The sequence below is a fragment of the Pezoporus flaviventris genome, unplaced genomic scaffold (genome assembly GCF_033815535.1).
Source record: "Pezoporus flaviventris isolate CSIRO_AGI_PZ_B2104156 unplaced genomic scaffold, CSIRO_AGI_Pfla_v1 ptg000078l, whole genome shotgun sequence".
Classification (NCBI taxonomy): Eukaryota; Metazoa; Chordata; class Aves; order Psittaciformes; family Psittacidae; genus Pezoporus; species Pezoporus flaviventris.
The window spans coordinates 4,012,315-4,121,104 of record NW_026892626.1 but is presented as its reverse complement, the minus strand read 5'-3'; the positions used below and the strand labels follow the sequence as shown (position 1 = coordinate 4,121,104).

Sequence of the window (108,790 nt, the reverse complement as noted above, 5' to 3'; positions counted from 1 at the left end):
AGTGTCAGGAGCATAAACGGAAATGATCAGTCTTAGAAAACAGACTGGCATTGCAAGATTATCCATGAGAATCTCAAAGTGGCTCTTTTTTTGATGCTAATCACCAATGCTCTCTTAAGAGATAGAAAAATATTTTCTATCACTCTCTTGTTACAGAATCCCTTTAAAAGATTCAGGGGGAGGGGGAGTTATTAGTAAAGAGAAGAAAGGGATTAAAACTTGAAGTACATTAAGGATTTTTCTGACATTATCACAGAAGTCCAAATGCATGCACATAGGTTCAGTTTATTGCACAAAAATCCTCAAAGTGATGAGAATCTTCAAAGGTGTTTACTCTGTCTCAAATGAGAGCTTTAAATTCATATGACTGGATTTGGATTTAGTTTCTCACTTGTGTGTGACAGCATAAATGTACAAGCATTCATTTTATACTTGGCAGTGCAATCACTACTGTGTGGGGTTTATGTGGCCTGTCTTTCACAGAGCTATGAATAACAAGGCAATGACAGCCAATAATGTATTCTAAAGCATTATCATGTGTCTGCGCTGCTGGTCTCAATCTTACGTGGGCCAAATACTGGCCCTGCTGACTGCGATAGCAAACCAATTGTCTCCTTGTGTCTTTTATTTCAGCTCCATGAACATGGAGAGAACTTAGAATTGTACAGAGAGAGTGATCAGGAATAGCATACTGGCTCCCTGTCCAGATACACTCCACAGACCAAAGCTAGGAATATTTGATATGCCACAAATTGGGGTGGGATGTCTCTACTGCATGGTTAGCTCAACAGCCTTCTTGAGATCTCTTCCAGGAAGCACTGACAATACTGACCCAAGGATCTATGGAAAATGAAGTCTCTCAACTAACCTCTCAAATACTGTTACTCGGTTTTTAAAAAGTCTCCAATTTAAACCACAATCTGTATGTTCTTTCTGGCAAATTATACTTCTCTGCTGAAGTTTCAGTGTCCTCCAGAATCTTGACTGCAGGAATGAAGGGTGAACAAATTAAAGAAGGAAGGAAGGTCTGCTTTGTTTACTGTTAATCAAAGGTGTGCAGAGAACCAGCCATAGGATGTGAAGGAATAGTATGAAAGCAAGGTGGAAAAACTCTATGGAGAATATAACTGTAACTAGAAAGTGGTATTTTTCTTACCTTTCTGCATGGTACTTCTCTCTAGCCAGAGTCATGGAAAAAACCTCATTTACACTCCCCTCTTTCAGCTGCTTGAATGGGAGATAGTTTGAGCCAAATCTTGTGTGATGCTCCCGTCAGCCTGCAGCACTCCAGCTGTGCAGATCTGTGAGCCTTTGTCTTGGCTTAACTAAGCTTTGGATGACAAAACGCACTTTTAGGCATGTGTGCTAGAGCTGCCCTCCACTGTGACTTGATCTGAGGATGTGCTAAATATTACACAGGCAGCTGAATGTAACAGGACCTTGTCTGGACTGATCAAATCATGTTGGTTATAATGCTGCACAAGTCCATGGGTCCTGATGAGATCCATCCCCGGGTCCTGAAGGAACTGGCAAATGAAGTTGCAAAGCCGCTGGCCATCATATTTGAGAAATCATGGCAGTCAGGTGAAGTTCCCGATGACTGGAAAAAGGGAAATATAACCCCCATTTTCAAGAAGGGGAAAATGGATGACCCGGGAATTACAGATCAGTCAGTCTCACCTCTGTGCCTGGCAAAATCTTGGAGCAGATTCTCCTGGAAGGCATGCTAAGGCACATGAAAATCAACAAGGTGCTTGGTGACAGCCAGCATGGCTTCACTAAGGGGAAATCCTGCCTGACCAATTTGGTGGCCTTCTATGATGGGGCTACAGAACTGATGGACAGGGGTAGAGCAGTTGATGTCATCTACCTGGACTTGTGCAAAGCATTCAACACTGTCCCACACGACATCCTTGTCTCTAAATTGGAGAGACATCAATTTGATGGATGGACCACTCGGTGGATAAAGAACTGGCTGGATGGCCGCACACAAAGAGTTGTGGTCAGTGGCTCAATGTCCAGCTGGAGACCAGTAACGAGTGGCGTCCCTCACGGATCGGTGTTGGCCCCAGTCTTGTTTAACATCTTTGTCGCTGACATGGACAGTGGGATTGAGTGTCCTCAGCAAGTTTGCTGATGACAGCAAGCTGTGTGGTTCGGTTGATACGCTGGAGGGAAGGAATGCCATCCAGAGGGACCTTGACACACTTGTGAGGTGGGCTGATGCCAACCTCATGAAGTTTAACCATGACAAGTGCAAGGTCCTACACCTGGGTGGGAGCAATCCCAGGCACAGCTACAGGTTGGGCAGAGAAGAGATTCAGAGCAGCCCTGTGGAGAAGGACTTGGGGGTATTGATTGATGAGAAAATGAACATGAGCCAGCAGTGTGCGCTTGCAGCCCAGAAAGCCAACTGTATCCTGGGCTGCATCAAAAGGAGCGTGACCAGCAGGTCAAAGGAGGTGATCCTGCCCCTCTACTCTGCTCTTGTGAGACCTCACCTGGAGTATTGTGTACAGTTCTGGTGTCCTAAACATAAAAAGGACATGGAACTGTTGGAACAAGTCCAGAGAAGTGCCACAAGGATGATCAGGGGACTGGAGCACCTCCGTATGAAGACAGGCTGAGGAAGTTGGGGCTGTTCAGCCTGGAGAAGAGAAGGCTGCGTGGAGACCTCATAGCAGCCTTCCAGTATCTGAAGGGGGGCTATAGGGATGCTGGAGAGGAACTCTTCATTAGGGACTGTAGTGACAGGACAAGGGGTAACAGGTTAAAAGTTAAACAGGGGAAGTTTAGGTTGGATATAAGAAGGAAATTCTTTCCTGTTAGGGTGGTGAGGCACTGGAACAGGCTGCCCAGGGAGGTTGTGAATGCTCCATCTCTGGTGCTGTTCAAGGCCAGGTTGGATGAGGCCTTGGGTGATACGAGTTAGCGTAAGGTGTCCCTGCCCACGGCAGGGGGGTTGGAACTAGATGATCTTAAGGTCCTTTCCAACCCTAACGATTCTATGATTGTATGATTCTAATTAAGAACTGAGGATAGAATAATGAAATCAAAATGAAACTCAAATGAATGAAATGTGAACCAGAGCAAACTAAACTAGAGAAATTTCATTTAACAGAATTTATGGCTATGAATACATCTAAGAGCCATGCATTTTTATATTCAGATAGCATTACAAAAACATTAGCCTAACTCAAAAAACAGAATATTTAATATATAACCTATTCCACGCTATGAAACAAGAGACAGTGATAACTGAAAGGGATGATTTTTTTTTCCAAGAGTTTACTAATTGATTGATCTGCATTTGGGGGAGGTGTCAGTTCCCTAAATGTATCTTTACATGTCAGAATATGACATATAAGTGTCATCTTATATGTGACTTCATGTAAGTCCCCTAAGTGACTTCAACCAGGAATTGCAGGACAGGGATGGTATGGAACAAAGCACTTGCAGTGTTTTAAGACCCCAAACTGTTTCTAATGGGACCTACCCTCTTGGAGAAAAGCTACTCAGTTCAATGACAGTGATTCACCTCTTGCAGGAGCAGCTGGAAATTGCATTTGGAGCACAGAATTATGGGGACTGGGAGCTAATTTCTACTGCAGTAGGAGTCAAAAAATGCCATTTGAGTGCAACAAACTGAGAATATCAGGAAAAAAGATTTTGATATGCAAGTTTCTTTGTCATTGCCTCAAGAGGGATCTGAACCATCACCCCCTTGTTCCCTCATACTGGCTGTCAAGAGACTCATGACACCATCTGTCTGGATCTGAAAGCCTGAGCTGGGAGCAGACGGTAGAGACACAGACTGCACAGGACAGACATAATGCAGACTTCAGGGAAATGTTTTTGTTTCTGCTTTATCTGAAATGTTCTTGATGCATTGACTTGGCTTACCAACTGCAGTTATGAAAATCAGAACTGAGGTCTGATTTAAACACTTGCTCCTGAGAAGGATTACCTACACACTGGCCATCTCAACAACCTGGAGCTATTTGCAAGTACTTTTCCTGGAAAGTGTATTTCTGTTAGTTTCTGATCAAACTGAAAAATAATAACTCCAACACATGACTGCTTAACTTTTTCATGGAAAAGGTCAGTCTTTATTGTATTGCTTTCACATCTGTACATAGGAACATGAGCTTAAACAATCTGCAAAGTATCTTGTGTTAGATAACGAATTCATCTACTTATATAAAATTAACTCTCTGATCTATGTCAAAACTCACAATTTAATATCTTACTAGCACAGTTCTTGCCGTAATGCTGCCCTGAACAAACACTCCCTGCAGTCACTCCTGCTGATTGTCCCCTGAGAAAGCACTGTCTTTGAACTAGTGGCTGGTAGAGTTTCAGTGTGTGATTGTAACACTTGCTTAAGCAGTATGTAGAGCGTGTCTGGATAACATGGTATTTATTCAAAAGTTTATCGACTCTGAGTAACATCTTGATTTTCTGTTATAATAGAACATAGCTTACATTATTTGTTCATACAGTCCATTCCAGAATTACCTATGAAGCCAAGTACGGTGCATGAATCACTGTGGTTACTGCACACTCAAGAGGCAATGACCATGGAGAAAAGTCACCACTGACAAGGTCTGATGACAACTCTTCTTGTCCCCTTGTCCTTCTTTTCATCTCCACATTTCAGAGTATAATTTATTTCCATGACTTGATCCATGCACCTGGTCATAATCCATTTCAGGTGTTCAATGAATCTGTTTAAAAGAAAACACATAAATGCAGAGTAACTCTCTATACTTAAAAATGCACAGGGAAGTCAGTGTGTAGGTTAGATACAGTACCATGCTGTTGACTTCTTAAACAAAACAACAAAATCCACCACAACAAAAACCTCCTGTGAATACGGATATTAATTCTGTGAGAATCACATTTCAGAGAAATCAAGGTAACAGTTTCTGTTCATGAGAGGGCACACTAGTCTTTATTGCAATTTTAACAGAGGCATGAAGATGTTAGCTGTCAAACACAGGCCATCAAATCAATTATAAGGGCTGCTTTTAAGAGATTGCAACCAGCTGTGACATACAGTGGGACAGCCTAATTCATGCTAGGTATGATAAATCAGTCCTATCAAAACTGATTTTTGAACTGGCTACATTTTCTCAGCCAGATACTGTTTATTAAGACTGTTATTATTTGTGTAATTGTGTTAGTTAAATATTGCCTATGTTTGACGCTGTCTGATTTTGATCACTTTCTCTTCTTTAGCGTCACTTTGTTCAACGCATTTTGGAGCCACTGGTAAGAAGTTACAGTTAAATAACATGTAAATTCTTGACAAGAATCAATGCCTGTTATAATTGCTTTATCCCAGTTTACATAATTTGCCTTGACTGGGTCAAAGTATCTAGTGGCTATTAAGAGGCGATTTTTTTACTATCATCAGAGGTAAACACAAGGCCTGAGAAGCCTTCTTTAAGTAGAACTACAGCTGCGGATTACAAAAGTGCTGGGCACTAGTGACTGTATCCATTTGAATCACAGAATGATAGGATGGTTTGGGTTGGAAGACACCTTAAAGCTCATTCAGTTCCAGCCCCCTGCTACAGGCAGGGACACCTTCTACTAAACCAGGTTGCTCCAAGCCCCATCCAACCTCTCCTTGCACACTGCCAGGGATGGGGCAGCCCCAGCTTTTCTGGAAACCCTGTGCCAGCACCTCAGCGCCCTCACAGGGAAGGACTTCTTCCTAATGTCTAATCTAAATCTATCTTCCTCTACCCCTGGATTGGTATTGTGATCTTACAGATGAGTAATCAACATAACATAGAATGCTGTGGCTCTGAGAACGGATGGTTGCCTGGGGATGAATCTGTGCTGAAGAAGAGTTGAGGTAAAGAAGACCAAGAGCAGGTCCCTAGGCTGCCTGCAGCTCAGGAGATCATCTGCACTGTGTGTCTTTGAAGGACAGCTCTTCCCTCCTTCCACTCTGTAGGTATGACAGGCCTCCTGCAAGGTGTGGGAAGGCAGGGGACCCTTCATGGGAAGGGAGCTAATCTGGTTGTATAATGGAAGAGAGTTTGTAGTAAAGCAGTAACAGACCTGCTAACAGATCTGTAGCTCTGTGAAAAGGCTCTCGCTGGGCTGATGGCGCAACACAGTCTTCCCCCTGTTCTCCTGCTGTGCCTGGAGCAGAGGCTCAGCAGATCGTATGCCAGGGTGTCTGGAACAAGGGGTCCTGAGGCAGGAGAGCTGCCACCATTTTGGGTACAGAGCGTATAACAGAGCCTACAAGAAGTCTGAATGAAGAATGAAATGTGATGGTCACGTTTTGCATGAGCATGAAGAGACTGAGGAATGAGGCATCGTGAACAAGAGCGTTAAAGGGAGCCAAAAGCGAACAGGTTGACACAGTACTGGGGGAAAGCAGACTGAAAGAGTGACTCCTACGGATTGAAAGCAGACTGAAAGATTGGAGGTGGAGAGTAAGGCTTGGGAGGAAAGAAGTTGGTAGCAGCTGTACCAGGGACCAGCTTTTATTCAACATCACTATTAGTGACCCAGAGAAGTGAGAGAATGGAGAAATCTTCCTTCGAGACTGCAGAAAATGGGCTCCTTCAGGTATTCAGATGCTGCACTGACAGCAAGGAACTCTGAAGGATTTCATAAAATGCAGTGGGCAAAAGGTGGCAGGTTCAGGAAACATTTGCAAAAGGGCTGGGCAGCAATGTGCCCTGTAACATCCCCCATTGTGGATTCTGAGAAGTACAAAGAGAACAGGCTGCAGATTTTGGTCAGGATCATGTGCTCTCCTGGAGAGCATCCTCTGCTGCTGTCAGTGGCGGAACACAGCGCTGGCTGAGAGTGGTCTGACTCATCCTGACATTCTGTATGTTCCTGTGTGTTGCTTTCTGTAGATGCTAGGCCAGAAACAAGCACTTTTGTGTTCAGTGAGGTATTTCTGTCAAATGTCTATCAGCTACAGCACTCTGCTAACAGTAATCATGTGCTCAAAATCCTGTCTCTCACATTAAGAACAAGAGAAGGGGAAACAGCAGCTGAATAGGTTACTCATTTGGTGTTTATCAGATTGCTTTCCAAGTTGATTTAAAAACTCTTATCTACAGCAGGCAGTTGAGGGGAATTGTTACTATTCTGCATTGTAAATCTAATTTTTGGCTGGCTTAAAAATAACATTGCAAAACATAGTGGGCCTCCAAATTAAAGTATAAAGCTTTTTAATGGAAGTTTCAAAAACTGCTGTATTTCAAATATTGCTGTAGGGCTGCTAGTCTAAGATTGTAATTTGTAGTGGCAGATATTAAATGGGGTGTGAATGATACAATTGACCAGGATATTCAATTTTGCCTTTCAAGTCAGCTGATTAAAAGTCTTCAAGTTTCATGTAAGTCTATTTTTTTAAAAGAATTAAAAAAAACACTGGGAAATGAAAAGGCAGCAAGTATTTTTAAAATCTCCAAACTATGGTCTTCTAGTAGCTTAAAAGATTGCTGTATTTAATGGTAGGGTTCCTGACGACTGAAAAAAAGGAAATATAACCCCCATTTTCAAGAAGGGGAAAATGGATGACCCGGGGAATTACAGACCAGTCAGTCTCACCTCTGTGCCTGGCAAAATCTTGGAGCAGATTCTCCTGGAAGGCATGCTAAGGCACATGAAAATCAACAAGGTGCTTGGTGACAGCCAGCATGGCTTCACTAAGGGGAAATCCTGCCTGACCAATTTGGTGGCCTTCTATGATGGGGCTACAGAACTGAGGGACAGGGGTAGAGCAGTTGATGTTATCTACCTGGACTTGTGCAAAGCATTCAACACTGTCCCACACGACATCCTTGTCTCTAAATTGGAGAGACATCAATTTGATGGATGGACCACTCGGTGGATAAAGAACTGGCTGGATGGCTGCACACAAAGAGTTGTGGTCAATGGCTCAATGTCTGGCTGGAGACCAGTAACGAGTGGCGTCCCTCACGGATCGGTGTTGGGACCAGTCTTGTTTAACATCTTCGTCACTGACATGGACAGTGGGATTGAGTGTCCTCAGCAAGTTTGCTGATGACAGCAAGCTGTGTGGTTCGGTTGATACACTGGAGGGAAGGAATGCCATCCAGAGGGACCTTGACACGCTTGTGAGGTGGACTGATGCCAACCTCATGAAGTTTAACCATGACAAGTGCAAGGTCCTACACCTGGGTGGGAACAATCCCAGGCACAGCTAAAGGTTGGGCAGAGAAGAGATTCAGAGCAGCCCTGTGGAGAAGCACTTGGGGGTGTTGGTTGATGAGAAAATGAACATGAGCTGGCAGTGTGCTCTTGCAGCCCAGAAAGCCAACCGTATCCTGGGCTGCATCAAAAGGAGCGTGACCGGCAGGTTGAAGGAGGTGATCCTGCCCCTCTGCTCTGCTCTTGTGAGACCTCACCTGGAGTATTGTATGCAGTTCTGGTATGCTCAACATAAAAAGGACATGGAGCTGTTGGAACAAGTCCAGAGAAGGGCCACAAGGATGATCAGGGGACTGGAGCATCTCCCGTATGAAGACAGGCTGAGAAAGTTGGGGCTGTTCAGCCTGGAGAAGAGAAGGCTGTGTGGAGACCTCATAGCAGCCTTCCAGTATCTGAAGAGGGCCTACAGGGATGCTGGGGAGGGACTCTTCATTAGGGACTGTAGTAACAGGGCAAGGGGTAACGGGTTAAAACTTAAACAGGGGAAGTTTAGATTGGATATAAGGAAGAAATTCTTTCCTGTTAGGCTGGTGAGGCACTGGAGTAGGTTGCCCAGGGAAGTTGTGAATGCTCCATCCCTGGCAGTGCTCAAGGCCAGGTTGGATGAGGCCTTGGGTGATATGGTTTAGTGTGAGGCATCCGTGCCCACAGCAGGGGGTTTGGAACTTGATGATCTTGAGGTCCTTTCTAACCCTAACTATTCTATGATTCTATGATTATAGCCTAACTCCAGCATTAGAAGAAGAAACTCACTCATGGTATTTTTGTTAATTGTCTGTGAAGTTACTGCTCTGCACAACTGAGCCTCGACCAAAGGAAACACTGTGACTGTGTTTCACATCCTGACATTGCTTGCTGTTTCCTGGCTTCCTGCTGGAGTTCACTGCATTCACTGCACTAGAGCTTGTACTTGCCACGGATCTCTCAGTGCACTTCGTAATTTCCCATTATACTGTTATCTTTCATATATGGCTGCTATTAGTCTATACCCTTATCACATATATTAGAAACATGTTTGCTTTCTCAGAGAGCATCATTCAAACTATTTAGCTAATTTCTTCCCCCAGGTTTGTAGCCAAAGTACTAAACTTCAGCTGGAAAAAGACAGTTTGACAATTTTCTTGAAGAACTGGAAAAACTTGGCCATTTCTGTGTCCTATTTAATTTTCTGAGACAATTGTATTCTATATAAACTAGAATCATTACAAAGGGTCAAATGCCAAGAGCTGGACTGGCCAAATACACAAACTAAGTGTCTCTAGATTGCTCTTTTCTTCTATTTTAGGATTGCCATTTGCTAGCTGAACTACAGTTTCACTCCTTCAGAGGAAACAAACATGAAGAATTAAAAGAGATTCATTTCTTAATTCCTTCGGCAACTTAAAACTGGCAACTGGCTATTGCTTCCTATTGAAGCAAGTTGATTATAGTAAGCTTCATTTTTTGTAGGGAAGAACCATAGATTATTATTTTTCAATTATCCTTCTTTAAAATTACTTGTGGCTGGGGCTTTTAACACATGAAATACTCGGGCCTGAACTATTTCTATCCTAAAGGGAATGTGTCTCTATATTCTATGCCTCATTTTATGTTACTAACAACAGCTTTTGGAAAACTTAAAAAAAATCTGCCTCCTCTCTTTGCATTACATAAATGAATGCATTTGGTAGGAAATCCCTTAGGACTGTCCATGGCTGTGGTTAATGAGTCTGTATAGACAGTTTATTAGTTAATGATTTTGTCTTCTCTCCATCTAAGATGGAATTCCAGTTAATGAGAGTCAGAGTACAAAAGTAACTTTAAAACAGAGCTGTCAGGTGTGTTTGAGCACTTCTATTAACTTTAAGAAGAATTCAAAACAGTTCTAAAAACCACAGCTATTACTCTTAAGCCTGTTGTTACTCTAACTCATATAAACTAGCTGACTGACTCAGTCTGAAAGGGAAGAAGTCGGGAGGTGTATTCTGACACGCTTATGTGTATCCTGTCACTTCCAGTGGTAACATTCTTCTGATTCGTTCCTTCACATGGCACCTCCATTTCAGAGAGATGGATCAGAGGCACAAGTTAAACTCACAGCAGCCATCAGCAGCAGACACAGGAAGGAGTCCAGCATGCTTACTTCCCTCTCCACTAGGCCATGCTGTCTCTTGTAGACACTGAGGCTACATTTCTGATTGGCACTATATTGATGAGCTAGTGAGTAAAGCTATGTCTGTGACTCAGGACTTAGGTGCTGGCATTCAGCAAAAGTCCTGAGTCACAAGATTTTGAGTTCTAAATTCTGCTCACTGAAGATGCTTATCATAAATCACATTGATGAAAAATATAGATAATGCTTGTACTGTAAGATTAAATAAATCCAGTATTTCCTATTCAGTCTTCATTACTGATTATTTTTGCTCATTTTCTTTCTGATTAGAATACTTTGTGATGAGTCACATCTGATTTTAATAAAGTTCAAGGAGAACAGTTGGATCACCTTATTCCAGGGGACTTATAATAGGGAACCTGGCACACTCACACTAGAACAGTAGATGACATGAGCAAGCTCAGTTCTGCTCAGTTCACACAGATGGGTCTCTCCATCTGAACAGGACAGGAAGCTTCTTTCATCTGCTTAGTCCTCTACCTTCAATCTCTGTCATCAGTTATGCCCAGAAACCTGGACGTAATTTTGCTTCTGTTGAGTTCTGTCAGCTCAAGAGAGGGGTTTGCTGCAAGAGAGAATAGAACTTTTCTGGTCCATGTAGTCTCTTATTTTTACATCACAATTAGCCTATCCACATTTGCTGAATCCCCTCTTGGGATTTCCCCCCTTTGTCTTCCTGTCATGCTGCCACTCATCTCCTGGGTGCAAGGCATCATTGCAAGGAGCACACTGCAAGGTTTCAGCTAAGGCTAATCACAGCTTTTTAGTTGTTCTCAGTAATCACTGGTGAGTCACATGAAGAACACTCCTCTTATATTTAACACCAAGCATATGCCTATGGATTTCTCATCTCTGCTGGTTAGATTCTCATCTGAGACCCATTCTTCCCACAACTTCTTGTGAATGCTCAGCACAACTGGGTCCAAGTGAAGAGGTCAGGTGGGCAGCCTGTGTTGACACTCAGTACAGTACAGAACTTAATACAGAACTTAGGGCACTGCAGGCTGGGCATGACAGGGGTTTAAATCTTCTCTTTCAGTGTCTGCCTTCTGCTCCCAAAGCAGAAAACACAGTTCCAAATTAGGGTGCTCTTCTGCCTGCCTTCCTAGGATATTGGTGAGGAGGAATGGCATGGAACAATGAAGAAACCTGTAACCAGGATATTAACACAAATTCCTTTACGTGGTGACATGCTGAGTCTTTGCCTGGTAGCTATATAATTATGCAGTTTGTGGCCTGGCTGCTGTATACACAAATATCATTAAATATATAAATAGACAAAGCACAGTAATAGTGCATTTTTTTGCTCCCTAATAATTGACCTAACTTTAGGCATTTGTGGTTTAATTCTCAGTGGCAACCACCACTAACATGACCACTTCCAAATTAAATGATCAGTGCTGGAGCTGGGACGTGTGCAACGCTCCATTACCTCAAGGTGGGTATAAACCAGAACTCCTGAACTTTGTAAACACTTTGATTTCTCCATGTAGAGGTGATATGGTTTTATAGTTAGAATATCAAGAAGTTTGCAGAGCTGCTTATCCCATTAATATGAGGGAAAAAATTAAGAAACCTATTTATACTGAACAGAACTGTATTCAGGTCTTATGCTCTGCTAAACTATGTGTTTATGTAGTAGGAAAAATCCACTGAAGAAAATGATGTCTGTTTTTCTCCTTGGGTCTTCCTGAAAACTAGATGCAACTCATCATGACAAATCCTAGTCAGCAAAAAAATTTAAAATAAATGTGAATGCTTGCATTAGAATGGTGTTGGAGTAATTAAGATTTGGAGAAAGGGATTTTTTGCATCAAAGATTTTGCTTAAGTTCCATTGATTTTTATTAATTTCTTCCCTGGAATATAGAGCATTTGTGTGCTTTTGACCAAACTTTGCTCGGCTGTTTGTGCAATTAATGCTACTCCAATACCAAAAAAATTCCACATTTCCCTCTGAAGTACTGACCAAAATCAGCTATTGTTGCTTTATATGGAATGTGAATAGAAATACTTAGGAGACAGTTTTAATCTGTATGAAGGGCAGGGAAGGTTTGTTTGTTGGGTTTTGGTATTGGGTTTCTGGTTTTGTTTTTTAATTAGAAGTCAGATGAAAATTGTTTGATAGGTATATGGTATTTGTATAGTATATTCACCAAGGTTATGTTTGCAACCTTGCAACAGAATTTCCTATTTCCATAATTTCAAATAGAAAATAAACACGTGTCCTGATCTGGTTTTCAAATTTACAGGCAATATTTTGCTAGAAACTCTACTGGCAGATTTGCTAACACATTTTAATTCAAACTGTGAATGTTTTCATGAACATACATTTGGCACAGAAAGTCCTAGCTAGAAATAGTGATTTTCTTCCCAATTGCATTTCAGTGTTTTAAAATGTTAAATCCTTACAACATTTCCAGAGTTTTAGAATCACTCAAAACTACAACAATAAATTGATCAAGCAAACTCTCCTGCCAGGATTATCATGAGAAGAACTGGGAGCTGGGTAGGTTTCTTATTATCCAAGACGGAGGTTTTAAACAGCACCTGATTGAGATGTCTTTCTGTTTCGATTATGGGCTCTGAATTTTAATAAACATTAGCCTGGATGTTCAGTTACGTTCCGAGCTGCTTTCAAGAGTGGAGCAGCAAAGTTCTTTACCAGCTGTAAAGGTAACACCGAGCATAACAGCTGCAGTGGCTCACAACTGTGAATATCGGGCCTTAGAGAAAGACATTACCTCGCCGCGCCGCAGAGGACACGGAGCGGGCCCTGCACAGTGGTGCGGCGGAGGAAGGGTGGCGGCAGCGCACGGGACAGCCCGACCCCTGCCTTCAGAGCGCCAGCCAAGCCCCGGCCTCGGCTCCTGGCCCCAGTCCGCAGAGCTCACCCGCGTTGGCGGCTGCGGCGGTGCGTGTCCCGGCACAGGGCCCGCTCCCTGCCCTTGTCTTCCGCCGTCCCGGGAAGGGCTACCCCCAGCTCCGATGGCGGACTGGGCGCGCCGAGCGCCCCACTGCCCGGAACGAGATGGAGTAAATGACTTACTTCCCCGGCGAGCCCTCGGCGTGCCCGCGGCCCTGCCCGGCGGCAGTGGGTCCCGGCCCCCCGCCCCTGCCCCTGCCCCGGGGCTGAGGGGAAGCGGAACTATAAGGGAAGATGCTGCAGAAGGAGCCGAGCCGCAGCGAGGGTATCGCGGGGCCGCGGCGGTTCCCTAGGGGCGGCCATGCCGGGACACCCAGCCCCAGTCCCGGGCCGGACGGCGTCACCCAGCAGTCAGTCTCTTTGGAGCGCCCCGGGCCGTCACTCCAAGTACCCATCAAAGACATCCAGCTCGCTGTCCGTCTCGTAGAGCACTGAGCCAGGGTCAGAGAGCACCCCAAGATCCACCAGAGCGTGGTCCATATCCTCGGGCAGGAAGACGATGCCTACATTGAGAACGATGTACTCCATCAGGAAGGCATAGTACAGGATCAGCACGTTGACAAAGAATAAGCCCACGTAAAACATATAGGGCAGCACCAGCAGTGCATGGAAGGCCCAGGACTCCAGCGAATCCAGACGTGCCGAGACCGCGGCGGGCATGCAGCCGTGCGGGGCTCCGGCGCGGGCACCGACCTGCCCGGCCGGCCCGGAGGAGGAGCGGGGCGCGCAGGACCGCACTCCGCAGCCCCGGTGACGGAGAAGGGCCGGAGCTGGATCCGGAGCCGGGCAAGAGGCGAGCCCCGCTGAGGCGGCACAGCCGCAGAGCGCCCGGTCGGCCCCCTCCTTCCCCGGAGGAAGAGAAGCCCCCGCAGGCGGGTGGCCAGCGCGGCTTCAGCTCCGCTGCCGCAGCCCCACCGCTGGCAGGAGGCTCCGCAGGGGCATCTCCAGCGCGGCTGCTGCAGTCCCGCCGCGGCTCTCCTCCTCCGCCCGCCCGCAAACTTTGCCCGTAGGCGCGCTCCCGCTTAGCATATGCTGCCCTCAGCAAGCCGACAGCCCCGGCCTGCGGGGCAGGACGTGCTCCTGCCCGCCCATCTCCTCACCTCCCACTGCTGCCGCCTGACCGCTCACCCGCGCCGCATACTCTCCGTGGCGAAACCGGCCCGCGGCGGGGCTGACGGCCTCTACGGAACCGCCGCCTCCCGTTCCGCCTGCCCGGAGGCCGGCGCGTCGGTCTGGGGAGTTGGAAGCGTCGTGCGGTACCTCGACCCCCGCCTCCTTCCCCGCACCTGCCGCAGCCGGAGGGTGGGGGCAGATCTGGGGTGTTTCTGTGCCCCTGGAAGCTGTTCTGTCCCGGGGGCCTCGGTGGAGGCGTTTCTTTGCTGATCAAGGCTTTACCCGTACCTACGTGCTGCCGAAGGCAGGGTTAAACCTTAAGGCTATCTTGACAGTGGCTGACAAACTCCTCAGCTGTACTAGGTTTATTTATCCAGTTAAAGTAATAATTGTAAGGGCAGACCAAGACTGTCATTAATGGTCTCTTCGTCCCACTTCGATCAAGTTTGTTTTCAAGCTGGTTCAAAAGTATGCGAGCATTACTGGAGGAAGTTCGGTGAAAGCAGCCCCAGCAGCCGCTTCTCGTCGTGCCCCGCAGCTCTGCCACGGCGGCATGGGCCAGAGCACTGCTGTCCGCAGGGTCCCGGGGGCGTACGGTGAATCCTGGGGCCACGTTCACCTCAGGTCACCGTGCCTATGGGGCACAAAGGCCCGCTGAAACGCTATTGTGTTGCTCGGGCTAAACGTGGCCTGCGGTACACGGTTCCGCGTCCAACACCTCACAGCCTGACGGCGCCGAGCCGCCACTGCCGCGCGGGGGGGCGTGGAAGGGCTCCTCTCCCACATGGCGCCCGAGAAGGCCCCGAGCTACCCCGTCACGTGGTTCACCCTGAGGAGATCCGCGGCGGCGCTGCTCTGTTGTAATCCCGACAGGAAAGGAGGAAGCACTGCGCTTCCCGGGGACTTCCCCGTTTCCTTGCAGCTGGGTACCGGGCCCCGGTGGACGCCCTCCCCCAGTCTGGGTGTCCCTGAGAGCGGGTCACCTGCGGGAACCGCCGGCTCCGCCAAGCGAGGGAAGACGCGGCTGTAGCTGAGCTCTCACCACTTCCCGCCCGGGTGACGAGCAGCGACCGCACCGCAATGCCTGCTGGGACCTGCAGTCCGCGCGGAGCTGCGGGACTCACCGGTTCCCACCGTGCCCCTCTGGCGCATGCGCCGTGGTGCTGGTGTCCGTCGGTGTTCTCTGCGGCTCAGGCTTCTTCTTGATGTCGGTCTGCTTGGGCGCCGTTCGGTCCTTGCCCGTCCTTCTCCCCGGGGCCGTGAAGTACTAGAGCCCTGCGGGTGCAGTAATCCTTCGCTGCCAGCATGTTCGGCCGCTCCCGCAGCTGGGTGGGCGGCGGGCACGGGAAGGCCGCCCGCAGCATCCACTCCTTGGATCACCTCAAGTAAACGCGAGGCCGACGGGGGCTTGGGGCAGCTGTGAGGGGAGGGGGAGCCTGGGGGCGCGTGACCGCTGTGGCGGGGAGCCGGGGCCAGACGGCTGTCTCCGGCTCTTGAGGGCCTCGGAGGGTGCGGAGTGGCGGAGCTGCTCGGGGCAGGGCTTTACCTCAGAGAGGGCTTCGGAGCAGGGCTGGGGGAGAAGGGGGGCGGAAGTCGGCCGGAACGCTCCCGGCGCTGTTCACCTGAACCGGTTCAGCTGAATAGCCCCAAGAGCAAGCTCTGAGCGGTGCGGGTTGGTGTTTTTCTCACGGAAACTGCCTCGTCGTCCCAGAATGTCCTCAGGGCAGACGCAGTTCCCTGATGCCATGCTACGCTCAGGGCTGCAGCACTTGTGTGTTTGATTTTTTTTTTTTTTTTAATAATGTCACAGACTTTCAGCGGAGTAGAGCGTGAGAGGTGATAAATACAGGAAATAACACATTCCTCAGGAGGGAGAACTTTGTTTCCTGGTAGTGGCAAAGATAGGGAAGCAAGGAGCCTGATCCCATCCTGTACAGTACAATACAGACCTTCTGAGGGGTGTGTACATTTTAATAGTCAGCAGTGATTCATGGTAGTCAGGTTGGTGATTTTGCAGGTCCAGGGACCTGCCCTGGTTGGAGGGCTCAGGAGCTGGCGCAGCAATACAGCTTTTGAGCTGGAGGATCGTAATGTTCGTCTCTGGAGGCTGACAGCTTTGTGTTACTGCTGTCTGCAGAGTGTGGAATAGTGTTTTTCTCTAGTTCTGCCACAGGAGAGTTGGAAGGATGGCAAGGGATAAAACATTCCATATTCCATTTCAAGCATTCTGCTATTGTGAGAAAAATAGGAATCCCTGTTATAGCTTCTTTTTCTACTGAAAAAGAAAAGGAGGTCACTGAGAGAGGAAGCATTTCTAAATTAAATCAGTATGAATACATAGCTCATTGAGAAATAAGTGGCTGGTAGTTTACAAGTTTTGAATCTTGCAATTACTTTGTCAAGGTGATTTACAGATTCTGGTACTTGTCTTCAACTAGAAAAATGTTCAAAGCCTTCAAGACTAATTGAAACGCATTAGTTTTTACCAAAGATGGGGAAATCAAGTGCATAAATACAAAACTGATGAGGTAGTAGCACAGCAGAAAGTAATTTTGAAGCATGGTAGGTCAGACTAGTACATCAACATGATCTGGCATTGCAGGAAAAAGGGAAAAAGTCGTGTTTGGATATAAACGTAGGAATGTTCTATTTAACATACAAGGGGTAGTCACTGGGTACTACTCATTGCTCTTGGAGTTTTAGGTCTATATGGTTTTGATGTTACACTTGAAGGTAGAGCAAGAATGCTGATGCATGATGAAATTTGAAACAACTGAGTTTAAGTTTAGAAAAAGTAGGCAGGTGAGGGAGAGACTTTCGGATGTTAGAATCTTTCAGGCAAGAAAAATGTGATTATATGCTCTTTTGGGTCCCCAGAGGGTCAATAAAAGTGATACTCTGATTTGCAGTAAAAGGGACTTACAGCCTAAGTGTTGTTGCTTGTGGTTGATTTCTTGTCTCAGAATGAAGTATATCGTTCTCTGCTAAAATGCTGTCTTTCAGTTGTTTGCTTCTTCTGCATGTGATTTCTTTAATCATAAATTCTAAAATGGTAGTAAGTAAAGGACAGCCAAGACCTTTGATCTGTTTAGACTGTGTATTTTAAGTGTTTCTTTATCTATGCTGTATTAATTTCAGTTTGCAGCTACGTGTCAACAGCAAAGGTAGCTACCTACTGGTAAAGTGAAATTTAGGGCTTTTCTAAGGTAGCAGTCAAAGTGGGTAAAGCAACAGAAGGAAAAAGAGCAAAGAACCTTTGTTTTGGGTTCATGAAACGAAGTCTGTGAGCTTTCTGCATTCTCATCTCAAACCACCATGTTGTGTTCCATGTGAATGGGTTGAGTAGAATGCACCAACCTTACTATTACAGGTAAGCTTAGCCTATAAAAAGTGAATTAGGCTATGCTGCAAGAGTGAAATTAGTTAGCCCAGTCTATCCTTACAGGAATACTTCCTTCTGCAAATATGCTATAGAATGGATTGGCTGGAAAAAAATCATGAGGCTGCATGAAGTGTTTTGATACAGTCTCTTGGTCTAGTCAAAAGTTAGAGTATAATCTAGCTTTCTAATAGTTGCTGAATTGCAATCTAGAGAGGCTGTGAAACATTTACTATGCACTGTCTGAGTGCTTCTGACCATTGTTTTTCAGGGAACCTGGTATTTTTGTGCCCTTTGGTTAGTAATTGAGGCATTATCAATAACAATAAATGGAGAAAGTCTAAATATTCTCAAAACAAGAACAATATTAAAATATTGTGAAAATGGTGTGAAATTACTTTTTTATCTTTACATTAGGTTGTGTCTGAAATCAGGCTGAAATCCACTTCTTAAAGTTGGCATCCAGCAGTTTAAAATGAAACACTGTTTTCTCTGCCTTTATGTAGTCCTCTGCTCTGTTTATTATATGTTTCCAGTTCTAAAAGCAAATGGCTTTTAGACAGGGCTGGTCTACCTTTGCATGCAGGCTGATCTACCATTGCATGCAGGCTGGGAGTTCTCCTGTAGGTCAGGATTTCTTGCAGTTTTCTCCAGCTGCTGGCTGTGATAGTCGCTGTACTCTGATTCTGCAGCAACTCATCTTAGGAGCTGTGACCTATGGCTAAAATACCAGAAAGTCTTTCGTATCGCCCAGTTGAGGGTAGTGTAACCTTAGATATTCATGGTGAGGATTTATTGAAAGCATAATGGTATCTTAATTCCCCTTCTGTCTACAAACTTTGACTTTGCATTGGAACAGATGAAGAGGATTGATGTCAGTTTCCCCATATATAAGTGGTGATATCTTAAACATTTCTGAGGAGTTCATCTGGTAATACCGCTGGTGTTTCTGCTAAAGTGAAAGGCTTTGGAGTTTAGGATTAGTATCTTTGTTTCTAGATGCATTCCCTCCCCCCCCCCCCCCCCATCTCAGAAGTATTTTACATAGCCCTGTTGTTACATTCAAGTATGCTTCCCATTATTGCTTCTACACTTGGTATTTTAATTCCATACTGATTGCACAAAAGGTTTTATAGCATTAGGGATGGATGCTGAACATTTCTCATGACTTTGTCAGATGCAGTGTCCATAAACATGTATGGTTGAAGACCTGCTTCACAGTTGACTCATTTCCTGCAGTACTGTCCATGCTATAAGTTGAATTTCCTCTATAAGAACAGTATGTGACTGCATAGTTACAAGCAGCATGAAGAAGCAAGCATGTTGTGTTTAAGTGTGGGCATTCCAAGTGCTTGACTTCCTAAACTCTTCTCTGTTGTAGTGCTTTTTTGTAAATAATAAATAGGAAAATCATTAAGACACACTTTCTATATTCATGAGTTATGTTATCCCTTTGAACATGGTTTATTATCATAAAATGTTCAGAATTTTGTTTGTCTTGTTAAAGTTGCTGGCAAAATCTCCCACAGATTTTGATGATATCAGGTGCTTTGATGCTTCCTTTATGCTGATTTTTTGATAGGATTTTGTTTGTTTGAATCCAGTTTTGAGATACAGAGAGAGATGACAAAAGCCTCTATTTTGAGGGTTTACCATTTTGGAGCAGAAACTTGACCCTTTTATAATAAGCATTTAGGCATAGGCTTTAAGGATTTATGTAAATACAAAAATCTTGTTTCTGTCTGATACTTTATATTCTCAGATATGGTATGTTGCATGTCTACTGTGAGAAAAAAGCATGTGCATGATTTCTCATGCATTTTCAACTAAGTAGATAAAGGAATAGCTTGAAAGTGAAACACAGGCTTTCTCCAAGTGCAGCAGATCAAGGAACTTTGCAGTAATATTGATATTAAGTAAATTAATTTGGAGTTAGTATGTTCCTGACTGTTAAATGTTTCTTGCTTTTTGCATCTCAAATGTCCTATGTTCCATAGATTCCTGAGGTGAAGTAATAGCACATAATTCTTTCCACTGCTTCCATTCCCGGTTCTGCTGTTGGAGTAAACTTTATTCCCACATTTGCATAGTGTAACTTATTAATGAGAAATACATGTTCACAGATGCGAGAATTTTTATATTACTTCAAATAAATAATTGAAGTAGTGTAGTATTAATTACTTTATCAGGAAAAATACTGCACAGATTACTGTGGAATGAACTTTTGTGATTTAACTGCCTTCTTTCTTCAGCTGTTCACTGTTCCATTACTGATGCATGCTCAGAGCAGTGACTTGGCTTTTGCTCTATTTTTGGTTCGCTGTCCTGACAATACATACCGAGCCATAATGGGAAGCTTTTGCAGGCCTTGTGTGGTGTTTGGTTTTTTTTTAGAAAGCCCTGGGAATTCTCACAGGTAGTCACACCTCAATTCTCACATCTTCACTATGAGCCATCACACTGTCAGTCTCCATAGAAGGAATCTTGAATTGTGATCCTCAGATTAGTTAAAGAAGATTTGCAGGTGCTCTTTGACTTGCTATTTAATGACTTCTGTTACCGTACAACACATGATCAGGCAGTTATGACTGTAGGATATAGCTACAAATCAGCTTTTCCTAGAATGGTTTCAAGTTTAGCAGTTTCTGTTCTGGATTTGGAAAATGAGTGTTGATTTATGAGAGGAAGTATGAAAAGACAATATTTTTCCCTCTCCTGCAATCTCTTCTGTTTTTCTTCCTCTTTCCTCTGCTGTGTGGTAGGTCAACTTTAATATGATGTAGGCTTTATCACACTGCTGATTCGGGGGGGGAGGGGGGGAAGGCAGAATGTGGTATATCAAGTTTACTAACATGAAGTTCTGAGGTTTGTTTACCTTTTAGTATCCTTGTGCAGAAAAATTGGTATTTGATGATTAAGCAGTACCAACATTAGCAAGCATATAGCATTTTACTATAACAGCAACATAAACTTCTCTGAAATAGCCTCTGCTTCCTGCATTGCTTATGAAGATGGCCTCTGTCTTGCAACCAGTCCCGTGAAGCTTTGGCCAACTGAGTGGCAGCTCAATCGTTGAAGATTCCCCAAACCAAATATTGCAAATTTAAACTAAACTGAAAATATGATTAAAAAAATATTAATTCAATCATGAAAAAGGTTCTGAAACCGGGTAATACTTTATCTTTTTAAGTCTGATAAGTAGTTGAAACAGCCTGATACACATGTTCAGTTAAATGGCATTTTAGTCACCAACCGCATGTTTGCCCTGTGCAGTGGTTCACTTTCCTAATGTACATAAGATTGATGGGAATACTGTTTTTTTGAAATGTGATTTCAAGTCTGGTTTTGACCTGAATTTCTAAAACTTAGCCTTAAATGAGATACCCCAGCATTTTGTGTCAGAAATGCACATTGTTTCCTGGAACCCTACGGTAGCTTGTCAAGATTGATGTTTTTATCTTTTACATAATGGCTGCTTGAGGTCTTTGGGTCTGGTGCTTAAAAATTGGCTTCTTGAACTTCTAAACTCCTGCATCTTACTAATAAGATTCCTAGAATTTCAGCCTGAATCATAGAACAAACATTCATGGAATCCAAAACAATAATAATAGGCTGCCCCAGACTCAGGACGCTCAGGCTGTTTTCCTAGAAATAGATCCTGGGAGTTTTATTAGCTCCACCTTTCATGGAAAGGTTGATAGTATGGAAAAATCTCTCTTCCTTCCCAAGCACTTGTGAATTTATTGCCCAGTTAGTCCTGAACACTCAGGATTATCCACAGATTTTGCAGAGATTGTAGTATAGCAATATATGATCTGTGTTTAGTAAGCTAAACTCTTGCAGTTCTAATTTTATGCAGTTTCTCAGCATGAAATTATTTTTAGTAATGACTTCCGTAACTGTGCACCTTTCTTTCATCTGTCCTTTTTGTTTATTACTCTGTAAATAAAAAAGGCGTCAAACAGAGGGAGAATAGCAGTGGTGATTCTTTTATTAGCATCCCCTCTTTCGTTTTTAGGATAAAAATAATCTTTGTAACATTTTATTTTGAAGGAAAAAAATAAATGTGCTTCATTGAGTGAAATTGAGACTTAACAAGCCTTTCCAATTTTATTTAGCTTCCTGTCCGCTGTGTAAATCAGACATATGCTTTTGTAAACTTCACTGGGCAGCCTTAAACTTTGAGATGGTAAAGCCGGAGTTTGCCGCCTTTCCCATCAGTAGCTCCATGCTTGAAGGGCCAGAGATGTGATGATTAAGCTTTGCCAAGATGAATGGCCTTTGACAGTCTTGATTATTGACCATAAAGTTGACATGAGTCAATCTGTAAATTGTCTCTGCAGACAAGAGTCGGGATCTAACTTTTCTAGTGAGATCTGCACGTGTCTCTTTACACAATTACACTTTTCACATGGCTAGTTACGGATTTGTTTTGTTTTATTTGGCACATACTCTGTTTAACAATTACTTTTCTCTCTGCATCAATAGTAAAAGGAATTTTAGGATTTTTAAGTTGTACAGTGATGAGGCATAGTATGTGTGTGTCTATATTAAGTTACAGTGACTGAAGATAAATGTGGTGCATGTGAAAATGACAGGATAGCCACATTGATTCTTGTGATTATTTTTTTCTTTTAGGTACATGTATCATGTTTTGACTAAAAATACAACAGTAACAGATCACAACCGCAACCTGCTGGTAGAGACTATTCGTTCTATAACAGAGATCCTTATATGGGGGGATCAGAATGACAGCTCAGTATTTGAGTAAGTATTCCAAATAATTTTGACTCTAGTTTGTTTTTGAAAAGTGATGGAAGTTGCATAGAGATCTAGTTCAAAAGGCTAACTCTTCCAAGACCATACTTCGTGAATGTAGGTACAAAGCTATGTCCTGTAATAGACAGGTAGGCAGGATCATATTCTTGTCATACAAAGAAGCAGAGAATTTACTACTTTTAATTAAAAAAAAACATTCAAAATCCAGAGCCCCTTTCATGTGCTGCTTTTGTTTGACTCTGAAATCTTCAGTATAAACACAAAATCAGGCCTGGTTTAGGGCCCAGATTTTCTCAGTAGATCTATTAATATCATATTTCTTCAATTCATTCAATTTATATAAGATACTATAAATAAATATTTTATTCTAGCTATGATATTTAGAGTTTTTGTTCAGATCTTATTTTAATTCTTATACAATAGCATGATAGAAAAACTTCAAAACAAACATTCACAGTTGCAAATCTGACTTTATTAATACCCATTGCTTGGCTGTTTGCTTGAAGACGCTTGCTCTTCAAGGCAATTTGTGATTGAGATAAGTAAAGCTAAGGTGTTTGTAGTTTTAATTACTTATTTAGGGAGTGGTTGGTTTTGACATGATTAAGGTCAGAAAACTAACTCACTCTGATTATTCATGCCTATACTTTAACTCCATCATATTCCTTACTGTCTTCTCTGCTTGGGAGAATTTTAGTAATTAGGAGGTTTTTCTGCAATTAAGGTAAAAAACCCCAACATAGATGTGTGTTTGTGATGTCCTAGTAGGAAAGAGTCCACACTGTTCTTTTTAAATTGCATGTGTTTCTGGTTTAAAACACTGCAAGTATTCACTTCTGCTTGAATTGTACAATAACCCATGAAATGCTTGCTTCTGGTGTGGGGGAAAAATAATTAAAGTGGATCAAATAAGGTCTACAGTGTTGAAAGCAAAAAGTGTATTAGTTTAAAAGGGGCAAGTGAACAAAATGTAACCTTCGTTTAGAAGCTCCCCTCTTCAAAATGGTGATTGTGAGGTAGGGAAGCTGCCTGATAAATTGCATAAACTAAAAATAAAGAAGCCCCTGATTTCTTGACATTCCTTTTCTGCATAATTTGAGTGTTGAAGTGACCTTGTTAGTGTTTAAGGTTGTTGGAAGATACTCTTCTGTTGTACAGATAAAACTTTGCAAAATAATCCTTTATAAACGTAAAACATGCTGTTTGTTAAACTTGCCTAGAATCATCCCTGATCTTAGTAAAATTATACTCTTGTTAAAGACAATAAGTAACTTGATGACACCTCTATTTTATTTCAGCTTTTTCTTGGAGAAGAATATGTTTGTTTTCTTCTTGAACATCTTGCGTCAGAAGTCTGGTCGTTACGTGTGTGTACAGCTTCTGCAGACTCTGAACATCCTTTTTGAGAACATCAGTCATGAAACATCACTGTGTAAGGGCATGCTTATAAACCGTTCAGGATTAAATGATCAAGATGTGATTGAATTCCCTTTCACTTAATGATCTAGTGCACCTTCACAGAAGAACCTTATGTATTCCTGAAAATCTTTGTAATTGAACACTGAAAATACAGTGTAATTTGATTCCAAAGTTTTAATGTAAACTTTCAGTACTACAGAAGTAGTTGTTCAGTATTACTGAAACATTTAGCACATTTCAGGGGGTTCTTTAAGTCAGCAAGTTCGTTGTGGTCTGAATTGTTCACCTGGCTACTGCAGATGATGTGGTGGAACTCTGTTGTATCGTTTGTACTGGGACTGTTCTGAGGTCATTAGGGCTGGCATTCAGCCTCCTACCTTTACTTCAAGGTTTTAGAAACATGTAAAGAGAGCAGAAAATTAATAAAGTATTTGACAGCTGTCCTGGAGAGAAAGTCATAAGCCTTTGAAAGTTATGATTTGGGGAGGAAAAGAGAGTTGTTTTATGTGTTATTAGTTGCAAAGCCTGCATAAATTGAGGAAAGTCAAGTGTATTCTTAGTTTTCTTATTCTTAGCAGCAAAGACCTTTGTAGGGAACGGTTTCTTTACGTTACTGCTTGAAGGCATCACTTCAGTTGTTTGGCTAAAAATGTGGATCTTCAGTTATCAGGTAGTTTGTTGCTAGCAGGTACTTTACATGCAGCATAATTTTTTCTTTGTGTTAACGTGTGTAATGTCTCTTATTTTTCAGACTACCTGCTCTCTAATAACTATGTAAATTCTATTATTGTCCACAAATTTGACTTTTCTGATGAGGAGATCATGGCATATTACATATCATTTTTGAAAACTCTTTCCCTGAAACTCAACAATCATACTGTACATTTCTTTTATAATGAGGTAAGTGAAAAAAGAGTTGTAGTATAATGATGAGAGGACTTTAATTAGAAATAGATAGCAGTTTGGTGCGCATTCTGGTTAGTTAGTCTCTTCTTTTGGCATGTCCTATATTTATTTTTATAATGTTAATATAAGTGGTTGAGAATTCATTTGTGGGGATCTCTGCAAAAACATGATAAAGAAGGTCTTTGTTCTTATACAACTATATAATAATTTGGAAATTGGTTTATATTGGACTGTTTTGGTAGTTCTGACGTCTACTTCTGTGAGAATTCAGCTTGTTTATGTTCCATTTTCTTGTGCTTTTTTAAGCAGGATCTTTTCTGTTGCATCATTTGGTTCTAAGAGTCATAGTCTAAAAAAGCCTGAGTTGTCAAAGGTCAAGGTGGCAATGGATTTTTCCTCGCTCCATTCCACATTTTGCCAGAAGATGGCATTATAGCACTGAATACGTGCAGAGTTGACTTGGAAAGCTCTGATGATTAAAGCAGTTTATTTTTAATGCAGAGCTACAAATGCAGCTGACTGTGCATTGTAAAATCATTTAAAACACTTAAGTAGAAAGTAAAAATATCAGAGCAATACATAGAAGATAGCTTTCATGCAGAATCCCAACAGATACTCTACATGTTTGGTTAATGAATAAATACTTTCTTTCCTTTTGTTGCAGCACACTAATGACTTCGCTTTGTACACCGAAGCTATTAAATTTTTTAACCACCCAGAAAGTATGGTCAGGATTGCTGTTAGGACTATAACTTTAAATGTCTACAAAGGTATGCTTTATACATATTAAAGAAGGCATGTGTACAGAATGCTTGTTTTGTGGTAGTTTAGTTTTCAGTTATTCACATTAAAGGTTTTCTGTCTTTTATGATATTGAAAAGCTTGGCATGTTGACATGCTTCAAATACATATTTTACTTTTTATGAAACAGAACCCCAAACCTGCAGTATGTACTTGTAAATAGCATTGTTTCCTCAGAGGTTAAACTGGTTTGAAAAAACAAGCATGCACAAGGAACTTCAGCTTCCCTTCCAAGAAAGATCAGAATGTGGCTGTATTTAAACAGACAAACAAAAAACCAACCCCAAACCTGAAGTGCTTTAAGCCTATCAACTACTTTTGACTTCTGAAGTTGAGCTTTATAATGTGTGAAGTAGTAACCTTGCTGGCTATATCACTTCCTTTTGGATTTTAAGTGCATTAGAATATGCTTATAGAGCTTGTAGGTGCTGCAGTCTGACGAAGAGCTAAACCATTCCCAGAGGGCCCCAGTCAAGGCCAGGAGGCTGCTGTCACAAATTTCTGTACTGGCCATTCCAGTAGGACATCAGGAAAAAAAATCCAAACTTCACCGTGAGAGCAGTTAAGCGCTGCAGTAGGTTTTGCGGAGACACTGAGTAATCTCTACTGTCTGAGATCTAAAAAATGTAACAAGACCCTTAGCAACCTTGTTGAACTTCAAAATTAATGCTACTTGGAGAATGGGTTTGAACTAGATAATGTCCAAAAGTCACTTCCCCCTAATATTTTAGGTGGGGTGTATAAAATCTGTAATAAGCTAAAAATATAGTGATCTCTGTAGAGAAATTGGTGTATATTTAGAACTTTTACCTCTGAAATCAACATGCTGTAAGACAGGATGTATTATGGAATATGTTCATGCAGGGCTTCTTAGTCTTTAATCCATTTTAAGTTAAATTGCATTTTAAATTTACACAACTTTCTATCAAGAGAAATAGTGATTTGGTAAGTCTTCATCATAGAAGAATATAAGACCTGTTTTTTAAAACAATGAACAATTTGCTGTGCAAATAACTGGGTAGCCTGTGTGGCTTAGAGGTTCTTCATAGTGTTGACTGAAAAGGACAGAAATGTCTTTCTTTTGTATGTTGTGAAATGGGCACTTTGTACATGTTTCTACTTCAAGGGGCTATAAACCCAAATTTGAGCTCACAAAAAGAGCAGAGTGCAGGGTTTATATCCTATTAGTTACGTATTTATGTATCTAAGTATTTTTATGGTAAAAAAAACCAAAATGCACTTGTCTAGAATTTTCATTGGATGTTAGAGCGATATAAAGGTTAGAGTTGAAAAAACACAGCTCAGATGTTCAGGGTTCATAGTTTTCTGACTATCCATTTACATATATTCTGATCTAGCACTTACCCTATATCTTTTAGGTAGATGCTTTGTGCTTTAGCTTTTTAAACCCTTTCGGAGGATGTCACTATCCCAGTTCCTAATCTTGTTAACTGTTGTCTGTTTCTTCTGCCCTTCCTTCACTGATGATTCCCGTGTTCCTTAATGCAGTGTCATGTAAGTCTAACTAGCTTGACTTTCAGCATTATTCTTATGCTTTTTTTCTCTACTTATTAATACAGAATGTGCTAAAAAAAACCTTTCTCAATTCCATTAGATTTGTTTACCTTCAGACCATTGTAAATATATCAGTATTAGGCTCATTCAAGCCAATTAAGAATTGATATGATGCTTTTGTAGCTGTCCATTTCATGCATAAGATCATGTCAGGTATACACACATGAAAAGCTAGCATGTAATCAAATTGAGAAGATACTTTGTTTTATTTGTTAAAAATTAATTACAAAAAGTTGGCAACTGATTTTTTTTTTTTTTTTTAACAATTTCTCTTTAGTGGACAACCAACCTATGCTGCATTACATTAGAGATAAAACTGCTGTCCCTTATTTCTCCAACCTTGTTTGGTTTATTGGAAGCCATGTGATAGAATTGGATAACTGCGTGCAGACTGATGAAGAGTAAGGTTTTACAAATGCTGGGTATTGAATGAAAATGTTTTCTCCCAGGTCTTGATTCTCTCTTTGTCTGTAGTGGTCGGATCAAGTTAGTTTCTGAATACTTTCCACTGTAGACAGTTCAAGCTTTTCATTCTTGCAAAGTTTTTTTGTGATTCTTTGAGTTGGTAGTGGTTAGTGCTGTGTGTCCTTTCCGCGATAATATACAGATAGTAAATTAGTGTTTGGCAACATGTTTTTCTTTATCTTTGTTTTAATTCTGCTGAATTTAATAGGTATCTAGAAGACACAAAAGGTTTTTTTTTTTCCAATTTTATTAACTATATCTTTTTAATCTTCCTTTTTTTTTTTGTGTAGCATCACAGTAGAACAGCTTTCTGAAAAGTTTCTAGGAAAAAAATTCAAATTGAAAAGGTGAACTCTTATTAAATACATGAACTGTCAGACCTTAAATGCATGTGTAAGACTCCACTATCATCTACAGAAATATTTTGTTGGTTTAGATTACTCTTGGTTTGCCTTCCCACCCCACCTTAGCATAGGTCTCTATTTCTTGCTTTGTTAAAGTGAAGAAGTGAACATTAAATACAACATAGATTTCTTCTTTTATTTTTGGAAACAAATCTTAGATTTTTTTTTTTTTTTTTATGATTGGCTTGTGAAAAGACCCTGGCAGTCGAAAGTGAAGTTTTAAAACAACCACTGCTTCTGAAAACTTGGGGAAGAACTTGATATGTGCATCCTAAACCACATCTAAGCCTGATGCGCTAGCTGCATTAGCTGACTTTACTAAAAACCTCTTTAGGCAGTTGATTTGCATGAGGTGCTGTGTGAAAGGGATGCACATTAATTCTTTCCTCAAGGTTTTTAACACTTTGACAATTGATTATATCTCAGACTTTCTTTCTACTCTTTTTTTTCAGGCACAGAAATAGGGGCAAATTGAGTGACCTGGTAGCAGAACATCTTGATCATTTACATTACCTTAATGATATCCTTATCATTAACTGTGAATTTTTAAATGATGTGCTGACAGACCACCTACTTAATCGGCTCTTTCTTCCCTTATATGTGTATTCACTAGTCAATCAAGACAAGGTAAGGTAATACCTGCAAAGAATTAAAGGTATTACTTCCAGTATGCATAACAATTTCTTCAGCAGGTGCATGCTGTAGTACTGTTAATGTTGTTGATATCTCTGTATGCTTTACATGAAACAGCTTAAATAGGATTAGTGTAGGAAATATCCTGAGACTGAATTTTAATGGCAGAATAGATAAAATAAGGAAATTATATACGTTTTCCCAGTATCCCTGCAAATTTTCTGTGGTGTAAAATTCACTCCAGGTAGAAAATACAAATTTGGGTTTTGATACTTGATTATTCTGTTTGCAGATAACCTGTGTTTGAATGCGATACACTTGATTTTATTTCTCATAGAATCACAGACTGGTTTGGGTTGGAAGGGGTCTTAAAGCTTTTTCAGCTGCAACCCCCTGCCATGGGCAGGGACACCTTCCACTAGACCAGGTTGCTCCAAGCCGTGTTCAACCTGGGCTTGAATACTGCCAGGCATGGGGCAGACACAGCTTTTCTGGGCTACCTGTGCTGGTGCCTTGCCACCCTCACAGGGAAGAAATATATCAAATTTACATCTACCCTCTCTCAGTTTAAAGCCTGTTGTCCTGTCACTAGTTGCTCTTAGAAAAAGGTGGGGTTTTTTTTGTTTTGTTTCGTTGGTTGGTTTTTTTGCTTGTTTTTTGGTTTTTGTCTTTTTTTGTAAAGCATAGTTGAAAGCCAATTTTTAATGAAATAGAAACTGTTCTTATAAAACCTGTACAGGTTCCTATGTTCACGTGTCTTTTAGGAAAATTTTTTTTTTTTTTTTCCAAATCTGATGTAGTGGTGTTTGTTCTTAAGGTAGACAATGATTTGTGAACTTCAGCATACTTGCATTAGCCAGAGGTCAGGTTTCTTGTAAGTTAGTGAGTTCAGTATGTTCCTTGTGCACTGAAGATTGAATAACAGTAAGCTTCTTGTCTTGCCATTGAAATAGGATGAAGCAGACTTTCCTGGCTTTTACTTCATTTCAGCTCTTCCAACTTTTGCCATTCCCATATGTACAGAAATCTGCTTGTCATCCTGTTTTCAGGCACTTACGTTGTAAAATGGGGCTGTTCTTACCTCTTGCGATAACTGATGACTTTATTTGGTGATGGTTTTTTAAGGTATCACTAATTCATTTTTTAAAATGTTTTCATTACTACTGGTATATAAATTTAGCAGTGTTGTGCTCGAATTATACTTCAAATATTTTTGTCCAATGTGGTTTACTTGATTTAGAGAAGTGTCTATGAGGAAAATGGTTTTTAATATGTAGGTAATATTTTATTGTTTCTGAGTAAGTAATTTTTAAAGCAAATTTTTAATGAAAGTTAGCTGAGAATTACTTTTTGAAGGAATAGTTGCATTGTGAAACCCCGCATGCTTCTCAGATACTTACCTGTTAAATTTAAGTTACCAAAGTGACTGAGAGACGGTAATCAATAGCAATTTTTTTTTAAGCATGTAGATGAAGGGACATGCTTATTCGGAGGGTCTTAAGTTGAAATAGTTTACAAGAAGTGAATGATAAAAAGCATGTTACTTTCTGAACATTTAATAGCAGAATGTGTGGAACAGCACCTTATTAAAAGTTCTGTTTTAAATAAAATATTAAACTGTAGATGCTTTGACTTTGTGTAAATAAATAAGCATTTTTCATAATTTTTTTCCATAGGGTGGAGAGCGTCCAAAAATAAGCCTCCAAGTTTCTCTCTATCTTCTTTCACAGGTAGGTATTTTAAGTATTTTGTCCTATTACTGAACATATTTTTGCAGTAGTGTTATGATTTATAAATTAATTTATTTTTGGCAAATCTATTAAAGATGGTTTGTCAAGTGAAGATTTAAACCTATCAGTTTCCATTTAAAATGGAAGACCTTTTGTCTTTCTATGGACAGACCAAGCAGTTTCTTACTTGAGCTAATATCCTTCTTCTGAGGATCCCATAGCCCAGGGTAGCCTTTAGAGCAGTCAGTGATCATAGTTTGTGTACACCACCTGACACATGGTGCGTAACAGAGCCATGCAATGTACTAGGACAAAATCTGGTAATATTTCAGGTGAAGTTTAGCTCGATGCTGCATTGCATTTTGAATCTGCCTAAGCAATGGAATATTCCAGATTTGAATAGAAATAGGAGAAGCAGTGATCTCATGGGTTTTTTTGTTTGTTTTTTTTCTCCCCCAAACAACCACCCACCACCCCCCAAACTACCACCATTTAAGCCTCAAGCTTTCTCACAATTTAAATATCATTATGCCTATACCTTAAATCTATATTTAAATACTTGCAATTTCTTTCGGTTACTAGTGCCACCTCCTTTTTTCATATTGAGTTCCACAGTGGGATTTTTTTGTTATTGTAAATAGAGAAAAAGAATCTTTTCTCCCTGTGGTCTTCAGTGCATGGGTAGGAGTCTAATTTTCTTAAATTATTTTCTCTGAAAATAGCTTTGCCTTGTATTCATAGAGTTTATTCCTCTTTTTCCCTTTGAACTTACGATTTTATGTGAGTAATTTTCTTATGGTCTGGCCCATAATTTCATCTTCTTTAAGAACTTTTCTGAAAAATATTATTTTTCAGGATAATACAATTTGATTCTTCTTAATTTAAACTTAAAAATTTATGATGATGTGGTAGTTATTTACCGCAGATCAAACACTGGGAGGAACTTATTATAGCTAAAGGGGTCTGCATCATAAGGCTGTGTATGTTGACCTCTTTTAACCTCTTTGATTTCAGTGGAAGTAGTATTGTCTAGGTATCAATTCAAGATTTAGATCCATGTTCTTTATTCTTTTAAATGGAACTGCTTTTCTAACCATAAAGAATTGGGAAAAAAATCTTTGTGTCAGAATGGGATGTGATGTAGCAAATCACTTTTTCTGTAACTGGCAGAAATACTTCTTTTTCTAGCTCTTTTTAACCTGGAGTCTGTCTTTGGAGAGGGACCTGAAAAAGGTACGCTGTACCTGAAAAACCTTCTTGGCTCCTGTTATTGAGACCAGGCATTACTCATATTGGAGACAAGTGCTTGAAAGAGTCATACTAGCAGATTAAATTCTGCTGTGGACTTTCATCGACTGTTCACAAAGTGAACATGTAACATACTTATACCAGAATATGCCTGTGTGTAGTTAAGCTATGTTTTTTTGAATCAGAAGAAGCTGGAGTGGTTTGTGAGGTTCAAAGTGTGTTGCAACTTTCCAAGTTTTACTTGGTCACCGCTGCATGCTAAGAAGCACTTCACTTTTGAAGGTCTGTAATGGTTGTGACTTTAACCCGAAAACCTATGGAGGGCATGTTTAGCTAAACATTGTCAAAACAATAAGTTTTACTGATTTGGGAATTACTTGGGGATTTTTCAATTAGAAGCACTGTTTAGGCTTTGATACTCCTGTGGAGAAAATGATTATAAGCTGACACAAGGCTATTGCGGCTGGATCTGAGCTGGTTCTGTTCAGGAGCCAATTGTTTGCTGGCCCAACCTTGTAAGCCTTGCCTCAGAATAGAGTGCTTAGTGTAGATAACTGTTAAAGCACTGAAGCACTTCTGCAAAAGTGCCTTAATATTCTAAGCAGTATGGTCCTTATTCCTCTGTTATGTAGCTGCTCTGTAGCTAGACCTTAAGTCATTGAAAGAAATAATAGCTAATTCATAGCAAGTAAAGCTGCTTCTGATCCAGTTCAGCTTCATTTACTCATAAATCGCTGCAAAGTAATTGTATGCACAACAGAGGGCTTAACTGGAGTCCTTCCAGTTGTTGGCATACAAGAAGGTCAGTGAATGCTCTGTGCCAGAATCTGTTTGTGTAGTTTCTCAAAAAAAACCAAAAGAAAATCAAATTAACCAACCCAAAAAATCTCCAAACCAAACAAAAAGAAAAAAAAAAAAGGCAAGTGATCTCTTCACCACCCCCACGCCCCACCCCCCGCTGTAAAAAAAAAAAAAACCAGCCAAAAATCCCCCAGTTTTCTGGAGCAGTTTTAATTTGGGTTGCTCACTAGAATATCACATAAATTTCATCTTGAAGCTGATGAGGAGAGAGAATTTTACCTTTCGATAGGAGCAAAGCGTATGAAGAATTATTTAAACTAGGTACTTAAAATGTGGAGAAAGGTCGAAGTAGATTTCATGAACTGTCAGTGTTACCAGTTGTACTTTATATGTAAAGTTACCAGTTTAACAAGGTCAAAGTATGCTCAGTGACTGAAATTGTGAAACTATGTGTTCTGTAATAGATGTCTGATATTTCTTTCCACTCTTCTTTTAATAGGTTTTTCTAATCATACATTATGCCCCTTTGGTAAACTCATTGGCTGAGGTTATACTTAATGGTGACCTCTCGGTGTTTTCTTCTAAAGTTGAGCAAGAGGCACAGAAAAACTCGGTAGGTGGCTGACTAGTTTTGAATATTTTTGTTTTGGAGAAAACATTTGAGAAGTAGAATCAGGCATCTGGAAACTGGTAAGCTAAGGTGATTGTGATTAGGAGAGAAAAGCAGCAGTAGATTTCAGATTTTGTTGTTGGTTATGGTAGCAGAAAAATACTCTGCAACTTGGTTTATTCTGTTCTTGTCAAAGGTGCAATATTTTTGTTCATGCATATGTATTTCCAGTAGTGGTATATGCACATGTAGAACACATATTAAAATACTTAGTTGCTTCTGCAGGGGTCAGGCACTACACAAAGGCTTCTGTTGTTCTGATGGGACACTCCTGTAATGCAGTCTTCTGTATTATAGAAATGAGTCATCACAACTTTCCTGTGAGATTACTTCCTTACACAACTTGTAGAAATGGGAGACTCAGAAAAAATACATGGCCTTATGGTAAATCCTTTGGATATAGAAGGAATTGAGGATTTTGCCTGAGTAGTCCCACTGGTTTATAAGTAAAACTGATCATCTCTGAAAGCATACATCCATGTGCATAAGAGAACATAGGCAAGCCATAAACAGATGGGAGTGCTATCATTTTGTCACTGTCCTTGTATCTTCAGATTTAATCCTGTGTAGATGTTGGTAGATGCTGCTGCTGTTAATATTTTTTTCCCTTTTGTGGTGGCATTCACAATTTGTTACTTGTTAAAGGCCTAATGGGGGATGGTAATAAGAAAGGGTACAACCTTACTTTCGTTAAGAGGCTTATGACTACAGTTCTGTCTGAAGATTTAATGTGTTCCCTGATTTCTGACCGGTCAGCAAAGAGTTACTGCCTATTTAATTTATAACAGGCAATAGATTGTTATGTTCTTATGCATGTTCTTTCCCAGCTATAGCTATGAGAGTTTCAAGGGGGAGATATGCTTCAAGTCTTCCACAATACAAGTCAGCTTTTCTATGTTTCTTCCTACTATGCAGTGGAAGCTGTGTGGACTTATCTTAGCCAGTAGCTTTTTGTACTGTTGACCTTGATATTTGAGTCTAATCTTTTTTTTTTAGAGTAAACTGCAGTGGAATGGTAGAAATGGCTGAATGCTTTAAGATAAAGCTATCTTTTGTGTTAGCAGATGTCTGACCTTCTGCTAGCTGTGTACTTAATGTTGTGTGCTATTACTTGTGCAGAAGCAGCTTTGTTACTAGGAAATTTGTGGCAAGAGGGTGTGGCACCAGATGTCACAGAAGTGAGATTTTTTTTTTTCTTTTTCTTTCATAGCTACTGTAACAGAGTTGCAAAATTTCTGTAGCATGTGTTTGTGTGCTTGCACTAATGTTAGGAATATTAGGGCTTTCCCATGAACTTCTGTTCCTCTATTCTTCTGTTTGTAATGCTGTTTAGATTGCATCTTATTACTGCTCTTAAAGGTCCACATGACATGTAAACTAGTACTTCCGTCATACCTGACCAGTGGGAAATAAGAGGGATATTGGCTTTCTAGGGTAGGCATTTAGCAAAATTGCTAGAGATGGACATTTGTTACGAGGAGAGCAGAGTGGTGGCACTTCTAGTGGTCGAGGAAAAAGCTTTCATGGGAAAAATTTAGTTTTTGGTAAATTCAACCATATTCTTCAGTGAAATCTTAGAGGGGTGAACCTGTACTGTCAGAAAGGCTGCTGGTGCAGAAGCAGGAAGTAGTCTTCAGCAGAATTGCTCCATGTGCTGCTTCCATTGAGGGGAGCTATCAAGTGAGCTGCTCTCCTTTGAGTGTTAACAGCTACTGCATATGTTGCATGGTGTTTTCTACTGGTACACAGCTCAGTGCAGTGAGGCTAAAGTCAGCTGTAGATGGGGAGGCATGGACAAGTAAAGGTGAGGCAGTTTCTTGTTGCTCTGTGATAAGACCTCTTAGAGCAGAAAGTTCATTTTTGAGCAGTTGGCCATTTCAGGGGTGCATTGGCATCACTGCAAAGTTATTGCTGTGGCATATTCTGTTGTGAAGAAATTACAAACTTCCAATGAATAATGGAAACTATTTCACAAGCTACTTCAGAATTGCTTGTTTGGGGGTTAGTAGAGAAATGTAATGAGTAAAATTTTTTTTTCTTTTTAATTTTTTGGCTGAGTTTAGATTTGTGTTTGTTCTTAAGTCAAACCCAAATTTATCTTTTATTACTTCCTTTCTGTTACAATTTCCCACGGTAATCATTCTGATACTCTCCCAACCTTCTTGTTTTGGGGATATTTCTGTGTGTTATGGTGAGCCACATTTCTCTCTAAACCCCTGCTCTGTACCTAACACTGCTTATCCCTTGTAACTGAGATGTCTTTATATATTTAAATTCAAGTGTGTCAGTTTCTAACTAACATGTAGTTTCGAAAACCTGAAGTAGAACCTCATGTCTACATTAATCTTCCTAATAAAATGAATTAAAGTGGAATGAGCTGTACAGAACATGGACTGAGATTACCAGAAGCAGGGTCATGTGCCCTCATATTAGGAGACTGAAGAGTAAAGAACACTTAACAAAACTAAAAGGTGAGAAGGGTTGCATTTGCTGTGTATAAATGCAACATATCCAGAGTTATTTAAGGCAAAAGAGCAGCGGTAATTGTCAGGAACAAATGGTACTGCTTCCTGCAAATCAGTTTGTTGAAAAAATTCACCAGCATATCTAACTTACAATAATTTATGAGCTGGCAATAACCAATCTGTGGAGATCTGCTGAACATCATAGGGCAGTAGTGGTTGCCCAGCCTCCATTGAACTGGTTCTCCTCCTCAAGTATAGCAAATGAAGATACAGTTTTCCTTCTATATTTTATCCCTATATTTCTGGGTTTAGGTGGCATCAGAAGAAATATTATCTTTTACCTCATGATAAGAGTTGAGTATGTGTAGCCAACAGAATATATTTAAACTTGTTAGCAGTCATCACACTAAAGTTTACCTTACTTCCTGTGAGATCTGTTTCTCTGCATAATTCCGATGTGGGCCAGTTCCACCTATTTCATGTTTCTTGTTTAACCTACTTTCTCCTTCCCATAAAAGCTGTTACAGTTACTGCCTTATTTTGCCAGCACACATTGCACAAGATAAACCATAATTGAAAGCATGGTTGAAAGACATATTAGAAGTATGAAATAGCAGTATCTCAAACTGTATAATCAACTTAGATAAAGCATATACTATGTAAATTATTTTCAAGTCTGATTTTAGAATGTTTTAAGTATATAGACTTGTTATATTTAGCAGGATAGCATATGTTGACTTTTTCTCAGCATTCTGTCTTGAGATGGACTAGACCATGGCTCAGTGCTTACAAGCACATTTCTGTCTATTGGTCTCAATTATTTTGCTCTTATGGTAAACAGCATCTTCTAAATGCAAGCATGATAAGTATGGGCATTCTTAATAAAGAAAGCAGCTACAGGATTCTAGGAAGCAATTTTCAGAAGTGAATGCAAGAAGAGAAAAATGCATTATGCAACTTGCATGGTACTTTTCCTTTTTTTCCCTAAAGAATAAGACTTAATGAGTTCTTCCCTTATGACTTTTCTGACCAGAAACCATCAATAAAAGGTAATCTGGTTGTAACTCTGGTTGGTTTAAAACTTTCCTGTGTTGCCGTTTGATCAGTCTAAAAATACATTGGAGAGGTTACTTGGGGACACGAGTGTGGTAAATTTCACATTGTGGGTTTTTTTTGGTGTTGTGAAAGATACCTCCTACTGTCTGGGGTTTTTTTTCAGTGCAAAACGCAAGGAGATTTATGCAAGATTTCTATGAAACCTATTAAAAAAGTCAGAAGATTCAGAGAAACATTTGTCTTGTAGAAGGCTTCTTCCCAGATCTCTTTCTAATGTCTTACTTTTTATGTATAGGTGTTCCTTATTCAGTGAAGGGAGGGATTTTTCTAAATGTTTTGTGAAGTCTCTGTTAGGATGGCACGGCTAGTGCAGACTCTTGGAAATAACTTACTCTGGGAGTAATTTGTCATCTAAATGAATTTTCTTGCTCTGTAAATTAATAATCAGTAAAATCAGGTGGTGATCGCTTACTGTTTGAATTTGTGTGTACTCACTGTCTCAACTATTCAGGAAGTTAAAAGGAGGGGAAAAAAATATAAATTTTATTGATGAGATAGGTAGTTCTGTATCTTCTGTCTCAAGATGGCGTACTTGTTAATAAGAGATCTTCAGGGTATATTACTCTGGAGGTGATTGTTCTACTGAAAATTTGATACATCTTGAGTTCTGCCTTTTTGTAGTTTAAAATGTCTTGGAGAGTTTTAATGGCCTGCTAATTTTCATTCTGAAACCCCTCTTTTATGTGAACTGAAATTTTCTTTATCAGTTGGAGTTAAAAATGTATTGCTATAACTCAGTGTAAACTTTTCAAATTTACAGGCAAAGTCAAGTATCAGATGTTTCATAAAACCAACAGAAACACTTGAGAGGTCTCTTGAAATTAACAAACAGAAGGGGAAGAAGAGAGTGCAGAAAAGACCCAACTATAAAAATGTTGGTGAAGAAGATGAAGAGGAGAGAGGATCTGAAGATAACCAAGATGACCTAGATAAAACTAAAGGTATAGAAGCGAGTTCAAAGAGCATCCGAACAAGCAGTGAAAGTGAAGGTGAGTATAACAGCAAATTAAAAGGACACAGTTTGGATACTTTTATTTAGTGTGTTTATCACAGTGTTAGCTGTGATCTGTTGCATCACTTGTTCTCTTGTTGCACTAGGGGAATGTGGGCCTATTAAATTTGTTTCAGTCTTTGGCTGTAATTTTTTTTGGTCATGTTAAATTATTCTGACAGAGCATGCGCTTCTAATCCGATTAAAAATTATGAAAGTGTTTTCATGTCTTCTGTAGTCTTCAGCCTTATCATAAGTGCATGCTTTGCAGCTAGGTGTACATGGTTATGGGGCACTTTATAAGTAGACTTCAACTTTCTAACTTCTTCTGTAGTAAGGCACATGGTGTAGTCACTTCACTTACATGGTAAAGGTGGTCAGGAGTATTTTATGTGTGCTAAAACTGAGAGCACATGATAGAAGGTGGTATTAAGTATTTCAGAACTGAAAAAAAACCACCTTATTTTTTTAATTCTTAATTGAATGTTTTCAGGATTTTTGATGTAATGCTACCCTTAAGAATTGGTTTTATAGGACGAGTGGTCTTGCAGCATATTGTAACTGTTTTATTTTGCTAGTTAGTAACTGTTAGAAGAATGTGTGCTAGAAACTAGCCTTTAGACATAAATTGAGAAAAATGTGGCAGAATTTCATGCAAGTAATTCAGAACAAGACTTTTATGCTTTGACAGCTCTCTCCAAACATGGTTGCATTTCGATTTAGGTAAGCAGTCTGAGAAGGCATTTCATTAAATGGTGTCAAATAACTGATTTGTTGCCCACCATGATTTGAAGAAAATATGACATGATGTACTCTTTAAACAGGAACCTTTAGTGGTTATCTTTGTCCAAATTCTTAAGCAAAAGCTAGACTTGGTCCTAATACTTTTACTTAAAGCCAATAGGAATGAAGCACTTGGGTCCAAATAACCTGTTTGCTGTAACTGTAGAGACCTGTTTGCACCCTCTATGAAACTTGATGGCCACCCATGCCCCAATCTCACCATTATTTTCACATAGGTTTTTCTTTTTTCCCAGAAAGAAGTTCTGTGTGTTTTCTTCCAGTGGTTTGGAGGGAAGGGGGATTGCTGTTTCTTGTTTACATGCCAAAATCTATATATTGTCTTTACATATATTATGTTTGTGCATAATTTTCATATAGCAGTTAAATTCCTTAAAGAAATATAAACAAACTATTTTAATGAGAAGAAATTTTGCCTACATCTATTAATTCATTGACCTTTCCAAGGTTCTGGTTGCACCTCCAAGATATAATTGCATCAGTCACTTTTAATGCAAAATGGAAAGTACAAAAGAGCTTACATAGCTGTTTGTTAAAAATATAAAGTTTTTTTTGGTTTGGTTTTAGAAATAGAGATGGTAATCATGGAGAGGTGTAAACTGTCAGAATTGCCTATCTCTACTGTGACTGAACAGAATACAACAGATGAAGAGAAGAGTGCAGCTGCCTCTGGGAGTGAGATAACGAACTGGAACAGGTATAAAGATACTGCAGTGTATTTTGCTGGATTTCTTCCTTACTTGCACTCCTGTTAATTCTCTCACTTCTCTTAAAGGAAGTTTCAGATCTGCTTCCGATGAAAATTGCAGGGTATTTTGTGGATCACAAATAAGTGAGGCAACTTGTGGGATGAGAAAAATGGGATAAGACCTCTACCGATCAGTTTTGAAAATAGTCCTGTTCCTTTGTGCCTTCCTTTATGGTAGTTGTGATGCCTCAAGTTAGTAAAATTAAATTACAGAATATTAACACAATAATACCAGAATATAAATGTTTTATTTCCAGAATTTTCTAAAACTCTAAATTAAGAAGTTTTCTTAATGACATATGGTCATGTCTGCCAATTTTGTATATACCTGTAGGGAGGAAAAAAAAAAAAATTCTTCTGATCAGGGCTGAATTTGGAAGAATTTTAGAATAGCAGTTGTGGATAAACCCTACTAACTTACGAACAGTTTCCAAGGTCCATCAGCATATCTTAGGGTTATTGAAGACTTTTGAAGCACAGCTTTTAAGTGTTTTGGGGAGAAGAAGTTGCTCTAACTTCAAAATTTAAACTTGGATATATTAAATGCCCCATAGGCACTTTTTCAGTATAAATTTTGCACTCCTGTTATTAGAACGCTAAGAAAAAGAAACTGAATGTGCCATCTCTAACCCAAAAGTAATTGCAAATGTGTCCCTTGGGGAAATGCACATGTTTAATAGGATTTGAAATTTATTTTTAAACTTGGGAAATGCTGCCTAGTATTCCCAGAATTTCATTCTGTCTCCATTATAGCTTTGACGTAGCTTAGATTGCATTCATTAATAAAGATAACAATTTCACTGTAAAAGTGAAATTGAACCTTGACTTGAACTGGCTTTAAAATACGTTTTTCTAGATTATTGATATTTTGACTAAAATACGTGCCAAATGGCTTTTAGAAAGAAATTGGCAATGACTTCACTGAATACTAAAACAGCTGAGGTGCTCAGGTGGTGAAAATTGCAAAATACTTATGTGTGAGATGCCAGTGCATTTGGCAAATACCTGCATTTCAGAATTCTTTTGATCTGCAGATATGATCTGTCAGCATCTTTCCTAGATATAAACAGCATCAAAGAATGTGCAGAGCTAAAGATAGTTTTAAAATAAGGATAGATCCTGTGTAGGGCATTTGTGGCCTTAGTTTTGTACAAACATTTTTGGCAGATATTTGGTGGATAAGCTGGTACAGCTTAAGATTTCATGTTATTCTATATGCCAATTGTAATATTTGAAGCAGTAGCTAAATTTCTCAAAACATTTGCTCAAGTGTGTGTAGCTTTTTTCTTACACTGATTGGAGTTGCTGAGTCTTGTGAATAAGGTAAGCCATGTGGTAATGGAAAATACAGAGATCTTTTATGTCATGCTTGAAGTGGGAGAAACTTTCTTAACTGGGATAATCATTAATGATTATGATGATAGTGATTCCTAAAATGTTGCAGTTTTCCATTGTGGGCAGTCTACAAGAATAAATAATTTGAAGAATACTTGTATGGCATTTAGAATCATAGAATAGTTAGGATTGGAAAGGACCTTGAGATCATCTAGTTCCAACCCCCCTGCCATGGGCAGGGACACCTCTCACTAAACCATACCACCCAAGGCTTTGTCCAACCTGGTCTTGAACACTGCCAGGGATGGGGCAGTCACAACCTCACTGGGCAACCTATTCCAGTGCCTCACCACCCTAACAGGAAAGAATTTCCTTCTTATATCCAATCTAAACTTCCCCTGTTTAAGTTTTAACCCGTTATCCCTTGCCCTATCACTACAGTCCCTAATGAAGAGTCCCTGCCCAGCATCCCTATAGGCCCCCTTCAGATACTGGAAGGCTGCTATGAGATCTCCATGCAGCTTTGTCTTCTCCAGGCTGAACAGCCCCAACTTTCTCAGCCTGTCTTCATACAGGAAGTGTTCCAGTCCCCTGATCATCCTCATGGCCCTCCTCTGGACTTGTTCCAAGAGTTCCATGTCCTTTTTATGTTGAGGACACCAGAACTGCACACAATACTCCAGGTGAGGTCTCACAAGAGCAGAGTAGAAGGGCAGGATGACCTCCTTCGACCTGCTGGTCAAGCTCCTTTTGATGCAGCCCAGGATACAGTTAGCTTTCTGGGCTGCAAGCGCACACTGAAGCCGGCTCATGTTCATTTTCTCATCAACCAACAACCCCAAGTCCTTCTCTGCAGGGCTGCTCTGAATCTCTTCTCTGCCCAACCTGTAGCTGTGCTTAGGATTGCTCCCACCCAGGTGTAGGACCTTGCACTTGTCATGGTCAAACTTCATGAGGTTGGCATCAGCCCACCTCACAAGCGTGTCAGGGTCCCTCTGGATGGCATTCCTTCCCTCCAGCATATCAACTGAACCACACAGCTTGGTGTCATCAGCAAACTTGCTGAGGGCACTCTCAATTCCACTGTCCATGTCACCAACAAAGATGTTAAACAAGACTGGTCCCAACACCGATCCGTGAGGGACGCCACTCGTTACTGGTCTCCAGCCGGACATTGAACCATTGACCACAACTCTTTGCATGCCGCCATCCAGCCAGTTCTTTATCCACCGAGTGGTCCATCCATCAAATTGATGTCTCTCCAATTTAGAAACAAGGATGTCATGTGAGACAGTGTCGAACTCTTTACACGAGTCCAGGTAGATGACATCAACTGCTCTACCCCTGTCCATCAGTTTTATAGCCCCATCATAAAAGGCCACCAAATTGGTCAGGCAGGATTCGCTCTTAGTGAAGCCATGCTGGCTGTCACCAAGCACCTTGTTGATTTTCATGTGCCTTAGCATGCCTTCCAGGAGAATCTGCTCCAAGATTTTGCCAGGCACAGAGGTGAGACTGACTGGTCTGTAATTCCCTGGGTCATCCATTTTTCCCCTTCTTGAAAATGGGGGTTATATTTCCCTTTTTCCAGTCATCGGGAACTTCACCTGACTGCCATGATTTCTCAAATATGATGGCCAGCGGCTTCGCAACTTCATTTGCCAGCTCCTTCAGGACCAGCGGATGGATCTCATCAGTACCCATGGAGTTGTGCACGTTCAGATTTTTGAGATGGTCTCGAACCAGTTCCTCTCCTACAGTGGGCGCAAGGTCTTCATTCTCACAGTCCCTGCATCTGCCTTCCAAGACTTGGGTGGTTTGGTCAGAGCCTTTGCCAGTGAAGACCGAGGCAAAGAAGTCATTCAGAACCTCAGCCTTCTCCAAATCCAGGGTAGTCAGCTCTCCTGAGAGCTTCCTGAGGGGGCCTATGTTGTCCCTAGTCTGTTTTTTATTTGCTACGTACCTGTGGAATCCCTTCCTGTTATCCTTAACATCCCTAGCTAAGTTTAATTCTAACTGTGCCTTAGCTTTCCTTACCTGGTCCCTAGTTGAGGCTCCTGGATGCTGATCTCCCCACCGCTCTGGTGTTGAAGGTGTGCTCTCTCAAGCTACTCACCTCAGCAATTCACCTCAGCAATTTAACCTGTTTCTCCTATGAAGTCACTATAGTAAAAGGCTAATAAAGGAAGAAAATGCTTACAGAGTTAAGAAATACAATGGAAAATACTTGCCATATGGCCATTATTAATATTTAATATGAAAAATGTTTTTTAAAATTTGTTCGACACTTGTTGAAAATAAACAGAAAACAGTGGTATTTGAAGTTTAAAAAGCTGTAGCTGTGAAAGGTTTTCAGTCTCCCTTAGCCTTTTTACTACTGTGGAGAACATAAAAGAGAAAGTTCAAGTGTTCTTGGTGTAATTTATTTTGATGTGCCTCACTACTGAGAGCTTAAGCCTAAAGGCTTGTGTCCTGGGTTCAGCAGTAGCAGTCATTTTTCTCCTTCTTGGTAGCTGGTGCAGTGCAGTGTTTTGACTTTCGGCCTGGGAACAGAACTGATAGCGATGTTTTGGTTTGGCCAAGGACTTTGTGAGCCTCATGCTCTGCCAGGGAGGAGGGGAAGCCGAGAGGAAGCAGGGACAGGACACCTGACCCAAACTGACCAGAGAGCTATTCCGTACCACAGCACGTCATGCCCAGGATGTAACTGGGAGTTAGCTGGAAGGGCTGAGAGACTGCAGGGTTGGAGGAGGTATCGGTCGGAGCTTGGTCGGGCTTGGGGGGTGAGTTATCGGTCAGCTGGTGCTGAGGTGTTGTATTCTCTTCCCTTGTTATTTCCTTTATCATTATTATTATTGGTGGTAGCAGTAGTGATTTGTGTTATACCTTAGTTACTAAACTGTTCTTATCTCAACCCGTGGGAGTTGCATTCTTTTTGATTCTCCTCTCCGTCCCTCCGGGAGTAGGGGGAGGGAAAGAAGGGGGGGGGTGTGGGGTGTGTGTGTGAGTGAACAAGTTGCCTGACTGGCTTTAAACCACGCCAGCTTGTTTTAAATTAACTTCCTTTTATGATATGTTACATAGTAAAGTTTTTTCGAGAATGCAAAATCTTCATGCTACGTTGTACCTTCTGTTGCTACCTTCTTACAGCTGAGGTTTTTCTGGGTCTCTCCTGCATTTAGGTCTCTACTGTAATCATATTTTCTTAAAATTCTGTAGTTTCACAAATCTAAGTAGTATGTGGCTGAAAACAAGGAAAAATGCACTAGAGATTATAGAAGTCATTTAATACCATGTAATATTACTTTTACATCATATGTTAGTTTTTAGGGTAATTACTGTCTGTTGTTGGTATGACAACAGACCCAGTGCTGTAGCATTTCTGTATTTTAGTAGTCTTGAACCTGGATATTTTGGTCCTTTTTCTTCTTCAGACCTGGAAGCTGGACTCCTTTTGCTGTGTGTAAAGCACCCCTTTTCAGGATGTCATGAGGCTTATAGGGCTTCTTCAATGCTTAGGAAGACTGAAGGCACTCTTGGTTTATTTTCAACATTGCTAATTCTTCAGGCTGCTTTTGCATGAGTAGTTACTTCCTTTTGAGACCTACAATAGGAGTATCTGTACCTAAGCAATTTGGATTAGGTACGTAGGGCAGTGCTGAACTTGGGCAAAGAGAGAGCACAGTTCAGTGGCAGTTGATCATGGAGGATGCTTGTAGTCCAGCTTCAGAAATGCCCAAGCATACGACTGTGAGGTTGTGAACTGAGCAGAGGAACAGTGTTTTCAGTTATTCTTGTCATAGCCTTGTTTTAATAAAAGAGAGTGTGTTGTTGAAATGTGTGTGGAGGGGAAGTGTTAAATACATTGTTGTGACTTTGAGTGGCTTACTGGGATACATTAAGTGTGACCATCAGGGTGCCACAGGTCTGGGATCGGTATGTTGTGTTCTAATCTTTGATAGCTGTTAGGACCCATCACTAACCACAGCAATGAGTTTGAAGTGAATGCTTTTTGTCTGTTAAGTCTGAAGATAGGAAAATATACTTGGTTTTATGAGTGGGGATGCTATGATATTGTATTTTATTTGGATATAATTTGGGTAACGTAAGGATGGTTTTTCCTTTTCACTGTTAAAAAAATTCTTTGAGAAGTAGAAATTCTCCCTTTTCGATCAAGGTTCTAAACTCTCTTATCACTTCCATGATTTCTTATTTTTTTAATTTTTTTCTGTCTGGACCACCTGTGAAAACTAACCTAATTTCTACTCGTGCTCTGAGCTGACTGGGTGCAAGCCAGCTGAAGACAAGAAGCCAAGTTGCCTTACTGTCAGGTTTTTGCTAGTATCTGTTGAATCTTTGAGCTTTCCAAACAGCTTCTGGATTAACTTGACTTTTCTGGTCTGTTCAGGGTATGGGTGAAGGGTGACCATGATGCTATTTGTAGCTTCCTGTATGTATTTCAGAGGTTACACATGCTTAAAAGTCATGGGGAAAAAAGGCTTATCTGCAGCCTAAACATTTCTTTTTTCCATTCAGATATTCCATCCCTGATAATTTTCTTCCTAGAACTGTTTGAAGTTAAGTTTTTGACTGATTCTTTCAGAATAACCTAGCTTCCTCCAAACTTCTAGTGAAACCTGCTTTCTTGTAATAGTAAAAACTTCAAGTCCGTTTAGTACATGAGATTTAAGGTAGGGTTTTTTTAATGCAACAGTGATAGCAGCTCTTTAATGTTAATTATGTAAATATTTAAACCAGGCTTTTGCTTACATACATGCTAAATGTGCTACAGACAACTTAGTAAATGTGTCAACAGACACTTGGAAAGTATTATGTAAAAAATCCCATTAAAACATGAGAATTTATGTCAGGATGTAATAATGTAATACAAAGCTTAGCTATGATCTGAATCTCTTAAACAGGTTCATTTTTTGTTTAATGCCTGCAAATGTGATTACTGTAATTTTGCCTCTTCCATTAGCTACATTTAGAACAACATAGTTAACTTGTTTTTCTGTAGATGTCTTCTTTTTCTTCTGACCAATTGTAAAATTACTCCTTCCCACAGGCCTTTTCTTGATATGGTTTATAATGCACTGGACTGTGCTGAAGATGATTACTATGCCCTCTTTGTGCTCTGTCTTTTATATGCAATGTCACACAACAAAGGTAAGCAATGTTTGCTTCTTCTAGGGAGACTAATGAGGCACATAGTTTTGGACAGGCAGGATCTGTTTGTAACTTCTGTTTATGCATGCCTTAAAGGATGAGAAATTCTTTACATGGGGGAGGAAGAAAAAAGTATGCTGTAAGTAAAAACAGTTGCTAAGGATCACATTTTTAAGAACAATTTGGTCGAAAGCTTTGTGAACATCAGGTAACTTTTCTTCCATTGGTTTCTTGGAAGTGGAATAGGACTGTTCTGTTTAATTTTTCATCTCTTAATATCAGTTGAAGTCCACTGTATTCAATCTGCAGATATATGGCATCCAGTTTTTTCCCCACTTTGTGATTGCTGCATGTAAGCCAGGTATAAAATGTTCCAAAACTTGCCGCCGTATGTTAAAATTAAATCTTTGTATACTTTTAGCTTATAGATATTGCCTGAGGCCTGAGAATCAGATGTGATTATGAAAGTCATGTGCTGCCTATTTCTATCCAGCTTTGGCAGTCCTTCAGTTATTCTTTTTGAACTATGCAACTCCTCACCAGCTGCCTCATCCATTATGCCGTAATTGATTAAAAGTTTATTTGTCAGTGTTCTATGCCATAAGACATCTTGCAGGTCTCCCAAGGAGCCTGGACTATGTTTATAAACTAGCAAACCTATGTTAAATGTGTACTTTGTTATAATTCAGACAGTACGAGAATACATAACCTTTTCAAAGGGATGGTTATGATTAGCTTTTGTGCTGTTTATCTTTCTGTGCATTTTAAATAGATTCCTTCTGGAACAGTAATGTAAATAGCTTATACATGGGAATGTATGTCATGAACTGAGAGCAGAATTTGAATTATTTTTAGCTTATGAGTATAGTTTCTATGACATACTAGTTATTTAAATGAATTAACTGCTACAGTAAACTTAGCACTAAGTAAACTTAGCAAGAGAGCCATCAGGTGTGATGGCATGCTTGAAAGCAAGGATACCATTTTAGCTTCAAGGTACCTCTAATGGTCAGGTAGAGTGGAAACGGAGTCTTGAGGAAACTAGCTAAGATAAGCGTCTCCTGCTCTCCTCCATCCTCTTGATGGCTTTGTCTTTTTCCAACAATGCTTCTCTGAGATGATAATTTACAGACAATTCCAGGGCTTTCACAATCTCTTATGACATAAGATAATAACACAACTAATATCACCCAAGATAGCACCACAGCCTTGCCATGTTCTAGCCCTCTCTGACTCGCATCTCTTATTTCCCAGCCCACCCTACAACCAGTATACCTCTTCCAAAAAATGTCTTTTACTAAAGGCCTTTTGAGCATCACTGTGCTAGAAAACCCTGATGTCAAAAATTGATTCTCTTTGCTTAAAATTCATTAGTTGAAGCTGTGAATAGCCAAAATCATTAGCTGTAGCTGTTGCAGCTTCAGAATGTCCCCAGAAGCCTTTCAGTGTCATTGTAAAGGAGTAAACATGTACTCTAGGGTTGTATTTCCTAAGAATTCTTCTACTTAAGACTACAGTCCTTCAGCCCACTGTTTTTTTCCTTCAGTATAATTAGTCACTATTCAATATCTTTTTTCCCAGAAAAAAGTCTGACATCCTCTCTTGTTTCAAAGATGATTTGCTTACATCTGTAGTATTGCTGTAAACAGTGAGGAATGCAGCGGATACAGCCTCTTGCTGCTTAGTTTCAGCAGTCTCTGTGCTCTTTATTTTCCACCCAATATCCAGGGTTACCAAGAGAAATACAACAGGCGGTGAAATATCTAACTTTCAAGACACTAAACATATCCTTGCCCTAAACTCGAGGTACCTGTTATTTGTTAAGAGGTCAAAATACACACTTCCTTCTTTGATGGTCACATCAGACCTTTCTAAATGAAAAATTCTTTAGGTTATATTCATTGGCTTTCTTTGTCAATAGTTTACATTAGCCTGGTGCTCTTTGGAAGCTAATTTCCCTTCTCCCCATATCCTTGGTCCTAGGTGTTAGATGCTGGACAGATAATGACATCCAGGTTTGGTGGTCTTGTCTTTCACGAGCCCACTCCTCCCGTGGCCTGTAATAGACTGCTTTCAGCCTTAAGGGGCCAAAGAATCAGTGCATCTGTCTTGAAGAAGAGGGGTTTTACAAGCTGTTAATTTAGTGCCCGTTTGATGCAAGAACGAATGTTGTTCTTTAAAAGTTCAGGAGCTGTTAAAGAGCAGCTCTTCCGTTCTACCCTGGATTCAATATCAGTCATGAAAGGTGCCTCAGGATTGAGCTGGAGTCAATGTGTTTATATCTGAATTCAATATAATGCAAGAGATCTCTCTGCTTACAGACTTTCTCAGGATACAGGTCAGTGACCCTTTTCTTTTACAAAAGGGCATGAAGGTCCAAACATGGAGAGTTGTTTCCTCAGTTTCAGGAAGCAGTAACTCTCTAAGAGTTGTGCGTCTAGGATCTGATTACCTGTTTACTGCCCGACAGAGATGGTAAATGCTGTAGTGAGCACTTGAATCAGTTCACCAGGTAATGAATTGGAAATCTAGGATGATTTCTTGTGACTGAGTGCAATACAAACTTGTGCTCTCTACACCACAGGAAAACGAGTTGTGGTTTTCTATTTCAGTATATTAGCTGTTTCAGGTCTGTTCCTGATTCCCTAGCTGGTCAGTTTGAATTTCACCATTTCCCCCCAATCCTGCTCACTCTGGTACAGTGGTGAAGGCTAAAACAGAGCTTGTTCAGAAAACCACTGAATTGCTCTAGCTTAACCAAGAACTTTGATTTGGGCCTTGCTTCTAAGGGAGCAGCCTTCTCAGTCTTAGTCACTAAATGTAGACACCTTTGAGGCTTTTGATCATGACTCCTTCCATTGGATACTGAGTCTGCATTTTGCACCATGTGCTTGAATGAGTTTAAAGAAAATATGCTTGGTCTTCACCAGCAAGAAATATCTGTGTGAACAATAAAGAAGAATCACAATTTGTGACACATCTGTTTAGGTGCATACATGTACCTCTTGGATCTGAGAGATCTTTAATCCCAGAAGGAACCCTTCATATATGTTGCTAGAGCATGTGCTCTATCTCAAGAATGCAGAACTTGGTGTCCTTGGCAGGCAAACAACCAAAAGAAAGATGCTGAATATGAATTCTTTCACTGTGATTTCAGTTTGGCCACTTTGTTGAGTACCTGTCTGGTCCTGCCTTATTCCTCCCACATGTTTTCTTAGTCTTCTTAATGGTTTTATGTGAGTTAATGACTATGTCCTCCTGTGAAAATTTAATCTGCATATAGGTTTTCTCTAAGAAATGTTACTTGTGAGTAGCTTTTATTCCCAGAAGGAAAACTGTTTCTTAACATTTCATCAAACTGTTAGATTGTTGTGAACACTAGCACTCTGATTGCCCTTGTTCCTTAAATGCTTCCCCTCCTGCCTTCCTTTTTTTAGTCTCATCATGACATTTGTAATACTGTCATTAATCTTCAAATGGACCTTGCTTAGTGAAGAAATAATTCAGGTACCACGAATGGCGGTGTTAATGTACTACAAGTGCAGGTTTGGAAGACACTATAAACCCCGAGATAGTAATCTTCTGTTTTATGGGGTTATTACCATCCTTTAAAACAAGGACAGGGGGATCCTCAGCAGTCCATAACTTCATTTATTTTTAAGAGTCCTTACAGTAACCAGTCTATTCTGAGAAATAACTGCTATTTTAGAGGAAGAAAGAAAGATGGGTTTTGTTTCCTTATACAAATCAGTGAGAATCTATTGGGGAGGGTACTAAATAAAAGGCCACTAGTTACTAAATAAAATTCCTTTTTTCTTTAAACATAAATGAACTGGTCACTTATTCCTAGAGCAGAATTTCAAATTGGACTTCCTCTTTTCCCCTGTAGCCATTACGCTCTTCAGATATATGACTTGACTTTGATTTAGATGCAAACAAATAGTCTGAGAATTCCAGATGCAGCAAAATGGCTTGGATGTCACTATCCACCTGGTATTTGAGTGCCTTCACTAAGTAGGCTCCATTTAAGACTCAGATTTTTCAGCGATACAGGGTCAACGGAGATTAGGAAAATCAGAGGGGATAGCACAGAGACATCTCGATTCCCGACATCTCCCGATCCCCGAAGCCCCAGCAGCCCTTGCGAGAGAGAGGCTGACGTGGAGGGGGGCGTTCCCACGGTGACGGTGACCACCCCCATGCTGCTTGCCTTGAAAAAGCCTTTGAGAGGGCAGCGGTCACTGCCCACTGGGCGCAGGGAGGAACAAGCAGGTCGTGTTGCTGGTGTCCCAGACTGCGGACCAATATGGTAGCCTCCAGAAAGAGAGCTTGCAGTAAGGTGACTACAGCAACTCAGACAGAGACCCCGTCCCAAACCGTGGCTGTTCAGGTCTCTGGGTGCAGGGAGTGCCAGAGCCTGCTGCTGCCGGGGGAGGGAGGACAGCATTCCGCCTGCGGGAGGTGTGAGCAGGTAGAAGATCTGCTTAGCCTGGTGGCAAGACTTAAGGAGGAGGTTGAGACACTGAGGACCATCAGGGAGTGTGAAAGGGAGATCGACTGGTGGGGTAACTCCCTGGCGGGCCAGTCGGAACGGTTCCAGGGAGATACCCCCCAAAAGGGGAAGGACCCCCTGCCTTCTCACACAGAGGGGGATGGCCCGAGACAGCCCCTGCCCTGTAGCTGTTGCGCAGAGGTAGGGGACCAAAAAGACGACGAGGGTTGGAAGCGAGTTCCAGTTCGACGTCGTGGGAAACCCTCCCCCCTTCCTGCCCTGCTTCCCCAGGTGTCCCTCCGTAATAGGTTAGAGGCCCTGGATCTTGAAGGAGAGGTAGGTGAGAATGTGGTGCAAGGCCAGCCCGCAAGGCCACATAGGAAAAGGGGGTCGACTTTGCACCTCAAGACTGCCTCTGTTAAGAAAGAAAGAAGGGTCATTGTAGTAGGGGATTCCCTTCTGAGAGGAACAGAGGGCATGATATGCAGAGTTGACCCTCATCATAGGGAAGTGTGTAGTCTGCCTGGAGCCCGGATCAGGGATATCACCAGGGAGCTCCCCAACGTGGTGCACCTGACAGACTACTACCCGCTGCTGGTCTTCCAGACAGGTGGGGAGGAAGCTGCTTCCCGCAGTCTGAGGGGGATGAAGAAAGACTACAGGGCCTTGGGGCGGATGGTGAAAGAGTCTGGGGCTCAAGTGATCTTCTCCTCACTCCTTCCATCTTCCACTGATGATGTGAGAAGGAATGGGAAGATTCAGTTCATAAACAATTGGCTTCGAGGCTGGTGCTACAGGCAGGGCTTTGGATTCTTTGATAACGGCTGGTTTTATAGGGCACCAGTCTGGACAATGACAAGTGAGAAAGGTTTGTCTCACAGAGGCAAAAGGATGCTGGGGCACGAATTAGCAGGGCTCATTTGGAGAGCTTTAAACTAGATTCGAAGGGGGATGGGGTTGTAGCTGGGCTTGCCCCAGTGGGGCAGCGCTCCAGAATTAATGAAGACTGGGAGGCCTCCTATAATCCTAGGGTGAAATCAGTGTGCTCAGCTCGCTCCCTGAAATGTCTATACACCAATGCACGCAGCATGGGAAATAAGCAGGAGGAGTTGGAAACCTGTGTTAAGTCAGGAGACTATGATCTGGTGGCAATTACAGAGACGTGGTGGGACAGCTCACATGACTGGAATATAATCATGAAGGGCTATGTCCTTTTCAGGAAAGACAGGCCAGCCAGGAAGGGTGGTGGGGTTGCTCTTTATGTGCGGGAGGAACTACAATGCACCGAGTTCTGTCTGGGGACAGATGACGAGCGAGTTGAGAGTCTGTGGGTGAGAATTAAGGGGCAGGCTGGCAGGGGGGATACTGTTGTGGGTGTCTGTTACAGACCACCAGATCAGGGTGAGGAAGTTGACGAGGCCTTCTACAGGCAGCTGAGAGCGGCCTCACAGTCACAGGCTGTGGTCGTCGTGGGGGATTTTAACTTCCCTGATGTTTGCTGGAAGGACCACTCAGCAACCCAGCCGCAGTCCAGGAGGCTCCTCCAGTGTATGGATGATAACTTCCTCCTGCAAATGGTGTATGAGGAGCGCTGCTGGATCTCATCCTCACTAACAAGGAGGATCTGGTTGAAGCAGTAAGGGTTGAGGGCTGCCTTGGTTGCAGCGACCACGAGATGGTGGAGTTCAGGATCTTGTGTGGTAGGACTAGTAGAATACCAAGTAGAATTGCAACCGTGGACTTTAGCAGGGCAAACTTTGGCCTTTTCAAGCAATTGCTAGGGGAAATCCCATGGGCAAAGGCTGCTTGAAGGTAAAGGGGCCCAAGATAGTTGGTTGACATTCAAGGACTGCTTTTTCCGTGCTCAAGATCAGAGCATCCCAACACGTAGGAAGTCAAGGAAGAGGGCCAAGAGACCTGCATGGCTAAATAGGGAATTGCTGGGTATGCTCAAGTGGAAGAGGAGAGTTTACAGGTCATGGAAGGAGGGGCTGGCCACTTGGGAGGAATATAAGGCTGCTGCTAGAGGATGTAGGAAGGCAGCTAGGAGGACTAAGCCATCCTTAGAATTAAACGTGGCTAGAAGGGTCAAGGACAGCAAAAAGAGCGTTTTCAAATACATGGCAGACAAAACTAACACCAGAGGCAATGTAGGCCCACTGATGAACGGGATGGGTGCCCTGGTGACAGAAGATACAGAGATGGCAGAGTTACTGAATGCCTTCTTTGTCTCTGTCTACTCTGCTGCAGGCAGTCCTGAAGAGCCCTGTACCCCGGAGACCTTAGATGAAGTCAGGTCGACGGAGAGGTTTGCCTTAGTCGATGAGGAATGGGTTAGAGACCAGCTGAGCAATCTGGACATCCATAAATCCAGGGGTCCAGATGGGATGCACCCGTGGGTGCTGAGGGAACTGGCGGAAGTCATTGCTAGACCACTGTCCATCATCTTTACCAAGTCTTGGGAAACGGGAGAGGTGCCTGAGGACTGGAGGAAAGCAAATGTCACTCCAGTCTTCAAAAAGGGCAAGAAGGAGGACCCGGGTAACTATAGACCGGTCAGCCTCACCTCCATCCCTGGGAAAGTGATGGAACGCCTTATCCTTGGTGCCATCTTAACGCATATCAAGGATAAGAGGGTTATGAGGGGCAGTCAACATGGCTTCACCAGGGGGAAATCATGTTTGACCAATCTCTTAGCCTTTTATGAGGAAATAACACGGTGGATGGATGATGGCAGAGCAGTGGATGTGGTCTACCTTGACTTCAGCAAAGCATTTGACACAGTCTCCCACAGCATCCTCACAGCTAAATTGAGGAAGTGTGGACTGGATGATCAGGTAGTGAGGTGGACTGCGAACTGGCTGAAGGAGAGAAGCCAGAGAGTTGTAGCCTATGGGGCTGAGTCTAGTTGGAGGCCTGTAACTAGTGGAGTGCCTCAAGGGTCAGTACTGGGACCGGTATTATTTAATATATTCATCAGCGATTTAGATGAGGGAATTGAGTGTACTATCAGCAAGTTTGCTGATGACACTAAGCTGGGAGGAGTGGCTGACACGCCAGAAGGCTGTGCTGCCATCCAGCGAGACCTGGACAGGCTGGAGAGTTGGGCAGGGAGTAACTTGATGAAATATAACAAGGGAAAGTGTAGAGTCCTGCATCTGGGCAGGAACAACCCCAGGTTCCAGTATAGGTTGGGAAACGACCTGTTAGAGAGCAGTGTAGGGGAGAGGGACCTGGGGGTCCTAGTGGACGACAGGATGACCATGAGCCAACACTGTGCCCTTGTGGCTAAGAAGGCCAATGGCATCCTGGGGTGTATTAGAAGGGCGGTGGTTAGTAGGTCGAGAGAGGTCCTCCTTCCCCTCTACTCTGCCCTGGTGAGACCCCATCTGGAATATTGTGTCCAGTTCTGGGCCCCTCAGTTCAAGAAGGACAGGGAGCTGCTGGGGAGAGTCCAGCGCAGGGCAACAAAGATGATTAAGGGAGTGGAGCATCTCCCTTATGAGGAAAGACTGAAGGAGCTGGGTCTCTATAGTTTGGAGAAGAGGAGACTGAGGGGTGACCTTATTAGTGTCTATAAATATATAAAGGGGGAGTGTCACGAGGATGGAGCCAGGCTCTACTCAGTGGCAAACAATGATAGGACAAGGGGTAATGGGTACAAACTGGAACACAAGAGGTTCCACTTAAACTTGAGAAGAAACTTCTTCTCAGTGAGGGTGACAGAACACTGGAACAGGCTGCCCAGGGAGGTTGTGGAGTCTCCTTCTCTGGAGACATTCAAAACCCACCTGGACACATTCCTGTGTAACATTATCTAGGTGTTCCTGCTCCGGCAGGGGGATTGGACTAGATGATCTTTCGAGGTCCCTTCCAATCTCTAGCATACTGTGATACTGCGATACTGTGATGAACGCGTTTAGTCTTTCTGTTGTTCAAAACTAAATTGCCCAGTTTTGTATTGCTGCTTCTGAGAAAACTACTGCAGTATATTATAATACTTACCTCAAGGCATACCTGTTTCCTCATTTACTTTTCTTCCTTCATCTCCCACAAAGGAATTGACCCAGTCAAGCTGGAGAGAATTCAGCTTCCAGCTCAACATGCTGAAGAGAGAAATTCATATAACCATGTACTTGCAGAAGGGCTCATCAGGATAATGAATTATGCTGCCCAACCAGGTTTGGGGGGGGCGGGGGGGGGGGGGCGGGGGGGGGAGGGGAGGGAAGTAATAAAAAAAGTGTTGCTCCCTAGCCTCTTGTCTTTGAGGGGGAAGCATCTGTCTCTTCCATGAACAATACAGTCTGTGAGAGACAGCAATCAGTTTTTTCTTGGTTGGTGAGGAGCTCTGGATTTCTGCTGAATAGTTGCTTTCATACTCAGAGTACTACATGATTCTGTTGTCTTAATTCCTACTTTCTGTGGTTTTGAGTAAAGAAAAGTGATGAGGTATATAGTGATTTCACAATGGTCTGGCAGGGACAGCTGTGGTCTCCTGAGGCCCTCCCTGGGCTTCAGACTTCCCAGTGCCTGGGGAGAGTGTCTGGTGCAAATACGTCATGTTTAACCCCAGTCGGCAACTCAGGACAAAGTCCTGAAATTACGAAAAAGTGTATGTGCTTTTGGGAAATAAGCAGAATTAATAGAAAATGATGAATGTGTGGGTGCTGAGGCACTGGCACAGGCTGCCCAGAGAAGCTGTGGCTGCCCCAGCCTGCCAGTGTTCAAGGCCAGGTTGGATGGGGCTTGGATCAACCTGACTATGGCAGGGGGTAGGAACTTGATGAGCTTTAAGGTCCCTTCCAACTCAGACCATTCTGTGATTCAGCATCCTGGATATATGATTTGTGGCACCTTTGCTTATGAAAGTAATTCCAGTGGAGTAGTAGACTTGAAAACTATATGGTAGCCTTTGCTTATAGTATCCTGTCTCTAGAGGTGATAGACATATTTTCCCGTGATTATTTTGTTTGTTTGGTTGGTTTTTTTTTGCATTGTATATCCAGTTTCTGAACTGTTTTGCAGAAAACCTGGGTTTTTTTCCCTGAGTTCTACTTTCTTTGTGAAATGAGGGATAAGGCTCAGTGGCCTGTTCCATGGAAACATGATTGTTGTTTAAGCCACATCTCTTCTCACTTCACTTCCCCTGTTAAAACTTCAAATGAGTAGATGTGGTTTTCCCCTGAAACTGACATCCAATCAAATTTCTGGTTGTCTGCAGGGTAAAATCTAATGCTTATTTGACTAGTCAACAGAGTATTAACTTGAGCTGATGTGTCAGTCACAGATTAAGACCATGTTTTTATATATATAAAGACTTTGGACATACTGGGAGATGGAAAGAGTGCAAGATGAGGAAATGCATTTATTTAAACAAAAGCACTTCTGGGGAGGGGTGGAAATAGGGGGATGTAAGCTTGCTAAATGCTGTGTAGAACATTTCCTGTTCTCTGCTTTTTGGGCTACTGACCTTTGTCTAGTTTCTGACAGCATGCTGCTAACTTGTAAAATGATAGATGGGGTTGGGGTCAAAAGCTAAGATGTTTGTCTGTCTCTTCAGTATTGATCACTGAACTCCAACTCTGCATTTCTTATATATAATACATATCCTAAGGATTATACCTATATTAATCCTTCTGAAATACAAGCTTAAAATCTCAGTGCATTCTTTCACTCTGACTTCTCCAGATTTCAGGCTGTATTTGAATCTTGTGGACTTTTTTAATTAAGGAAAAGCTATGCCTTTTTAGTATGCTATATACACAACTTCCGTTTGTCCTGTAACTTTACCCATGCCAAACAGCTGAGTCTGTTGTAATTTTAGTGTAATTCAGCTCTCCCTAATCAGATTGACAAAGGCATGGTTTTCGTCTTCTTTTCTGATAGTATTTATTGCCTTCTTATAGCACACTTCTGCTTGAAGTTTTCTTCTGCTTTGAATTACTCTTCCAGTTTTGGGATATTTTTTAATAACCATCAAAATTGTAAGTCAACATTAGCATTCATCCTTCTCAGATACGGTGTGTATGACAGAGGAGCAAAGTTTATGACAATTGCAGTAAAGTGTAGAAGCATTTAATAGCATCTGGTAATGAGACAAGTGATACTTGGACTGCTGCTATTTTGTATATTGAAATTTTCTTTTCATAGATGGAAAAATCCGTTTGGCAACTTTAGAACTTGGCTGCCTGTTGCTGAAGCAGCTTGTGTTCTCTAGAAACAGCAGCATCATAAAAGATGTTCACCTTGCTTGCCTTGAGGTAAGTATTTTCTTTCACATTACCGGTCACAGCATCACTTGTCTTTGAGTCTTATAGTTGAATAAATTTGTTTAACTTGTGATTGCAACAAGCATAAATGTGAAATTTGAGCTTCTAGAACATCTTTCCATTGGTGACTCTGTGCAGTGAATATAGAGAATCAATACCCTGTGTTGTGTTCTCAGCTTTGCTGTTATCTTTCTTAACTTCTCTAGCAAGGTTACGTTGACCTTTCTCTCTGAACTCTGTATGCCATCCATCTGAATGATATGGAGTGCTTTTGAAACTAACAAGCTTGCCTAAACTGTATTTTTGTGAGTGCAAGAACTGTGTTCTATCAAATTCTGGGCTGAAAGCTATGAGTATTGTGACATTGATAGTCTCTTATGTATTTTTTTTGGCTTTTTTTTTGTTTAAATGTGACTTTTGAGTAAATGGTGCATTTACTCCCTGAAACACAGTTATTTTGTTTTTCCTAGGGTGCAAGGGAGGAAAGTATTCATCTCCTTCGTCGTTTCTATAAGGTATATATGCGAAATGCTGCAAGAAAAAAATATTTTACATAATGTGGAATTAGAAGCAAGTCTGCATCCCAGTCTTTACAGAGTGCGCAAGGCAGCACTTTTTAAGAGGGGCACTCTAAATGTGTGATATAGAAGAAAGTCATTTTGGAGGATTCCTCTGCTTTCATGCCATTCCATACCACACTGGCATAACATCACGAAGTCCCACAGGGCTTGTGCTGGAGGTCAAGTTAGCAGCCATGTACTTTTGATGTAACTGGCGTGTATTTTATGTATTTCATGGAACAGAACCACACTATTAGAACATTTCTAATACAGAATGTTGTTTCTTTTTGGCATTGCTTTTTATTCATGTCTTATCTGAAATTATGATCTCAAATTTTACTTAATCTTCTCACTGGAGGCCTCTGCACCCCCAGGCATTAACTTCTGTATAACGAGTGGTAAATCCATGACAGATTTCAGGTGTCTAAAGCCTCTTTGTATTGTTCTTAGAATTCTCTTGAAGGATGTCTTCTCAATGTGGCTTACATACAATAAGTAACTTGAGGTGGTGGGTTGACCTTGACTGGCTGCAGGACATCCACCTAGCTGCTCTCTCACTCCCCCTCCTCAAGAGGATGGAGGGAGAATGTAAGATAAAAAAATCTTATGGTTGAGATAAACAGGGAGATCACTTTTCAATACCATCATGGGTGAAACAGAACCAATTTGGTGAAAATTAATTTACTGGCAATTAAAATAAATTTAGATAGTCAGAAACAAAGACAAATTAAAACCTTCCCCCCACCCCTCCATTTTCCCTAGGTCATCTTTGCTGCTTCATTCCTGACTCTTCTAACTTCTCCCCCTGAGTGGTGCAGTGGGGTGGGAAAGAGGGGTTTGGGGTCAGTCCATAGCAGTTCATCTCTGGCCCTTCTTCTTCCTCACTCTTTTCCCCTGCCCCAGTGCGGGTTTTCTTCTCCATGGGCTGCAGTCCTTCAGGAAGGAAACCTGATTCAGTGTGGGTCCTCCACGACAGCAGTTCTGTCAGGGCATACTCACCTGCTCCACCATGGCCCTCTGTGCAGCCTGCCCAGGAATCTCTCCCCCAGAGGTGCCGTAACTGTTGCTGAGGGGCTCAGCTGTGCCCTGCAGTTGGTGGTGGCACTGGAACACCCAGTACATGATGAAACAAAACAAACATGGCTTCATGTTTGTAAGGATTTATGGTCTGTCCTTATCCCTCTTTTTGAAAGGGAGAAGAAATTTTTCTGGATATGTTTGAAGATGAATACCGGAGCATGACTGTAAGTGACACCCCTTCCGCCCTGCCAGATCCTCAAACCCAGATACAGCACAGCAGCAAGTGCAAGTACTTACTGCTAACTACTGACAATGCTGGTATCTTTTTTTTCTGGGAATAGAATAACAAAATGAGGGTGGCTTTTTTGTCTCTGAGGAGTTATCTCTACAGTTACATGAATCTTTTCTGTGAAATTTTACAGCTCTTTATTTAATAAAAGCCTGTTGCTTTCAGAAAGTGATTATATAAAAATTGCTTTATCCTGGGAAATGAGACATTGGATTTTTTTTTTAGGTGTTAAGCAATGTGAAAATCTTCCTGTATTGTACTTTCCATTTCCTTTTTTTAACATTCTTCACCTTTATGTTGTAAAATACTGTTTAAACCAGCATACACATATGTGAGTTGCATCTGAAGTAGTTATTAATTTGTTAGGGATTTTAGTTCTGTGTTCTCATTTGTTCATTGTCGTCATAGTTTAACCCCAGCCAGCAACTAATTACCACAGAGTCATTCAGCCCCCCTACCCTTCCCATGGGATGGGGAAGAGAAATGGAAGAAAAGGTAAAAAACTGTGGGTTGAAAAAAGAACACTTTAATAAGAGAAATAAAATATAATAATAACAATGATAATGATAATAAAAGGAAATAGCAATAAAACAAATAAAAAAGGAAAACCCAGGTGATGCACAGCACGGTTGCTCACCACCTGTTGACTGATACCCAGCCTGTCCCTGAGCAGCCATCAGTCCCCCTCTTGGCTCACTCCCCCCAGTTTATATACTGGGCATGATGTACTGTGGTATGGAATACCCCTTTGCCTAGTTTGGGTCAGGTGTCCTGTCTGCTTCCTCCTGGCTGCAGAACATGAGACTGAAATGTTCTTAACTTAGTGTGAGCACAACTTAGCACCAACTAAACCATCAGTGTTATCAACACTTTTCTCAGACTAAAGCCAAGACACAACTACTAGGGAGAAAATTAACTATCTCAGCTGAAACCAGGACAAATGTCTATGTAGGCTTCTGTATCTTTTTACACATTATTGAATTTGTTAATGCAGTGTTTTAGACAGTGAAGATGAATTGTTCTGAGATCAGAAAAATTGGCTAAAAATTATTTTTAAGTCTATATGTGTGCAAGGCAGCAGTTAAAACTGTGCTGTGAATATTCTGGACCTTGTTTCAGTCTGCTACTTTTATGGTATGTGACCATGGCAAAGTGGCCAGGAATGCTTCCAGTTACAGTTGGCTATTTTGGAATGCCCATATGGCTACATTTTTCTTTTGGGCCAGTAGTGTACAAGCTGTGGAACGGGCTTTTGTATGTTCTTGCCATTCCAGCTGGCTTCCTGGCAAAAAGAAGTTTGTGTCTCCAGTGCATGTGTATGTAATAAGTCTTGGATGAAATTGCCCAAAGGTATAGCAGGATAGATAGTTTAGACATCATTTATTCATGGAAATAGGCAGACATGTAGAGGAGAGACTCTCTTAGTGGCACAGTTGAAGGGAATTTTCTAGTGTGAAAGTTACTGCATTACTTGATACTTGAGAGTTCTTTTGGAGAGAAAAAGATATGGAAAACTTTCTTATGATTGAAGTTGCAAGAACGTGACAGGCTTTTGTTTTTAGTACTCATGAAATAGCTTTTTGTCTGTAATTTTTCAGAGTTATTTTCCCATGGGTTCTTTTCAGTATGGAAACTTCAACAGTGTGTTAGGGAATGATAAGCAAATAAAATAGAGATTGTGTGTAAGGATCTCGAAATAAGATAGATTGTATTAAAAAAAATATCTCGGAACTCTGACAGTTCCTTCCTCTTAAAATATGCAACCATGAATCGTATTTGAAAGTAAAGATGCAGATGCTTGTTGTTCTGTATAGTGATCAATGCTAAAATATTTTTATAGATTAAACCCATGAATGTGGAGTACTTGATGATGGATGCCTCAATCTTACTGCCTCCAACGGGGACACCACTGACTGGTATTGATTTTGTGAAAAGATTGCCTTGTGGAGATGTAGAAAGAACACGAAGAGTGAGTCATGCTATTTTTCTTTTCCTTTTTTTTTTTTTTCCTTGAAAGCTGCTTGGTTAGAAGCTTCATCCGTAAAATCATGAAGACTTTATGAAGGCAGGTCTGTGTGTAGAGTATATAATATTTACCTGTCACAGTGAAAAAAAACTTTTCTCTACAATTTCTTGTGTCTGATCAATTCAGTATGTTCTTGTACTGGGGATTTAATTTTTTAGACCATGTGGACAACCCCATAAGAAGGCATAAGAAGTTGTGATGACATACGCTGGCAGTTTCCTTTTGTGATCTGTTATTTCAGTCTGTCATTATATTCCTATGGTAAGAATCGCCACTGAAAAGCTGGCTGACTTCATATTGCTTGTCTTTCTTAGATATTGGAAAACAAAAACCCAAACAATCTACTCAGGAGTGTTCATCTGGCTGAAGTAATTCATGATAGGGGTCTTGAGAGTGAGGAGAAAAAAAGCAAATTGTAGAGGTGATAACTGACCTGAATAACAACATTGTTATCAGCATGCTTAGGATAATCCCTTCTTGGCTCTTATCTGGCAGTGTCATAATAAGCCTTGTGGTGCCAGTAAGTCTTTAAGATATCTTATTGCACAACATTGTCATTTGAAAAGTGTTGTTCTTCGGGTAGCTTTGCACTTGCATGTCTGCATAAGTATATTCAAGTGCTCTTGAAGAAAAAAAGATATTTCCAGGAATCTTCAGAAAACTTTTGCTATAATTACTTCTTATAAGCCATGAAACTTTTGTTATCACAGGAAGTTTGATAAAGTACAGTGGATTATCTTGAAAAGTATTGTTCTTAGAAAGCAAAAATGTTTCATAGAATATCCTCTAAGACACTGAACAAAATGATTCTTAGAAATGTGTTAATAGAAAATGATTGCTCCATGGTTTTTCATATGCTAAGTAAGGAGTAGCTTAAGTTCTGTTGGTGGAAATTTGAAATCAATATTAATATTCCTGTAAATCCTTTGGGATTGAAGGGTCTTTCTTGTCAGCAAGAACTCCCAGAATGCTTCTTTGTTGGTCCTCTTTCCCCTGATTGTATTGCTCTAGAAGGTTTAGAGTTTGTTAGTATTCCTGTGCTACATTTTTCCTGCTAGGCTCTCCTAGGCTGAATTGCCATAGCAATACGCTGAACTTCAGGTGTATCTTGTGACAAAGTGTATCTTGCTGCTGCCACTTAACCTGCTGGAAGTCCTTTTTGCTGACAGGTTCAAATGGATAGTGACTCAATTCAGAGAATCCCATGACATGATTCTAAAAATGCTTTATTTCACTAGCAAGTGAAAAAGTCCCGTACTTTGATTACATCATGAGTTCTTAACTGTTAGTGATCAGATCCTTTTAGGCTCTCATTTCTTTTGCTATGGGAAGTACCTCTAAGTGGCAGGTCTTTTGCTCTTTAATTTTAGCAGGAACTCTCAGAAATCAGAACTCTCGAGTTATCAAAGGCGCATCTCCAAAATCCAGACAGCCAACCCCTCTGACTTGAAGCTTTAAAATGACCATAAGTTTCTAGGCTGCTTTCTGAAACCAGCTGTTACTACTTTATTGAGCCTTCTGCCCAGAATCAAATAATCTTTGCAATTGCTGGCAATTTGGTTACTGTTTGTTGGTTGCATCTCTTCGTCTGATTTCTGTAGTCCTAAAGATGGTGTTGCTACCAATCACCTAGAATAATGCAAACTCACTTATATGCTGATTTGGGAAGCCACGAACAGTATGGGTCATGCGCCTCTGCACTTTGGAGTGCATAGCAAAGGCTTTGAGAGAAGGTTTTGAGCTACCTGTGAAAATGCTAGTTCATGGGAATGTAGGAAGATACTGGAAGGTTTCCCTTAAAATTGATATTTCTTTGCCTGTTGTATGTATATGAATGAAGGAATCAGTGCAGGGTATACCTCATCCTAATGTGTAGTTCTTTAGTTTAGATAGCAATTCATATTTGTTCCTACTTAACCAAGAAAACAGAAGTCAGCTGAAAGAAATTCTAGGCCACTGCTCTGCTGTTTTATTGAGATCTAATAAACTGCTATAGGAAGTCACAGATCATGGTTTTTTGTGTTTATATTGGTGCTGCTAGCAAAGCAAAGGCTGCCAGTATTGCAGGAAGCACAGTGTAGTTCCCTTTTCATCTGATGTTCTTGATTATTCTTTTCTTGCAAAGGCTAAGATTCTAACTTTCTTACCCATTCCTGTAGTAAATATGATTACATGTTTGGAGATGAGTGACGTTGGTTTTATAGGGAATGTGAAGAAAACTAATCCTCTGTGTAGGAGGGAAAGAGTGAAAGCAAGCTAAGTGATAGCTGCCCTCTGAATTTTTAAACCCCTGGTGGATTTGACTTCTTTGAGTTACCAAATATGCAAGGATGTTGCTGTTCTTGATTGAACGTGGAAACTTAAAGCCAATACCATGAATTCCTCTTGAAGCATCTGGTAGTAAAGCTGCGTTATAGTAAGTGATCCTGTTTAATTTCAGTAAATGCACAGTATGTAGCCTGCCTAAATGGGAGAGATCATGTCCCATGAGGAAGTGTCCCTGCTGTTATTCATAAGGCAGTGTTAATATCATGGTTTTGTTAGATACCCTTGACATTTTCTGCTCAGAATCACCATTTTGCCCTGTTAGATTTCAACAGTATACCACATTGATCTGCTCTGGGACGGTTTATGGAAGAGCCAGATACATGGCTTCCTTCTCTTCATCCCTGTTCTGTCAGAAGTTTCTGAAAGCACCACCAGTATATTAACCACCAAGCATTCATTTCTGCTTCACAGGAGCCACAGTTTTGTTGGTTTTAAAAATACAGGGCTGAAAGGTTTTGTGTTAAACCAGATTAGATTTGTTTTTCCTAATACTTCCTGCATTCTGGGGGTTCCTAGGCACTGCAGCTGTTCCATGAATTCAGTGCTTTTACTGTAAGGCAGCAGTTAATTTACACTATGCCACAGAATTACTATGTAGAAACTGTTTTAAAACCAAAACACCAGAAGTAATAATTTATTTTTTTTTCCATTTGCTGTACTGAAAATACAGTTCTTTTGAGGGAAGAGGATTATAAGTGGTGCTTTTCAAACTGTGGCTAATGATGACACTTTTTTGGCACTTTGTCTCGTCTTTGCATACTATTTGTCATTGATTTCTAAATGAAACCAAGGATATTAATTTCTCACAGCATCTGTTGGAAATTTCTTGGGACTGGTGCAGCTTTTAGAATGCTTTGCCCTCATATAGACCTTCTGAGAATGTAGATGAAGTTCTCTGAGAATGCTGTATTGCGGATGATTAGTTTTGATGAACACAGCAAATTAAAACTCAAAAATCCACAGTTTTCTCTGAAACTTGTAAATGTCTTGGCTAGACTCCGACAGAAGACTTATAACTGTTTAAAGTTCAAATTGTGAGAGTCTCTGAAAGTTGCTTGTGTGGTTGTCTGTAGTGTACATATAAATACTATTAGTCTTCAAATAATGCTAAATAAAGTCTAATATTGTTGGTTCTGCTTTAATAACTCTTGTAATCATTTGCCTGTCAGTCACACTCTGTGTAAGTGTGCCAGTGGGATAAAAGTTCTGCTTCTTCTACTTCATTAAAAATAAATAGTATGTTTTAACTTCTTCCATGTCCTTTTTAACTGACTTTGAAATTCCATTCTACTTTCCCATTTTAAAAAGTAGATTTACTGCACCGCAGCATACTCCCAAGATGTGAAAGTAAGTATACGTATGTAAGACTCTGCTAAAACCTGTAGTATGGCATGCAGCAATACTGTAATATTCTTTTTCCAATTTCTCCAGGCAATCAGAGTTTTCTTTATGCTCCGTTCACTATCACTGCACCTACGAGACGAGCCAGAAACTCAGTTACCACTCACAAGGGAGGGAGATCTGATAAAGGCAGATGATGTTCTTGACTTGAGTAAGTAGTCCCTTGATTTCTCAAATAGTCCATGACTTGGATAAAATGTTGGCCTTTGATTGTTTTTTTTTAAGTTATATTGCTACATTGCAAAAGTTTGTTTTCTACTGGATTTGGAGCACTTCTTGTGGTGTTTTTTTTGTTTGTTTGTTGTAAGAGGCTGTTAATAAATATTCCAGGGTTTAAATATTAGCACAGAAAAGATTTAGTCTCATTTGTCTGGTTTCCTGGTACATTAGTTTCCTAAATGAACTGATCCTAGGAGGATTTTCTTTTATCCTGCTTTCACTTAAGCAATTAATTTTAAGAGGCTAGAGGTAATTGCTCCAACAGCTACACTGTGCTGGTTTACTAATACTGGGATTTGGTCACCATCATGTGTGTGTGTCATTGTTACCCTGTCCTGTCCATCCCCCAGAGTTCTTTTACTTCACATCTCTTCTGTCATTTTCAAGTTGGTGTGTGGAAGGTATACTCCCATAGTTGGACAGGATACTAAGCTATTCCCAAGGGGAATCAGTCTGTAATGTCCAGAATTTCATTGGGATACTAAGTAGTACTTATTATGAAGTAAAGGTGAAGTACCTTTTTTGTGCAGTATCATGGAGAGAAAAAAAAATAAATCCAAAAGAGTTGGAAGGAATAGAATCATGAAGTATATATTTGTCTACAAAGTCAATATACACGTGTTTATTTAATATCAAATATACATCTTCAGATGACCTTCAGTGTTACTAAATAGTACAATTTCTAGAGTCCAGACTAAATCATAAAGCTGTAGTTCCACTGTCTCCAGCACTGACATTGTTTGTTTGCTCCTTTTGATGCAGCCCAGGATACGGTTGGCTTTCTGGGCTGCAAGAGCACACTGGCAGCTCATGTTCATTTTCTCATCAACCAACACCCCCAAGTCATTCTCCGCAGGGCTGCTTTGAATCTCTTTGCCCAACCTTTAGCTGTGCCTGGGATTGCTCCCACCCATGTGTAGGACCTTGTACTTGTCATGGTTAAACTTCATGAGGTTGACATCAGCCCACCTCACAAGTGTGTCAAGGTCCTTCTGGATGGCATTCCTTCCCTCCAGTGTATCAACCGAACCACACAGCTTGGTGTCATCGGCAAACTTGCTGAGGGCGCACTCAATCCCACTGTCCATGTCACCAACAAAGATGTTAAACAAGACTGGTCCCAACACCGATCCGTGAGGGACGCCACTTGTTACTGGTCTCCAGCCAGACATTGAGCCATTGACCACAACTCTTTGTGTGCGGCCATCCAGCCAGTTCTTTATCCACCGAGTGGTCCATCCATCAAATTGATGTCTCTCCAATTTAGAGACAAGGATGTCGTGTGGGACAGTGTTGAATGCTTTGCACAAGTCCAGGTAGATGACATCAACTGCTCTGCCCCTGTCCCTCAGTTCTGTAGCCCCATCATAGAAGGCCACCAAATTGGTCAGGCAGGATTTCCCCTTAGTGAAGCTATGCTGGCTGTTACCAAGCACCTTGTTGATTTTCATGTGCCTTAGCATGCCTTCCAGGAGAATCTGCTCCAAGATTTTGCCAGGCACAGAGGTGAGACTGACTGGGCCGTAATTCCCTGGGTCATCCATTTTCCCCTTCTTGAAAATGGGGGTTATATTTCCCTTTTTCCAGTCATTGGGAACTTCACCTGACTGCCATGATTTCTCAAATATGATGGCCAGCGGCTTCGCAACTTCATTTGCCAGCTCCTTCAGGACCAGCAGATGGATCTCATCAGTACCCATGGAGTTGTGCACGTTCAGATTTTTGAGATGGTCTCGAACCAGTTCCTCTCCTACAGTGGGCGCAAGGTCTTCATTCTCACAGTCCCTGCATCTGCCTTCCAAGACTTGGGTGGTTTGGTCAGAGCCTTTGCCAGTGAAGACCGAGGCAAAGAAGTCATTCAGAACCTTAGCCTTCTCCAAATCCTGTGTAGCCAGTTCTCCCAAGAGCTTCCTGAGGGGCCCTACATTCTCCCTAGTCTTTTTTTTATTTGCTACGTACCTGTAGAATCCCTTCCTGTTATCTTTAATACCTCTAGCTAAGTTTAATTCTAACTGGGCCTTAGCTTTCCTAACATGGTCCCTAGCTTCTCAGACAACATCCCTGTACTCTTCCCATGCCACCTGTCCTTGCTTCCACTTATTATAAGCCTCTTTTTTCATTTGAATTTTCCTCAGGAGCTCCTTATCCATCCAAGGAGGTCTCCTGACCCTCCTGCTGCACTTCCTTCTGGTTGGGATGCAACACTCCTGAGCTTGCAGCAGGTGATCCTTGAATATCAACCAAGTCTTCAGCCCCTCTGCCCTCTAGGGCTGTATCCCATGGAACCTTCCGAAGCAGGTTCCTGAAGAGGCCAATGTCTGTTCTTTTGAAGTCCAGGGCAGTCAGCTTGCTGCACGCTCTTCTCACTGTCCTGAGGATCTCAAATTCGACCATCTCATGATCACTGCATCCAAGGCTGCCCTGGAGTGTCACATTTCCAACCAGCCCTTCCCTGTTGGTGAGCACAAGGTCAACCATGGCACCTCTCCTTGTTGGCTCCTCTATTACTTGCAGAAGGAAGGTGTCTTCTACAGAATTGAGGAACCTCCTGGATTGCTTGTGCCAGGCTACACAATCGAGGAACCTCCTGGATTGCTTGTGCCAGGCTACACAATCGAGGAACCTCCTGGATTGCTTGTGCCAGGCTACACAATCGAGGAACCTCCTGGATTGCCTGTGCCGGGCCGTACCGTCCTTCCAACAGATGGTTGAAGTCACCCATGAGAACAAGGGCCTGTGAGTGTGAAGCTTTTCCTATCTGTCTATGGAGTGCTTCATCCGCAGGTTCTCCTTGATCAGACCGTCTGTAACAGATCCCCACAGTAATATCTCCCATAGCTATATTCCCTTTAACCCTGACCCACAAACTCTCTGTGCACTGCTAACCTGTCCCCAGACAGAGTTCCATACTCTCCAGACTATCCCTAACATAAAGGGCAACTCCCCCTCCCCACCTGCCAGGCCTGTCTTTCCTAAAGAGCCTGTAACCTTCCATTCCAACACTGTAGTCGTAGGAGCCATCCCACCATGTTTCTGTGATGTCTATTATATCATACCCCCATAGACGTGCACGCATCTCTAATTCCTCTTGTTTGTTCCCCATGCTACGGGCATTGCATCTGAGCCGAGCTCCAACTGAAGCCAGCTTATTGGCTGGAGCGGCTGGGGTATCTACATTGCTCCAAGCATTTATTATAGGTTCTGGCAACTGACTGGGTGTGTTGGGATGGAATGATGCCCCCCTCTCCCAACACATCTAGTTTAAAGCCTCCTTGACCAGTCTGGCAAGCCTCCTACCAAAACTGCTCTTTCCCTTAGACCAGCTCCACCAGCCCCCACTAGACCTGGCCTACAAGCTTGGGTCCTGTGTTCAAGACACCCAAACCCCTGACTGTGACACCACCCTTCTAACCATTTATTAACTTGGCCAATCCTCCTAGCTTTTTTTAGGTCCTCCCCTGTACCCTGGAGAATTGATGAAAAGACCACCTGAGCTCCAGAGCCCCTAACCACCTCCCCCAGGCTCTGTAGTCCTTCTTTATGTTACACAGGCTACTACTGTCTATATCCCTAGCACCCACATGTATCACCAGTCCGTGGGACTTACAAGAGCAGGCAGCCTCTCTGCCACATCCCTGATCCGTGCCCCCGGTAGGCAACACACCTCCCCTGAGAGGGGGTCTGGCCGGCAGACAAGTGCTTCTGTCCTTTTCAGTGTAGAGTCCCCTACTACTACGACCCACCGCGTTTTCCTGGCAGCACCAGTAGAGATCTTCTTTAGCAGTGCATCAGCCGGCTGTTTCTGGCTCGAGTGCGCTTCCTCATTAGCCCCCTGCAGGACAGCAAAGCGGTTCTGCGTGGGGACAGGGGATTTAGGGGGAAGCCCCTTGCTTTTGGTTGTCCTTTTCCTTCTTTTTTTTTTTTTTTTTGTTGTTTTTTGTCACTAATTCCCAGCTTCCCAGGTTAACGGCCTCCTTCTTTCCTTCATGAGGTAGAGGTGAAGCTCGAGGCCCCTGCACAGTTTGGGCCAGGAGCAAGCATTCCTGCTTACTCTCAGCTTCCCTGACATCTCGCAGTCTATTAACAGCATCCCGCAGCTCAGCCCCTGCTGCAGGAGGACCTCCACCAGGGAGCACCGAGTGCAGCCCTGCCCATTGTGCACCCTCCCCTCACCAGACCAGTGCAGGCACTCTACACCCTGAGCTCTGCACTGCAGCCTCCCCTCTCGTCGGCTCTGTCTGGGTGCCTACGCTGGCCACCGCCGGGGCAGCGAGAGCAGAGCTCCCAGACCGGGTCCTGATCATAACGACGAGTGCTCACCATCCCGCTCGCCTGCCCCCGCGAACTGCCTCGACCCGCTCTGTTTGCCGCGCTTCTGATCGCTCGCGCTCCCTGGGGCAGGTTTTTAACCACTCGGGGCTGGTGCCGCCGTTCCTCCTGGCTCCGCCCCGTGTGAGTCAGCTGCTCGCTCTCGTCAGCTGCTCGCTCTCGTCAGCTGAGCTGCCGGCTCCTGGGCAGGGCCTGTCGAGGACTTGAGGCTCCCTCGGTGGCTCTTGTCGCTCTGAGTTGAGGCTCCTGGACGCTGATCTCCCCCCCCTCCGGTGTTGGAAGGCGTATTCTCTCGAGCTACTCACCTCAGCAAGTGACGAATTGTATGTAGAAGAGTGTACTTTTAGGCTAGAATTTAAAAGAAAGCACATGACAATATAAATAGTATTAACTCCATTGCCTATAATCAGGACCTAGAAGATTTTGATACATTGATGTTAGTTAAGTTCTATAAGTAATTAACTTCTGTTCAGGCAGTTCTTTTATTAAGAGCTTGGAGGTATGATTTGTAACTTTAGAGGGCATGTGATTGCTAAAATAGTGTGTGTATTTGCTAGGGGTTTAATCTTTGAAGGTTCTTGTTCTTTAAAAAGAAAAAAAAGGGGGTGCTTGATGTTTTAGATGTTAAAGTTTTTATTGTCTTATGTTTAAATGCCTGTTGATCTTACTTCAGCTAAAAAAATAGTTGCCCTAGTTGCCCTAGTAGATGTTATATGATTATGTCCAGTATCTCAGAGACCTTTCTGTGCATCAAGTCCATCAAAATATTAATTACCCCAATAAAGGGAAAACCAGCTCAAGTCCAGTAGAGAAGAGAATATCAGTATTTCAGTATGCTATTGCTTGGTGCCGTATCCTGGGAGGAGACTTAACAGCTGACAAAACATGACCCAAGAAATTATATTTGTGTGCCTTTTTTCAATTATAACATTGGAGATATTTTCAATCAGACAAATTCTCCTCAATCTATATTTTGACAGTGCTTTTTAAATTTTTCTGAACATTAGATACCTCCAGTGGTTATGCTCATTTGTATACATACGTTGACAAGAAGTAGAAGTTGATAAGATCCAGGAATTACTTCAGCTACCATTTGGATTTTAAAATCTCTTGTAAAACATGTTATCAAAATGCCTTCTCCCCCCATACCGAATGCAATGCTGGTGTTTCATGGGAGATTGATAAGAAAGGTTAAAGTTTCTTGTATAGAGTCATTTTAATGTTTTGATGTACATATGTTTATTGTAATCCTTTTAATTGCAAGGTTGTCGGTGCTCTATATGACTGTGTTTAGAAATGAGTCAGGTATTCCATAGAAGGTTCATTCCATCTTGCTAGGTATGCTGCTACCACAATGATATATACTGCTACTTTTCAGAGTTATTTTTACTGTAAATAGTTTTGAAGCACTCGTGTATTATGTGATAACTGCCTGCCTTAGGCTGCATGTGAGTTTGTAGGTGTTTCATGTAGGTGGCTTTTTAATCTTGTTCAGCATTTCACTGTTTGTGTGAAGTTCACTGGCAGCTCAAATTAACAGTCGTGGGGCTTGGTTTCAGGCTGCTGATTCTATTAGTGGCAATGTTTTAAATGCCATGGCCAAGAGGTAAATGATGATACGTTTAAAGCCATTATTTCTTTGCTAAACCAGGAAAAATTAATATTATAGTTAAGACTCCTTGTTCACTCTTGTCTCTACCAAATAAATAGGCTTTATAAATAATATCATAATCAATGTTTTTTTCAATAAGATTTGAGGAAAATCTATCATAGAATAATTGAGGTTGGAAGGAACCTCTGGAGACCGTCTAGTTGACTTCTGTGCTCAAAGCAAGGTCAGGTAGAGTAAGTTGCCTAGGGCCCTCACCGGTCAGGTTATCCATGTTGAGGATGGAGATTCCACAGTGTTTCTGGGCAACCTGTTTTACTGTTTGACCACCTTCACAATAAGGAAAGGGTTGTGGGGTTTGTTGTTGTTTGCTCCCCCCTCCCACCCCGGTGTTTCTGTGAAATTTCCTGTGGTTCATTTTGTGCTCAGTGCTTCACATCTTGTTGGATACCACTGGCTTCAGCTTCTTTACCCCCCCCTCCAGACAGGTATTTGGAGAAGTTGTCAAGAGGTTTTATCATAGGGCATATAATTTTTTTATTCTATTAAATATATTCCCAGGAATATAACTTAGTAGTAAAGAAGAATAGCATACCAAATGGGCTACATGCTGTTGGAAGAAGTTTTTTTATGTAAAGTGGGAGGTGGTACATTTACTATCTGCAACCTAATGCTTATTTTAGACTGCCAGCTAAGCACACAAAGTGCTGAAAGTTTTCTGTAAGAGCTTTTAGTGTCTACAGATGATTTCTAGAATTATCATGACTGTAAATTATAAAATCATTAAAGATCAGACCCTGAGGTAGGTGAGGCACATTTAGACCGTCTCCTAAACTAGCTGTTTTATTTGTAAAGACTTCATATAGTACAGTCTTCACAGGCAAGTGTGTCCACCTAATTTAAATCTTCTTTGCTGCAAGCAGTTGAAATTTTCAAACTCTTCTTCCTGGTCTGTATTTCCTAAAAGTTGTATTTTTCTTGGACAAAGTCGAGAGAAATCTTGGATCCATGTCTTGGATGTGTATTGTCTGAACTGGTCGCACGCTTTATTTTGCACGAGGAAAAAATTAGCATTGCTGTTAGTCTTGGAAATGGCAGTACACTTCTTTGCAGCAGTGTCATGTCAGTGAACCATTCAGTTTGTGGTTCACTTTAATCCCCTGATCAGTTTTCAGTAGTATTTAAGTTTACTGGGCTTGAAATTTTTATCTAGATGTGGTTGGATATCTATAACTGGTTTATAGATTAGCTGTAAGCTCAGATCAGTTCACTGGAAATGTGTTTAACCACATTTTTTCTTCTGTTTTTGTCATAAAGGATGACTGTACTTTATGACCCTTCAGTAGCTGTGAAGAGTCATGTAAATGGGGTATATTCAGTTGTATAAACTCAAAAGATTCCTGTAACAGTTTACTAGTAAATGAGTAACTGTTTAACTGTTTTTTATGTTCTTTGATAAACTTTAACAGTAAAGCTTTACTTGAAGTTTTTGTAACACCTAAAATGAAAACTTTCTGCTCTGGAAAACAACTGCTCTTTAAGTTCTTTACCTTATGTACTGCATTTCTGTAGTCCGGCAGTTGAATATGTACAGGGGTTATTTCAAGTACATTAATCTGCTTGCAGTTGCACTAAAAACTGTATAAATACTAGACAGAACCAGTATTTGAGAACTTCATGACTGTATTGGGTGTTGTGGTCTCTATGTTGAGAATCTCACAATAAATTATCCACAGATTTCAGAAACCTCACATTACTTATTTGGAGGTGTCAAAATCCAGCTTCTTCAGGTCTAGAGAAGAATATGGCTGTTCCACAAACTTGTATCGATGGAAATAAATGTGTTGATGAACTAATTGGATTAAAGAACGAAAGGAACAATAAATGAAGGGTCCCAAGATAAGCAGTAACCAGACATGTTCCAGAGTCCTGTTTTGAAATACAGCTGTGAAAAGCCTTAAGGGCTCATTAAGACTTATAAGACTTTGTTACTCATACTTTGTTACTGAGACTGCCTCAGAAAAGATATTGGCTATAAGAGCTCATGCAATGTGGAGGATAGGCCATAATAAGCCCATCCTTTTTTAGTCATACCAACTGTTTGAGAATTAATTTCTTCTCAGTTAACAGCTATATTTATAAGGATTCTCTTGTGTTTTCCTGGTTTCTATGGCTTGGAAAAAAACATTGTGTACATTACGTATGACTTCTGGGGAGCTAGTTCTGTTTGACCCAAAATGTATTCCTAGAAAAATGTTTGTTCTTCATTAGAAACTTTGTCTTGTGAAGGGGCAGGCTATCAGTTGTGTAGGTTCATTAGTCACTTATTTTCACCATGGAACTACTGCCACTTGTAGCTTTTGTCTATTAGACTTGGCCCTGCATTGAATTTCTTACCCATTTGTACTATTTATGTATTTATTAAAATCTTCCTCCTGGGTATTCTTTAAATGAGTTAGTTGAATTATTAAGGTTTTTGCTTTAAAAAAAAAAAAAATCTAATCTTCATGTCAGTTTTTGTTGTGGTAGTCTTTCAAGTTTCTTTCAGCCTGCTTCTTTCAAACTGTGTATACTTCAGCTGGGAATACAGTCAAATATGTTTGAGTGTTTTATGCCTAAATTCACAGGCCAGTACAGAATAAATGGCACTTGCATTATTCTTGTTTTACCATGACTTAGAAACCTTTATAATAACTTCAGGCTTTTCAGTTATTAATGAAAAGGTGAAATAATTTAGGTATTAGAAAGTAATTTCTGGAGAGATATGTTAGATTTGTAACTCTGTTACCACTTCTGGATGTGTAAGTATAAAATATATACAAATACAGATACACTTCAGGATCATAAACTTAGAGCTTTTGATGCATTTAATATACATTGTTATCTTTTATTGTTCAGTTAATAGAATGTCATTGACACAATAATATTGGAGAAAGATTCTGTTTTCTCAACATATAGCCTACATGGCGACTTTAGATCTCTTATTATTTTCTTCCTGGTGTCTCTGCTTCTTCTCTGCAAAGGCATAAAGCTCCCATAGGCTCCAAGAGTCAAGTTTACTAAACCTTTATGGATTTCTTGAGCTTTCCAGGGCATCTGAGTAGGTAACAGTAATCAATCCTCATGTAACTGAATTGTATCCCATACGTATTGCAGAAAAGTAGCAGTGTTGTATTTATTTATTGATTAAACTTTTCTTGAATTTCAAAAGCTCACACTAAACTCACATTGGATTAGCATCAACTATCTTCTTCTAAGCATATTAGGGTTCCATATCTCCTTCTTTTCTCTCTTATTACCCAGTCAATTTTGAATGGATCCTGGTAATAAAGGGAAATTGGTAGAATAATAGAAGTGTTAGTTGGAAGAGACTTCTCAGTTGTGGTGTGAGAGGGGTCTCTTACGGAGAAGAGGAGGTTGGTTTTGTGAGTAATATTTCTTTTATTCTTTTGAAACTTGAAAACTTTTGGTGATAGAAATTCCACAACCTTTCTGGGTAACCTTCTGAGCTGTATTGTGCACAAAAGAATTTCCTCCATCTTCCAAACCATAATTTATGGCTGTTGTCAGTAGTTGTATGACCTGCCACTGCAAAAAACTGTGTGCTTCCACTTGTAGCTTGTATCTATCCCACAGATGTGTCTAGTATGAAATACAGAGTTAACTACTGCTACAGCTGGGTTTTGAATGCAAGAGCGCTTAACATTCAGTATGGAGACAGCATTAGAGGTACTTCAGTATTAGAGATATGTTGAATTCCTTCTGTCAGAATAGCTCCCTTCAGATAGATATAAAAAATCTGAATAAGAAGGCAGCCTTTTTAAAAGATACTTACTTTACTGAAGACTACCTTGTTTATCAAACTGATGTCAGTATATAGACATACGTAAAAAATACAGCATCCTGAAAAATACTATGTGTCTGTGGAATAGGAAGGGGTAAATAGCATTCTACAGCTTAACAGCAATTGATGCCTATAGTATTGAGCCCTCATTTAAGAAAGGCTGTTTGAGTAAGTGACTCTAAACTTCTGAGTCTGTTGATGCCTTAGCAATACTAAGGAGTGAGCACTAAGGAGGAGTGTGTGGAAAAACTGGCTAAGGTAGAAGCAAAATATAGAACTTATTGCTTTCAAGTCCTATGGTTTCTGTCCTAAAAAACCCAACAAACAACAAACCACCACAAAACTCAATCAAAATTACTTCAGCAAATAGTTAAAATGCTGCAAATTATCTGGCTAAACCTATCAGATTATGTGGAATGCTATCTAGCATTGCAAAGATGATGGACTCTGAAGGACAGTAAGTGTGGTCATAGAATCTTGTACTTGCTGTAAAGTTGCACTACGTAAGAGGACAAAGATCTGTGTGTATTAAGCATGTGAACGAACATATCAATTTGAAGTAAAGGAAAAAGCTAAGATGAGGTCTGCTGTGAGGTGTCAGTTCCAGTTTATGGGCAACTTAGTATACTCTGATGTAAAGAATGTGATTTAGATTTTCAAGATTGATGGTTTGAACTGGGACAGGTGCATTGAGGAGATGCAGGAGAATCAGGGAATGGTGTATTTAAAGCTCGAAATCTGTATGTTGGGGCTTGTTTGAGGGGTGCTAGAATTAATGATTAAGAGAGGGTATGTTTATTCAGTATAAATTAATAAAGTTGGTCGGGTAAAGGAAAAAAATGTCACCTCACTTAACAAATACTGGCAAAATCCTCATTCAGTTAATCTGGAGCATCCCTACAGTCTTGAAGCTGAAAGGCTTCCAACAGTCAGAAAGTCAGATTTTAAACCTGTAGAATTTGAGCTTGTGTCAGAATGGAGGTGAAGCTTACACTGATGTACAGGCAGTTGCCTGCAGTGCTGCCGTGCCTCCTACACGGAGGGTATCTCCAGTCTTTGGACAAGACTTTGAGACTAACTTAGTGAGAGAAATCAACACTGTTGCAATTTCACCTCTAAAATGAAGTGACCTTTTATACTAAAAGGTAATGAAGGTGGTAAGAGAAAGCAAGGTACTTATAATACACATCTGATACATAACTTGTAAGGTGCCTCAACCACTACTATTGAAATATATTCTGGCCTTTCTGCATAACTAGAAATATGGTAGGGAAATGCAAAGTATTTATTTTAAAAAATAACCTTGAATAACTTCAAATGTGTGTTATAAAGATGATTGCACTTTTATACATTTAAATTATGTTATGTAAAACAACCAAACCCCAGAATTCTTAACTTAAGTAGCTAAGTTACGGGATTCTTTTTTCTTCCTTCAGATAACAGTGATCTAATTGCTTGTACAGTCATAACAAAGGATGGGGGTCAAGTTCAAAGGTTCCTGGCTGTGGATATATACCAGATGAGCTTGGTTGAGCCAGATGTTGCCAGACTTGGATGGGGTGTTGTTAAGTTTGCAGGCCTTTTGCAGGTAAGAGGAGTTCTAATATGGGTGGTTACTTTTTCTCGGCTGAAAATCTACATTTATGCTAAATAGTAATGCCAATATTAGCTTATATATTTTAGCTCTGTACCATGCCTACTTGTTTCTTCTCTTACTAGTCTTTTTTTCTAGGTTTTGTCTTTTAAACTATTTCGGATTTTGTGAGGAAGTTTACATAGCTAACTAAAGACAAACTTGAAAATAAGGTAACTTAACTTCCCCAGTCTATATTGGGCTGTGTTCATTTGAACACTGGAATCATATACAATTAGTATTGAGTCCCAAAGCAGCACAGAAATGAACTCTCCCAGAGTTCTGGTCTTACTACACAGATAGGGAAGACAACAGGTTGTAACTTCAAAATCATCTGTGCTTTTCTAATTTATTTCAAAAGCTTTAAGAAGTTTCCCTCATTTGTATCTTTCTTGCCTTAGCCAACACTGTATTTCCTTAAAACTTGGTATACCCAAATAGCTCAATTGAATTTTAAACTGACAATCTCTGTAAGTACTAATTTCTGACGAGCTAAGTTCAACACTGTACAACTTGTGTAGTCCTTTTTCTTAACACAGAAACTGTTCCTAGGTGCTTTAGTGAACCATTCATAGGGTTTTCTTTTAATGTTGGTATTCATAGTTCTAAAATGCAAACTTTTTTATTAGCAACTTGCGTTCTGTTTCTTTTTAGGATATGCAAGTGACGGGAGTGGAGGATGACAGTAGAGCTCTGAACATCATAATTCATAAGCCTGCCTCAAGTCCTCATTCTAAGCCCTTCCCTATCCTTCAGGCTACATTTATTTTTTCGGATCACATCCGCTGCATTATTGCAAAGCAGCGGCTTGCAAAAGGCCGTATCCAAGCTCGCCGTATGAAAATGCAGAGGATAGCAGGTGAGCCGTTAGTTCAAAATGATTCTGAGAAACAAGACTTGGATGTCATAGCAAATCACTCTGTAACACAAGCATGTGTTAGAAAAATCTAAGTAGTGGTGTGCCACAGAAAACTGTAAACCAATGTCTAGTTGCCAAGCAACAGATTTTGTTGGAGTAAAATGTGTTTTCACATTTAATGATAGATGTGTCAAAGGAAGGACGAAAAAGGAGTCCTGTTTTGTTGCCACTAGCTGCCAGTCTTCTCACAAAACTCAGCATTTCTCTTTAAATGTCATTCAGTGATTCAAATTTCAAATGCTCTACTTAAAAAGCAGATATTCTATTGCCTTAGGACTAAATTGGAACTCAGCTTGCCTGAGTCCTGAGATGGATGGTGTCCCAGTGGCGTTATCGTAATGTTTAATGCTTGAATGAGCAATCCTGAATGTTGAGTCAGCAGCTATATTTCTGTGAGTGAAGGAAATGCATGCAAAGATATGAAGGAAAGAATTAATCTGAGTAAATAGCAATGAGTGATTAAAATACTAGCCTAATATTAAGTGACTGAAGAATAAATTGAAGCTTACCAGTAAACTGAATGTATTGGAGAGTTTAGAAGAGGGAGCTCTGAAATACAGGAAGGAAAATAGCTGGGCAAACGAAAAGGGACACCAGCTGCCTAAGTTGCTTGGATTGTCCAGTAGCAGTAATGAACTAATCAGAGCTGTGAAAAACACGGTCATAGCTGGTATTAAAATTACTGAGTTGGACAGAGAATTTCTCTGAGTATAGAAGGTTTAAGATCATTTTAGTGTCTTATGATTGTGTAGGAAGCTAAATATAAGAGTGTTTTACAGAATAGATATGTCATACCTATATGGCTTGCTTCATGTAAAAAAGTGTAAAGCAAGTTTGTGGTTAATACAGGTCTATTTTGATACTAAAATTTCAGGTTGAGTGGTAAAGTGGTAATGGAAAAGTTTTTTTTGTTTTTTTTTTTTTTGCCAGTTGACAGATTGTCTTTTTACATGGGTTTCTGCAGTGTTCAGTTGTAACTAATGAGTGACTATTTGTACAGTGAAAACCAGAAGATTTCTTTTATTTAAATAATTTCAGTGGCTTACTTCATGCAAGGAGCTTACTTTAATCCTTTTTTCCTCCTCCACTGTATTCTGAGGCTTCCTTAGCGTGAATGTGTAGACAGCAGTGGTAGGAAAGGTTGCCATAAATGCTGTGTCTCTTCTTTTTCTGTTGCAGTTGTAACCATAATTAAGAGGTAAATGCAGGCAAGTTATGTCGAACAATAGGGTTCATTCTTAAGATTCTGAGAAAACTATCAATTTTATTTTCACCTACTCTTCCTTTTATGTATTTTTGAGTAACAAAAATTATCAATTGTGATTAAACATAGTTCTGCTGGATCTTCCTGTTCAGCCTTCAACTGAAATTATGGGTTTTGGACACAGCTCTTCTGCTACAGCCCAACACCTTCCATTTAGATTTTATGATCAGTCACGGCGTGGTAGCAGTGATCCTACAGTGCAACGCTCTGGTTTTGCATCTGTTGACAAAGTTCCAGGTAAGATTAGCATTCCTTAACGAGCAATTTCTGCTTTGTGATTTGAATCTGCAACATCTGAACTGTAACTTGTATGAGCAATGAAAAGCTTACTGTGATAGGTTTCTGAACACACAGCTCCAGGATAAGACTTATGGAAAAAGTTACTCTTGGAGAAACAAGTAATACCTGGGTGTGAAGTCCAGGTATGGTACAAGCAGTATCTTTGACAGTTTGTCCAACTACACTGGAAGTGTCTTAACGCGTTGCCTTCCTTTACAAATTGAGTTAGTTTGAATTGTTCCACATACTTGGTATTTATGCAGTGTCTGTCAGTTGTGCATAGTTCCTCGTTTAATTTGGTTATGATCATTTTCTTGCCAGTTTGGAAAGTAGCTGGGATACTGTGCGCTGCTTCATTTACCTTAGAGGTAGCAAAGCAGAAAAGAGCCACAGCTACTTAGCCTGAACATTAGCACAGAGCATCAGCTTGGAATTGGTGTTAAAGGTAGTTTTTTCAACCAACCACATAGTTACTTTGAATTCCAGGAAATGGAAACTTCCACTGTATGCACATGCAATTCAGGAGGAAAAAGTATTTTGAAGTTTTATTTGATACTAAGTACGAGAAACCGAGCACAGAACATCAAGTATTTCAAATGCTGTGGTTTTGAAATGCATTTTATGACAGCCAATAGTATAATAAAACTGGATTGCTACACTATTTTACATCTGGTTACAAAATGAATATCAAAGGCCTCTTCCTTCTCCCCTTTTCTTCACTAATGAGTGTATGAGGTTTCCTAGTTACAAGTGACTTAAACAGGAATCTCTTTGTGTTTATTCTTTAATCAGGCTTGGAGTGGTTTTCACTTTGAGAGTAATTTCGCTCCTTTTAAAAAAATTATTGAACAAGTTGTAGTTACTACCTTTGTGTATTCATTTCTTAATGCTACAGCTTTAAGTGATGCTTGAGAGTTCTGCGAATGTCACATGGTCTGTTAATTTGATTATACTTGTAAGCAACAAGTTATGCTTTCCTTTGATGATGGTGGGTTTTGCCGATTTAAGGGAGAGCCATTGTTTTGGCAATATTTTTAGAAGATGAATCACTTTCCTTAGTAGGACCATGTCAGCTGTACATCCAGGGTAGGTTTTAAGAAACTGACAGTGATATAAACGTTTTCACCCCTCCTGCAAGTTTCACTCTGTGGAGAATTTTAGTACAACTGTTGAATCAGTTTGCTAATTCGTCTTCTCATTGAATGTAGAGTTTTCAAGAACTTTTAGTTCAGCCTAGTCTGCCTCAGTCTCTGTTGTAGTGCATACGTAAAGCTCCACATGTATCACTAGAGAGCATGTAGTTATCTTACTGTAGTCAACCCGTGTTTCACTTTGCTTTGTTGTTTCGTGGTCCAAAGTTAAAATCTGGTTTGAAAGTGCTTCTTGATACCTGGGAAGAAGAGAGTGGAAGTTGTTATAGCTTAAAACCAGATTTTGTGCAAGGTGGGTGAAGGTGGCAAGAATATAATGGACCATACTTAAGAACATCCCAATTCAGAACATGCTAATACTCCTTACAAAAAGTATGGGTTAAGCAAATGCAGTGAGATAATGTAACCATCCCAGATGACTGGCTTGAGAGACTGGGCAGTTCTGGTCAGAGGACAGCAGAAGGAAAAATCCTTATCTTGATGGATTTTATCACCTTGAAGTCATTACCATGAATATAGTTCAGGATCTGGTTTAGGTTAATGGACTTTGCCAGGATGTTAGAGCATTTTAGGAATAGTTTTGCTGGCTGGGCTGCTCATCATCTTCTTAGCTATGTAAATGGTGCTCTTGAAGCTCTCTTTATAAAGAATTACATCATTTTGAAAGAAACAAGCGGATTTGGTAGATGTCCTGTGAACATAGGTCTTATATTGAGAGAAATCATCACTTCCTCTCCAAGCAAACTCAGATACTAGGTTCACATCAAAGCTGTTACAGATACATACATACATACATACATACATACATACATACATACATATATATATATATATATATACACATATATATACACACACATACACACGCACAGACACCTGGTATGTCTGAAGGGTAATCTTGTTGATTTCCTGCAAAATCTACATCTGCATATTTTAACAAGTGAGATCACTTCCCTACTGAGAAAATTTATTTTTGAAAGCAAAATGAATCAATAGATCTCTCTTAGTTTTTTCTTCATTTTTAATACCTTACTAGATGATGATGATGGTAAAATTTTTTTGGGAAAAGTTGGAAAGCTACTTCTTGTTAGTGTCAGTCTGCAAGCACAGTATGGCCATCCTAATTTTAAAATCCAAAGGAAAAAGTCATCTTCTATAGCTATGTAGCCCTTTAAATGAAAAAGAAAACGTAGGCAAGAATTCTATGTAACTTTTTCATCCCTTCTTGGGAATAGGAAGGCTTTAAACAAAGCCCAAGGATTGTTTAAACAGTGCTTGAGATTGTTCAAATTTATGTGAAGAAAGTTTATTTTAGTGTTGTCAAATGTTTTTCATTCTAAAAGCATATTACACATTTAAAAAAATGGTATGCCTTTCTTTAGCAGTTCACCACAGGCTGGTATAAATTCGTAGATCTTAATTTGTGGGGTTTTTAACTAACACTGTGTATGTATTCTTGAAATAGTCAGGCTTTTGTAATTTATTGCGGCCTTCATCAACAGTAAGAAAACAGATGCTTTTTATCAAAGTACTAATGAGGAGCTTGGCATTCTCAGCTGATGAGCATCTACTCTTGTTACTGATTTTATGAGGTTAGATTGCTCAGCACGTTTGAATGTCTTACAAGTTATTTTGGAACTGCACTGTGGGACTCTTACCAGTCCTTTCATGTTCATCATCAAACACAGCTACTGGAGGAAGGTCAGATTGGAATAGTTTAGTTAAGTACTACTGAGTTACTTCCAGTGTGAAATAGTTCAAGTATCCCATTCTCCATAATTCTAGGATACAGTTGCTTTTACACCCCATAAATATACATAAAGTATTTTTTTAATCATTTGTTCTGTGCAAGAATAATGGAAGACAACTGCTAAGTCAGTTTGTCACCTCATTTTGTTGTTTTTTTTAATTAATATTCTTTGAACCATTGATTTTTATATTTAGTTAGATATTTAGTTATGGCAGCTACTTTTAAAGACCTAACTCTGCTGCCTTTTTATATGTATTTGTATTTCCTAGTCATCAGAATTTTATAAGATATATGGTAATCTTCCTGTCATGGTCTGAATGATGTAGAACTAATTACTTCTGTGGAGAAGTATTCAAGCAGAAGTGCCTGTTTCAGGTAGTTTGACAACACTAAGACTATACAAGCTACAACTAATTTGGTTTATGTAATATTACTACTTGTAATATTACTTGCTTGTGTGGAAGAAATGAAAGATAACATTGAAACTGAGTTAAATAAGCAGGGCTACTATTTACAATTATGTGGAAGCAAATGTTTCAATGTAAGAACATGAGTCTATGAGCACTGTTCTGCAAAGTCTTTAGGCAGACAATCCTCCTGAATCCGAGCAGCATTTCACAGGATAGACAGATTAACCCTTGTTTATTTCTTCTACCATTTTGATGAGGTTGGAAGGTTTATCCTCCCTTGGAAGTGCAAACCATTTGTGGATATAGAATGCTTTGGATGGGTACAGCTTTTTCCAGCACTATAAGGGAAACAAAATAGATTGATGTAAAAACTCCTATACCAGTGGCTTTAGTAACTGTTCCAAACCACCTTTCGTTCACTTTAAGAGATATCTTTGACTCACTTCTATGGTCACAAGTCCATTGATTATTCCTCGTTTCCCATCCTAACTGGTATTTCAAAATATGAAGTATGTATGAGAAGCCTAATGCATGTTTGCTGTATTAAAAACTATATGTATCAGTGGCCCTGAGAGCTATAGAAGTCTTTCATATTTGAGGTAGTTTAGTTTGTGGTTAAATTTTTGCAGACTATCAGGCGTCACTGTATGTGACCTCAGTTTAACTTATCTAAATGGTTGTAGAAGATCAATCAGTTGGGTTTCTGAAATAAAATACATGGGTTTATTAACACTTACGAAGTAATTAGCTGCTTCACAAACTGTTTTATTTTTAAATAAAATAGGTGTCTCTTGCAGTGGTGGTTATTTAATTCTTTCAAGTGGTGTTCATTTTGGACATAATGAATTGTAACTTCAAATAAGAGAAAAGCTTGATAAAAGTGGCATTTGCCCATCTAAAACTGATACAAGTACTACGGCTATTCAGATGGCATTGTGTTTCTGCAAGTGGTTTTGAGTCTAGTTCTTGTGTATAAGGATGGGAAGTAGAAGGTAAGAAGTGAGACTGCAGATTAGGTCAGGTTGTTAACTGGGCTGATGTTTGTTAGCTTTTGTTTCTTCCTTTTTTCATCCATTCTGTTTTTTTTTTTTCTGTGCAACACAACCTGTCAGTGTGTGTTGCTGCTAACAGCATTTTCCTGACACGTCATGTCTGTGTGTTAAGGCTTTCATATGCTTCTTGTAATGAGTCCATTTAAATTGTTTTGACTGTCTGCCTGCTGCATGACACCAGCAAATTCCCCATATAGGATATCCTCTGAATGAATCCAGTGCCATGGGAGATTCCCCATATAAAAGAATAAAGAAATGTGCAATGGTGCATTTGCTTTCTTACCTGATTGTCAGATGTTTTCCTCTTCAGTGTTTACTATGCAGTTGAAGGCAATGAGTAGTACATTGTTAGGTGTTTCACAGTGCATATTGTGGCTACTTTCAATAATTCAGGGGACTGCCAATAAGAAGTCAATTTAGCACCACTCTGATGCAATATTTGCACTTCCCCTTTCTCAGTTTGTTCATGTGAGTTAGCTTTTTCAAGCTAATTATTAACTCATAAACTTCATTGTCCTATTTTGCAGGTTTTGCTGTAGCCCAGTGTATAAATCAGCACAATCCATCACCACTCTCATCACCATCACCTTCCAGTGGCAGTGGGAGTACAGGGCGCTGTGATTCAGTGGCTGCAAGTTCAACGTCCACCCCTTCTGCTGCACAGAGCCCATCAGGTATTAAATCGTGATTTTCAGCTTAGACACATTAAGGGATATAGGATAAATCTATAGGATACTGTAAAATTAAGTTAGTGTATTACTAGATTAAAAACTATAGGGCTTTATGGTTTCAGATCATGTGATCATTCAACTAAACCAGTTATTGTAAATTGTGGAGCCTTCTGGAGCACTAATAAATACTTGGCATCTTTCAGCAGTGATTTTAAGTACTGGTGAAATAATGTCCTGCTTGTCTGACTTGTCTCCTAGCACATACAACTTAAAAGGTTGTTTTTAAACTGAAGTATTGCTTTGCATGAATTTGTAATGTATACTGTTAGACTTTCACCACAGTGGCTAGGTTGAATGAATTCCACATGAAGCATCTTTTTTGAACTGGGTGACATTTGCTTCTATGTTTATCTGATACTCATGTTGATTTGTAACAATGGCTCAAACGTGAAATACTTGAGAACAGTTATTTAGGATGCTAATGTTGTAAAGCTTTTGCAATAACACTCTTCTGGTTGGAGCCACCACATTTGAAGAGGCTGTTTCACTGGTGCAGAAGCAGCTGCCATATTAAGTATACTGACAGTGTAACTTTCATTAATGTAGCTACTACCATGTGTTTGTGTGCTCAGTCTATTTAGTGAGTATGTTTATACTGGGACTTCTTGTTGCGTTAGAATGCCTTCATTCCTCCGTTTTTTTGTGTAGCATTTATAGAGAGTTTGTAATGGTGGTTGTTGTAAGTGCCAATTACGTGTGAGGTAAAGCCTCAAGCTGGAGACTAAACAAGAAGTAACTCCTGAAGGATACATACCAAAGTGCTTTCATGCTGGAACAGGCCTACTCTACCTCTGTTTAGTTATAAGGCAATAGAGGTAGCTTGATTCTCAAGACCTTTTAAAACAGACCCCTCATTTAACAGTCACTTCCAATGTTAATCACTCCTTGGAATTGTTGTTCTGGTTCCCCCTTCTAAGACCTACATTTTGCCTTTATTGGAAAGCTCATGTAGATGTAAGCTTTATTGCAGTTCTACAGGGAATTGTGCAATCTTTGTTGGGCATTTAGCATATTGTAGATTTCATTGAACAGCATCAGGAGATCAATGTACATTTTATTTTCAAAGTGACCATCCCTGCAAAAAATGTTGCTGGAAAGGGTAAGAAAGCTTACTTAGGAAGTTTATGAATGATATACAAAGCATTCTAGCACTCAGAATCTAGATTAAAACAAATCTATTGCTGTAAGAGACATATAGTCAAAATATTCCTGCAACATGTGTAATTCAAGAACACAATTTGGAATATTTTTCTATGTGCAGTCTATTCAAAAATTTGGAAGGACCTAATTTTATTTTCTCTGTTGGTAGGTGACTGCTGTTACCCAGTCTCTTGATGGCCTAGATAATATGTGTTTACCCAGAGAAGTGGTACTTTTTGTCAAAAGTCTCAGTATAGGTTTGCACCACAACAAATCATTTGTTTGATGGCATCTTTCTCCTTTGCTGTGTAAAAAGTCTAATTTATGATGGCCATGGTTATTTGCATCCTCTATGATGAGGAAGCGAAATGCAGCTGCAAGTTCTTGGCAGCAGTGATGACAGAAAACTGGGGTAAAGGAAATGAAAATTAAAAATGTAAGTTATTTTTGTTGCCAGAAGCAACATATTAGTTCAAAGAAATATGCAGCAAGGCCATACGCCATGTTTCAAACTGAGTACATCCAGAGCACATAATTGCTTATCTAGCAGAAAAAGATAGTGCCTTATAACCAGAGACTATAGTTAAAATCCACTTACACAATATGTTGGCATCTGTATAACATAAAGTTCTGTTTGTTTCCTGGAATTTAAAAAGCTTGGTGGCAGGAGGCTGCTTATTGTTTTCAGAAAAAAAAAAACAAACAAATTCTCTCCCTAGCCCCCCAAAAACCTAAAAAAACACACACAAAAAAAAAAACAAAACACATACACACAGAAAAAAAACAAAACCCCCCAAAAAACCCAAACAAAAAAAAACCCCACCAACCAAAAAAGAGAGGAAGGTTGGGTTTTTTAAATGCCTGGTTTCAGTCTGTGCATTACCAGTTAGGTTGCATGAACTGTCCACATTTAGTATGATCTGTGGCTTAATCATAAAGTATGTTCAAAATGCCACGACAGGCAGGAAAACAGTCTTTAGGTGAGTTTTGGTGTTTTGCACAGGATCTAGGTGCAGTGATGTAGATAATTTAGCAAATGTAGTTGGAAAATACAATTCTGTCCCCTACCACTATGAGCAAAGTCCATGGAAATGAATGTGAAAATGCGCATCAGCTACTTAAGTCCCAGGTCAGCAGCTTACATTAGGCTGCTGCAGGGATGACTTCTGAGCTCAGCTCCTGTTTTTTTTACTGCTAACTACTTGGAGAGCAGTAACAAAGAGGAAGACAGTGACTGTATGTGCATGAGCAGGTAATTTGGTGCAACTGAATGATGGACAGTTGGTACTGAGGTGCATGTACCTGATCTGCCTGTAGTTTACAAATTTTGTTGTGGACCCTGCATCATTGCCATGTATGTGATTGTCTGAAGGACCAGTTATTAGGTCAGATGTATGTTGCTGTTCAGATTTGAAGTGTATTTGGTGCACAGTTGCAACATATCTTATAGTTTGGTTTCCTTGTGAATGCACAGAAACTGTTCCCAAAATCAAACTAAAGCAGTAAGTGTACATAATTCTTCAAAGTTACTCTGTTGCTTAGTACCAAATTACTAATGTAACTGCAGCCAGTGATGGACAAGTAATGTTTTAAGTAGTTATAGCTGAGTGGTTGGTTAACAGTGTCTCAAGGTCCTTAGTATGGACTAGAGAGGGTGTTGAGATCCCTGGAGCTGGGTCTTTGCGGGGTGGAGGGAGGATTTTCTCCAACCCAGGAAGCTTTGTTGACACTTTTTGCTGATCTTCATTGTCAGATTAATTCTTTTGTCAGTTCCTGGGAGCAGTGCTTCTGCATGAACTGATTTGACCACTTCACTGCAAGTTTGTAATATTTACAGTGTTTATATGTAATTGTGGTCTCTACTGGGAACTGTTGCCAGGAGCATAACCAAGAAAGAGATTATCTGTTTGGTATGTCCAGACTGCTGATCCATAGGCTTTTGTGCGGACAGAAGTACACTGCTGAAAGAAAAGATAGTGGCTTGACCACTGTCTGTGTTGTATCAGGTTTTACCGACCACTCACTGATTTGGGGGAACAGTTGTTTGGTATTCACCCACTTGAATGGAAAACAATGTGGTTTTCCCTTAACCTGTTGAGGACAATTGAAAATAAACTTCCTTACATTGCTGTGAAGCAGAAGAGGAGGCTTGCATGATGTGAAGTGGCTCCTTCAAAGAGAAACTAACAGGTAGCTGGTTAACAGCAGTTACCTAGATGTGTTTTATGCTCCAAGGTAGCACTTGAATGTTGTCACCATCTGTTGCATTTGAATTTCCCTTCTTATTTCCCATTCCATTTTAAACACACTCACGTGAGCACACATATGTGCTCTCTATCCCTCCTTCCTTCCATGCTCCCATGTTTGTTCTGGCAACTGCTCAGGTTGTTCACCATGAAGAACCTGCTAGATTACTCAGAAACTTCAGTCAAGAATGCCAGACAAGGTAAAGGAGAGAGGTGTATGTGCATTTCCAGGAAACTCCCTCAGCTACCTTCCTTCAGAGCAACATCCTAAACTACAACAGCTGTTTCTCCTGTACGCTTGTGTTTATTGTCCTAAGCTACTGTCTGCTGACAGATTTAAAAAGTTTGGAGCTTGATACATCTGAGATGGTACTTGTAATCTTCACAAAGTTGTTTCAGGAAATAAGATTTGGAACATACCCACTGACTTTTATTTAAAGCTGATAAATGAGAACAAAATACAGAAAAATTGCATAATGGTTAGTTGAGAGAAAAGTGTTCTAAGATAGAGTATATATTAATAGTTCAACATCAAAAAAGGTTTCAAAAATGTTTCACAGAAAAGAAATTATTTTGTGTTCTGTAGAAATCCTTTGCTTGCTATCACTCCTGCCTGCATCAGTCACACAGTATTTTAATGTGAGGAGGGAGTTTAACTGAGTTTACATAAAATTACATGACTGCTGTGCATGTTTCAGTCATTGTAAGAGAACAGTTGTGGCATTAACAACATTGTCATGGGTAAAAAAAAGCTGTTATGATTCCTGAGTTTATCAGCTATCCTACCTGCTAATTGTCACAATACTTCCTGGCACAGATAATTTAAAGCCTAGCAGCTCCCCTGTTTGCAGTATTTGGGAATTAAGCTGAGTCCTTTACAAGATCTCCATTCCTTAATACTGAGAAAGCAGAAGTCGTCCCTTAGAGATAGCAGAAGCCCTAGCAAGACAGAAAAGGCAGTATCAGATTCTCCAAATGCTGCTATTAGCTTGGGTTTTTGTTTCTTTGTATTTACATATTTGGTTTTTTAATTTAACATGTCCAATTGAAGTGTTGTGATGCATAAGGTAAAGATGTTCTCTTGCTAGGCAGATTTTAATCGTCAAGCTTCTGAGCTTGGAATACAGGCTTTTCTTGGCTACACTGGCTGGAGCCATGCTCTTCTTTAAAGTGCTTATTTATATATATGCCAAGGATTAAGATAAAGAAGCTCTCTTACTGTAAGTGAGCAGTCTTCCAGAATTACGTATGTGTAATATCATCTACACTGTATTTTATCACTTTTGATGTTGTCATAAACTTTAAAATTCAGTTGGCTTCAATACTTAAGGAAATGTTTGCATGGAAGCAGTGGATATTGAGGACTTCAGAAGGCACTGATCTTCTACGCTACTTACACTGTATTTCACACTACTGGCAGGTATTGATGGTAAAAGGTCTAAAATAAATACAGAGAGCTGTCCCTTGTTGTAGAGGATATATTCAATTCCAGTCAGTAAATTAAAATTTATATGTTGCAAGGAGAGGAGGATTAATCAAGCATGGAGAGCCTGTAAGAACAATGCTTGCCATCTTACTGAAACCATCCCTGTCTCTTCACTTTATAATCAGTAATGTAAACGTGTTTTGATCTCCTCTGTTCTATGATGTTAGTGATTTTCTAACTAGGTGAGGAAATACTTTTTGTTTCTAGAAAGTTCCTTTTCTAGAAACTTACTATGCACCAAGCATCATCATCTGAACTGCTGCTATCTTTAAAAACACTAACATAAACCAAATCTAATACTTCAGTTTCGTATCATAGAGTATTAGGGCTGAATGGTAGTATTGCCACATGCATGGTAGTGCATCCTTTATAATTTGTGGCCAGTGGATATCAGAATAATTCTCTGTCACCAGAATTGGTAATAAACAGCTACTCTAAAGATTTCTAAAGCATGTGAGTAGATTGTAATGCAAATAAGTGCCTGCCAGTCCTTCCTTGATGTAAATACTGCCGGTGTTGCGAAACACAGCCCAAACATCGTTTTATGAACATTTCCAGATAGGTAAGCAAAACATTAAATTAAGTTAAACTCACTTATTCCTAAAGAATTAATAATTCCAGCTTCAGAAGTATTTCCCAAACTTATAAGACTCTTGGTGTGGTGTCAAATTGTATTCAAGATACCAGCAGTTATGGATGTGTCCTTGTCACTTATTCTTGTTGCTACTCTAACATTTATCCTTTGTCTTCATTCCAGTTTCACTTCCTTGTTTCATTGTTAAAGCCTTCATATGATATATCGCTGTGTTTTCCTCTAGTAAGGTCTGGCAGGAAAGGACGTCGGCGGGTGTTTAGTCTGTCGGAGGCTGACAGTCACGGTGGACACTGGGTTTAGGTCTTCAAGCAGCAGCTGCAACAGAAACTCACGCAATATCAATTCAGGCAGGTTCCTCCATAAGCTTTCAAAAGGCCATTGACAGTTGATAGAACATGTTTGGTTTCCATGCTGACACCAATGATGGTGAGGGGGGAAAGTGAAGAAAGCATCATAAATCTTAGTCTCTACTGGGTTGGGGGGGGGGGGGGGGCAGGGATTGTAAAACAGTAATTAGTTGTTTCTTAAAGCATTATCTGCAGTTTCTCCCATGTTTCTTGGTTCTCTTGACAAAGATGGAAATTCTGCTCTCAAGCCTCCAGCTTCAAAGCAGCTATGTCTTCATTTGCACAGGGGCAGCCATGGCTGTAGTGGAATGTAGTAAGTCACAGGCTCCTGAATGGACAGTAATGCAGGTATTTGGCTAGAAACAAGAAATCTATAGCTTGGGTAAAATGGACAAGCATTCAGCATAAGACTGTCCTTGGACTGTGGTGGCACAAGCTTAATATTTCTATGATCATCAAACTCAGGCAGATGGGTTTATGGACTGTTTAATTGCCTGAGGAGGTGCGGAGGGGAAGCAGATGCAATAACCACAGAAATACACTTGAGGCTACCTTCTTATTTGTATAACCTGTTTTAACTTGTGTCTAATTTAATTTTTTTTCCTATCATGGCATGAAGATATTTCTTCTGTTAATATTATATAAACATCCTTTTTCATCTTTATTAGATTTACTTTTTATCTTTTCACCTAATGTCCAGTTGTTTATGTTTTTGTTATCCTTTCACAGTATGTTGCTGTACAGCTTAGGACATGTCTCTGTCGATTATATCCATTCTTTCCTTTTCCTGTTCTTTTCTGTCTTCTTTCACTAATGATCGTCCTTAATATAAGTTAATACAACAGAAGTTGAGTGATTTTTGGTTGGATTTTTTTTTTTGCTGTAATGGTAATATTGGTAGCATTACAGAAGTGCTGAAAACCATATAAGGTTGCTGAAGCCACTGCAACCAGAGAGAGCTAATAATACCCAAAAGCTTGCTAAACGACACCCTGTTTTTCAAGCCTTGTTTGATATTTAAATTTGTGGATGGGTGGGGGTTGTTTGTTAGAACTAAATGTTCATATTACAACTGTTTTAAGAAACTGATTTCACTTTCCCTGGTTTTGTTGCAGATCTAGCTTTTTATTTTTTCCCAGAACACTTTTGCTTAAATAGATGGGGGTTGGGGAGAGGTGAATAGAAGTGCTGTTCTCCCATATTAGGTGGTAATTTTGGGTATTTAAAAAGTAGAACATATTTTAGTAAGTGGAGATTTTATTCAGGTAAAAATTACAATTATTTTACCTCTTTTTGTCCAAAAGTCAAGCTGGAACCCAGTGTTAGGAGTATGGTTTTTTTTGAAAGCCAGTTAGTATTTTTATGTGCAATATAAGCAGAAATTCCAGAATTATCCTAAACATATGATATATGTTTAGAGACTTTATATACTCATGTATAGTATCTGGATGCCTTGAAACTCTTTTGAATCAAGAGGTTAATACCTATCTGGTTTTGATAGACATTCTTTTAATAATCCCTTCTTGAATTTTTGTTTCAACTACGGTACATCTTTTTGCCAATTGTTTATTCCAGTTTCAAAGACTAAGAATTCAGATCTCACAAAGTGTAAATTTATCTACTTGGATCCTTCTCAGAATTGAGTATGACTTCAGAAGGCTTTGAAATTTTGAGCCTCAAAAATTTTCTCATTATTAATTACTTTCCTGAAGCCATGTATTAAATTAACTGGGAGATGTTACATGTGAAAACCTTTTATATCAAGAGAGTGGTCTTATTTTAGATTGGAGATTTTCATCCCAACATGTAGGATCTCTGCATTCTATTTTCTGTGTAGTTTCTTTCATCTGTAGACTAGGGTTGTTTATCCCCATCCTTGTATCCAAAAGATATGAGAGATGATCATGACCTGGCAGAAGCATATAGGTGCAGTTTCAAGCTAAGTATGAGCCTCAAGTAAGGGCCTTGGTTGCAAAGGCTGAAGTACAGCTCTCACAGCCGTAGTTTATAGCTGTGACTGAAGAACAGGATTTCTAGTTAAGCATTAATCAGAAGGGACAGTATATTGCGAAATAGTAGTGAAAGCTGTTGACCTATTCTAGACAATGTTAGAAATCCTCTCTCCCTCCCCTGCCCCTTTTTGTAGTGGTATTTGCTTTCTTCCCCTGCAGGAACTAGGGGCAACTTGCAAATACTTTGTTATTTTGGCAGTAATGCCATGTTGGGTCACAGAAGTCTGTCACTGCTACCCTTAAATACAGTAACAGAGAAAGAGAAATGAAGCTTGGACAGTGACTAAAGAAGCAGTGAGAGTAGAAGACACTTAATTTCTACTGATAGTAAGTAAAAGCAGGAGGGAAACATAGAAGAGTTCCAATTTTGCATTATGTATCAATGCTGCAGCTAAATTACGGAACAAGAGTATGTTTAGATTTTTTGATATTTTCATCTTTTTTCTGTGTTATTTCCGCCTTTTGGATAGAAAATTTGGACTTGTTGACTCCAGAGACTTTTTTTAAAATTATTTTTATTTTTTTATTTAATGGGGATTTTTTTCAAATGCTTTTTTTCTTTGTGGCAATAAGAAAGGAGTCACTTTAGCATTAATTGATATCCTGTGTGAAAGGATTTGGGAACAGTACAGCCTAACAAAAGAGTATGTACATCTGTCAATTTCAGTAAATGAAAGTATTGAGAAAATGTATTAATATTTGGGGGGAGGGGGGGAAATTAGGAAATGAACTGCAGAGTCAGAAGTGAAATAGCAAGACTGCAGTAGAAACGTGCTGTATATAACATTCCTGAGCAGAATGCATTTGATTGCTAATTTAGCAGAATGTCTCAGGTTTCTGAATCCTGAATTTTGGTGCATATTCATACTAGAATAAAGATTTTAAAAAAATTTGGAAAAGAACATTTTATATTCTTTTAAGATTTTATAATTTCAGAAATGAAAATCGCTGCAAAGAGGCACACTGTTCTGTGCATACTTAAATGTTAGTATTTATCTTGGAATTCAGAAAAATGAGACTTCATGGTTTTAGCAGTTAATTTTCCATGCAAGTCTTGCATCACTTCCTGTGTTATCGCTACATTCTCACTTAAGCTTCGTGACAACTAAAACGAAGAATCCGCAGAGTCACTTTGAATCTCTCCTTGTTTTTCAGAAATAACCAGTGATGTCTCCTTTATTTAAAAGGAGACTTTTTTTACAATCTGTAAATTCTGGACTGATTCAACAAGTAAAACTGAGTGGTTTTCTTAAGTGAGAATACATCATTGTTTGGGGTTATCTTACCAGAAAGGTTAAAACCCCAGTAATCTTACCATTGCCCACTGAAACCTTGCTGTTATCCATTCCATTTTCAGCTTTGTTCTTCTTTGTTTGTTTGTTTGTTTTTGTTTCTGCCTTATGTTCATGCTTTCTGTTCTTTTACAGGATTATTTGGAATCAAATTGAAATGGAAATATTTTTAAGGTCCCTGAATATTAAAAATAGAACCTAATTTTTATTTTCTGTATTCACTACATTGCCTTGTAGACTTTTCTGCAGATACCTGTACACTTGAACACATGCTGTTTCTTACAAGAGTTTTAAAAATGATCTGTCTTGAAGCTGGATACCTGTAACTTTAATGGCATCTATTACTCTAGTCTGAAAAGAAAAAAAAAAAAATCCCTGACTTTTCTGGGCATACAGATAAGCCTGCATTGCCTTATCCCCTCCATTCACTATCCATCTGAGCCAATTACTTGAGAGTTAGCTAGGATTTTAAGGGGGGAAAAGGGCAGTACAAATAGTTGTTAATGGTTTTTTGAAGTTGGGGAGGGTGGGTGTCATTGTGTCAGAAGGTGCAGTAGTGTCCCATTTTTCAGTGGTAAGAAATGCTTATTCCCCATTTCATCTGGGCTGTATGCTCCACGCTTAGGAGCACCAAAAAAAAAAAAAAAAGTCATATAACATAAGCCTGTATAATAACAGGCCTGTTTTGCAGCATCTTTCAGTTACAGTAAGCACATCATTCTCCTTCCTGTTTTTCCATAGTTCTGCTTTCTGTGGTTAAGGTGCTACTTAAATGTGTTTTTTTCCAGATTCCAATTTTTTGTAAGAAACAAGCCACTTCTTGGGAAAACTAGTTATATAGGGGTTTGGCTTTTTAATTTCTAAAGAGTTTCCTGGTTCCTCGTATGGGGCATTCATTTTAGTCTGTACTAAATACTGGAGAGGCTTTTTTATTCTTCCCCTCAATTTCCTCCCTCTAGGAATATTTCTGATATTGCTGCATATTCTAATATTAAATGTGTAAAATTTTCTGGTTCCTAATTTGAACACATTCCTGCTGCCATTTTATGTTGTGCCTTCATAATATTTTGTTTCATTTCTAATTACTAAAAAGTTAATGCTTAGTGCTTCACAGAACTGCATTTCCCACCCAATTATTCTGAAATATTTGTAAATAATAGCATACTGTTATCCTTAATATACATAGTAAGTTGAATGCTGATTTTTTTATTTTTTTTCTTGGTGTTTTCTTTTATTAGATGATGCTTCAGCTCCAGAGCAGCCTCAGATGACCATTTCTGGTCAGACGATGTTGACTGATGAAACTCTTTCAGCTGTCTCAAAGTCTAGCAAGAATGCTGTAAAGAACAGTGACATAGAAACAGCAAACCTTTCTCCTAGCCTGATTCCTGCACAGCAGCCCACAATATCATTAATAACAGATGACAATACGGATGCACTTAGTGTAGAGTCACTCACACTGGTGCCACCAGTTGATCCACAGAGCATTCGAACATTCAGCTGCATTCCTCAGTCCTCTTTGCAATCTGAAGCTGAAGTATGCAAGGTAAAAGAGGTGGAGGAAGAATGTTCTGACTAAAGCCAACCTGCAGACTGTGATAAACAGTGAGCAAATGCAACCAAATTCTTTGTTGTTTTTCCTTTGGGAGTGCAGATACTTCTTGAAGCCTCAGAGGCAGTCTGGTCCACCAGAAGAGGCCCATCATGAAAGAGAATGTGGGCAGCTTTTAGAGTAAACATCAGATACTCAGCATATTTAAACAGGAGAAGAAAAAAGCCCAACTTTTAAATCTGGACTAGTTATTTCCTACTCATTTGTGTTATACAAGAACATGAAAGTATTTCAGAGCACTTTCTTTCTTTCTAGTGTAGAGTTCCAGCTGCAGGAACTAAGTTAATTGTAAAAGGTCTACAGTATTATAGCAAAATGAAGACATTTTTGGATAACTGGCTTCGGGATATTGTATCATTACTTCTCTGAAACTGGAGATATACCACTGACCAGAAAAAAATTATATATTGTAGTACAGACATAACATTTCCATTTGAGACATGGTGTGTTTTTCAGCTTGGGCTGTTTTGTTGTTTGTATCTCAAAATCCTGATCATTCATTTTGTGGAGGCCTGCATGATACCAGCAGGATTGGCCACTCTCAGTATTGTCTTTGTTAGGATGTTAGGACTCCAGTCTTTATACTAGTTTTCCATGTATAATATTTATTTCCAGCTTTGATCCAAAGCAAGATATATATAAAATGATTTTTTTTTTTTAAGGTAAAAGCCTAAAATTTAATGACAAATGCTTATACAAATTAACAGAAGGGAGTTTTGATCCCCTAATCAACTACAGAGAAATGTGAAATATCTTACAAGATTGCTATAACTTATTTCTTTGCTTCTGACAGTCAAATTGCTACACTTCTGAGGAGTCATAATATCCTTTCTATTAAAGGACAACTTCTAGATAGAAGCAGTTTAAAGAGGTTTTTTAAATTTTTCGTTTTCATGTAGGAAGGAGGTCATCACATCAAACTGATAATTCCTTTCTAAGTCTGAAACTTGAAAGGTATTGTGTAGTTCTTTTCCTGTCTGGGATAGTATCGTAGTTAAACAACATTGCTACATAAAAATAACTCTGAGTTTATGCTTGCCTTACTTTGCTGCCTAGATCCTGCTACCAAGTTGACAGTAGTGAAAAAGTGTTGATTAATGTTTTGGACTATTTGGAATGTTCTTTGCTGATTTGATACATAATTTAACATTAATGGAATTTGAGATTTCTCATCAATTTCCATGTATGTTAATTAAAATTAGTAGTAAAATGGGCAGACTTTCACTATTACTCTGCTCCTAATATTGAGTGCTTTCTAGCTGCCAAAGATTGAAGACTACTGTTTACTTGGTATTATGATTTCAGTCGTCAGTGCAATCTGTTTCCTCATTCTGTCTCTACTAACATTGATTTCATATCAAGTAGGTGAATCTGGAAAGTTTTAACCTCCTTCACAGTCTCTTATTTTACCACTTCCTGGGCTGTCACATAGAATACTTGATGGGATTTTAAAAGTTATATTTATGTATGAGATTGGCTGACTAATCCACAAGTGTAACTTTCGTCACTTCGTCAGTCTCTTCCTTCACTTAATAATCCTTGTAAAACGTGTATACAAGGTGTCTTCTATTGAACGCCAGCAGGATTTTTTTCTTCACTTACTAATTTTTGCATGCAATTCTGCTGATTTCTAGTTTTCTGTGACTTCTACTTTGTCTCAAATTGGTTTAACCAATATTCCAACCATTCCAGAGTGACCCAAATTCTAAATGAATTCTGAGAATTGGGTGTCCTCAGCACTGCTATGGATATGGGATGAGAATTTGGAAATGCTGGAGTAAGAGCCTACTTTTATTTTTCATCATATGCTTAGAGTGAGTTTACACCTGCAGTCACTGTTGCAGCTAATGTGCATGTACCTGAACAAGCTTAGACATGGGTAGTAATTTGGGCACAAGGACCACATAAATTTTTGTTAGCTGAACTGATTACAGTCTAGACTTCTTTCTAGTATGTTGCAGCATTACACTGTAGCCTCAGTAATAGTTTGAAGATCATTATAAAAAAATGCCTTACTTCATTTGAAAGCATTTTATGTTAGTTGTTAACCTTAACTGATGACCTAGATTAAACAGAATGCCACTGTGCAGGCTGAGTTCCCTTGAATAGAATAGAAGGAAAACCTTGATCTTTCTTTATCTAATTTCAAATTCAGTTCTAGCAAGATTAGGACCATGCACAAGGAGTCTTTATAATGGTGTGTATAATCTTACCTGTGAGCTGTACTGCATGTGAAATGAGATGAAGGAAGAGAAAGCTGACTTTGTGCTTTTCATTGCCTTTGAGTGACTTTTAAAACCCGTGACCAGTTATCTACCGAGAGCTTCACAGGAAATGACTGAGATAGATACTAGTTTTAGGAAAATAGAAGACTTGTCTACTGTCTAATCCATTGCTGGCAGAGCCTTGCTGGTCAATGGGTGGTAACGTAGGATCTCTTTTAGGAGTTCTTTCCAAAAGCTCCCTGCAAAGATGAAGTTACACTAGAAAAGCTCTGATTGCACCAGCTCTACCACTGTTGTTTTATAAACACAACTGGTACAGACTATACCTCTGGTTATGCCACAGAAGCAACTGATTTTTGTTTTTTTCCCCCTGTTATTTGCTTTTTATATTAAGGCATACGATATGACTGTGCTTCGTGCTGCATTAAAGAGACTTCAGAATGTAGAAGCTCTGGAGATGCTGAAGTAATCTGTCATCACCAGTCTGTTATCTCTGCAAGTACGGTGTTACTCGTCTGCAGTTCCTTGAAGAGTATCGCATGTGTCTCATCCTTATCAGATAAACTCCAGGGCTGTTTCCTTATCCCCCTTTCACTGTAAAAAGGAAACTCAACCAAGAAAGCATGAGCACATCAGCCGCAAATATAATTTTTTTCTAAACAAAAGTTGATGTCAGTCAGTGTAACATCCCTCTTTTTAACCAAATCCAAATACCAAGTTGCAAATGGGAGTAGCAGTTAAACAACTGGCTCTTCAAAAGGCTCACTATTTTGGTGTAATACTGCAGAGGGAGGTAGAATCACTCTAAAATAAATATAGCAGTGCTCCAGAGAAAAATGCCAAAATTTTGGAGATGCTAAATTCTCAGTGTTTGTTTGTAGAGGCTATGCCTGTCTTCAGCCATATTCTCTTAACATAAAGCAGCTGTATTTTTCTCTTCCTTTTGAGAAGAGAAGCTAAGGCACACTAAACATTTTTTATGGTCTCTGTGGCTCATTTTATCAAATTTTACCAAAATATCACTTGTTTAAGAGAACTGTGTGTTGCCTTCACTGTTAGGTCTCACTGCCTCTTGCTGGTTCCTTGGCTTTTCTGTCATGAAGTGTTAATGACAATGAACAAGACTCACACTTTTCACCTGTGAAGGTTTAATGGCAGCATATGCTTGGTAATTTGGTAAAGAAGGGGAGGGAAGGAACATTAGTGCCCATTTCTGATGTCCGTTTCACCATGGAAGTAATGCTTGCAGTGTGAAACCTGTGTGTAAAAATTGTTTTGCAGAAGTTCTTTGATGTAGGAAGAAACCAAAGTTTAAGCTTCCTGTGTTCCATTTTACAAGCTGTGTGGATTAAACCAAATTAATTAGAACTGTGCTCACATTTATTAATACTGGAAGCTGTATTTTTTGTGTGAAATAATGAATTATATATAAGGACTGAAGTCTTTTGTATTCCCCACTGCTAATTGATGATAAACTAAAATTCTGACTTCTCTTCCTTAAATTAAGCTGAGTTAAATAAATAAGTAAATACAAAGTGACACCTGTTAAAGAAGCTCCTCAGTGTTCTTTGCTTCACAGCGCAGTTGGAATTTTCCTTGAGGTCGCTTGGTAAGGAAAATTTGGGAATATCTTCCAGAATTAATTTATCCTTATCCAGTATTGTTGCTAAAGAACAGGTATGTGACATTTAAAAACTCTTCTTCCATATCCAGAATTTAAGACTCAAAGCTAGATCACTACTCAGAGTTTAAGTGAATGTCCAGCAATTCATATGACCCTTTTGTCTAACAGAGATAGAATATAGGGGGAAATAATGGGGCTTTTTTGTAGGTTTGAAGTATTTTTGTGTGTAGAATTTGAAACTGGTGGTTAAAATAGTTTGTTTGTAGCAAAACCAGCAACTTTAAGACTGAAATTACTGGTGAGGGTTTTTTTTTTCTTATTAAGCAGTAACTATAATTTCCACACTTCCTGCACGTGGCCTGGGATGATTACTTTAAACAATCTAAGAATTCAGTATTTTTCCTGCAGTTGAGTGTCATTTTGCTAGTAGTAAATTAAACTTCAAGCAGTATGCTTGAAGACATAGGTAAGCTATCAGACAAGCAAGGCAAACTGTATGTATAAGTACAAAGCCACTTTGTGAAAGTAAACACTTTAATACCATGGGCTGCCAGTGCTCTGGTGTAATCAGTCACTCCTTTTGCTGCATGCAGTATAGGTAATGACTACAGAATAGCCTAATGCATAGTTTCAGTGACCTGCACGTAGTACTCTTAAAAAAACCCCAAAACACAAGGCTAAACATTCTGATGTTGTCTTCACTAACCAGCTAAAGTTAAAAGGGGAGTTGCTTTTAAACGAGCATTGACAAGCAGCTGCTATATAGGAAACTGTTAGTCAATTGAGTCAAAGGAACAACACGCAGGGCCATTAGTATCAGTGAAATCTAGACATTGTGCCTCAAAGATAATGAGTCTCCTTGATGAGTCTTCTTATTTTTAGGCAACCTAATGTTAGGCATCTAAATGTAAGTTGAAGATCTTCTTTCGGTCTGTTACTCTTCTTGCAACAAGTTTTTGGTATGTCACTGTTTAACCATCACTGGCTTACCGTAGGCTGTCACTAACCTGGGCATTGCTCTTCTGTTTCCTAGAAGTCTTCGGAGCGTTTCTCCTGTGCTTGCCTGCTCTATTGCTCTGACCTTTCCCAACATTTGCAGCATGCATTAGAAAGAAATACAATAATTCTTACTGTCTCCGAATAATAACTCTTTCTTACTGTCTCCTGTTGGCTTCTGAAAAGCAGATAGTGATCCAAGCAGGGCTTGTGGGGGTGGAATGTTTTTAGGGATGGGTGGGGGGGAAAGTGCTTGAGTTTTTTCCTGCTGCTCAGGACTTTCTGAGCAGCAATGAAGACATGGGAGATGCAGTTCTGGACTGTTAAACAGAAGGTTCTTTCATATGGAAATGTATTTTTATATTACATTTGTACAGAATTTTCCCTATTTTGATCTCCCAAATTTTTAGACTTGTGCATTGCTCAGATTTGATTTCTTTTGCGAATTGTTATAAAATATGTATTTTGTTTGTTAATGTATTATTACTGTAAAACTGCATTTTGCTTGTGTAATAAATGTGCAGTATCTGGTTTATTGTTTTGCTAACTTGAATTCATTCTTAATATGAAAAGGCAAAACTTGAGTCATTGTTAGCATAAATGTGTGGAGTGCGTTTACTAAAAAGGGCTTAAGAAGCAGGTAATGACTAAGTATACTTGTTGATAACAAAAGTTAGAGTTCAGTAAGGTGCAGACTAGTATATAGCATTCCCAGGATTCTATTAGATTGCAGTCTTAAGATATGTGAGGGTAGATTGCAGTCTTAAGATATGTGAGGGCTGTTTTTTTCATCTTGTTCCCCATTACTTTTTGGTTATGGGTACTCATACTAAAGTGAGTTTAAGGCACAATAAGTACTGTCTTATAACCAAAGTATGTATGAGCAGATGAGAAGGTCTGAGATTTTGTGTTCGGGTGTGTTTAAGAACTAAGTGTGGCAGAAATATGTACAATGAACATGAAGATCATTTTGAAAAGGATTGAGAATAGATTCACGGGTGCCAGGTTTAGAGACTCTTAGAATTTCTCAGAGCTTTGTTTTGCCCAGTGATAGCACTGAATAATACCTTGTTACAGCTCTAGGGGACCTGCTAGAAGCATTTTAGGGGATAACTTGAAGCATCTCCACTTGTGAATAGGTGTATGGATAATTTTGTTCAAACTTTTTACTTCATTTTGAGCTGGTTTGTAAGTTTGATTGTTTCAAGTGCAAAGAGGAGGAAATGTATTTTTCTAGAAGAATGAATGCACCTGGGACTTAAACACTACATAAAGCATTTGATGAGCATAAAGGACTGTCTTCCTATGGGATGTATTTTAGTGAAGTTGTGTCCAAAATGTACTTCATTTGAAAAAAAAAAAAAGTCCTGAACAGGCACTTACATTGACATTGAAAAAAGCCCAAACACAGGGTGAATGGAAATCTGAAATGTCTTTCTACAGGCAATAAGTATTAATTATTTAATGTAAGTTATGTTAGACATTTAGAGCAAATGTGACAATATCTTATGTTAATTTAAAGAAAAATGTAAATAAATGTCTGAGAAGGGAGCAAAATTAGAAAATACTGGTGTATGTTTCTGACAGATTTCTATAGCTGAGTCTGTATTTGCTGGCATTAATCATGTGTTGTGGCTATTGAAAACCTGAGCAAGAATGAAAAATAGACCTTTCTTTGTAAACGGAACTTGGCAATAAAAATGGTGTTACTAAGAAAACTTCCTTCCCTTTCATGTTCTGTTGCTGGATTTGATGCACAAGGACATTCAATAACAGTGCAAATGTGCAGAAGCTTGCTTTTGTTAAGAGTGATGCACATTTGTGAATGTAATTTTAATCTTTAAGCTGAAAACTGAAACAGCCAAGGCATCTTTGCATTGTGTGTGCAGGAAAGACATAGCATGAGAAAAGAAGCCTGTAGAGGTGATGGAAACTAGATGAGACCAAGGGTTAAGAGTGTCTGGGCAACATTTAAAATGTCTGTGAGCCACTTTGAAAGGGCCTGTCATGTGTGATTTCTTCCCCAAATATATCCTTGCACCCTCTGCCTCCTCCTCCTGGTGCATGTTGCCAGTTCAGTGTATGGATTGAATCCAAGCAAGTTATTAGTTGGATTCTTGTTAATTAGTCTCTCTGTCTATAGGAATTAATTGCAGTCAATGTACATTCCTTGTGAAATGTTATTTCTCAAACTAGGCATTGCTCCAGAAGCTTTCTTAGGAAGAGATTAAATCACATTGTACTGTGAAATAAGCAAGCTAGGTATCATAGGTAAGAGATAATACTGTGATTGACTATAAGATGGAAGCATTCAAACATGGTGTACTGGAGAAAAGGAGCTTAAATCTGCTCCTGTAGTTGGTCTGTCTGCATCATGCCAATAATACTGATTTAAGCATAACAATTTTATCATTTGTGGCCAGGAAGTTCCTTTCTGTTTGAAACTATGGTTCCTCTGTCCTGCTGGTGCATTAGAACTTTTGCAGACTTTTGTCACTGTTGCTTGTTCTTGTTTTTTAGACTTGGACATCGAGTCAGGTTCAGCATCTTGTCCTGTGTTACTAATGGTCAGAGATGGAATTAAAGCGCAGCCTCAAGCGCTCTTCTCGTTCTGACTGAAACGAAATTGGCAGAAATGGAATGCTGTATTAGTGCACTCTTAGTCCTTGTGAACATGTAAGGGCAGCCACTTGAGCAGTCCTTTAATGTATAAATCCATGTCTTTATCATTAAGATGATTCATTCAGCATAGGTAGGTAACAAAGTGAAACTGTATCAATATATATGTCTTCATCAAAATAACTGTGGTAAAGATGCAGCATTTGGAGATTAATGTCTTTATTCCTTGACACCTAAACTGTTTGGTTTGTTTCTATATGGAGGCAAGAGTTCACTGAGATTGCATGGATGCAGCTGCTTGGCAGGGGGGAAGAAACTGCATCCCTAAGTGCATGTTTATGCTGCCACGTCGGAGCTGGTGTTCTTTTTGAATATGTGATAGTACAACTGGGAATGCAAGCTCACTGTTTTATGTAAGTGTATTCCCTGAAAATTCCATTGAATTTTAAGCTGCTGTATTTTATCTTGTAAATAAGGACAGGTGGTGAGAGTTGCAACACCTGGAGTTCCAAATCTTCACTGGCAGAACTGGAAGAAAGGTCTCGGGCAAGTGTTCGCACACAGTTATGGCAGCTGAGCTGATGGGGAGTAATTCAGTGTGGTTGGATGGTGTTCAGTTGTGTGCCTGGTTTTAGTTCAAGGGTTCTCTCAAAGCTTATCTGCAAATATGTCTAGGTCCTAAAATTGTTACTACTTTTGGATGCCAGTTCTCTAAAATGGATCTTAAGAGGTGAGATTTTTAGCTTATTATTCAGCCTTAGGTTATGAGATCTTAGGAATTATGTTGAAAGCTTTTGCCTGTCCTCAGAGACTCATTCTACATTCCATCCTCACTGTCTTGCCCCCAAATAAAGGTTTATATTTCACATAAGCCACAGTTTAATTATTTTTTGCCCTGTTTGGATGACCGATAAGGACAGATTAATACTCGGGTTGTGTTTCCTGGTTACACGTCATTTTTCTCAGCTTCAGTTTGCAATAAACATTGTGACACAGGATGGGAAAACAAGCTGTTGTTTTATTGCAGAAATAAATTTTGACTTTATTAGTTCAAGACATCTTTCTGTAAATTTGTCCTAGTTTTGGATCATTTATTTGAAGCAGATTTAGGTTACTGAGAAGCTTAGAAAAATGTCTAAAACTACAAGGGACACTTAAAACTTGTGTAGATTTAGTACTATGAACAGTTGCAGTGACCCAATTGTCTGAGCTAACTAAGTTGCAGGAGTTAATGTGATTGGCATAGGAGCAAAGAATGATAATTTATTCTAGCCTCTTTCCAGAAGACTTACTTAAACAATAGTTAGAAAATTTGGAGAGGAGATTTATTTTAGTACCGTTGTTAACAGTAGAGTGTTTCCTGAGGCTTCCTACCTCTGTTGCTCTTCCAAAATGGGTCATTTATTCCCAGGAAACATTTGGCTCTTTACTGCAACAACATTGCTCTTGTCAGTGATTTAAATGGGCCGAGACATCTAGATGAAGCTGAAACAATAGAACAAAAGTCTGCACAAAACTAAAAACTTAACTGAAATCTGAGCTACCTTAGTGTACACACCAGTACCAGTGTCCCCAAAAGCTCTTCCTGAATGTCACTGTCCTGAATGATAGTAAAAACACTCTGTCCAGCCTCTGACATCGAGAGGAAATTGGTTTCATCTACCCTCTACTGAACACAAGCAGTAAAGAAGCCAGTAGACTATGCAATAAGAATCAGACTTAGTGCTGGCTGGCACTTGTGAACAGAACTGACTGTACTCACACTTATCCAATGTGGTTTACTTTTCTGGCACATCCTGATAGACTACCAGTGAATAGTATAACATTGTTAATATGCTATTAAGGCTAGTAGATAAGGTCTTTGAGATTACATATTGCTGAGAAGGGGAAGAAAGAAGCCTAAGTCATCTCTGTGGATGATGACAGGTACTTCTGTTGAATTTTGATAGCTTGGTAACAGAAGTTGTTAGCAGGTGAGAATGCCTTACCACCAACTGCAGCATTTCCCACTTCCAGTCCTCTTGTCCTAGTTCAGACTAAGGGAGGTAGAGGCAAGAGGTCAAGACTAATTCTACAGTTCCTCATCAGTGAGGATATCCCTCACAGCAGCATGAATTTTCTCAAAGATTGTAGAGTCCTTTGTATTGATGCACTTTTGTGAGAAGATCACAGTTTTTGTTTTGGAGTAGATTTCTGGTTCCTTGTTTTTCTGACTTGTCAAAGAGGTTCAAAATATATTCAGCAAGAGATGAGGTTTTCAGGTAATACTATTCCAATGTTAGGATTCTAAGAACCTTTCCATAATTAAAAGACTTATAATCACAAGAGTTTGTAAGACCACGTGTTCTGTTAGTGCTCCTTTGACTCTGTTTTGCATCTTGTCTTAGATGTAGGAAGGATGTAACCATGTGTCACCTTTTTCATTCCAACAGGCTTTACGCACTTGGTAAAGCAGAGTTCCTCTTGCAATTTTTGCCACACATCAGGGTGAGGTGAGTAATAATACGAACAGGAGGTTCTACTCAGTATTATGTACCAAACAATTGGCTTCGGAGGTGGATTCCTCGGTAGGGAGATGGCATGCTTAGGACAAGCTGCTTGAATGAAAGGTGGGACTGAATTACAGAGATAAGGCTTGCGTTTTGAGTGTGTGACAGTGACACTGGGGGTTTCGGTGGCTGGCTTCAGTGTTTCAGTTTCAACAACTGTCATTCCTAACCTTCCTTAAAATAAGCAGGTGGAAGGAAAATCTCTTCAAAATGATCAAAGTAGAAATAATAGAAAATTCTCTGTCAGCCTCTCATTTACTTCTTCTAGTTCTTCAGAAGGGGTTACTGCAATTTCTAGTTGCCCTTCTCTGCTTTTAGTTTTTTTTTTTTTGTTGTTGTTGTTTTTTTTTTTAGGATGTGGACAGGAAGCTTGATAATTTATTTTTTTAGTAGTGTTTGTTTTGTTTAAGGCTTTAGAAAAAAATCACAAGATGGGAATCCTTTCATGTGGGCTGGTAAAATTAGAAGGGCAGTTTAGGAAGAGATGCTTTTTAATTTTCTTTTTCTACCAAAACACTTCATTCTCTGAGTTTCTTTTGAGGAAAACCTTCTCAGTTTGTTCAAGCTACAAAATACTAAAAAGGAGAAAATATGACAAGAAGCTAATAAAAAAATAAGAGGTGGTGAAATACCTGTAAGTGGTTTTAAAAAATTTTCCCACCAGTTCCAGGCTCTAATAAACAGATTTGGTTTGCATAGTTTTGCTTTAGGATAATATTCTGAAAGTGGAATTCAATTTCGTGTGGCTAAAAAGTGAACAAACACCCTAACAGTTCCACTACAGACTGTAGACAGCAAGGGAAGCTTGCTTTGGAGGGAAGCATCTCTCTTAATAGTAGATGCCCCTCAGTAACAAGTACTAATTGGGAAATTGTGATTAAAGTGAGAACTTCAGCAGTTTTTGCAAATATCTGACAATTAGTAGATTTACCTTCTGCTTTTATGAAGTTCAAGATGCCCAAATGTTTCTGATTTGGAGAGACTCCTGGCTTTGTAGCCAAAGGGGAGGCTTAGGATCAGATCAGGAAGGAGTTACCTTTGTCCAGGTGTTCATAGAGAACAGTACTGGAGAGCCTTGAAGTGGAGTTATTCTCCTAGAAAGAAACTAGACATTTCTGTTGACCGTGTTGTCTACTCAGGTTGAACTGAGTTTGAAAAGTCTTAGGTTACTACACAGGTCTGCTGTGATTGGGTGGTCTAATAGGACCCACTGCATCTGGTCTGTGATGAAGCTCTCTGCAGGTTCATCTGTCTTGTCCTTGTAAGGGTTTACAAAGCACCAGAGCAATCATGCATAGTTTAAAATAAACTTTAATGTCCTATTCAGGGGAAAATTGTTGCTAGTGATATGTGTTGAGATCCATTTAAATGTTTTGGAGCGATTTCAAGAATTTATACCAAAAATTTTGGCTACTTGATGTGTAATTTTGGTAAAATGGAAGAGCCTGATGGAAAACTTGAAGTTAGTTTTTTTGGATCGTCTTTTCTGTATAACCAGCCCAGGAGGTTTCTATGTACAGTTCTAGTGGATGAGAGTTAAAAAGTTTCTTATGCTTAAAAAGAAAAGCTCAAGTGTCTTAATAGAATAATTTCCAGAATCTTTAACAACAGACACTTAGTGTTGCTTATGTGCTTACAACCTTTTGAATGTTTAGGACATCTCTCAAAAAGGAGCTGTTTTCTCCAGTAAGTTTAGAAATGCATTTTTCACAGTACATCATAATTTAAAATAAAGTCCCTTTGCTTTGACTGGTCACAGGCTTTGCTGTTCCATTTCAGCAACCATTCCACAATGCCAGGTTGGACAGGGCTTTGAGAAACCTGGTCTAGTGGAAGGTGTCCCTGCCCGTGGCAGGGGGTTGGAAGTGGATGAGCCTTAAGGTCCGTTCCAATCCAAATCATTCCATGATTCTTTGATTTTGGCTTCTCTCTGATAAGAAATTTCATGCCCTTATCTAGCTTTCACGTAACTAGGTCTTGTTTCAGGTATTAAACTTTTGAAGCTTTTGAAAAGACTTCCAAGTCATACAAGAATGAAAATAGTAGCTAATTTGGCAGTAGCATTTTATATGTTATCTTGACCTCTATTCAGGGTATCAGTTACTTAACTGATACTATTAAAAAAAAAACAAACAACAAACAAAATAAAACAACAACAATCTGTAAGAATATCAGATTTAATCGTCCAGAGCCACACTTGCATTTAAGGCGTGCTCTTTCTACACCACATACGTATTATCCTATGCAAACCCTGTTGCCGATATGAGAATGGTACAACTTAATTCCAGAGTTCTTCGGAACAAGATGTGAGTGGCTTGGCTTTGTTGTTTCTCCATCATGCAGTTCACTTGAATTTTCTTATCACAGTTCATCAGCTTCAAGGCTTTCCTGTGAAAGTGTTGTTTGCAGCCACTGTCTAATAGGTAACTTGTAATTCTCACACAGATGCCAAAGTGATTTGCAGGGAAAGTGTCTTGCTTGGCTAAATTTTGGCTAAAATAGGTCTTGCAAGCTTATTTGTGGGTTTCTGAACAGATCTTCATATTAGGTGTTTTGTGAGGCAGGGAAAATTGCCAGGTTGTTTTAAAACCACAAATCTCTGAGCTGTTCTTGGAGCTAAGCTTCTCTGTGTTTTTCTTTGAATCTGAAAAGAAATGCAGACCTTTTTTGGGAAATCAGACCTGACTCTGCATTTCAGAGACCTGTCAAATCAGACCTGCATTTAGATTAGTTCACATGGAGTGCACAATGCATGTTATCCTGCTGTCAGAGGCTTCACCTTTGCTTTAGCATAATAGGACTTTGGCCAGTTCATCAACCTATCTCTTAGTTCACCCTTTTCAAATATATCAAATAATTAATGGGGCACTTGTGAAATGCTATTCATGTTTATAAAGCACTTTGATGTTAATGTTAAGCATTATTTTTTTAACTCTTTTTCATGAAAGAATGTTGTTAAAATTACCATTTCAGTCTCAGTGCTTGCACCAGGTACTGTAGTTCCTGGTGAGTACCTGTAACTTTGAAAGTCACCACAAAATACTTGTGTGGTTTTGTTTGCATCATAACTCTGAGTCATCTGAACAACTTCGAGATGTTAAGGAAAAAAAGCCTTTCTCCAAGCTTCTAGAATTCTTTGACTTAAGTTTTGGTCATAATGTGCAATGGTTCACTATTGTCCAGTCTGATTAATTCATGGAAAGAGTTTTGATGTTTGAAAAAAAGCCTGTTTTTATTTTAAAAAGGAGAAAAGAAATAATCACTACTTCTAGAATCTTGTCCAACCTTCCTGCTTCATACTACTGATAATAAGGAAATGATTTATCCTCTAAGAAGTCAAACTGAATGTGTGAGTCAGTCTTAGAATGTTGAAACTGTTTTAAGAGTCTGTCTGTATATAGGCTAAAAGAAATAAGAAATTTAAGAAAGAAAAAGAGATTCATAAGAAAAGCAAGATATTGTGGAAAATTTGCCTTAAATTCACCCCTAGCAGCATGATGTACAGGCCGTCTATGCACAAGCCTTGGGTATTAGTTCCACCAAAAAAAAAAAATAATTTGCAAAACTGGCGCAGTTTAGGACAGTACAGAAGCAGAGTTGCTGGAAAGGAAATTGGGAACACTTATCTGCTTCAGTGACAGTCAGTTGTCTTAGCTGCAACTGATGGGAGGTGTATTCTGAAATAATATGTAAGGGTTGATGTAGGTGAGCAGCTCTCAGCCCCTTTTGCTGTCTCCAAGTTGGGACTGTGACAAAATTCGCTTTAGTAGGGCAAAGCAAGAACGTGTTAGGTGTTAGTAACCATGAAGAAATCTTGTAAAGTGTTTTTAGATATTGCAAAATGAAGAACCAGAAGTGGCCAGCAGTCCAGGTCCTAATAAGGCACTATTAGCAATGAGACTTAATCAAGACTCATTCATTATGTATTCCTTAGACCAGTAATTTAAACATTATACTGAGTGAATGAAGTGAATGCTTCTGAAGGAATCTACTCTGTTGATTTGCAGCTTTTTCAAGAAAACAAACGCTGAAGTTCCCATAGCCTGGTGTTAGAATGTATCCCTGTCTGTTCACAGGTTTTCCTCAGCTCCCTTGTTGATAATGTACCATTCCTTCTGGAAGCTGAGATTTCTGGTTAGTTCCATGACCAACCTTACTAATGTGAAACCCGCAGTGCTGTATTCTTTCCTAATTCCATAGTGACTGTGAGCTGAATGACCAGAAGCTGATTCAAGAACTTCTCATTCTTCACCACTGTATTGCACAGATGTCCCTCATCACACTGAAACTGAAATAGTGTTGTACTAGGTGCTGTACAGACATGAATTAAACCCTGTTACAAAGAGTTCTGCAGTGATGATGTGTAGGCTAGGGTGTGTGACTGTAAGGTAATGGCATCGTTTCCTTATTGAAGATACAAAAACATATCACAGGCTGATTGCTCAAAATTGTACATAAAGTCTGTGGATGACTCAAGAACTGAAACCAAAGGAACTGCCTTTGCTGATGACTGTTTTGTGTTTCCAGTGGTAAGAGAGGTTATATGTAATAACTGAAGTTAAAATAAATCTTCTAGGCAAGTTTTTTTTTCTAGTGTGTATGAGGCAACTTTTCCATGTAATGGTATTTC

At 39.9% G+C, this 108,790-nt stretch overlaps 2 protein-coding genes across 8 annotated transcripts; one reads left to right on the top strand and one right to left on the bottom strand.

Moving 5' to 3' along the window:
* Window positions 1-4,081: 4,081 nt before the first annotated feature.
* DEXI (Dexi homolog) lies at window positions 4,082-14,385 on the bottom strand. The gene is made up of 2 exons (XM_061473371.1): window positions 13,418-14,385; window positions 4,082-4,727 (listed from the first exon to the last, which is right to left on the bottom strand). The coding sequence occupies exon 1, from the start codon at window positions 13,952-13,954 to the stop codon at window positions 13,673-13,675; it is 282 nt and encodes a 93-aa protein (XP_061329355.1). The 5' UTR covers window positions 13,955-14,385; the 3' UTR covers window positions 4,082-4,727; window positions 13,418-13,672.
* Window positions 14,386-15,543: 1,158 nt separating this feature from the next.
* Window positions 15,544-94,703, top strand: CLEC16A (C-type lectin domain containing 16A). 7 transcript variants are annotated; one of them, XM_061473255.1, is made up of 24 exons: window positions 15,544-15,792; window positions 22,425-22,553; window positions 23,864-23,997; window positions 24,736-24,884; window positions 25,555-25,660; window positions 27,544-27,667; window positions 28,588-28,762; window positions 30,445-30,498; window positions 33,047-33,160; window positions 37,559-37,787; window positions 39,158-39,287; window positions 45,742-45,842; window positions 54,393-54,515; window positions 56,485-56,594; window positions 57,074-57,118; window positions 58,357-58,407; window positions 60,313-60,441; window positions 64,258-64,378; window positions 75,665-75,816; window positions 76,516-76,720; window positions 78,114-78,281; window positions 83,214-83,360; window positions 89,112-89,231; window positions 93,774-94,703. In XM_061473255.1, exons 1-24 carry the CDS (start codon window positions 15,713-15,715, stop codon window positions 94,112-94,114), a joined length of 3,237 nt encoding a protein of 1,078 aa, XP_061329239.1. In that variant the 5' UTR covers window positions 15,544-15,712; the 3' UTR covers window positions 94,115-94,703. The 7 variants fall into 7 exon arrangements, with proteins under 7 accessions (XP_061329239.1, XP_061329243.1, XP_061329242.1 ...); XM_061473259.1 differs by lacking the exon at window positions 89,112-89,231 and adding an exon at window positions 92,671-92,709 and having other exon boundaries at window positions 93,774-93,904; XM_061473258.1 differs by having other exon boundaries at window positions 89,108-89,231; window positions 93,774-93,859.
* Window positions 94,704-108,790: the final 14,087 nt, after the last annotated feature.

Excerpts from the sequence above, each read along its gene's own strand:
- DEXI (XM_061473371.1), bottom strand. The coding sequence starts at position 13,954 with ATGCCCGCCGCGGTCTCGGCACGTCTGGATTCGCTGGAGTCCTGGGCC.
- CLEC16A (XM_061473255.1), top strand. The coding sequence starts at position 15,713 with ATGTTCGGCCGCTCCCGCAGCTGGGTGGGCGGCGGGCACGGGAAGGCC. Across the intron at positions 45,843-54,392 it reads TGCAATGTCACACAACAAAG|GAATTGACCCAGTCAAGCTG; the intron begins GTAAGCAATGTT and ends TCTCCCACAAAG. Across the intron at positions 64,379-75,664 it reads AGATGATGTTCTTGACTTGA|ATAACAGTGATCTAATTGCT; the intron begins GTAAGTAGTCCC and ends TTCTTCCTTCAG.